At 42.6% G+C, this 144179-nt stretch overlaps 7 protein-coding genes across 7 annotated transcripts; 3 read left to right on the top strand and 4 right to left on the bottom strand.

Annotated features, from left to right (window-relative positions):
* Positions 1-13655: 13655 nt before the first annotated feature.
* On the bottom strand, positions 13656-14810 carry LOC142666346 (uncharacterized). Its single transcript, XM_075846350.1, has one exon. The coding sequence runs from the start codon at positions 14771-14773 to the stop codon at positions 14204-14206; it is 570 nt and encodes a 189-aa protein (XP_075702465.1). The 5' UTR covers positions 14774-14810; the 3' UTR covers positions 13656-14203.
* A 3301-nt stretch (positions 14811-18111) lies between these two features.
* Positions 18112-19331, top strand: LOC142666828 (uncharacterized). The gene is made up of 2 exons (XM_075847045.1): positions 18112-18408; positions 19071-19331. The coding sequence occupies exons 1-2, from the start codon at positions 18112-18114 to the stop codon at positions 19329-19331; spliced, it is 558 nt and encodes a 185-aa protein (XP_075703160.1).
* A 2366-nt stretch (positions 19332-21697) lies between these two features.
* LOC142666228 (uncharacterized) lies at positions 21698-22869 on the bottom strand. Its single transcript, XM_075846213.1, has one exon. The coding sequence runs from the start codon at positions 22826-22828 to the stop codon at positions 22259-22261; it is 570 nt and encodes a 189-aa protein (XP_075702328.1). The 5' UTR covers positions 22829-22869; the 3' UTR covers positions 21698-22258.
* A 7700-nt stretch (positions 22870-30569) lies between these two features.
* Positions 30570-31766, top strand: LOC142665797 (uncharacterized). Its single transcript, XM_075845574.1, has one exon. The coding sequence runs from the start codon at positions 30793-30795 to the stop codon at positions 31345-31347; it is 555 nt and encodes a 184-aa protein (XP_075701689.1). The 5' UTR covers positions 30570-30792; the 3' UTR covers positions 31348-31766.
* Positions 31767-41063: 9297 nt separating this feature from the next.
* On the top strand, positions 41064-70776 carry IGFBP4 (insulin like growth factor binding protein 4). Its single transcript, XM_075847066.1, has 4 exons — positions 41064-41565; positions 65373-65530; positions 65922-66050; positions 66932-70776. Exons 1-4 carry the CDS (start codon positions 41220-41222, stop codon positions 67064-67066), a joined length of 768 nt encoding a protein of 255 aa, XP_075703181.1. The 5' UTR covers positions 41064-41219; the 3' UTR covers positions 67067-70776.
* A 15531-nt stretch (positions 70777-86307) lies between these two features.
* Positions 86308-101373, bottom strand: TNS4 (tensin 4). Its single transcript, XM_075846655.1, has 13 exons — positions 101111-101373; positions 98343-98859; positions 96238-96622; positions 95498-95892; positions 95327-95413; positions 94007-94120; positions 91727-91819; positions 91555-91632; positions 91233-91301; positions 90298-90466; positions 90137-90205; positions 87440-87466; positions 86308-87126 (listed from the first exon to the last, which is right to left on the bottom strand). The coding sequence occupies exons 2-13, from the start codon at positions 98818-98820 to the stop codon at positions 86985-86987; spliced, it is 2106 nt and encodes a 701-aa protein (XP_075702770.1). The 5' UTR covers positions 98821-98859; positions 101111-101373; the 3' UTR covers positions 86308-86984.
* Positions 101374-127645: 26272 nt separating this feature from the next.
* Positions 127646-143910, bottom strand: CCR7 (C-C motif chemokine receptor 7). Its single transcript, XM_075845216.1, has 4 exons — positions 143761-143910; positions 133564-133601; positions 131469-131537; positions 127646-129383 (listed from the first exon to the last, which is right to left on the bottom strand). Exons 2-4 carry the CDS (start codon positions 133588-133590, stop codon positions 128319-128321), a joined length of 1161 nt encoding a protein of 386 aa, XP_075701331.1. The 5' UTR covers positions 133591-133601; positions 143761-143910; the 3' UTR covers positions 127646-128318.
* Between the last annotated feature and the right edge of the window lie 269 nt (positions 143911-144179).

Here is a 144179-nt window from a genome sequence, read left to right as displayed (position 1 = left end):
AATGACCTTATAAGGCCCAATAAATCGGGGAGCAAACTTCCTGGACGGGACCTTAAGGCGCAAGTTCCTGGACGACAACCAGACCAAATCCCCGACGACAAACCGGGGGTTAGCAGAACGTCTACTATCCGCCTGAATCTTTTGTGCGCTCTGGGACGCCTCTAGGTTCTTCTGAACCTGGGCCCAGACAGTGCACAGTTCCCGATGAACCTCCTCTGCCTCAGGATTATTGGAACAACCAGGGGAGACGGAGGAGAACCTTGGGTTAAACCCGAAATTACAGAAAAACGGGGAGACCCCTGACGAGTTACTGACCCGGTTATTCAGGGAAAATTCAGCAAGGGGAAGGAATGAGACCCAATCGAATTGACAGTCAGAGATGAAACACCTTAAATATTGTTCCAGGGATTGGTTGGTCCTTTCCGTTTGGCCGTTAGTTTCGGGATGGAAGGCGGAGGAGAAGGACAGATCAATCTCCAACTTTTTACAAAAGGCTCTCCAAAATAAGGAAACAAATTGTACCCCTCTGTCCGAAACGATATTGACTGGGGCCCCATGGAGACGCAGGATGTGTTTCACAAACAAAGAAGCTAACGTCTTGGCGTTAGGTAGCTTCTTAAGGGGCACAAAGTGGCACATCTTGCTGAAGCGGTCGACTACCACCCACACCACCGACTTGCCCTGAGATGGAGGCAAATCGGTGATAAAATCCATGGAGATATGGGTCCAAGGTCTCTGGGGAATGGGCAAGGGACGTAGTAGGCCCGCAGGTCGGGACCTAGGGGTTTTGGACCTAGCGCAAACCTCACAAGCGGCGACGTAAGCCCTAACATCTTTAGGCAACCCAGGCCACCAATAGTTTCTGGTAATGAGGTGTTTGGTGCCCAAGATGCCAGGATGACCAGATAGAGCGGAGTCATGGTTTTCCCTGAGTACCCTCAGCCGGTATTGCAGGGGAACAAACAGTTTGTCCCCAGGGACGTTCCCGGGAGCTGCACCCTGATCAGCCGCGATATCAGAAGCTAAATCAGAATCCGTGGCAGAGACGATTATACCAGGGGGTAAAATACAAGCGGGATCCTTCTCGGAAGGAGGATTGGCCATGAAACTACGTGACAGAGCATCAGCCTTAATATTCTTGGACCCAGCCCTATAGGTAACCAAGAAATTAAATCTGGTAAAGAATAGTGCCCACCGAGCTTGTCTAGGATTAAGCCTCCGGGCCGATTCTAGGAAAACCAGATTCTTGTGATCCGTAAGGACCGTTACCTGGTGTCTGGCCCCCTCCAGGAAGTGCCGCCACTCCTCAAAAGCCCATTTAATGGCTAGAAGTTCGCGGTTGCCAATATCATAGTTACTCTCCGTGGGCGAAAACTTCCTAGAGAAGTAAGCACAGGGGCGGAGATGGGTGAGGGAGCTGGTACCCTGGGACAAGACGGCCCCCACTCCCACCTCGGAAGCGTCAACCTCCACAATAAATGGCTCCTCTTGGTTGGGCTGAATCAGCACGGGGGCCGAGATAAAGCACTTCTTGAGAGTCTCAAAGGCCTGGACGGCCTCAGGGGGCCAATGGAGGACATCAGCACCCTTGCGGGTAAGGTCCGTAAGAGGCTTAGCGACGACCGAGAAGTTGGCAATAAATCTCCTGTAATAGTTGGCGAACCCTAAAAAACACTGTAACGCCTTAAGGGAGGCAGGTTGGACCCATTCCGCCACAGCTTGAACCTTGGCAGGGTCCATGCGGAATTCATGAGGAGTGAGGATTTGCCCTAAAAATGGTATCTCCTGTACCCCAAAGACACATTTTTCAGTCTTAGCAAACAGATTATTCTCCCGAAGGACCTGGAGCACCTTCCTGACATGCTCCACGTGAGAGGACCAGTCCTTGGAAAACACCAGTATGTCATCAAGGTACACAACAAGAAAATTACCCAGGTACTCTCTCAGGATTTCATTAATAAAATTCTGGAAGACAGCAGGGGCGTTACACAACCCAAAGGGCATGACCAGGTATTCGAAATGACCCTCGGGTGTGTTGAACGCAGTTTTCCACTCATCCCCCTCTTTGATGCGGATAAGGTTATATGCCCCCCGTAGATCGAACTTAGAAAACCATTGGGCTCCCTGAACCTGATTAAAAAGATCCGGAATCAAAGGAAGTGGGTACTGGTTCCTTACAGTGACCTTATTCAGGTTACGATAATCAATGCACGGCCTAAGACCACCATCCTTCTTCCCCACGAAGAAGAAGCCAGCACCTACAGGAGAAGTCGAGGGGCGAATGAAACCCTTGGCCAGGCATTCCTGGATATACACCCTCATGGCTTCACGTTCAGGACATGAAAGATTAAATATCCTACCTTTAGGAAGCTTGGCACCAGGCACCAAATCGATAGCGCAATCGTAATCTCTATGGGGGGGCAACACCTCGGAGGCCTCCTTAGAAAACACATCGGCGAAGTCCTGAACGAACTCAGGAAGCGTGTTTACCTCCTCCCGGGGAGAAATAGAGTTAACAGAAAGACATGACATAAGACATTCATTACCCCATTTGGTGAGATCCCCAGTATTCCAATCAAACGTGGGATTATGCAACTGCAACCAGGGAAGGCCTAAAACCAGATCAGACGATAATCCCTGCATTACCAGTACAGAGCACTGCTCCAAATGCATGGAGCCAACCAGGAGTTCAAAAACAGGAGTATGCTGAGTAAAATAACCATTAGCAAGGGGAGTAGAGTCGATTCCTACTACAGGGATAGGATAAGGTAAATCAATACAAGGCATCTTTAGAGACATAGCAAATTCCACAGACATGATATTAGCAGATGAGCCAGAATCCACGAAAGCACTGCCCGTGGCAGACCGGCCAGCAAACGAGACCTGAAAGGGAAGCAAAATTTTATTGCGTTTCACATTAACGGGAAATACCTGTGCGCCCAAGTGACCTCCCCGATGATCACTTAGGCGCGGAAGTTTTCCGGCTTCTTATTCTTGCGCCTGGGACAGGTGTTCAGTAGATGCTTGTCGTCCCCACAGTAGAAGCAGAGACCGTTCATTCTGCGAAACTCCCTACGTTGTCGAGGGGACATGGAGGCCCCGAGTTGCATAGGTACCTCCGAGTCCTCCGTGGAGGGGCGAGGAGGCGGGACCTCGGGGGGGATCGCAGAAAAGTCAGAGGGGAGCACACTGAAGCGTTCTAGCTGACGTTCCCTGAGACGTCGGTCAAGTCGTACTGCTAGGGCCATAACCTGGTCAAGAGAGTCAGACGAGGGGTAGCTAACCAGCAGATCCTTCAGGGCGTCAGATAATCCTAACCTAAACTGGCACCTTAGGGCCGGATCGTTCCACTGAGAGGCTACGCACCACTTCCTAAAATCAGAACAGTATTCCTCAACCGGTCTCCTACCCTGACGTAAGGTCACCAACTGACTCTCGGCTAAAGCAGTCCTGTCAGTCTCGTCGTAAATGAGTCCGAGGGCAGAGAAAAAACGATCAACAGAGGAAAGTTCAGGGGCGTCAGGAGCCAAGGAGAAGGCCCACTCTTGGGGCCCTTCCTGGAGTCGGGATATGATGATACCCACCCGCTGGTTCTCGGAACCTGAGGAGTGGGGCTTAAGGCGGAAATATAGTCTGCAACTCTCCCGGAAGGAGAGAAACGTCTTACGGTCCCCTGAAAACCGGTCAGGTAACTTGAGGTCGGGTTCTAGAGGTGAGGTGGTGCGCCCAACCCTTTGGGCCAGGGCCTGGACCTGTAGGGAGAGGCCCTGCATCTGCTGGGTCAGGGTCTCAAGGGGGTCCATGATAGCGACAGCGTAGGAGAAATGGTAGACTAGGTAAGGGCTTGTTATTCTGTGATGGCAGGAAGGAGGTGAAGGGAAAGTGAGCCCTAATCTACCCACCGCCCTGTCCCTGCCTACTTGCAACGACCCGCCCTAGGCGACGAGGTACAACTGGGCGGCGGTCCCTACGCTGTCTAAGTGCACAGGAAAACAAACAGGGAACACGCAAGGGAAGGGGCAGTAGCCACGGAACGCCACGAGGAAACGGAACGGCGAACGAACAGTCAGGACCAGGACGAAGTGAGTAACCCGAGCGGGCACGGAGACAGAAGCAAGCCAGGGGCAAAGCAAAGCAAAGCAAGTCAAAGTCAAGGAGAACTGCAGCAAGGCAGAAGCACGGCAGAAGCAGGCTGGAGCAAGCAGCAGTGGGGCCAGGAATCCAAAAGAATAACAAGCAATGAGGAAGAGAAAACTGCAGGTATAAATGGACAGGGGGCGGAGCTAACTCTGACTGACCAGGCCGCGATAGGCTCTCCCACTCCTGAGCCTGCCACCCTGATTGGTGGGAGCCGGTGTCAGTCTAAGAGGTCTGGCCTCAGGTGTCGACTGATTAACCCTGGGAGTCTCCACAGACGTAGTGCCTGGCAGATCCTTTACAGGTATAGTGTCGATGTAAACATGTATAAACATATATCTACCTTCCTTATCCACTTTAAGTTTGACCACTTCCCACCTCAGAGATTTGTGGATTAATACAGATACCCCCCGGGAATAAGACGTATGAAAGGAGTGCGAAGACCATTGGATCCAAGGTCTACGCAATAATCTAATTTTATCCGGGACTAAATACGTCTCTTGCAGACATATTATAGAGGGATTGAATTTACGGATACATGCAAAAATGGCCGCCCTCTTCCGCGGGGTACCCAACCCCCGTACGTTCCAAGACATGATCGGTATGGACGCCATTAGTGGACCTGGAAACTAAGTCTACCTCGGAGGGAAGTTGGCTCCCGGCTCCTGCATAATACCAATATACATTCTTTAGTGACATTTTCCACACCTCTTTGCACTGTATCATCTCTTAGACATTTGCATTCATAAATAAGTATAATTTTGCCTACATACGGCATTGAAAACATGAACGACAGAACTAACATATAAACAGTGAACTGCATCGGCAATGCGAGATGACACGTAGGCCATTGCCGAAACATGCCCTCGTGGCACTAAAAAGTAGCGGGGGAAAGCCCCGTGCTATTATGCAGTGTTAAAGTATCCCTCCCTATCTACAGCCCCACACACCACATTGCATCATAAGCCCTTTCCAGAAATTCGCACAGGAGAACTATAAATCAATCCTCAGTTTAAGCTATACATCAGTAATATTCGACCACCAAATGCTTTCTGGGCAGATACCAGGAACACTCCTGCGTTCTCTCAACTGAGGCCCCTTCTTCACTTCGACCGGATCACTCCTTCCCAGTACAGGCTAAGTACCTTAAGCAGAGTGGAAACGGATTGGCAGTCCCGGCAGTCCATCCAAATTAAATGGGGAGGATGAGAATGACCCTTTTCAAGGCCTCCAGAACTATCAATCCACCGGATAAATCTTCCAAACTGGGTTTACCGTAACATTGGCATCCATCCTTAAACTTAGGAGACCAACCGGAAACTTTAGCCTGTATCAGGCGCATGAGGAGCTCCAACGACAACTTTAAATTCCAGCACTTTCCATCCTCACCATCCAAAGGACTCACACGCGGCGGGGCGATCTCTTTCCTCTCACCCAATCGTCGGCCTCCACCGGAGAGTTAAAAAAGATAGAACGGTCGTTATCCACTACCCGCAGCCTTGCAGGATACGCCATGGAATATGGGATATTGAGATCCCTCAGCCACCTTTTCACCGCCATGAACGTAGCTCTACGCTTCTGTAGATCAGCCGAGAAATCTGGGAATATGGAGATGGCGACGCCATTATACGTAATTCCTTGCAGTCGGCGCGCTTGACGTAGGATCATGTCCCTGTCGTTACAATTAAGCAAACGGGCCAGCATCGTCCTCTTAGGGGCCCCAGGTGGAGGTGGTCTTGCCGGTACCCTGTGCGCCCTTTCCACTGCAACTATATATATATATATATATATATATATTCATCACAATGACTTCTGCATCATTCCTGACACTACAATGATTTTTTTATATTGCCCTCTGTCCCCAATGTCACATATATTATTGTGATTATGTTAGGGATCTGCCAGGTACTTCATCTAGCTATACTCCTGGGATTAATCAATCCACACCTGAGGCCAGACCTGCTCGACTGACACCATCTCCTACCAACCAGGGTGGCAGGCTCAGGAGTGGGAGAGCCTATCGCGGCCTGGTCTCTCGGAGTTAGCTCCCCCCCCTGCCCTTTATTACCTGCCCTGTGCTCTCCCTCAGTGCTTGTAATTCTTTTGGATTCCTGGCCCCACTGCTGCTTGCTCCAGCCTGCTTCTGCCGTGCTTCTGCCTTGCTGCAGTTCTGCTTGACCTGCTTGCTTGCCCTGGCTTGCTCCTGTCTCCGTGCCTGCTCGGGTGTACTCACTTCGTCCTGGTCCTGACTGTTCGTTCGCCGCCCCGTTTCCTCGTGGCGTTCCGTGGCTACTGCCCCTTCCCTTGCGTGTTCCCTGTTTGTCTTCCTGTGCACTTAGCCAGCGTAGGGACCGCCGCCCAGTTGTACCTCGTCGCCTAGGGCGGGTCGTTGCAAGTAGGCAGGGACAGGGCGGTGGGTAGATTAGGGCTCACTTTCCCTTCACCTCCTTCCTGCCATTACATAATTACAAGCCCTATCGTTTCTGACAGAGGGGTACAATTTGTTTCCTTATTTTGGAGAGCTTTTTGTAAAAAGTTGGAGATTGATCTGTCCTTCTCCTCCGCCTTCCATCCCGAAACTAATGGCCAAACGGAAAGGACCAACCAATCCCTGGAACAGTATTTAAGGTGTTTCATCTCTGACTGTCAATTCGATTGGGTCTCATTCCTTCCCCTTGCTGAATTTTCCCTGAATAACCGGGTCAGTAACTCCTCAGGGGTCTCCCCGTTTTTCTGTAATTTCGGGTTTAACCCAAGGTTCTCCTCCGTCTCCCCTGGTTGTTCCAATAATCCTGAGGTAGAGGAGGTTCATCGGGAACTGTGCACTGTCTGGGCCCAGGTTCAGAAGAACCTAGAGGCGTCCCAGAGCGCACAAAAGATTCAGGCGGATAGTAGACGTTCTGCTAACCCCCGGTTTGTCGTCGGGGATTTGGTCTGGTTGTCGTCCAGGAACTTGCGCCTTAAGGTCCCGTCCAGGAAGTTTGCTCCCCGATTTATTGGACCTTATAAGATCATTGAAGTCCTCAACCCTGTATCCTTCCGTCTGGAGCTCCCCCCATCCTTTCGCATACATGACGTCTTCCATGCCTCCCTCCTTAAACGCTGCTCCCCGTCCTGGTCCCCCTCGAGGATACCTCCTGTTCCCGTTCTCACCCCTGAGGGGGTGGAATTCGAGGTGGCCAAGATTATGGACAGTAGGATGGTCCAGGGCTCCCTCCAGTACCTGGTCCATTGGAGAGGATACGGGCCGGAGGAGAGGACTTGGGTACCTGCCCGTGATGTTCACGCTGGGGTATTGATCAGGAGGTTCCACCTCCTCTTCCCCACTAAACCGGGTCCCCTTAGTAAGGGTCCGGTGGCCCCTCATAAAAGGGGGAGTACTGTTAGGGATCTGCCAGGTACTTCATCTAGCTATACTCCTGGGATTAATCAATCCACACCTGAGGCCAGACCTGCTCGACTGACACCATCTCCTACCAACCAGGGTGGCAGGCTCAGGAGTGGGAGAGCCTATCGCGGCCTGGTCTCTCGGAGTTAGCTCCCCCCCCTGCCCTTTATTACCTGCCCTGTGCTCTCCCTCAGTGCTTGTAATTCTTTTGGATTCCTGGCCCCACTGCTGCTTGCTCCAGCCTGCTTCTGCCGTGCTTCTGCCTTGCTGCAGTTCTGCTTGACCTGCTTGCTTGCCCTGGCTTGCTCCTGTCTCCGTGCCTGCTCGGGTGTACTCACTTCGTCCTGGTCCTGACTGTTCGTTCGCCGCCCCGTTTCCTCGTGGCGTTCCGTGGCTACTGCCCCTTCCCTTGCGTGTTCCCTGTTTGTCTTCCTGTGCACTTAGCCAGCGTAGGGACCGCCGCCCAGTTGTACCTCGTCGCCTAGGGCGGGTCGTTGCAAGTAGGCAGGGACAGGGCGGTGGGTAGATTAGGGCTCACTTTCCCTTCACCTCCTTCCTGCCATTACAGATTATTATTATTAAAAAATAATAATATTTACATAAACATTTTACCCTGATAATAGATGTAATATTATATACAATATAACATTCTTTTAATAAGCGTCTCATCACTTTTTTACACTTTTCAATTTTTGGAAATATACATCTGAATTATATCAATTATATTATATTCTTTAAAAAAAATATTGGAGTAATTTATTAAGAACTCCATGCCAGTTTTCTGGTGTAGACAGACACAATTTGCACAAAAACTTAGTTTTTGTGAATTTTCCATTCTTACGGCACCTACCCTACTATCCATGTGCCAACAAATTTACTATAATTTACGCCAAAAGCAGGTGTAAATTACAGCAAAAATTACGCCAGCTCATAGCACGGAGCGCCTAATTTATTAAAAGGCGTGCGGATCTTATTAAATTAAGCGCATTTGTCTCCTGCGTAATATATATTAAAACTGGCGTGAATATATAAGTATGCTTGGACTCATACTTGCAGCACTGGCCGCACGCCAGAAGTATAAGTTCTAAATACTCAACTACTTAAAGAGGTTCTCCAGGACTTTTGTATTGATGGCCTATCCTATGTATTGCAAATATTAAAATTCACGGTAAAATTCCCACAACAGAATGAGCATACTGCAGATTTAAAGTCTGCAGCATGCTCTGATTTCCACTTGGAATTTTTCTGGTACATGTGGATGAGGTTTTGAAAACCCCAACTACATGTTTTGTGCTGTAAATTGCTGCAGGAATCTGCAGCATACTCGCCACGTCTGGACCTAGCCTAAGGGTGTGGTCACCCATCCGCACCAAAATCCATCTAAAATCCGCTCTCGGCCTCCGATTGATATCAATGGGAGATCCGTGTGGCAGTTTGAACAATGTAGAATTTTTTGTTGCGGATTTTAATTCTGCATCAATAAGTGATATGTCACTTAGTGACGTAGATTCAGTGTGGAAAAGCCGGTGGATTTCCACAAGCGGATTAGACCTATTTATTAATCACTTTGCGGATTCACTGCACATCACTGGATATCCGTGTAAAAAATCTGCGAATTTCTGACGCGGATTTCCTTTGAAATATGCATTGGATTTTTCTGCCTCTAATTCCATCGTGTGAGCATAGCCTTAGAGATAGAACGTCTTGTTCTTCTTTCACTAAGGAAGTAAGAACCTCCATCCCTTTACCAGTGATGGCACAACAACCTTTCGATATGCCATTGGTGTTTCTTTATCTTCGTCAGCCCCAATTCCTCTGCAAGCACCTTTGGTCGCCTGGCCCCGGGAAAATCTTGCTTATTTGCCAGCACCAAGAAGTGGACGCCTCTTGAATCATTTTCTTTCATGATGGCATTAAGCTGACCTGAAGAAAAGTCTCTGGGTTGGCATTTTCTACCTCAAAGATAATTTAATCTCCTGCTTAGGCCCACACCCATGGCTGAAGTAGATGTTCTTCTTGGTCAGTCCTGTAGGCATTCTCTTGGTCTGGTTTATGTAGAGGTCTATGTTGATTTCAACCTCCTATTGTTATATATTTTTTTATTCTTTCACTGACCAAGCCTTCCTGTAACCTGCCCAGGAAAAGTCATAAGCTGGATTTTACTGCTTGCTCTGTGCTGCAAGTGTTTTCCTAAACAAACTTTCTATGTGACATAATATTTGCCAGACTTGGTGCACAATGCAGGAATTTCCTGTTTGCTCTGTCACTTTCTGCTGTGCTGGAAGATTCCTCTTAACCTGCGCTGACCTAGCAGCTGGTGACGTGATTGGAAGTGACTACAAGGAAGATCTGAAACGTGAAAGACTAGAGATTCAGTTCTAACTCTTTCCGGGAAAGCTCGGTGACAGCTATATGCCCCTATAATAGTTCCCCCAAAGGTTGCCAGCCAGCTTTCCCAAACAAATCCACCTAATGATGCAATGATATTCCCAATCTCCACATTGCTTGTGACTCTGTAAGCTGTAATGGCAGCCATATAGGTTTTTACGTAGGATTCCTGGAAATTAATAAAGGTAGAAACTACTGAACATAATATTTTGTAGATATTGACAGACAACGACAACTTGATGACTTTGTGTCATGTACACACTTGCAAAGCAGATATATAAACTATTAAATTAGGTCTCTTCGTTTTTAAGACATTTTACTTATGGAAGAATGAGTCTAAGGGGTGTGTCTATCCCTGAATGAGTCTAAAGGCTGGAGCTTCATTGATGGCTTTAACCAATCAAAATGACTATTGCACAGAATTGAATGGAAGGACAAACCCCCCTAATGAATATTACTGATTATTTGTTTTAATTAAGATACACAGATACAATTCAGGAGGATCACAGTATGTGTTATATGAAGACAATGGCATTCTTATAGTGCAGAATATATTTAATTATATCACTTAAACATGATTTGTGCAAAAACAGAAAAAGAGCAAGTTAGCGACAGACCCTTAGCTGTTGGCGCCAGTCATGTGCCGCTGCATGGGTATGTAGTATTACATGGTGGACATTCATATGTAATTCATTGATAGTCCTGGTCCGCCCGACCAGTAGGTGCGGATGTTGAGTGACTCTGCACTCTGACGCATAGAGGGGTCCCAAGACATCCGTATGCCCAAACAGTGCACATGAAAAGGGGTTGTCTTAGTGAGACAACCCTTTTAACAGCTGAATAAGGATGGCCTTATGAATCCTTTGGAAACTATGGTGGAATTTATGAATATGCCCATAGCCACCTTTAGTATTTCTGTAGTATAAGCTTGTGCATTGTTCAGAGAAGATAGCTAGAGAAAGAAAATCCTGTTCTTCTTACCTGGTTTTACAAATTCAGCAAGGATCTCCAACCCCTCAACAAGACCATCCCCAGTGGTGGCACAGACTTGGAAATGCCATAGGTCTCTTCTTTCATAGGTCTCCTGGTACTGGGAAGATCTTGCTTGTTGGCCAGCGCCAGGAAGGCGAAAACAGCAACTTTTTTAAAATTCTCATTGATTTGTGACTGGTTATTTTTAAGATCAGATTGGTTTGATCCTTCACGATCCTATCCTGATACTGGGTTATGAAGCTACTTTCCTTAAATGGTTATTCCGGTTAAAAACATATCAACTATCAAGAGATCAGACCCCCACTGATTGGCGTTTCTGTCACTCCTATAGAGTTTGAATGAAGAGGCAGCGCACATGCTCGATTACGGCTTCGTTAAGACTCCTCCTTCGCATGGTCATGTGGTTGGGAGGGACAGAGGACCATAGTCTTCTGTTCTATAAATCGGTGGGAGTCCTAGCAGTCGAAATCCCACCTGTCTAACATTTATCACCTATCCAGTGGGTAGCTGATAAATGTTTTTAAATACCCCTTCATAGTCTCTTTTAAAGTCAATGAGATCATTTTATCCAAGGCCATATGCAGATAACAAAGCCGTGTGCATGGTGCCTGTTCGGTGGAAAGCCATAGGCTCCGTATTACGGCATGCGATTGAATATGCTACATTTTTTTTTATAGTAGAGAGTATATTATTCCTTATTATACACACCTCAGCTGTTGCAGAACTTCATTTTAAAGATAAAAGGGAAAGTTTCCTGTTCATGATTGATATAAAACACGCTCACCCTTTCCATAAAGTTGGTCTGCAGCATATGAGGTGTGTATTCTGATGTTTTGCAGCAGCTGGTGCTCAGGACTGTATAATAAAAGCTATATCTGCTGAAGAACCTTTTCTCTACCCCTTTGAGACACAACCAATTTTTGTTTTTTAATTCTCGTTTTTTTCCTCCCCGTCTTCCAAAAGCCATAACTTTATTATTTTTCTGTCACCATAGCCGTACGAGGGCTTGTTTTTTGCAGAACAAGTTGTAGTTTTTATTGTACTATATAATGTACTGCGAAACTGAAGAAAAAAATTACTTGTGGGGTGAAATAGACAGCGATTCTGCCATTGCTTTTTGGGTATCGTTTATACAACCGTTCATCATGTGATCAAAAAGACATGTTAACTTTTGTCACGAAGGGTCTGTGGACCCACTGGGCCGTACCGCCTTGGCGGTAGGGCAGCTGGCCAACAGGGCGCAGGTCAGAGTCTATAGTTATATAGGGTACTTGTGGCAGCTCGGACAGTAGCTTGGCAGGAACTAGGCAGCAGATAGACGTCAGGCGTGGAGAAGCAGGACAGGCGTGGTATCCGGCATAGCACGACTACAGCTAAGTACGGCACTAGATCAGGATACAGGTTACAGGAACAGGAGCAGGAAACACTAGGGGACCATTTGCATAGACAAACTATAGGGAACACAACAACGCTCAGGCATAGAACTAGAGGGCTGGACCCCTCTTATAGTCCAGGGTACTCACGGGTCAAAGTTTGTCCATGAGGTTCGGTGCGCACTGCCCCTTTAAGAGCGGGCACAAGAGTCTCCTGAGGAGGAGGATGGGGCCAGCGCTTGCCGACTTGTGGCTGCGGCTGTCAGGGGGAGGTTGGAGCTCGCAGCCACGGACATTACAACTTTATTGTACTGATGGATACGATTACGGCGATACCAAATTTATGTAGTTTTTTTTTTGTTTTACTACTCATACACGAAAAAAAACCGAATTGCTAAAAAAATATATTTTTTGTGTCGCCATATTCTGAGAGCCATAACTTTTTTATATTTCCGTCGATTCTATTTTTTCCGGGGATAAGGTGACCAAAAGACAGCAATTCTGAAGTCTTTTTTTAATTAATTTTTTACAGCGTTCACCGTGCCGGTTAAATAACGTTATATTAGAATAGTTCAGACTCTTATGGAGAAGGTGATAACAGTTATGTTAATTTTTACTTTTTAACATTTTACTTTTTAACATTTCTTTAGTTGAAAACAATAGGGAAAGTTTTGCTTTTTCACTTTTAATATTTTTTTTTTTACATAAAAAGAACTTTTAACTGTTTTTTTTCCTTTTTTTTATTAGTTCCCCTAACGGACTTGATCCAGCGATCATTGGATTGCTTGCACGATATACTGCAATACTAATGCATTGCTGTATTTCGGGATTTTTACAGGTTCCGACAGGGCTTAATAGGAGCACAAAGATGACAGACAGCCATTGGCACCCTGCAATCGCATCGCAGGGGGGGGGGGGATAAGCTGACTGAGGAGGCCGCCCCTTCTTTCTAGCAGCACAGATACCACGGCTGCTATTGACTATGGCATCTACTTAGATTAAACTAGCGTAATCTAAGTTATCAGACACCCGCTCAGTATGGAGCACACTCAGCCTATCAGCCCGCTCCAAACTTCCCCTTGGCGGCTGTCACGTCGCCAAAGGTTAAAGAAAGAGGGGGCACTACAAGTTGTTGGCTCAAGAGACGCAACTTGCTACAAAACTGATCTGTCACAGACTCTATCTATCTATCTATCTATCTATCTATCTATCTATCTATCTATCTATCTATCTATCTATCTATCTATCTATCTATCTATCTATCTATCTATCTATCTATCTATCTGTGTTTTATTTATAATCATCCTAATATGTAGTGACAATAGAAGTTTGTTTTGATAGCATATGTTCCGAAAACAAAAATGACAATAATAATATTTAGATTTAATATATATTTAATGCAATTTATTAATATAATAAATGTTAATATTCAGAGCAGCAATCAAAATATATTGTAATATAGTATTGCTGTCCATAGTCACGCCCGATATTTACATGTGTACTGTGATGTGTAGCACGCATTGCAAGGTTGTGTTATGGTCATTGTGGTGTGTTAAAGGGGCTGTCCAGGAATGGAAATACATGCCTGCTTTCTTCCAAGACAACGCCACACCTGTCCACAGGTTGTGCGTGGTTTTGCAGCCCATGTCAATTCACTTCAATGGAGCTGAGCAGCAATACCAGACACAGAACATGGATAGATGTGGTGTTATTTTTAGGAGAAAGCAGCCATCTTTTTCTTTTCTAATCCTGGTCAACCCCTTTAAATTAATATTATTACATTAAAAAGACAGATTCAGGCATCTGTGACAATCACGTTTTTAGAAAAAGATCTGCAATCAGATGTAGATGTCACATTCTTGCAGAAAAGTGATATTAGAAGATTTGAGTCACAAACAAGTTTTTTTTTTTCTGGTTGACATTGTCAAAATGGTTTGTTCTTCTTGAATTGTTTCACCAAGTCCGTGAGTATCTCCATCCCTTCGACAAGTCCATCTCCATTGGTGGCACAACATCCTTGGACATGCCACTTGTGTCCTTTCATCTTCCTTAGCCCCAGCTCTTCGGACAGTTCTCCCGGTCTCTTGGCACCTTGTAGATCTTGCTTATTGGCCAGCACCACAAAGGGGACATGTCTCATTTCATCGCTCTCCAGGATGGTGCTGAGCTCTGAGCGGGCCTCCAAAAATCTCTCCGGGTCAGAACTGTCCACCACAAAAATGAGCCCATCCGGGTTTTTATAGTAATGTTTCCACAGGTCTCTTAACTTACCCTGACATCCTACGTCCCACACTGTGAAGGTGACATTACGGAAGGGTTCAAGAGTCTCTAGGTTGAACCCAATGGTGGGGTTTGTAGTGATTGTCTCATTCAGCTTCAGCTTAAACAGGATAGTTGTCTTCCCAGCAGCGTCCAGACCCGACATCAGGATCCGGGCTTGGTATCCAGTGAAATTCATTAGCGTTTGGTGAAGTGCGCTCAGGAGTAGACCCATAGCTGAAGAACATTAACTTCTCAGCCAGAACGAAAAGTAGTTTACTTTTGCAGACTTGACCTATTTATACACAGCTCTTTCACGTGTAAATCATTTATGTGTCCATGGCAACCACAGACGCTCTTCTCTAGTATTTCCTAGTTGTTCTGTCATTCTGTGCTGTGTTGGAAGATTTCAATACAACCTGTTATGACAGTGACTCTGTGACTGCACTGGCAGTGAAACTTTTACGTAGCGTGAATATATATTCAAGCAACCTATACTAGCGCTCTGCTCTGGGACTCTGTCGAATTCCCTGACATCGCTGTCCATATATAGACAGTGTGTCAGGGTCTTCCCCAGAGCGGAGTCCTGGGCAGAGCGCTAGTATAGGCTCCGCTCCGGGACTCTGTGGAATTCCCTGACATCGCTGTTCATATTTGGACAGTGTGTCAGGGTCTTCCCCAGAGCGGAGTCCCGGGTATAGCGCTAGTATCGGCTCTGCTCTGGGACTCTGGCGGTCCATACATCGACAGTGATGTCAGGGGCTACCCCAGAGCAGGAGTCCCAGTGATGTCAGGAGCACAACTGGAGTCCCAGGAAGAGCCCACTAGCGCTCTGCCCGGGACCTCAGCTCTGGGGTTGCCCCTGACATCCATGTCCATATATGGACAGTGATGTCAGGAGCAGAGCTGGAATCCCAGGCAAAGTGCTAGAAGCGGCTCTGCTCCGAGACTCCAGCACTGGGCAAGCCATTGACATCACTGTCCATATATGGACACTGATGTTAATGGCTTCCCCAGAGTTCCGGTGCAGAGCCTATTCTAGTGCTCTGCTCCGGGACTCCAGCTCTGGGGTTGCCCCTGATATCACATTCCGGTCCAGGAGGATCCTCTGACATCACTGTGTATGGACGGTGACGTCAGGGGCTCCAACAGTAAAGGAATCCCCAGCCAAAGCGTCGGCAACGCTCTGGCTGGGGATTCCACTCCTAGAGGGAGCCCCAATGGAGCTATCTACTTGGGGTGTGTGTGGCACTATCTGCAGAGGGCACTGTGGCAGCATCTGCGGAGGGCACTGTGGCAGAATCTGCGGAGGGCACTGTGGCAGAATCTGCGGAGGGCACTGTGGCAGAATCTGCGGAGGGCACTGTGGCAGCATCTCCGGAGGGCACTGTGGCAGCATCTATGGAGGGCACTGTGGCAGCATCTACGGAGAGTACTGTGGCAGCATCTACAGAGGGCACTGTGGCAGTATGTACAGAGGACACTGTGGCATTATCTAGGGGTCTGTTGCATTATCTACAGAGGGCTCTGTGGCATTATCTACAGAGGGCACTGTGGCATTATCTACAGAGGGCACTGTGGCATTATCTACAGAGGGCACTGTGGCATTATCTACAGAGGGCACTGTGGCATTATCTACAGAGGGCACTGTGGCATTATCTACAGAGAGCACTGTGGCAGCATCTACAGAGGGCACTGTGGCAGCATCTACAGAGGGCACTGTGGCAGCATCTACAGAGGGCACTGCGGCAGCATCCACAGAGAGCACTCTGGCACTATCTAAAAAGGGGCTGCCCAATCTTGACATGTGTGTCTGCCAAACGCTGCTAACTGAGCCGCCGGACTGCATTTAGCGACACTTAAACTGGAAAACTGGATTGCTGAAATAAGCACGTGGAGAAATTGTAAACCTAACGGTATTATTATAGTGTTGTAGTATTATTATAGTAGTTCAAATAACTAATTGATTAACAATAATTTTTGTATTGTATCAAATTTGAAAGTAATGCGGCCCGACAACTTCCCATTTTTTCTATAAGTGGCCCACTTACCCGGCCGAGTTTGAGACCCCTGTTATAGATGCTGCCCCCTCCATGGAGCATTGTGGCTTATTGCATGCTGCTGGGAATTGGTTTTTAACTTGCCCCTGTATTGGTAATCATGCTGTTTTTAATATGATTTTGAGTAGACTTGATCACTTTAAAGACATAACTGCAGCCACAGTAGTGACGAGTGGTAGGCAACTGTCTAGGGCACCACCTTGCAACAGAAATTTGGGGGCACAATTTAATAAAAATAAAAAAAGGGAACAATGACAAAGATTTGATGTACATTGAGACAATAATGTGCAATGATACCATGTGTACAGGGTCAGTCACTGTAGTAGGATCTGTACAGATAAGATGACATGACTATATGTGTGCAGACTGAAGCCAGAGTGTGACTGACTGGGGTCTGTATAAGTTAAGGGGGTCTGCTCTGGGGCCTATATTAGTTAAAGGGTTTGTCTGGGCATGGGGTGTTTTATCATACTGATGACCTATCAACAGGATAGGTCATCAGTATATAATCGGCTGGTGCAGGAAGCAGATGGCGCCGTACACTGTATAGCGGCCATGCTGCAATGCTGAAGCTCTGTTCACATTTCAGTTAATAGGAGCAGAGCTGCAGTAGCCCAGCACGGCCGCTATGCAGTGTACGGCGCCATTTGCTTCCGGCACCAATCACTGCATAACACCCGGTGCCGAAGGCAGCCGTAACAGCTGATCGGTGCGGGGTCCGCGTGTCGGAGCACCACCGATGATATACTGGTGAGCTATCCTGTGAATAGGTCATCAGTATAAAAACATCGCCCCATGCCCGGACAACTCCTTTAACGGAGTCAGCCCAGTGGTCTGTAAGGTGTGGGCATGGCCTATGTAAATGGGCGAATGTATAATACATTTTTCTGTGTTTTATGTGTGTATATGCTGTATATATGTATGTTTATGTGTGTGTATATGCTGTGTGTGAGTCTGTGTGTGTATTTGTGTGCTTGCTGCGAGTGTAAGCCCAGCCCTAAATGTATATATGTTAGTGATCGCACATCTTTCCCTAACTCTTCTGGTTATTTTCAGAGTTCCTGCACTTCAATAAAGCAATGCACTCAATCTGCTTTTATTTGACTGTAACCAAGGGGTTAAATTCAGTCTCCCGTGCACGGCTCTTTGTGACAACAGATCCAAAGTTCAATGCATCCGTGTTCATCCAACCACATAACGTTTTTTTTTTTATTCACGTTTGTACGTGACACAGCAGAGTCCAGCGTGGAGAGTCTTGCATAGCACACTGATGACTGGGAGGAAGTAGAGAGAAGTAGGAGGAGAATGTCTAATTACACTGATGACTGGGAGGAAGTAGAGAGAAGTAGGAGGAGAATGTCTAAACACAATGATGACTGGGAGGAAGCTGGGAATGTGATCACCGCACCATGTCACTAGTCTGAGATATTTGTTAGTATTCATCACTCCTCTCGGTATAGACTCCATAGTAAAATGCATCTTATCTGGTCACCTTTTGGTTGCGGCAGAGAACATGGGCACTCTGGTGAGCAGGATACAGGGACTGTGTGGCAGGATGCGCCTAAAGAAAGCTACTGTTGTAATGATTGGACTTGATGGAAGTGGCAAAACCACAATACTGTACAGACTAAAGCTGAACGAAGCTATAAAACCTGTACCAACAGTCAGTTACAATGTAGAAACCTTGGACATTTTTGAGGACATATCACTTGTAATGTGTGACGTTAGTTTAGGAGCAAAGGGAGGGCCCTTAAAAAGACATTACCTGGACCTCTGCCAAGGCTTTTTGTTTGTTGTGGACAGTAAGGGTATGTGCACACACACTAATTACGTCCGTAATTGACGGACGTAATTCGGCCGCAAGTACCGGACCGAACACGGTGCAGGGAGCCGGGCTCCTAGCATCATACTTATGTACGATGCTAGGAGTCCCTGCCTCGCTGCAGGACAACTGTCCCGTACTGTAATCATGTTTTCAGTACGGGACAGTCGTCCTGCAGAGAGGCAGGGACTCCTAGCATCGTACATAACTATGATGCTAGGAGCCCGGCCCCCTGCAGTGTGTTCGGTCCGGGTCTTCCGGCCGAATTACGTCCGTCAATTGCGGACGTAAATAGTGTGTGTGCACATACCCTAAGGGTGTGTGCACACACACTAATTACGTCCGTAATTGACGGACGTATTTCGGCCGCAAGTACCGGACCGAACACACTGCAGGGAGCCGGGCTCCTAGCATCATAGTTATATACGATGCTAGGAGTCCCTGCCTCTCTGCAGGACAACTGTCCCGTACTGTAATCATGTTTTCAGTACGGGACAGCAGTTCCACGGAGAGGCAGGGACTCCTAGCATCGTACATAAGTATGATGCTAGGAGCCCGGCTCCCTGCACTGTGTTCGGTCCACTACTTGCGGCCGAAATACGTCCGTCAATTACGGACGTAATTAGTGTGTGTGCACATACCCTAAGGACACTGAGAGATTTGGTGAAGCCCGGGAAGATCTGCGCTATGCAATATATATGGTGACACGGGACTTACCATTCATTGTATTGGCCAACAAACAAGATCTAGATGGGGCTTGTAGTCCTACTGAACTTGAGCATCATCTCAAACTTGATAGGATTCCTGCCAGGAAATGGGACGTGTGTGGCTGCTCTGGTGTTACTGGAGAAGGTCTTCAGGAAGCGCTGGAGAAACTGTGCAAAATGATCAAGGAAGACGAAGAGCAATAAGGAGAGAACTTGTCTTTGACAATCAAAAATCAGAGGTCCCATGTCAAGATAATATTGAGAAACATATTACGGCATGCGATTGAATATGCTACAATTGTTTTTTATAGTAGAGAGTATATTATTCCTTATTATACACACCTCAGCTGTTGCAGAACTTATTTTTGAAGATAAAAGGGAAAGTTTCCTGTTCATGATTGATATAAAACACGCTCACCCTTTCCATAATGTTGGTCTGCAGCATATGAGGTGTGTATTCTGATGTTTTGCAGCAGCTGGTGCTCAGGACTGTATAATAAAAGCTATATCTGCTGAAGAACCTTTTGGGCATGACCACACGTGGCGGATTTCCTCCGCAACTGTCCGCATCAATGCCGCACAGAATCTGCGTTGCAGATTCTGCTGCGGATCTGCACAAAATGTGCAGTAAATTGATGCGGACTAGCTGCTGCGGACTGCGGTAAAAGTACTTCCCTTCTCCCTATCAGTGCAGGATAGAGAGAAGGGACAGCACTTTCCCTTGTGAAAGTCAAAGAAATTCATACTTACCGGCCGTTGTCTTGGTGACGCGTCCCTCTTTCGGCATCCAGCCCGACCTCCCTGGATGACGCGGCAGTCCATGTGACCGCTGCAGCCTGTGCTTGGCCTGTGATTGGCTGCAGCCGTCACTTAGACTGAAACGTCATCCTGGGAGGCCGGACTGGAGACAGAAGCAGGGAGTTCTCGGTAAGTATGAACTTATATTTTTTTACAGGTTGCTGTATATTGGGATCGGTAGTCACTGTCCCGGGTGCAGAAACAGTTACTGCCGATCACTTAACTCTTTCAGCACCCTGGACAGTGACTATTTACAGACGTCTCCTAGCAACGCTCCCGTCATTACGGGAGCCCCATTGACTTCCTCAGTCTGGCTGTAGACCTAGAAATACATAGGTCCAGCCAGAATGAAGAAATGTCAAGTTAAAAAAGCAAGACGCATCCGCAGCACACATAACATGTGCATGACAGCTGCGGACTTCATTGCGGAAATTAGAATCTCCATTGAAGTCAATGGAGAAATTCCGCCATGAGTCCGCCACTGCTCCGCAACAGACAGAGCATGCTGCGGACACCAAATTCCGCTCCGCAGCCTATGCTCCGCAGCGGAATTTTACGCATCGTCTAAACGAACACTGCTAAATTAAAGTGGAAGTCAATGGACAAACGGCTCCGCTGCGGATTAACGCTGCGGAGTGTCCGCAGCGGAATTTAAGTGAAATTCCGCCACGTGTGAACCCAGCCTTTCTCTACCCCTTGGAGACGCAACCAATTTTTGTTTTTTAATTCTCGTTTTTTCCTCCCCGCCTTCCAAAAGCCATAACTTTATTATTTTTCTGTCAACATAGCCGTACGAGGGCTTGTTTTTTGCAGAACAAGTTGTAGTTTTTAATGTACTATATAATGTACTGGGAAACGGGAAAAAATTATTTGTGGGGTGAAATAAACAGCGATTCTGCCATTGCTTTTTGGGTATCGTTTATACAACGTTCATCATGTGATAAAAAAGACATGTTAACTTTATTCTACTGACGGATACGATTACAGCGATACCAAATTGATGTAGTTTTTCTTTTGTTTACTACTCTTACACGAAAAAAACGAATTGTTAAAAAAATATATTTTTTGTGTCGCCATATTCTGAGAGCCATAACTTTTTTTATATTTCCGTCGATTATATTTTTTCCGGAGATAAGGTGACCAAAAAACAGCAATTCTGAAGTCTTTTTTTATTTTTTTTTAACAGTGTTCACCGTGCGGGTTAAATAACGTTATATTAGAATAGTTCAGACTCTCATGGACAAGGTGATAACAGTTATGTTAATTTTAACTTTTTAACATTTCTTTAGGTGAAAACAATGGGGAAAGTTGTTTTTTTCACTTTTAATAATTTTTTTGTAACTTTAACTGTTGTTTTTTTATTAGTTCCCCTAACGGACTTGATCCAGCGATCGTTGGATTGCTTGCACGATGTACTGCAATACTAATGCATTGCTGTATAAGCTGACTGATATCAGTGTGTGAGGTTTATAGTTATATAAATATTAATTACAGGAAAGTCAGTAGAAATTTTCTCTGACATGTATTCTATATAAACACACAGTACCCACACAAATATTATATGTACACATCTATCTATCTATCTATCTATCTATCTATCTATCTATCTATCTATCTATCTATCTATCTATCTATCTATCTATCTATCTATCTATCTATCTATCTGTGTTTTATTTATAATCATCCTAATATGTAGTGACAATAGAAGTTGTTTTGATAGCAAACAAAAATGACAATAATAATATTTAGATTTAATATATATTTAATGCAATTTATTGATATAATAAATGTTAATATTCAGAGCAGCAATCAAAATATATTGTAATATAGTATATTGTATTAACCCCTTCCCCAGTTTTTGCAATAGACGGTTGTGATGTCCATAGTCACACCCTATATTTACATGTGTACTGTGATGTGTAGCACGCATTGCAAGGTTGTGTTATGGTCACTGTAGTGTGTTAAAGGTGCTGTCCAGGAATGGAAATACATGGCTACTTTCTTCCAAGACAGCGCCACACCTGTCCACAGGTTGTGCGTGGTATTGCAGCCCATCTCCATTCACTTAAATGCAGCTGAGCAGCAATACCAGACACAGAACATGGATAGATGTGGTGTTATTTTTAGGAGAAAGCAGCCATCTTTTTCTTTTCTAATCCTGGTCAACCCCTTTAAATTGATATTATTACATTAAAAAGACAGATTCAGGCATCTGTGACAATCACGTTTTTAGAAAAAGATCTGCAATCAGAGGTAGATGTCACATTCTTGCAGAAAAGTGATATTAGAAGATTTGAGTCACAAACAAGTTATTTTTTTTCTGGTTGACATTGTCAAAATGGTTTGTTCTTCTTGAATTGTTTCACCAAGTCCGTGAGTATCTCCATCCCTTCGACAAGTCCATCTCCATTGGTCGCACAACATCCTTGGACATGCCACTTGTGTCCTTTCATCTTCCTCAGCCCCAGCTCTTCGGACAGTTCTCCCGGTCTCTTGGCACCTGGTAGATCTTGCTTATTGGCCAGCACCACAAAGGGGACATGTCTCATTTCATCGCTCTCCAGGATGGCGCTGAGCTCTGAGCGGGCCTCCAAAAATCTCTCGGGGTCAGAACTGTCCACCACAAAAATGAGCCCATCCGTGTTTTTATAGTAATGTTTCCACAGGGCTCTTAACTTGCCCTGACCTCCTACGTCCCACACGGTGAAGGTGACATTACGGAAGGGTTCAACAGTCTCTACGTTGAACCCAATGGTGGGGATTGTAGTGACTGTCTCATTCAGCTTCAGCTTGAACAGGATAGTTGTCTTCCCAGCAGCATCCAGACCCAACATCAGGATCCGGGCTTGGTATCCAGTGAACTTCATTAGTGTTTGGTGAAGGGTGCTCAGGAGTAGACCCATAGCTGAAGAACGTTAACTTCTCAGCCAGAACGAAAAGTAGTTTACTCTTGTGTTAGTGTATTCTTTTTGCAGACTTGACCTATTTATACACAGCTCTTTCTCGTGTCAATCATTTATGTGTCCATGGCAACCACAGACGCTCTTCTCTAGTATTTCCTAGTTGTTCTGTCATTCTGTGCTGTGTTGGAAGATTTCAATACAACCTGTTATGACAGTGACTCCGTGACTGCACTGGAAGTGAAACTTTTACATAGCGTGAATATATATTCAAGCAACTTTATTGCGATCAGTAAATATCATCCTGCAAATGACACAATCACTTTAAACTTCATCAAAATCACACACATAAACAACAAAAAACACAAAAGTGCTTACTTCTTGAAAATCAATAAACTTTAACCTCTTAAAGCAGAGGCGTAGCTAGGTTCTCCAGCACCCGGGGCAAAGATTCAGTTTGACGCCCCCCCCCAACCTCTTTCCCGACATCTCCTTCCCCCTCGCCGTGTTTGTTTTCTCTACCAATCAATGACGTGTCATTTCTTTTCCACATTTCTTTTTATGTAATGCAAGCATAAAAACATTCGTACAAGCAATATAGTTCTTTACACAACACCAGAATAGTGCTCAGTACATAAATACAGCCCCAGAACCAAGCTCATTACATATATACAGCACCAGCACAAATACTTCGCAATTTAGTGCAACCCCTGCTGTACAGGTTTGTACGGCGTAAAACTACAGCTCCCAGCATGGCCCGAACAATGGTAAGTATATGCTGGGAGTTGCTGTTTCACAAAAAATAAATCCTATCATAATCATACCACCCATCATCTCGCTGCAGATCATAGTGACTACAGTGCTGATTAGAGGCAGAATAAACGTTTACATTAAGTGACTCACCGGTGACGCTCAGATTCTAGTTCTTTTTCTCCATTTGGTCCAGACCTCTATGATGACTTCTGCCGGTCACACACCATTTCTGCAGTTTGCCGCTCAGATGTCTTCAGCTTCTCACTTTTCCAAAATTTTTACACCTATAAATAAAGATGAAGTTCTCATTATACCACACACTACGCCCCTAAATATAATAGCGCCATACACTGCACCTCTAGTTATAATAGCACCATACACCGTGTCCCACACACACACACTGTGCCCCCTGTAGATAGTATCTGCCATAGAGCCCCCTGTAGATAGTGCTCCCATAGAGCCCCGTGTAGATAGTGCCCCCATATAGCCCACCCCTGTATATAGTGTCCCACCAATAACCCCCTATAGTGCTCTACAGATAGCCCATCCCTGTATATAGCCCCCTGTAGATATAGCCCACCCCTGTATATAGTGCTCCACAGACAGCCGACCCCTATATATAGCCCCCCTGTAGATATAGCCCACCCCTGTATATAGTGCTCCACAGATAGCCCACCCCTGTATATAGCCCCCCTGTAGATATAGGGCACCCCTGTATATAGTGCTCCACATATAGTCCACCCCTGTATATAGTGTTTCTCAGATAGGCCACCCCTGTATATAGCCCCCCTGTACATACAGTCCACCCCTGTATATAGCGCTCCACTAGATAGTCCACCCATGTATATAGTGCTCCACAGATAGCCCACCCCTGTATATACTATATATAGGGGTGGGCTATCTGTGGAGCACTATATGCAGGGGTGGACTATATGTACAGGGGGGCTGTATACAGGGGTGGGCTTTCTGTGGAGCACTATAGGGGGAGCTATTTGTGGGATACAATATACAGGGGTTGGCTATATCTACAGGGGGGCTATATACAGGGGTAAGCTATATCTACAGGGGGCTTTATCTACACGCGGGGGGCTTTATCTACAGGGGGCTATATACTGGGGTGGGCTATCTATGGAGCACCATATACAGGGGTGGGCTATATCTACAGGGGGGCTATATACTATATAGCCCCCCTGTAGATATAGCCCACCCCTGTATATAGTGCTCCATAGATCGCCCACCCCTGTTTATAGCCCCCCTGTAGCTATAGCCCACCCCTGTATATGGTGCTCCATAGATAGCCCACCCCAGTATATAGCCCCCCTGTAGATAGACACCCCCCCCGCAGATAAAGCCCCCCGCGTGTAGATAAAGCCCCCCCCACCCGTAGATAAAGGCCCCCCCCCGTGTAGACAAAGTCCCCCCTCTGTAGATAAAGTCCCCCTGTAGATACAGCCACACACTTTTTTATTACAATAAAAAAAACACAATTCAAACTCACCTTAATCCCGTTCCCAAGCCGGCCGGCAGCAATGGAGAACTGCTCTCTTCTGCGCAGGTCTTCTGGGGGTTGAAAGGCGCTGATTGGCTGGGCAGGATGGCTTTCCCTGTCAATCAGCGCCTTTCATCGCCCCCTCTAAGTTGCGCCCGGGGTACATGCCCCGCCTGCCCCCACCCTAGCTATGCCCCTGCTTAAAGACTGCCCGCTGTCTTTTTACGACAGGCGGTACAGGTCCCCAGTCTACAGCGACGTCTTGTGGCGTCGTTGTATAAAATGTATATTATTGCTCCGAGAACTGCTCATCCTCTTAAGTACGAGCTGTAACTAACTGCTCCTGAAGTTAGAGACGCCTCCTAAATTTCAGCTGGGATTGGAAAAAACTCAAACCCCAGCTGTGTAACCCTTTGGTCCATGACCGCGGCATGTTTAAAGGGGACTCCCCTGTTTAATCACGTCACAGAAAACCAGATGATGAGATCAGAGACTGGGGGAACCTTCTGCAGTCAGCCCTAGGGACCTAGAAAGGACCTCAGGGCTGTTTGCTCAGTATGCCTGCTGTTAGGGTACGCAATGTCATACTGCCACAGTGTAATACAGGAGTATGCTAATACATTACAAGTAAAAAATAAAGTTGTAAGAAGTTATTCCTTTATGGGATTCAATTTTTTTTTAAACAAAAAATAAATAATAAAAGAAAAAGGTAAGAAAAAAGTCATTAGCATAAAAAATATTTTAATGCCTTACATTACATAAAAATTTAAAACCTACACACGTTAGGTATCTACACGACTGTAATTAAATGTTTCCTATATTCATGCCCCAAAAATAAATTATATAACTAAGGCCGGATTTACACGAGTGTGTGCGTTGCACAGACCTATTATACGTTCGTCTGAATAAGCCCTAACACAGTAAATTTTTTCTACCCTCAAACTGTACAAAACAAGATAAAGGCATCTTAGAACCACGTCAATGAAAAAATAAAAAAAATGATGGCTGCTGAAAGGCAGAGAGGCAAAAACAGAAAAACTTAGCTGGTCATTAAGGGGTTAATTACAAAAAAAAAACACAAAATGAAAAAACAATAAACACAGAAAAAAGTTGTCATTTTCTCCATTATTACATAACAGTGTATGTGCTCTCTTATTTCATATCATTCCATCTGATCACCTGCAACAGTAGAAAACTTCCGTATTGCTCTGTCACTTTGTGTAGTGTTGGAAGTTGTTTTGAATAACCTTTTGTGACACTGACACAATGGTGCGCAGCACTGGAAGTGATCTCAGGGTCAGGGTGGTGACAGGTTTAGAAAATCACAACAACAAAAAAAAGTCCATACTGATAAGGAAGTGTTCACATGTGCAGGTTTATTTATGCAGTTTTTGAAGCCAAAACTAGAAGTGGATTCAAATAAGGAGATAACTATCTGTCCTTTATGCTTTCTCTCTATGATCCACACCTGGTTTTAAATAAAAAAAATGGCATAAAAAAAAAAGCCTGAACAAAACCTGCATTTGTGAATATTGCCTTTAAAATACAAGGGCAGGTTAAAACCGAATTCCCAGCAGCTTGCAAACTAGCCACAATGCTATATGAAGGATGTAGTACAGATGCAAAATACTGATGAAAATCCACTCACACACCCATCATCCATGCCATTGCCCACAGACAAGACTTCTATAGTGTGAGTAGATTTGTTCACGTTTTTGTGATTGTGATGTTAGTGTAGGAACTCGCAAGACGATGAGGACCCTTGATGCGGGTTGATATTTACCTAATGTTTATCATGGATGCAGTGTGGCCTGTTGGAGGAGAAAGAGGTGTGGACAGTGGCGGATTAAGTAGACCATGGGCCCTGGGCTGTTACCCAAACTTGGGCCCCCCTTCCTCACCGCCGCCCTGCCGCGCCGTAACTATTTTTGACACTACTTTTTTGGGCAAGCATTAACAGTGTTACGATTCCCCTTGTCACAGCGCGGTGTCCCTACATACTGACAGGATCACACTGTGCAGGGACACAACCTCCTGACAAGGGGAATTGTCTATCAGTCCTGGACTGCAAAAAGACTTTTTGTGAAATACAAGGATTCCTATAATAAACATGTCAGGAGAGGTGACAGATTCTCTATAAATCTAGTGACTCACAGGTGACGACGTCTCAGATTCTAGTAGTTTTTTTCCTCTTTTCTTCTCCATCCGGTCCAGCGCTCATGACGACTTCTCCTGGCCATGACTCATTTCTGCAGAATTTGCCACTCAGACGTCTCCTCACTTTTCCAACATTTCCACACCTATAAACGAAAATAAAGTTATCATGGTGCCACATACTGTGCCCCTAAATATAATAGCACCAAACACTGCGCGCCTGAATATAATACCACACACTGTAAAACACCACCTACACACAGCCCCCTGTACATAGTGCCACACACAGCCCCTGTAGATATTACACACCCCCATAGATATCGCCATACACAGCCCCCTCTATATATCACACATCCTCCCCGTAGAGAGCGTTACACACAGCCCCATATAGATAAACTTTATGAATAAAAATTGTAAAATAGCAAAAAAGGTGTGTATAAAAACGATAAAAAACGAACCCTGCATTGTCTACGGAAAAAACGTCGCAAAAATCACGTCGTTTTTATTTATTTTTTATAAAAATGTGTGTTTGGTGCAACTTTGTAATTACGTTTTATTAAAAAATATTTTCACTTTTTGAGATACAGCTGCTTTGTATCCTGTATCCGTCAGGTCAGCAGGACTGACAGGATCAGTGACACGCAGGATCCACCTCAAATCTATCACATCGAAGATTATAATTTAGCGCAGGGCCCGTTTCACTGATCCCGTCAGTCCTGCTGACCTGACGGATACAGGATACAAAGCAGCTGTATCTCAAAAAGTGAAAATATTTTTTAATAAAACGTAATTACAAAGTTGCACCAAACACACATTTTTATAAAAAAGAAATAAAAACGACGTGATTTTTGCGACGTTTTTTCCGTAGACAATGCATGTTTCTTTTTTTTTAGCGTTTTTATACACACCTTTTTTGCTATTTTAGAATTTTTATTCATAAAGTTTGAAAATAATAGTAAAAAAATAAGCTTTTTTACGTTTCAGCTATTTTTTTTGGTAATAACATAGTTTTACCCTAAAATAGACCTTTTATTTGTAATCGTCATTGTTTACCGTAAATGTTAATATATTACATGTCTATATTAGGGTAATTGGGTCAGCGCTAGCGTTACAACAATGATTGGCGGGGGGGACGGGGACGGTTTTTATTGGGGTGGGTATTTTATGAGTATTTATTATTTCATTTTTTTTGCACTTTACTTTCCTATTTTTTTATTACTGTGGTCTGTCCCTCAAAGGTCAAAGAAGACCTTTGGGGAACTTTATATATATTTTTTCTTTCTTTTACACCATGTTTTTCCACTGTAACTGGAGCTGCACAGCAGCCCCAGTTACAGGGGAAATCAGCCCTCTCATAGTGACGATTGTCACTAATAGGGCTGTGCTGGGTCTAGTTAGACCCAGCAGCAGCCTGCCACTAACGGCACCCGGCGATCATGTGAACAGTCACATGATCACCGGGAGGAATAGAGACAGCGCCGCTGCTGCTGTCTCTATTCCTATACACAGCGTTCATTGAACGCTGTGTAAGAAGACATCGGAGAAGACAGAAGCAGCGAAAGCAGCTTCTGTCTTTTCCTCAGGGTCCCCGGCAGTCACTGACAGCCGGAGACCCGATCGCGCGGGCAGCAAGTTAAAACCCGAGCCGTAGAAAGTCTATGGCTCGGGTTTTAAGGACCCGTCCCTGACCGCTGGCCGTAAAAATACAGCCAGCGGTCGGGAACCAGTTGGGAAGGAGGATAAGCCTGCTGTACTGACCTCAGCGCCGGTGACCGACCGTCTTGCAGATTCGGAGTAACAGAACAGCCGTCCCTCGCTGTTCTGTTACTCAATGGCGGCGGCCCGCACTTGTCAGGGAGGCGTGTCCTACCCCTTTCCCGGCCAATTCCCTGCTCCTCCCCTCATCTTCGTTAGTTAGCAGCGCTAGCGCGCTGAATAAGTAACTTTGCAAGATGATGTGCGGTTCGGGCTGCCATGGGCCCCCTGGGAGCCTCGGGCCCCGGGCGGCCGCCCGAATCGCCCATATGATAATCCGCCACTGGGTGTGGAGTACACTTAGAAGGTGCTGGGCTTCTTGCCTGATCTAGTAGTATGGGTGTATCCAATAGGCTGTAAGCTAGCATGGTGCACTACACATATCATGTGACTGGCACCTTATAGATGCTGCCCCCTCCATGGAGCATTGTGGCTTATTGCATGCTGCTGGGAATTGGTTTTTAACTTGCCCCTATATTGGTAATCATGCTGTTTGTAATATGATTTTGAGTAGACTTGATCCCATTTTCTGTGATTTAGTGACCACTTTATAGACAGATAACTGCAGCCACAGTAGTGACGAGTTGTAGGCAACTGTCTAGGGCACCACCTTGCAACAGAAATTTGGGGGCACAATTTTATTTAAAAAAAAAGGAACAATGACAAAGATTTGATGTACATTGAGACAATAATGTGCAATGATACCATGTGTACAGGGTCAGTCACTGTAGTAGGATCTGTACAGATAAGATGACATGACTATATGTGTGCAGACTGAAGCCAGAGTGTGAGTGACTGGGGTCTGTATAAGTTAAGGGTGGCCTATATTAGTTAAAGGGTTTGTCTGGGCATGGGGTGTTTTATCATACTGATGACCTATCAACAGGATAGGTCATCAGTATATGATCGGTTGGTGCAGGAAACAGATGGCGCCGTACACTGTATAGCGGCCGTGCTGCAATGCTGAAGCTCTGCTCATATTTAAGTTAATAGAAGCAGAGCTGCAGTAGCCCAGCACGGCCGCTATGCAGTGTACGGCACCATCTGCTTCCTGCAACGGGGTCAGCCCAGTGGTCTGTAAGGTGTGGGCATGGCCTATGTAAATGGGCGAATGTATAACAAAATTTTTCTGTGTTTTATGTGTGTATGTGCTGTATATATGTATGTTTATGTGTGTATATGCTGTATATATGTATGTTTATGTGTGTGTATATGCTGTGTGTGTATTTGTGTGCTTGCTGCGAGTGTAAGCCCAGCCCTAAATGTATATATGTTAGTGATCGCACATCTTTCCCTAACTCTTCTGGTTATTTTCAGAGTTCCTGCACTTCAATAAAGCAATGCACTCAATCTGCTTTTATTTGACTGTAACCAAGGGGTTAAATTCCGTCTCCTGTGCACGGCTCTTTGTGACAACAGATCCAAAGTTCAATGCATCCGTGTTCATCCAACCACATAACGTTTTGTTTTTTTCTTCACGTTTGTACGTGACACAGCAGAGTCCAGCGTGGAGAGTCTTGCATAGCACACTGATGACTGGGAGGAAGTAGAGAGAAGTAGGAGGAGAATGTCTAAACACACTGATGACTGGGAGGAAGTAGGAGGAGAATGTCTAATTACACTGATGACTGGGAGGAAGTAGAGAGAAGTAGGAGGAGAATGTCTAAACACACTGATGACTGGGAGGAAGCTGGGAATGTGATCACCGCACCATGTCACTAGTCTGAGATATTTGTTAGTATTCATCACTCCTCTCGGTATAGACTCCATAGTAAAATGCATCTTATCTGGTCACCTTTTGGTTGCGGCAGAGAACATGGGCACCCTGGTGAGCAGGATACAGGGACTGTGTGGCAGGATGCGCCTAAAGAAAGCTACTGTTGTAATGATTGGACTTGATGGAAGTGGCAAAACCACAATACTGTACAGACTAAAGCTGAACGAAGCTATAAAACCTGTACCAACAGTCAGTTACAATGTAGAAACCTTGGACATTTTTGAGGACATATCACTTGTAATGTGGGACGTTAGTTTAGGAGCAAAGGGAGGGCCCTTAAAAAGACATTACCTGGACCTCTGTCAAGGCTTTTTGTTTGTTGTGGACAGTAAGGACACTGAGAGATTTGGTGAAGCCCGGGAAGATCTGCGCTATGCAATATATATGGTCACACGGGACTTACCATTCATTGTATTGGCCAACAAACAAGATCTAGATGGGGCTTGTAGTCCGACTGAACTTGAGCATCATCTCAAACTTGATAGGATTCCTGCCAGGAAATGGGACGTGTGTGGCTGCTCTGGTGTTACTGGAGAAGGTCTTCAGGAAGCGCTGGAGAAACTGTGCAAAATGATCAAGGAAGACGAAGAGTAATAAGGAGAGAACTTGTCTTTGTCAATCAAAAATCAGAGGTCCCATGTCAAGATAATATTGAGAAACATAAAGGCCATCCAGCATATATAAACACATAAAGAAGCTGCCTACTGCCGAGCAGACCACATGTTACAGAGCAATCATAGACCAAGCCATCTTGGAACAGGACATGCAACAAACCCGGCTCAAGCCGTATTACCAGCTAAACCAAAGAGTCTTCTTTTTGTGAGGGACACTGACATTTGCTTTAGGACCTCGTGAAATCTAACTTTCCATTTCCTTGGATTCCTCCCAATGATAGGCGAAAGTCTCCCAACTGTTCGTGGGTCGTCTCCTGATTTATAGTGGGATCTGCTTTGAAATATAACATATCTATGGTGTTCATGATCCTTGATTCTACTCATAAGGTTTTATCTGTGATGCCCCCCTGTTAGAAAACAGGTCCTGAATTTCAGACGTAATTGCTCGTACTCACGTTTTTCGCGGCGTCAATTACGGATGTAATTGGAGCTGTTTTTCAATGGAGTCAATGAAAAACTGCTCCAATTACGTCTCAAGAAGTGACATGCACTTCTTTGACGTGGGCGACTTTTTACGCACTGTCTTTTGACAGCGGCGCTTAAAAAAAAAAAAAGCCAGTGTGCACAGAGCATCGTAACCCCATTGATTTCAATGGGCAGATGTTTGCCGGCGGTTTGGAGCCGTATTTTCAGACGTAAATCGAGGTGTAAAACGCCCGAGTTACGTCCGTAAATAGGGCGTGTGAACATACCCTCAAAGTGGCCTTGCTTGTGTGGCTCAGTGGGGCGCCATGTTTAGAAAAATCTGATTAATGACGAATGAAGCATGGTGGTACTGCTGCTCAACAGCTAAGACTCAGTTCACACAGAGTTTTTTTGGCACTGATTTTGACGCGGAAACCACGTCGGAATCAGCGCCAAAGATCGGCCGAAATCACCCCTATTGATTTCAATGGGAGGCAGAGGCGTTCTTTTTCCCAGGCGACTTTTAGCCACTCGCAGGAAAAGAAAGCAGCATGTCCTTTCTTCCTGCGGTTCCGCCTCTGACCTCCCATTGAAATCAATGGGAGGCAGTAAAAACCGTCAACGCCCGTTTCAGAGCATTATCCGCTGCGTTGTTTGCCCGCGGTCCTGAATGGATAAAACACCATGAAAAACGCTGCAATAAATCGCAGGCAGGTCAAAATCTGCCTCAAAATTCTTGAAGGAATTTTGAGGCAGATTTTTTCTGCCTGCAAAATTCTCTGTGTGAACTAGGCCTAAGACTAGACTTGCTAGATACACTAACTATCACCTTTTAATGGTACTATGTAATTAATATGTTATTACATTAAGTATTCCTTTAGGGTAAGTGCACACAGGGCAGATACGCTGCATAAAAGTACACAGCATATCCCGGAAGCCGCAGGGAACTCCACCCGAAAAACCGCAGCAAATCGTGGTGCAGTTTTTCGGGTGGAATCTCCGCTGTAAAAATACTGCGAGTTGACGCTGCAGTCCATGTGACAGCTGAAGCCTTTGATTGGCTGCCGCAGTCACATGGGATGAAACTTCATCCCAGGAGGCCGGGCAGCGCTCAGAACATGGGATTGTGTTGCTATCACAATGGCTGGGGGTAAGTATGAACCTTTGTATTATTTTGAAACAAAAATATATCTGTTTTTTTTCTGATTTGGAATTTTTGCAGTGTAATCGCAGCTATTCACCTGCAAAAGTCGCAACATTTGCCGATGTGTTATGGGTTTTACCTCCCATTGAATTCAATAGTGTATACCCGCAACAGACAAGCAGCAATTCCGCAGCATACATAGCATACATAGCTCCGCGTGACAGGAGCAATCGAGTGCCGATCAACGAGCTGTCTCGTTGATCGGCACTCGCTGCACCGGCCAAAATCAGCCGATGTAATTACTCCCAGGACTTGTATCACGCTTCAGCTTTCAAAATATAAGTTATCCTAGATCACTAAACTATCAGATATAACTGACAGAGACAGATTGCAGGAAGCTCTGAAGTGCTGCAATATACAGTATGAACTTTTTTTTATTTATTTATTTTACAAACCTCACATCATTTACTGTACACTTTTCAAATTTTGTTTTATCTTTTAAGCAGAATCCACTAGGTGGCAGCAAAGATCGGTATGTACTATGACAAGTGTAGCAAATCTCAAATACACCAACGTAGCAAATTCTATAATATGCCAAATTGATCCAAAAATCCAGCCGATTCTAATAATTCGGACGCCATTGCTGTAAGACCAGATGCTGACTATCTGTTCTATCATGCTCTATTACTGCTTGCCATATGGCAACCATGTCCGGATGTTGCATAAAACCACATGTGCCTGTGCAGAATCCTCAATACATATTTGTGTATAGCAGTGGTATCCAACCTGCGGATCTCCTGCTGGTGGGAAACTACAACTCCTATCCTGCGGCTGTCCGGGCATGCTAAGTTTCCCAGCAGCTGAAGAGCCACAAGCTGGAGACCACTCGTGTACTGGAAGTAAAGTTTCTTATATACAGGACGGCATGAGTTATTTTACCCAGGTATCAATCACTATCTACCAGCAGGGCTACATTTTTGGCTTTGTCCATGGCTATGGTTAAATGGACAACCATGTCTGAGGCTGAAAATAGAACAGATCACTTGCTGCTTGCTTTTATTTCACAAATTTTCTAATAGTCATTTTATGCTATAACCTATGTGTGTAATAATAACAGCAGAGTTTACAAGAAAGTTTAAAGGGGACATACACTTGTTATAAATATTTGGAAGATGGGCTCTCTGAATCATTTCCTATGACACGCCCAATGTGGTTCAGTCCGACCTGCCCAATAATAATTAGACTTCTTTGTAAGACGTGGTTGTAAAAGTTTGAAGGGGAAAAAAATTATTATAATAAAAAAAATTGCAAAAAGATCCCCTATAGACTTATTAAATGCTCTGTGACTGTTTCTAAACCTTTTGGTCTTATCGCCACCACCATAACTTTTCAAAAAAGTGGGTGGGGCTTAGCGGAGGGGGTGGGCCAAGCCTGACTAAATTTTAAAGGAAATCTATGCCAGCTCGTAGTTGACGCAGATTTTCCCTTCTGGTGCTCTGACAGCCGAAGATGCAACAAACTTATTAAAAGGTGTGAGCCTACTAATATATTAATCGCATCTTACTCCAGTGGCGTTTAATTCTCAGACTGGTGTATGAAACACCAGTCTATGTAAATCATAAGTAAATCCCCCATAGAGTTAAATAATAAAATTATATCTGCCTGCTGTCACCACTAGAGCGAGCTAATGGCATACAGTTTATACATTGAACTCCCCCTAGTGGTGACTCCAGGCAGCCGTAATTTAATAATGTAATGTTTTGAGTATGCAGGAGATTTGGGGCTCTGTAGCAGAAAAAGGAACTTTTACTGCTAAATGGATAAATATTCAGAAATTAATCAGAACAAAATGTTGAAGCTGGAATTAACATGAACATGGTGTTAATAGCTGAATGTACATTTTAAAACTCCATTTCCACCAAAACCTCATCTTTCTTTAATATCCGTAACCTCAGAGTGAAATTACAATTATGGCCATTGCTATTTGCCTGGTAATAATAACTTCTAATCCAGAACCCGGCTTCTGCCAAAACCACATCCTATAAAAATAAAAGTGACACACTGACTGCACTTCATCTGCCAATCTATGTTAATCCAGAACCTTCTAATAGCCAAGTCTCTGTCCTTTAAAATAACAAAAACTGGTTACAGCTTCTTGTCTGCCAATCTCTTCTAATCCAGAACCTGATATTTGCCAAGTTGTCTTTTAAAAAAACAGAAATAGTTTATTTTCTGCCAATCTGTCTTAATCCAGAACATGGGATCCTCCAAGTTCTCTAAACTCCTAGGGAAAAACCTGCAGCTCCTCGTCAATCTACGGCTAGTCTGAGATCGATTAGTATTCTTTTCAATAAACTGCATCAACTCTAGAATCCAGTTTGTTAGCTAACAAATAAGGCCTGATTCCCACTGCGTTTTAACCTTTCTGTTGACGTTATATGTCGGGAGGAGTCCTTCGACGGAAGGTAATGATTTATCCCACTGTACAGGTATATAGTGGGATATGTTGCCCGAACTCTCCGGGCACAACGCTACTTTAAGCGCTGAGCCCAAGGAAGCCCCTGACGTCATTTTCCATATATGGACAGTGATGTCAGGGGCTTTCAACTATCGAATCCCCAGGCCAGAGCATCCCAAGCTCTCCGGCCGGGGGACTCCTGTCTTGGCAAAGCCCTGACGTAAATATCCATATATGTAGAGTGATGTTAGGGGCTTTGTAAAGTCAGAATCCCAAGCCAAAGTGTCGTCAACGCTCTGGCCGGGGATTCTGCTCCATATATGGACAGTGACGTTAGGGGCATCTCCAGTCCCTGAGTCCCCGGCCGATGCTCTGGCCGGGGACTCTGTAGTTGAAAGTCATATAACGTATACCTCCGACGGGTACCATACAGTGGCATTTGTCACACATAGGCTCCCATGTTAAAAAACGTATACCGCAGGATCCCTCAGGATGGAATAGCGTAGTATACTAAGTTATTCCATCCTCCAAAAGAAAGGTTTACTGATGTATACCAGCCTGACGGAGACCAAAAGGACACTCTAATTCAGGCTAATTGAGCCCTATGGACACATTTATTGCGTACGTCGGGAGTTTTCTCAACGTACACGATAATCATAGGGCACAAATCAGGTCAAAAAAGTATCTCCTCAGATTACTGGGTCCCAAAGGCTCGCTAGACACTGACTTTCAGTATCTATGGTTTCCCCAGGAGACAGCAGCTGGAAGACCTGTCAGATGAAGGACTGGTTTAATCCTGCTCAAATATGTTGGAAAGTAGTCATCAAATCTGGATATAGCACTGGGCAAGAATTGTAGAGAGCCTTATTTTCCCTTACAAGTTAGGAATAAAAGTAGGTTTCCCAAATGGTGATAAGGTTGGGCATCACTGGTCTATACTATATTTCACAATTATCTGCCCCACGACAAAGTCCCTATCCCATTTATGAGATTCCTGTTCATGGGGTTGTCCACTACCGGACAACTGATATCCACCGGATAGGTCATCAATACATGATCTGTAGGAGTCCGACACCCGAACCCCGCACCCTTAAGCCTTTCCGGCTACCTCCGGGCACCGGACGTACATGCCAGAAGCATTTGGCTCCGGCCACGGAATAGCGACCGAGCTGCAGTACTGCAGCTGTGCTCCTATTCAAGTAAATAGGAGCAGAGCTGCAGTTCTGCAGCACAGCCACTATGCTATGAACGGAGCCAACTGCTTCCAGCTCCGTACATCGCCTAATGTGCTATAACATCCAGTGCCCCTAGGCCACCGGAGCAGCTGATAGGTGCGGGGATAGGTCATCAGTTGTCTGGTAGTGGACAACCCCTATAAATGTACAGACCAGTCTGTTCCGTTTGGGGTTCCAAAAAGCTACGGGGCCACCACTTGGGATCACAACTGGACAAAGCTTTACACCTGCAATATCTCCTAGTATAGACAAGTTGCTCAGTAAACCAAGTCCCATCAGTCTATTGCTATTGACCTCTCCTGGAACTATATTGCTTCTCAGGACATTACGACATTATTATATATTATGTACACCTTTGAAATATTTTTTTTTAAATAAAAATGTCTATCGGTGTGTTTTGTGAAACTTTCTAAATACTTTTTATTGAAAATAAATTTTACTTTTTGAGATACAGCTGCTTTGTATCCTGTATACAGAGCAGCTGTATCTAGCGCTGAAACCTGTATCCATCAGGTCAGAGCAACTTTATTACAGTACCAAAATATAGTGACATCCGTGTGCATTTGGCTGTGCCTGGTACTGCAGCTCAGATCACTCTATTGAACGGTACTGAGCTGCAGTAACAGACACAGCCGCATGGACATTTGTCCTGTGTTGGTGCAGTAAAGGGTTTGTGTCTCCGCCTCTTTGTTCTGCTTATCGGTTAGGATCATAGAGGTGGGACCCCCACTGATCGCACATCGATGGTCTATCTGCCAGGTAAACCCTGGTATTTACAGGCAAAAAAAGTAAAACTTGCAAGTGATCCTTATGTGCTTATGGGTTCAGTTTTTCTATTGTAAGCACAGATGTTTATTCTCCAGACTTCTGCCTTTAGTTTTTGGGACAGGAAGTAGCTGACTGACAGCTAATATTTTCAGCCATATCAGTTCTCACTAGACTAATTTTCCTGTCACTGGGTCACTGTCTCAAGCTACCAGTTCTCCAGCCAATCACAGTGAGACAAACCCTCCCCCCATTATCCCATCTCTCTCATTGTCCTGACATACTTGATTGAACCCTGGTGACCCTTGGAACCTAATTAGAGTCCTCCTGAAACAGCAAGATCTGTCGCTGTTAGGCCAGGTTCGCACGTAGCGTAAACGCTGCGGAATTTCCGCAATGGAATTCTGTGCGGAAATTCCACAGCATTTACAGTAGCAGCAGAGAGAATGAGATTAAGAAAATCTCATGTCCACGCTGCGAAAAACCCCCGCAGTGTAAACGTTAATAAATTGACATGCGGTGCGGAATTTAAATTCGCAGCATGTCAATTTATGGTGTGCTTTAGTTGATTTTCCATTGCGGGTTTTCCCCATTGAATTCAATGGGGATGCAAATCCCGCAACAGAAAGCCAAGTGTTGCAACTTTTGCGGCGTTTTCGCAGCGTTTGTGCTGCAAAAACCGCAACTACGGAAAAAGAAAAAAAAAAACATACATGTTGTTGCATCCCATGTGACCGCTGCAGCCAATCACAGAGTGTAGCGGTGGTCACATGGGATGAAAAGTCATCTTAGGAGGCTGTTACATCCCATGTGACTACCGCTTTAGCCAATCACAGGCTGCAGCGGTCACATGGGCTGCAGCGTCACCCAGGGAGACTGGACCGGATTGCACAGGAGGGATGTGTCACCATAACAACGGCCTACGTCAGTATGAGCATTGTTTACGTCGGGCAATCTACATGATTTTTGTGCAGTGTATCCGACCCGTGGGAACCCAGCCTTAGAGTTGGGATAGTGTAGTTATAGGGGTTGTTCACAAAAATATATTTTTTTTCCAGGGATTTCAAGGTAAAAATATTGGGAATGACTGCTGTGGAATGTGGAACAATTTCATGGTTTTCCAGACCTCTGCTTGTAGTCATTGAATAAGAAGCTTTAATGTTTACTTCCTGAGGATGAAAAATCTGTCTTGGTCATGTCATGGACACTGCTGAAAAACACCCATATGACATATTTTTGGCCAACATGTTTGTGGGAGATTCTATGATCAAATGGAAACATGTTTTTGTTTGTCAAGACCAAAATTGAGCTTTTTAACCATCATTCATAATGCCAGTACACCTATAAGATCCAAACACAACCCTAAACATGGTGTTGGTGGCAGCGTTATACTGTGCGCATACTTCGCTGGAAGGCTTTTTAACATTGGGGGTAAAATTGAAAACCTGCTGCATTCTGCAAGAGAACTGCAACTTTGGTAAACATTTATTTTCCAGTTGACCCAAAACATAAAGCCAAAGCTACACAGTAATGACTTATCTGATCATAATTGACACTGCTTGAATAGGTTTTAGAAGAAGCATGGGGATCTTCATTCTTCTTATATCTCCTCCAGAGGATGTCCCCCCCTCCTTGATACGATTACATGAAGAAATGGTGGCGCTGTTCTCCTCTGATCAGAGGGATAGGAATGTGCTCACGAATCAGTATCAGGAATAGGGATATAAAATCCACTTCAGGTGGTACCAGGACTCCACCAAGCCACTTTTCTTAATGCCCTCTTGTCGTGTTGATATGACAGATTATTTGTCAGACTTAAAGGGAATGTGTCGCTAGAATTTTTTAAAATTTTTTTTTTTAGTTAAACAATTAATATTTAAGTGATTACACATTGTTTTAATTTTTTTACATTTTTTCACTAGTCAGGAAATATTATAAATTCGATTCTAATTTATACAATTTCCATGTGCTGGCCACTAGAGGGAGCAGTTCCCAAAATTGCAGCATGGTCAATGTGATAAAGCAGCCTCATTGCTTTATGCTGCAAATTTGGGGTAGAGACACTCTCTCTAGTGCCCTCCCTTATTCTGGCTAGTTCCAGGAGAAGGAGGGGTTTGAATCTTCAAACCTCCTACACTGTGTGCCGCCATTTTCTGAGCGACTGCACAGTGTAGGAGGATTAGATACAGTGCTCAGTAGACAGTATAACACGAACATAATACACACATCACATACACGAACATAAATTACCTTCTCCTGTCGCCGCCGCCTTCGCTCCTATTCCTTGTGCCTTTGCTTCCTTGAACATATGGTCGGAAGCCGCGGCCAAAACTCGTCATCTTATTGTCCGGCAGCGGCTTCCGGTCCACAAGAACGAGCTTCGTTTAGGACTGTGTGGGAGTGGCGCATGCGCCGTTCCCACACAGACGGCGTACGCTGCAGAGAATGGAACGGCTCCCGTTCGCATTCTCTATGGGGTTGTATGTGCATAGATGAAAAAAAAATGGCAGCCCCCATAGAGAAGTAAAAGTAAAAAGTAGAACACAAGAACACAAATAAATAAAATTTATGTTAATATCATATTAAAAGCAATATGATAAAAAAAATTATAATTTCATGACACCTTCCCTTTAAGCCCAGATGTACTAAGGCTTGCGTTTCATATGCCAGTCTTGGACTGAAGCCCGCTAAAATAAGATGCATCAAACTTATTAAGAGGAGCACGCCTCTTAATAAATTAGTCGCATCTTAGACTGTCTGTGCACTGCAAATTAAAATCTCCACCAACTACAACCACTATAATTTTATGCAAATTTCTTGCGCAAATTATAGTAAATTTGTTGGCCCACAGACGGCCCTGCCTCTCCAGCTAAACCCGCCCACTTTTTTTAATGTGATGAGATTGGTGTAAAACTGCCTAAAATTTTTCTCCTTGGTTTTCAAGTTTTTCTATACCTGGTTCCCCTGGATGCAGTTCTACCAGGTTCTCCTGCTTAGACTTGGTTCTCCATCCTTTTAAACTTGCTCACTCCCCATGCCAGGCGGCGTTCAGTATTGCTTTCCTATTCTTCTGCATCTAGCCCACCTTCCATCATGTATCTTGGCTAGCTTTGAAGCTTCGTACCAAGTCTTTCTATTTGAACAGTGTAAAAAACAATTCTTGCTAAATTGAAAAACCTAAAAATGAAGAATAATTGCAGCGTCCAGATGTGCAATGCTGATGGAGACAGATTGATGGCTTGATTTGCTGCCAAAGGTGTCGCTGCTACTGAGCGGGTGAATAGTTGTGCTTTCCATTAATTTGTGTTGAATAATTGTAATGAATGTGGATCACTTTTGATCTACACAATAACACCTGAAAATACACCATGTTGAGGGGGTGTGAGTACTTTTTCTAGGCACTATACATATCACTATATAGAGCAAAACATGTGCTTTGTTAGTTTAGTTACGTATGGATCAATTCTACCTCTGTCTCCTTTCGTCTTTCTAAGTTTTCCTACATGTCATGCTCTCCCTCTCTCGTTCCCAGTCCTCGCACTCTCCCCCTTTCTCCTAGCAGTGGGACTCGAGATAGGAGTGGCTTACAGCCAGTATAAAGTCCACATCTATCTGCTCGGTGCAGTAAAACCTCAGTCCCCCTCATTCTTGCTATGGAGAGCAGCACATCTAAGACTACATCATTTCATGTTCCTGTGTGCTAACTCTTAACCAGTGTGCCAGTTCTGCCCCAACTTCACCCTCACATTCACCTTTAAACTTCTTTGCTAGTCACACACAACACAATGCTTGGGCACTGCCACCTTGCCTTAATCCTGATCTCCTTGGCATTTCTTGGAGTGGCTGATGAAGCCATACAGTGCCCCGCTTGCTCACAGGAGAAGCTTATTCGTTGTCTGGACCCTGTTGGGTGCCTGGAGCTGGTGAGAGAACCTGGGTGCGGTTGCTGTGCCACCTGCGCCCTCCAAAAAGGGATGCCATGTGGGGTCTACACTGCCCGATGTGGCTCAGGGCTTCGCTGTTACCCCACGAAAGGTTCAGAAAAACCCCTGCATACCCTAATGCATGGACAGGGGGTCTGCACTGAAATCGGGGAGATAGAAGCCATACAGGGAACTTTCCCAACAGCAGGTGAGAATTAACAATGACCACAGGGCAACAGTAACTTGATGCAACCTTGTTCTTCTCTTGAGACTTAAGGAACTTGCAATTATGTTTCTCCCACTTCAAAGGCAGGAAATGCCTCGAGGATATAACTATACCACTGAATTACATTTTTAACTCTTTTAGCACCAGATATACTTCTTTGGCAATATGTTTGCAATGTATAGTTACCCACATGAGATGTGATGGATGGGAATGGATTGGAGGTGTCGCTTATAACTTCCCTCCACAGGGTTAATGATAGAAACTTTGTTTTGTAAGATCCTAATTCCAGCTCCACATCTGCATATACAGTTATAGGATTAAATGACAAGTCATGTATGGAGGTAGGATGTAGGACTGTGGCAGGGAATTGAGTTTTCTATCCACTTATAGTGTTGAGTTTCCGTATAACAATTACCCATGAAATTGTGTCGACTTTTACAGGAAAATTGAACTTTTTGGTAGACAGACTTAGAGAGTGAGGTTCATTTTTGGTTTTCCTTACAGGAATGGAACAGCTGTTCTATATCATATCTATTATTTTAGATCTGAAGAGCACTGCACTGTTTCAGGTATAGTTCATGCTGCAATAAAGTCTACAACATCTGATTCTTACAGCAAGACTGCCCTTGTCCGAATTCCTGTAGGGACTCCCCTATATTGGACATATATTATTTGGCTACCATCACAATGTTTTCTGATATGTAGCCAATAGCTCCTGGAGGTGTCTGTTTGCTTTATAACATCAGCCTAAGAGATGTTATTTTTTTACTTGTTTGTGTTTTGTCTTGTTCATATTGTGTATTTTTTGTTGTTCTTTTGTGTTTTTGTTGGAATAATGCCACCCTTGACCACATTTTTTGGAGGGACATGCTAATATTGGATTTACATTCTATTCTCATTATTTGGATACCGTCACAGTTTTACCTATATAGCCACCAATGCCTTTGGAAAGTGCCGGATTACTTTATAACATTAGTTTTGTGTTTGTACATGTTTACGTTTTGTATTGTTAGTACTGTGTTGTGTTTTTTTTCTTGTATCTGTAACACTAGCATGATTTCCTCCAATGATCTTATTACCATTCTGGTGGCATAATGACAAAACTACTCAACATTGTTTCATATAGTCACAGACATGATTGTTGGATGGGATGACTATCGCTCAGTCAATCTGCATCACAGCTGTGAAGATCTAGTCAATGTAAAAGTGTGAGGCAATAGCATCTCTCTAACGCTACCCTCCGACCGTCTGCCATGCATCTCTAGCACAGGAGCATAGCTAAGGGAGGGCTGGCGGCATATGTGCTGCGGTGATGGATGCCCGGGAAGGTTGCCAGCAAGTCACTCTGCATTGGCCAGTTTATTTAGATACAGGGCTAGGGCAGCAAACGGAATCTTTTCCCCAGATTAAGGTAAATCCAGCTACAGATCAGTTCTAGTTTAGGACTCCTGTGATGTAGAAGTCTCCTTTATACACGAAAATACCCCCAGATTTGAATTTCAAATATTAGGCGTTTTTATTTAGTCTATCCAGTGCAGGTTGTTGCCACTGGGACATGACAAGTTGCCATTTTTTAAAGGGTAACTAAACTTCTAAAAAACTTTCGACATGACAGAAGTTTTGATCGGTGGGCGTCCAAGCACTGAAACCCCTACCGATCGCTAAAAGAAAGCAGCAGCAGCGCTCGGGTGAGCAGTGTACCGCTTTGTTTCTGATCGTCTTGCCTCGGAAAGCCGAGCGAGCGGTGTACGGACTCATAGACTTTCTAGTGAGCCCATGCACCGCTCTGAGGAAAGCCAATCAGAAATTAAGCGGCACAGCGCTCACCTCAATGCTCGCATCCCCACCGATTAAAACTTCTGACATGTCAAAAGTTTGTTAAAAGTTTAGTACACTTTAAGCTTGCCCCAGCCATGATGTAGATGCAATAACTTTGCTGAAGGTTGCATCCGTGTGGCATTGTGTAGCTTTAACCAGTGGCCTGCAACATCAAACAACTGAAGGTGAGAGGACAACGTCTGACCCTGCTGCCATATACCTCTAACTCAGGGCTCCTGAACTTGCCTATAAAGCATCTCTTTGTTTAATACATATAGAAAATGTCCGTATTTGGCCATTTAAAATGTCAGGAGGCGATCTGGAGTCAACCCAGTGCTGATTTTTTTTAACGTCTTTCTTCCTGAGACTTGGCTGTTGTCAAAGGTATTCAGATCATGCACGAGGCTTCTTACAGCCCAGAGCTGCGCTGCAAACATCATCTATTTCATGAGGGAACAATAAAGGTGGTTTTGGCTTTATCATTGGCAAGACCCTTAGTTAATAACTTAAGTTGCCGTTTTCCTTAGTTACCTGTATTGCCATAACATAATATTCATCAATGTAGACAGAATGTTTATTTCATTCATGTATGCTCATCAAAGCTTACAATCCAATAACGCTATACAGTACACTGATCTGGGTCAGAGGTTTTGAAAGCGGCCGGTCCTGTGGGGTCTTCTCTGTAGGCAGTGATTAGTGTCTACCAAAAGTAGTCCAAGGATGGGCAAGCAGTGAACCAGTGACAGGGTCGTGGTCGTCCAAGGTTAGTTGATGCGCTTGAGGAGCAAAGATTAGCCCATCTGGTCTGATCCCACGGAAGAAACATTGTAGCACAAATTGCTGAAAAAGTTAATGTGGACTATGATAGAAAGGTGTCACAACATACAGAACATCGCAGCTTGCAGACCTACCAGTCAGAGTGCCCATTCTGCTTTAGTGCTTCTTTACGGTCCCATGCTCGGCATGCCTATAGAAATAAATGGAGCAGTGGTCGAGCATGTGCAGTACCACTCCATTCATATAGGCCTCACATTAATGGCAAGGTAAACCCATTCTTGTGATCGTGGCGGGGGACTCAGCAGTCAGACCCCCACTGATCAGATATTTATCACCTATCCTGTGGATAGGTGATAAATAATGATTATGGGAATCCCCCTTTAAAAGCCCTGGAGAAAGGGACAGCATGACCTCCCGGTGCATACCCTGGTAGTGTTGTAGCACTAGTTTAGATGGTAGTCCTGAGAAGGTTAAAACCACATATAGGCACCTAAAGGGGTTGTCTGAGTTTAGGAAAAGGAGTCTGCATTTTTCCCCAGAAATAGCACCACTCTTGTCCATAGACTGTCTGGTATTGCAGTTTATGCTTATTCACTTGAATTGGGCCGAGCTGCAATACCAGTCATAACCTATGGACAAGAGTGGCGCTGTTTGAAGACCCTTTTTTTTAATCTCATTTAACCCCTTAAATTCTGCACTCCATCACCTGTTTTACAGCATAAACATGGAGGCTCAAGATTTTGGTCAAACAGTCATTTCCTAATGTCCTTATTCTGAATTAACAGCAGCACTCTCAGGTATAAAGTGTAATCCCCGGGATTATTGCGGTCAATGAAGGCACTGAATAATTGATCCGGTGTCTAGGGGATTCTCAGTAACTCTTCGTTGTTATTTGTACTTTGGAATTCAATATTTGTTGAAGACTTTCAATGCAAAATAGTAAAAGTCAGCAAACAGAACATGGTTTCTAGTACACGGGCTCAGCTAGACCGGGAGGACGTGCTGGTATTACACCCACCTGCTAACGAAATTATGTATTTTTCCCCTCAAATTGCCCTCTTAGGCTTCGTTCACAGTGTCAGGACTCCGTTCAGGGGTTTTGTCTTGAGCTTTCCATCAGGGGAACCCATGAACGGAACCCTGACTAAAACAATATCAGCCAATGGCTCAACAAATTAAATAGACGATTTCTACTTTAATACTGTACCCTATGGACGGTAACATGGACTTAATAAGAGGATAATATGGATATATGGCCAAAAAATTTAGAATATTCTTTGAAGGAACGCTCCAAAAAAAACCTGATACACTGTGATATGTTAAGTGCAGGGACTGAGTGGGCGGAGCATGACACAAGGATTCTCTCTCTATCATGCACCACCCATTTTCAGTGTTGCCTTTGTAGTGTCCAGTTAATTCATCTTATACATAGAGGAGATGGCGCTTTATAGAAAGAATGAAAATGGAGTTCTTTTCAATCCCATGTTCTAGGACAAGTCCGAATATGGCCTTATAAAAAGCACATCTATGGTGATGAAATTCTCTCCCATTGTGATCATGTCTGAATGATCCCTTTAAGGGACTACTGCGACCAGAACACTGCAGTAGTTTTCTATGGCCAAAAAAAAGGGGATTATACTGAATTTTATGTGTCATGATGTACAGTAGATACAGATGTAGCAGAACTGAGTTTGTAATTTGAAGAGGAGTTTGTCATTAGGACAACTCCTCATGATATCACCATGTGTAATCAGCTGTTTTGCTGCAGGTAAACCTTCGGAGCATCAACAGACAAATTCAGCTCTGTATTATGTCAGCCCTTGCAGGATTAGACCTGTATAATGTATTATTTTTATTTTAGTAGGCACTGACAGAAATTGTTACCAAATAAGTTGATGAAATAATTAGGAACGAGGCATACACAGGCATTACAGACAATATTTTGTCAACGATCATTGTACTGAGTATAACCAGAGCTGGAAAAATATTACAGGGGTTCCCAAGTTACAAGTCAGCAGAGAAAAATCTCCTAATGTGCTCCGTGTTATTCAGTGTGCTAATGTTTTATGTGACTGCTGGAAATTGCTGCTCGCTCCAGAGTCATAGCCATGAGAACGTGTAAAGACTGTTTATTCACTTGGCTCTGTCCACATCTGCGTATTGGCTTCCATTTATAATGAACTCCACAATGCGGTTTCGGATCCGTCGTGCGACGGATACCAGCGACGCCTGAGAGATCCCATTGACTTACAATGACTTCGATATGTGATCAATAGTTAGTTAGATAGATAGATATGAGATAGATATGAGATAGATAGATCGATAGATAGATATGAGATAGATAGATAGATAGATAGATAGATATGAGATAGATAGATAGATAGATAGATAGATAGAGTTCTCCATTCAGAGGTGATAAGTATCTAATTTTTTTTTTTGGAAGTGACTCTTTCCATGAAATGCTCACGTGTATTTCAAGGAGAGATAAAGGGCTTCATAATTCAGGGAACTGGGAAAAATTACTGGGATTATGTGAAATATTTGCTAGAGAGCTGATAGCGCTGCCACTAACGTGCTCGCCTTCCAAAATCAACAGGTAAAAGTCTGCTAGGCCGGACCTTAGGTCCCACGGTGGCCATGTACTGATGTATCTGAAGTTCAGTAGAGCTAAGATGTGTGAGTTTTAGGCCAGGATCCATACACACAGTTTTGCTGCAGTTTTTGGCAGTGTTTTTTTTTTAGCCAAACAGAGGTATGGACACAAAAGAAAGTAAATGCGTCAGTCTTTTATTTGTACTTTTCCTTTCCCTTTAAGGCTGGGTTCACACGTGGCAGAATTTCACTTAAATTCCGCTGCGGACACTCCGCAGCGTTAATCCGCAGCGGAGCCGTTTGTCCATTGACTTACACTTTAATTTAGCAGTGTTCGTTTAGACGAGGCGTAAAATTCCGCTGCGGAGCATAGGCTGCGGAGCGGAATTTGGTGTCCGCAGCATGCTCTGTCTGTTGCGGAGCAGTGGCGGACTCATGGCGGAATTTCTCCATTGACTTCAATGGAGATTCTAATTTCCGCAATGAAGTCCGCAGCTGTCATGCACATGTTATGTGTGCTGCGGATCCGTCTTGCTTTTTTAACTTGACATTTCTTCATTCTGGCTGGACCTATGTATTTCTAGGTCTACAGCCAGACTGAGGAAGTCAATGGGGCTCCCGTAATGACGGGAGCGTTGCTAGGAGACGTCAGTAAATAGTCACTGTCCAGGGTGCTGAAAGAGTTAAGCGATCGGCAGTAACTGTTTCTGCACCCGGGACAGTGACTACCGATCCCAATATACAGCAACCTGTCAAAAAAATAGAAGTTCATACTTACCGAGAACTCCCTGCTTCTGTCTCCAGTCCAGCCTCCCAGGATGACGTTTCAGTCTAAGTGACGGCTGCATCCAATCACAGGCTAATAACAGGCTGCAGCGGTCACATGGACTGCCGCGTCATCCAGGGAGATCGGGCTGGATGCCGAAGGAGGGACGCGTCACCAAGACAACGGGCGGTAAGTATGAATTTCTTTGACTTTCACAAGGGAAAGTGCTGTCCCTTCTCTCTATCCTGCACTGAATAGGGAGAAGGGAAGTACTTTTACCGCAGTCCGCAGCAGCTAGTCCGCATCAATTTACTGCACATTTTGTGCAGATCCGCAGCAGAATCTGCAACGCAGATTCTGTGCGGCATTGATGCGGACAGTTGCGGAGGAAATCCGCCACGTGTGGTCATGCCCTAAGTCCAATTCTGACATCGGTTAAAAAAAACGAACCAAAAACTGCGTGTGTGTGATCCTGGCCTTATTCAGAGAAGTCATTCAGCTTCTGTTCCTATTATCGGATAACCCAAGGCAGTGATAATAGAAATGAGAGATTGAATTGTTGCCCCTTTATATATTTTTTGAAACCATTGGTTCTTCCAGGAGCCCCAAAACTTTAGCAGAACATTCCAGGCAATGGGTTCCTTGAGCCCACCAGAGGAGATGATTCTGAGGGCCCATCCTCCAGCTATACAGAACATGCACATGTCCACTATTAATTGCATCAAAACCTGGGCTCACCAATGGTTCCTCTGGTACTGTGGTGGGCCAATCTGTCCCTGAGTCCAAGGTGATGATATTGGCACTGCAGTCTTTTTGTTTAAAAAAAACTTAGACCAGGTCACTGGTGGATACGTTAGTAAAAGTCAGCATTGCCCGTCTGGGCCTGGTCTTGTAGATTTTTCCATTTTTTGAGCATATCAAAAACCAGTCAAATTACTAATAATAAAATGGTATATGAGTTACAATTATATGGGTTTGGGTCATTAGCTCCCCAATTGGATTGTACTTAAAGGTGTTTGCCACCTTCTGACAACTGATGACCTATCCACCAGATAGGTCATCAGTATATCATCAGTGCGGGTCGACACCCGCACCCCGCACCGATCAATCGCTCCGGTGGCCTGTGGGCACCGGATGTTATTGCACATAATGCTATGTACAGGGAAGCAGTTGACTCCTGCCACGGACTAACGGCTGAGCTGCAGAACTGCAGGTCCGTTCCTATTCACTTGAATAGGAGCAGAGTGCAGTACTCCAGCTCAGCCGCTAGTCCGTGGCCGGAGCCAACTGCTTGCGGCATGTACGTCTTGTGCACGGAGGCACCGAACCAGCTGATCTGTGCGGGGCCCAGGTGTCGGACCCCCACAGATCATGTACTGATGACCTATCTGGTGGATAGGTCATCAGTTGTCAGAAGGTGGAAATCCCCTTTAAATGAAATGTATGACTGTTGCCTAATATAACCTGTAGATTACACAATCTTCAGCATTGTGCCATGATCCATAGGACGATGTTCTCCGTCTAAAAAACGCAGCTAAAATCTTCACACATATTCTGGGTCACTGGTGTCTCAACTTCTGAAATCTCTGCTGTTTCAGCTTTTTTTCTTTTACCTGCATCAGATCCCATGAAGATATGAATAATTTGATATTGGCCTCAGACATTTTATGGAAAGTTAAGGCATAGGTGAATTTTATTTCACTATCACCTGCTATACTGTCTGCTGTATGTAAAGAAGCAAACAAAATAAAATAAAAAATATATATATATATATATATATATATATCTATCCTTGAATAGGTTATAGGTAGACATGACCATACTCTGGATAATAATAAGGGTATGGTGCCTTGATTTTGGAAGCTGCTGTAAGGGAGTGTAGTAAAGAATGAATGTTGAAATGCTTAAAGCGGTGTCTGGTTTTAGAAAAATAACTTTGTCAAATTTTTAATTAATAGAGGGGTGACCACTCATTCAAGACCCTCATCTATTAGCCAAAGTCCAGATCAGCTACAAAGAGCGTCTCCCTGCAGACAGCCTATTGTTTAAAAAAGAACTTTATAATGTGGTGGCGCTGCAGGGAAATTGAGCACTTTATGCCTTGTTCACCCAAAGAGTACATCTGATCACTGGAGGTCCGAGTATCGGGACACACTGTGATCAGCTTCTTGTCATAGAGTCCTTCTAACACATAGGGATTGTTCAGAACTGACAACCCATTGAAGTAATTGACTAAGTTATCTCATGTTTATGGCCAGGTTTTGACAGGATCTGCCAACAATCTAATGTCTTTGATGAAGTGTGCATATGTAAAGGAGCATAGCAATGATCAAAATGGGCCCCCCTTTATGGTGTTGGGTGGAGGTTCCCTGGTGTTTATTTCCCCCTACACTCCCTTTTCCTGGTTTGCTAACAACACCGTTCTTGTAGAAACAGAAGTCCTAAATAAGTTATTTTCACCCAGTAGCAAAAAGGATGGGACCAACTAGAGCTGGGTGCCCCTTCCCCAAGGGCCCTATAGCAGTTGCATGGTCTGCCTCTTATATGTACGCCTTTGCTTTTGTGGCATTTAAACAACTTTGAGAGACTGTTCTCAAGATGGTGAGAGGTGTTACAGGGGATGAGATCCAATTAGACAAGACCTTTTGGAGGTTTCTGGCAACTGCTCACACTTCCCGACTACTTGAAGTGCATGCAGTTATCTCATATGTATGGTCGGCAATAGTTTACGGAAGCTACTTTGTTATCAGATGATACTTGAATATCCAGCCTGAAATTTGACTTCCCCTTTAAGCGCTCAATGTGAACTTTAAACAAATGAAAACAAAGATATAAGAGAGAAAGTTAGGACAGATCATTTATATCAAAGTGGAGGGTAAATGAGACTTTGGTCTGTGTGACCTTAAATGTGACCCTCGGTTAGGACAGTTAAACGTTAACCAGATCAAAACACTGTGTTGTCTCATAAATGCCCACAAATACCAAGAAAAGCAATATAAAGCATAATGCCAATCATGTCATTATATGTATGCTTTATGCCCGATCCTTCCCTCCTGTGGGTCATCTATTTTTCACTGATGACATCACATAACTATGAACTCTGTTGGATTCTTATACTTCTAATTGTGTCCTCTTATGGATTCTTTTTACAAATAACCTACATATGCATCTTGTCCCCTTGGGTACCCCACGCACCTGTAATTCACAGGTCTCTTAACAACATCCTCCAGTCTTCTTTTCGTCTCGTAGCCACACTATGGTCCTCCAATATGTTCCATACATATTCCATACTTGTCTTCTCTACTCTGATTATTCTTCACCTTTCCTTTTGTAATTGTCTATTCCATTCTACATTCTTCTACTGCTTTTCCTATTTGGAGAAGAAGGAGAAGAAAGCAATTGGTAAGTGAATGGTTAGATATGTGTTCTACTGTATTTAATGGAAGCCTGTCGGTGGGACCTCTAGACTCTATCAAGTCCATCGTCCTATCACATGATCCCTGTTGGTTCTTCTGATTTGCAGGAAGGTCTCATGGAAAGACTTTATTTCACCACTTGGATCAAGACCATTAAGTCTGTGAAATTGTTTTTACCAGATTGGTGTTATTCGGACATCTCTAAGATGCCCATATTTATTGGGAACTAATTCTGGAGACCAGTTCCTTTCCTTGTTATCATGACCTTGTCCTTTTGATGTAAGGAGTCCTAAAAGGCAACGCCGTGTCTATCTAATTAATAATAAAGTATAATCTTTCAAAAAAATGTCTTGATATTTTAGTGAAAAAAATTCAATAGAGGCTGGCCATGAAAATGCTAAACGTTGACAAACCAGAGCAGATTTACTTTGGCATGCTACCATAGCCACAGGTTTAAATGAGCGTAGAGAAATCCCTTCACCCCTCTCCACAACCATATATCACCTCCTAAATTCCCAACTGTTTTCTTAAATAGACCAGAAGAATTTTTCATCATTATAGGAATTTCAGGGCAAAAACATCTGTTCATTGCACACAAGACTTAGTGCCCACATAGACTCTCACAACATCAGGTACTGTACCATAGGAGAATGACAATGTATGGCATTCTACATTACACATTAAATAGAGAACATGTAGGGAAAGTAATGGAAATATATAAAATGTGACTTTGAGTGTCAGGAGTTAAACCAAAACGCTTTACAGAGTCCCACAGAGTTTGTCAGATGTCGCAGAGAAGAGTCCACGGTCCCGGCGCGTACGCACTACAGTGCCAACTCAACTGGCGTAGTGTGCATGTGCGGGACTCCGAGTCGTGTGCGCATGGTGCTGGCCTCGGCATGTGCGCTCTGTGCATGAGCGTACACCATGCTGCACGCCCGCGTGATGTGCCGCACGCCTGCCTGCTGTGCCGCGCATTCGCGGCTGCCATCTTGCTTCGTTTTAGCGGTGGCCCTCGCATGTGCGAACCACGTATCGGCGTTATTCAGCGTTGGATCTTGTTGCACTGCTGGGAATGAGAGGGTTAAGATAATGGGCCATGTGCTGAGCACACAGCTGAATCTACTAAATACATCATTAAGTAACACAGAGAGCATATAAAAAAAAAAAAAAGCATCCCATATAAAAAAATACCCCTGAGGAAGCCACATTGTGGCGATATGCATGGGGCTTTCAGTCCCCCTTTCCCCTACTTGGATACCACGCCTCACACACTTCTTACACTTCAGTATTTATTACCCATTTTGATATATCTTCTACTAGCTACGTATGTTGAGGGGGTTGGGTGTACTGTGGGGGTACTGTTTGGCAGCTTATCAGGGTGACTAACCCCCCATCAGAATTAAATTTTAGCATGTTTGCTATTTTAAATGCTTTTACATTTTGTACATGTGGTATTACAGTATTTGTTGAAATAAAAATAATTTTTGTGTTACTCTTTATGCCTTTATATACTTCTTTGCCGTATACATACCAATTTGTCAGTTTGGTTTTGCAGAGTAGAGTTTGTCATTTGGCACAATCAGCCTAACACAATAGGGTAGATTTATGAAAACTAGTGTGAAAGTTCCCCATAACAGCAAATCAGGTTGCAGCTGCTTTTTCTTTTTTTTTTTTTTTTTTTAAAACCCTGATGGGTAATTGCTTCACCTTATGTGGTGGTTATATGGAATAATATAGAAAAGGGAAAAAGGTTTTCCAGCACATCCTTAAAAAATATAAATGTATTAGCAACTTGTTAAAAAAAAACATGGAACAGAGCACAGGTTAGGCGTATTTTTTAAGGATATCCTGGAAAACCTTTTTCCTTTTTCTATATGGATTTATCTTGTAAAGCTTGCAAGCTCCCCTACATTGCACTGCATTTCACAAATTAAGGACTAGAAATACCAAGAAGACGCATTTCGTGAGCCTGCTTTTTACTCTATTTTTCCTATATGTAATAATAGGTGGCGTTATAGAAATAGGTTATATGAAGTAATAGGAGGAGATATAAGGAGAGGTTATATGGAGTAATAGGAGGAGATATAGGGAGAGGTTATATGGAGTAATAGGAAGATATATAGGAGATGTTATATGGAATAATAGGAGGAGATATAGGGGGAGGTTATATGGAGTAATAGGAGGAGATATAGGGAGAGGTTATATGGAGTAATAGGAGGATATATAGGAGATGTTATATGGAATAATAGGAGGAGATATAGGGGGAGGTTATATGGAGTAATAGGAGGAGATATAGGGAGAGGTTATATGGAGATATAGTAGAGGTTATATGGAGTAATAGGAGGAGATATAGGGAGAGGTTATATGTAGTAATAGGAGGAGATATAGGGAGAGGTTATATGGAGTAATAGGAGGAGATATAGGGGGAGGTTATATGGAGTAATAGGAGGAGATATAGGGAGAGGTTATATCGAGTAATAGGCGGAGATATAGGGAGAGGATATATGGAGTAATAGGAGGAGATATAGGGAGAGGTTATATGGAGTAATAGGAAGATATATAGGGAGAGGTTATATGGAGTAATAGGAAGATATATAGGGAGAGCAGGGGCGGACATACCGCATGTGCAGCCGGTGCAGCTGCACAAGGGCCCCGCGTGGGAAGGGGGCCCGTTCCTCTGCTGGCCGACTCAGTTCTCAGCTGCGCGATGCTGAGGACTGAGACAGAGGCCCGTGGACCACTGGCGTAGCTATAGGGGTCGCAGCGGTCGCAATTGCGACCGGGCCCCGAAGCCAGGGGGGCCCACGGCCCCCCGCACCACATCAATAAAAAGTTACTATAGTAACTCGGGCCGCGGGCCCCTGTTACTATAGTAACATACTTTACTTACCTTCCTGGTTCCGGATCGCAGCGGAGGTCCTGACGTCAGGCGCTGTGCGCAGCACATGACGTCACAGCGCTATGCGCCGCGCACAGCATCGAGACGACAGAACTCCCGCCGCGGCCGAAGAGGAAGGTAAGATAGCCCTGACTGGCGGGGTCCGACTCCTGGGACCCGCCAATCAGCTGTTTTGAAGGGGCCGCAGCACTCGTACGAGAGCTGCTCCCCTTCATTCCTGTCACTTCATTCCGGTCACACTGTGAATCGGTTTCGGCGATTCACAGTGTGGGCGAGTAGTGAAATGAAGGGGAAGCAGCTCTCGTACGAGTGCTGCGGCCCCTTCAAAACAGCTGATTTGCGGGTCCCGGGCGACACATCAGCTATTGATGGCCTATCCTGAGGATAGGCCATCAATGTTTAGGGACTGCACAACCCCTAAGCCTACGATGTAGCAGGCTTAGGGGGCCCATGAGACAGGATCACAGATTGTGTGATGCTGTCTGCTGGGCCCTGTATCTAAGCCAATCACATGGTAGGCTTAGATACATGGCCCATGCGTGATCCTGTCTGCTGGGCCCTGTATCTAAGCCTACCACACTGTAGGTTTAGATACAGGGCCCCAGCACACAGTAATCTTATACTGTATAAGATTACTGTCTGCTGGACCCTGTATCTAAGCCTACCTTGTGGTAGGCTTAGATACAGGGTCCCACAGACAGTATCACACATGGGCCCTGTATCTAAGCCTTAGGGTATGTGCACAGACACTAATTACGTCCGTAAGTGACGGATGTATTTCGGCCGCAAGTACCGGACCGAACACACTGCAGGGAGCCGGGCTCCTAGCGTCGTACTTATGTACGACGCTAGGAGTCCCTGCCTCGCTGTGGGACAACTGTCCTGTACTGTAATCATGTTTTCAGTACCGGACAGTTGTCCGGCAGCGAGGCAGGGACTCCTAGCGTCGTACATAACTATGATGCTAGGAGCCCGGCTCCCTGCAGTGTGTTCGGTCCGGTACTTGCGGCCGAAATACGTCCGTCAATTCCGGACGTAATTAGTGTGTGTGCACATACCCTAACACATGTGTTACTAATCATTTTTTGTGTGTTTTCTTACAGGTTCGGTCGTTGGACTACGGCGGATTCCAGGACTACTTCGATGACAGCTTTTTTTTTTATTAATAAAATGGTTAATGAGGGTTGTGTTTTTTTTTTTTATTTCAATAAAATATTTTTTCTATGTCTTTGTGGTTTTTTTTAAACTATATTACTACCGCCTTAGTAATGGCCGCCGGCTGATTGACAGCATCCATTGCTAAGGCAGGGCTTAGTGTTAGCCGGTGCAGAGGCTAACACTAACCCCCTTTATTACCCCGGTACCCACCGCCACCAGGGGTGCTGGGAAGAGCCGGGTACGATCCAGTACCTGACCATCTGTAGTGATGGTCGGCCACTGGGGTGGCCGCAGGCTGGTATTATCAGGAGGGGAAAGGCCAGATACAGTGGCCCTTCCTACCCTGGTGATGCTAGGCTGCTGCTGCTTTATTGTATCTGGCTGGTTATGAAAATGGGGGGGACGCCACGTCATTTAAAAAATAATTGGAAAGAACGATGTCGGGTCCCCCCCAATTTTCATAACCAGCCAGATACAACACAGCAGCAGCAGGCAGCATTACAAGGGTGGGAAGGGCCACTGTTTTTGGCCTTCCCCAGCCTAATACTACCAGCCTGCGGCCACCCCGGTGCCTGCCCGTCACTACAGCTGGTCGGGTACTGGTTTGTACCCGGCTCTTCCCAGTACCCCTGGTGGCGGTGGGTACCGGGGTAATAATGGGGGTTAGTGTAGACTCTGCACCGGCTAACATTAAGCCTCGCCTTAGTAATGGAGGTTGTCAATCAGCCAGCGGCCATTACTAAGGCGGTGATAATAAAGTTTAAAAAGATACAAGCACATAGAAATTTTTTTTATTGAAATAAAAACACAACCCTCATTAACCATTTTATTGAGAATAAAAAAAACGCCGTCATTGAAGTCCTCGTATCCGAAGTCCAACAACCGAACCTGTAAAAAAAACACAAACACACAAAAATAATCAGTAACACATAAAGAAGCAAAATTATTATTCTTACCTTTCCTGGGTCCAGCGCTGGAGCCGCAATGTCAGCGAGCTGGGCCCTGTATCTAATCCTATCATGTGTGATACAGTCTGCTGAGCTGTGTATCTAATCCAATCATGTATGATACTGTGCTGGGCCCTATATCTAATCCGATCATGTGTGATACTGTCTGCTGAGCCACTGTATCTAATCCTATCATGTGTGATACTGTCTGCTGAGCCACTGTATCTAATCCTATAATGTGTGGTACTGTCTGCTGAGCCACTGTATCTAATCCTATCATGTGTGATACTGTCTGCTGAGCCACTGTATCTAATCCTATCATGTGTGGTACTGTCTGCTGAGCCACTGTATCTAATCCTATCATGTGTGGTACTGTCTGCTGAGCCACTGTATCTAATCCTATCATGTGTGATACTGTCTGCTGGGCCACTGTATCTAATCCTATCATGTGTGATACTGTCTGCTGAGCTGTGTATCTAATCCTATCATGTGTGATACTGCCTTCTGAGCCACTGTATCTAATCCTATCATGTGTGATACTGTCTGCTCAACCACTGTATCTAATCCTATCCATAGTTTATAGGGTCGTAGTGCTATAGATATGCTATGCTGTCTCCTATACACACACTTTTTTTTGGGGCGGACACATATGTATTGGGGCTATTTCCCGGACATTTTAAGCCCTGAGGGTATGTTCACACGGCAGCGTCTGTTACGGCTGAAATTACTGTGCTGTTTTCAGGAGAAAACAGCACCGTAATTTCAGCCGTAATGGCATGTGCAGGCGTCTTTTGCTGCGTCCACTACGGAAGTAATTGAAGCTGGTTTTCCATGGAGTCCATGGAAAACGGCTCCATTTACATCTGAAGAAGTGACAGGCAGTTTTTTACGCGCCGCCTTTCGACAGCGGCGCGTAAAAAAAAATGACCATCGGCACAGAACATCGTAAGACCCATTCAAATGAATGGGCAGATGTTTTCCGACGCTTTTGAGCCGCATTTTCGGATGTAATTCAATGCTAAAACGCCCAAATTACGTCCGTAAATAGTGTGTGTGTGAACCCAGCCTTAGTGACGCCCCGGCTGCTAGTGCTGCATTGTTGGGTCACTTAGGAGACCCAGCGATGCAGCTGAAAGCGGACCGTCGGCCATGAGAAGTTTGCGGGGTGGGGGGGGGGGGGGCCCTGGCACATTATCTGCACAGGGGCCTTTTGCAGTCTGTGTCCGCCACTGAGGGAGAGGTTATATGGAGTAATAGGAGGAGATATATGGAGAGGTTATATGGAGTAATAGGAGGAGATATAGGAGAGGTTATATGGAGTAATAGGAGGAGATATAGGGAGAAGTTATATGGAGTAATAGAAGGAGATATAGGAGAGGTTATATGAAGTAACATGAGGAGATATAGGGAGAGGTTATATGGAGTAATAGGGAGAGGTTATATGGAGTAATAGGAGGATATATAGGGAAAGAGGTTATATGGAGTAATAGGAGGAGATATAGAAGATGTTATATGCAGTAATAGGAGGAGATATAGGAGAGGTTATATGGAGTAATAGGAGGAGATATAGGGAGAGGTTATATGGAGTAATGGGAGGAGATATAGGGAGAGGTTATATGGAGTAATAGGAGGAGATATAGGAGAGGTTATATGGAGTAATAGGAGGAGATATAGGAGAGGTTATATGGAGTAATAGGAGGAGATATAGGAAGAGATTACATGGAGTAATAGGAGGAGATCTAGGGAGATGTTATATGGAGTAATAGGAGGAGATATAGGGAGAGGTTATATGGAGTAATGGGAGGAGATATAGGGAGAGGTTATATGGAGTAATAGGAGGAGATATAGGGAGAGGTTATATCGAGCAATAGGCGGAGATATAGGGAGAGGATATATGGAGTAATAGGAGGAGATATAGGGAGAGGTTATATGGAGTAATGGGAGGAGATATAGGGAGAGGTTATATGGAGTAATGGGAGGAGATATTGGAGAGGTTATATGGAGTAATAGGAGGAGATATAGGGAGAGGTTATATGGAGTAATGGGAGGAGATATAGGGAGAGGTTATATGGAGTAATAGGAGGAGATATAGGGGAGGTTATATGGAGTAATAGGAGGAGATATAGGAGATGTTATATGCAGTAATAGGAGGAGATATAGGAGAGGTTATATGGAGTAATATGAGGAGATATAGGTAGAGGTTATATGGAGTAATAGGAGGAGATATAGGGGAGGTTATATGGAGTAATAGGAGGAGATATAGGAGATGTTATATGCAGTAATAGGAGGAGATATAGGAGAGGTTATATGGAGTAATAGGAGGAGATATAGGGAGAGGTTATATGCAGTAATAGGAGGAGATATAGGGAGAGGTTATATGGAGTAATAGGAGGAGATATAGGAGAGGTTATATGGAGTAATAGGAGGAGATATGGGGGAGGTTATATGGAGTAATAGGAGGAGATATGGGGGAGGTTATATGGAGTAATAGGAGGAGATATAGGGAGGGGTTATATGGAGTAATAGGAGGAGATATAGGAGAGGTTATATGGAGTATTAGGAGGAGATATAGGGAGAGGTTATATGGAGTAATAGGAGGAGATATAGGGAGAGGTTATATGGAGTAATAGTAGGAGATATAGGGAGAGGTTATATGGAGTAATAGGAAAATATATAGGGAGAGATTATATGGAGTAATAGGAGGAGATATGGGGGAGGTTATATGGAGTAATAGGAGGAGATATAGGTAGAGGTTATATGAAGTAATAGGAGGAGATATAGGGAGAGGTTATATGGAGTAATAGGAGGAGATATAGGGAGAGGTTATATGGAGTAATAGGAGGAGATATAGGGAGAGGTTATATGGAGTAATAGGAGGAGATATAGGGAGAGGTTATATGGAGTAATAGGAGGAGATATAGGGAGGGGTTATATGGAGTAATAGGAGGAGATATAGGAGAGGTTATATGGAGTAATAGGAGGAGATATAGGGAGAGGTTATATGGAGTAATAGGAGGAGATATAGGGAGGGGTTATATGGAGTAATAGGAGGAGATATAGGAGAGGTTATATGGAGTATTAGGAGGAGATATAGGGAGAGGTTATATGGAGTAATAGGAGGAGATATAGGGAGATGTTATATGGAGTAATAGGAGATATAGGGAGAGGTTATATGGAGTAATAGGAGGAGATATAGGAGAGGTTATATGGAGTAATAGGAGGAGATATAGGGAGGGGTTATATGGAGTAATAGGAGGAGATATAGGAGAGGTTATATGGAGTATTAGGAGGAGATATAGGGAGAGGTTATATGGAGTAATAGGAGGAGATATAGGGAGATGTTATATGGAGTAATAGGAGATATAGGGAGAGGTTATATGGAGTAATAGGAGGAGATATAGGAGAGGTTATATGGAGTAATAGGAGGAGATATAGGGAGAGGTTATATAGAGTAATAGGAGGAGATATAGGGAGAGCTTATATGGAGTAATAGGAGGAGATATAGGAGAGGTTATATGGAGTAATAGGAGGAGATATAGGAGAGGTTATATGGAGTAATAGGAGGAGATATAGGAGAGGTTACATGGAGTAATAGGAGGGGATATAGGGAGAGGTTATATGGAGTAATAGGAGGAGATATAGGGAAGATAGGGAGAGGTTATATGGAGTAATAGGAGGAGATATAGGGAGAGGTTATATGGAGTAATAGGAGGAGATATAGGGAGATTATATGGAGTATTAGGAGGAGATATAGGGAGAGGATATATGGAGTAATAGGAGGAGATATAGGGAGAGCTTATATGGAGTAATAGGAGGAGATATGGGGGAGGTTATATGGAGTAATAGGAGGAGATACAGGGTGAGATAATTTGGTTTAACCCTATATAAAATGGGCGGTGGTTAACATAATATATAGAGACGTTTATCATCACGCAGATTATCAGAATTGCTGTAAAGAACTAAACTAAATGCCCCGTGTAAGACGGCCAGCCACTTTGGAGGAGGAGAAGAAGGATAAGGTCTAGAGCCCTCTCAGCAGCTGGGGGTTGAGCAGCAGAGAGCTGGAGACTGGCCACACATTCCTCGAGTTTAAAGCAATAAAGCTTCAGCAGGGAGTAATCTGCAAGGATTTCCTGGACATCAGGAGCAAACGCATGTGAGCTAGGCTCATATCACCTGCAAGCAAAGTGCCATGAGTGGGAAGATAAAACACAATTGATATCTGAGGAATGGTTAATTCAGAATAGCCCAAAAGAAAAAGGAGAGATAATAAAAAGTTTTAATATGAAAATTGACACATGATGTATAATAGAAAATAATGGCATAGAAGCCACATCATTACTATCGGTGTTGATGGGACTGGCATATTCCCATCCTGTTCATATAAAGGAAAAATTGCAGTAAATGCTGAGATAGATAGTGCGCAAACATAGGAACTGTGAAGATATAAAGATAATCAGGAGAAGTTGGGTAAATTTCTGAGGTTGAAGTGAGGTGGATGACATGAACGCAAGTGTAGATGATAGAGATTCCCATGAAAAATTAATAAGATAATAACAATTGAGCTGAAAAGGTAGAATAACATATGTACATATATATATGGAGATATAGGGAAAGGGTATATTAATTGAGAAGAAAAGGATGGTGGATTAAAGTATGGAGAACAGTTGGTGAAGTTCAAAATGGTATCCGAAGAAGGTGAGGTTATATGGAGGGGCCACACAAGTAAGGAGACAAACAGCAAGTGAAGGTGAGGTTAGATGGAGGGACAACACAATGGTGGAACAGGACACATAGATGGCTAGTGGAAGAGTATGATCTTAAAGGGGTTTTCTCATAAAGATCATTTATCAACTGTCCATAGGATAGGTGATAAATGTCTGATTGACAGGGGTCCACCTCCTGGGACCCCCATTGATCCCGTGAACAGGGGTCCAGAGTGCTATATGTGAATGGAATGGAACTACACATGCTCAGCCACCTCTCCATTCATTTTGGGACCCCCGTTCTCGGGATCGGTGGAGGTCCTAGTGGTCGGATCCCCACCAATCAGACAGTCATCCCCTTTCCTGTGGATAGGTGATAAATGTTCTTTATGATGAAACCCTTATAACACCAAATTAGTCAACCCGTGTAGATCTATTCCAGTGAAGACCAGACTCCTCATTCCTTAAACCATTATTATGTTTATCTATCTATACAACTATTCCTATATTATTTTTTATATATTGATGGTGCATTGGCATGGATTTTTGTTGCACTCGGCAAGCATAAAACCGTCCAAACACATAAGATAACTGTTGGCTAAATCTTTTCCAACTCCATTATAAACATGCATGCCTGCCTTGGCCAGTCCTGCATGTTTATTTCAGAGGGAATAAGCCACTACCAGAACAAAGGAGCGAGCATATTAAAATCCAATATGCCTGATTCATCTTTCCCCAGACAACTCCCTTCAGAGGACAACCAGGAGGCTTCCAATATGCTTGAGATTGTTGGCTCATCCGGCCAAAATTAGCGGGTTTGGTCAACATTTATCTAATTCGAGTGATTATAGAAGGGAAAATACACAAGAAATAGGCAGTTTAGAAAAGTAGTACAAGTAAATGAACAAATATAGAAAGAATTGAAGGACAAAAGGGAAATAATGGGAATGAAATAATAAAATACATTTCAGAAACAAAGGGAAGACAGAACTGGAAGGATGGGTGGAAGTAGTATGTATAGAAGAAAGAAATGGATGCAGTGGAGAAAGAAAATAAATGGTTGGGGTGGAGTGTTAAGGATAATTACATATATCGAGATCACATGGTAAACATCCATAAAGAACAATTAGAATAAGATAATTAAAAGGCAAGGAGATATGTTAAACGGGTTGTTAAAAGTTAGACAAACTTTGTTCATATTCCCTTTTAGGGCATGGAAATGTAATAAAGATCCTCATTTGGTACCCACCCCTATTAAACAGAGCAGAGACAGTCTGCAAAGTTTCTCCTTCTGGAGGACCGGTCATGTCCGTGCAGCCTATGAGCTTTAATGTTAACTGTGTAATGCTTCATTTCCCCTGTGGTGGTGCTGTAGGGGAATTTAACACTTGCTGCCAGGTTCACCAAAGATTACAGCTCATCACTGGGGGTCCCAGCGGGGACATTCTGTGATCAGGTTATTTATCGGGGGACAATTAACATAAAGTGATTGTCCAAAGCAGACAACCCTTTTAAGACTGATGGTAAGAGAATTAAATATGCCTCTAGTTTGAAGGGGACTGGCTTAGAATATCAGGTTGTTGCATTATTAGTAATTCTCTTATTTACACAGTATACGTTTCCTGCATCCTCTAGGGTGGATCCTACCTGTAGGTAGACCAATTTGACAATTTTAAGTTTCCAAACCAGAGGTACCAGAGGAATGCAGTGGTCTACAAAAGAAGGTACAATGGGGGGGCAAGTGATGGATAGGGAACTTGGGTTAGATACAGTGAATCCGAAGATACATCTATTGTGAGAGATGAGAACAGCTTGGGATGGGATTGTATGTAAAATGAGGGAGAAAAGTATAAAGGCAAATTATAATATAAACGGTCTGGTACAATAACATTTTATTACACGATGATGCTTGAAAAAAATCACCCCCCCCCAAAAAAAAAAATTTCAACACTACATTCAGAAAAAGTGGTAAAAAATCATTTTGAAAAAACTCTGCATCCTCCTGCACGGTCGATCAGCAGCCTGGACGTTAAAATTCCTTACATCCTCCCCTGTTGCCCATAAAGGAGGAAAATCACTTGCCAATCTGGCCCAGCTCCAGCCTGCTTTCTGAGATTACCATCTTGGATGGATGTCACGCCAGCTATGCTCGAGAGAAATATACATGGACCAGCCAGCACCTTCTGCAGGGCCTGTCAGACTTTCCATGAGCTCATAAGAGAACTGGGGCTGCAGAACAGCAGAAAGCAGACAGTGTGGTGGGGGAGGGTAGGGGAGCCGGGGGGTGACCCCATTAACACCTTGGACCCAACACTGGGGTTTGCACTGCAGCTTTGATGTTGCTTCACTAGTAAATTTGCCAAAAGCAGCAACTCCCCAAAGCGTTAACACTTTTCCTGGCTCCTTTCTGTCTGTGTCAGTGTGTATCAGGCTGCATATCCCTTAACTCACTATGGTCTCTGCCATTCTGCATTAGGGGAGCAGACAGTAATGTCTTATTTTCACAATAGGGAGTGCAATGTTCCTTTCAATGCACAAAAGATCCAATGAGAACTGCGATCATAGTAACAAGTCATCAAGAATAAAAAATTATGTATAAAAAAAATCATCAAATAAATAAATAAAAACATTTTCCCATCTCAGTTGTCTGATAGGTGGAGGATCAAACTCCATGAAAACATTATTGCCCTGCGCTTGCTCCATTGAGTCTGTGGAATGGGGGAGGGGACCCCTATTTCTCTGATAGGTCAAGACCTCCTGAAAATATCCAGAGATTGGAAAACCTCTTTCCACTACTGGAACCTATAGCAACTTCATGTTTGTGTCCAGTGGCATAACAAAAAAACATGGGTCCCCATAGCAAAAAGGGATGGAGCCCTACTCATCCATGATCACCATAAGCCGTATTTATGCTATTTTTCATGCATTTTTTTTTACTAATTTAGTTGCAGAATTGCACCTTGTGTCCAGGAGGCTGGAGCGCCCTCTAGCTGCAGATTAAGAATGTAAATTCAATATCCACTCACATTGTGAATTTAGACAAATCATGCTGCAAACTGAACAAAAAAGAAGGAATGCCTTGATCCGTCATGTTACCGAGCTCCATTATTGGTCCTAGAAATGGTAGTGTGAACAGTCTTCACTATGTATGATTAAAAATGATAGATACGGGTCCTACCTCTGAGGCCCGCACCTATCTCCAGAAAAGGGGTTCTGTGGATATACTATAAATGTATATAATGGGAATATCCGTTTAAGTGTTATTCCTAAAAGAGAGACGCTTTCAGAGTTTATTACAGACGCAGATCTTCTGCTGCCAACGACAGACCATTTGGAACAACTCCGCTTGGAAAAATCAATTTAAATATTATAGAGATGGAATGTTTTGGAATCCCCATTGTTTAACCCTGTATTTTTCTACTAGGAAAGTAGACACAATTATTATAACCCTAACCTTCAAGGGGTTCTCTGATTTGGACAATCACTACTTGTTAGAAATGTCCCTTGACAATAAGGCTGGCCGTACATTTTAGATAGCTGTCTACTGAAAACTCGTTCGGCCGAGATCTTTTCCTTCCGGCTCCCCAATAATCAGCTGAGCGTGCATGTGTTCTCTGGGAGAAAGGTGACGTCAGGCTTGTCTGGCAGCAGCTTATCTTATAATGAACAAAAGGATCGGGCATGTGGAACCTTTTTCTCTCTGTTCCATCATGGGAACGTCAGGATGTTACCATACACATTAATGGTAGGCCAACAGCACCAACAAATTGGAAATGAAGCATTACATTATTTTTAAATTCAAATTCCTTATTTAAATGTATTATGTAGAAAAATCAAATTAACAATACCGGTCCTTAGAGACAGACTGGTTGCTATGGATGCACAGCCTGTCAGGTAAGCCTTTAATGTGAACAGCACATCCTTAGCAACCAACTTACCTTACATTACTCAGGTCATCTGCTCAAGACTGATCTGGCACTAATCTGAGGGCAGAGAAAGGGCTGAAAAACTTGGCATTATACAATTCACATCTTTATCTTTTAATGCCATATTAATAAGATTTAATTAAAAAAAATAACCCTTTAAAACCTGGTCTAACGGTTATGACTGATTTGTAAATCAGCTATAAAATGCGCGCTTTAAGGTCCCATGCACACGACATACGGTCTCCGTGTGCTGCTGTGCCGGCTTTGTCGGTTGCGGTATTTACAGAGCTATCCTTCCCAATAGGTAATTAACAATAATTGTCCAGTCTAAATGCACAAAAAGATCAATTATAAGAGATAACATGAAAAGCCAAGAAGAAACTCATCCCCGATGATGGTTCGAACAGCCTTTATAGCATGGTTAAAGTTCTCTGTATTCTAATGATATGAAATACATTGGAAAGGGAATTACATTGTTTGATGATGATCATGTACATGGTAATAGCCAACTCTGTCTACTCCTTCACCAAAGGCGGACATCATCAATCGGTCTCTATTCATCGCTTAATAATGGGTATAAATGCAGAGCTCATAGTGTTGATCTGACCATGGACCAAAAATGTTTGCATCCTGCTTAAAAGTTATTCTTATTGACAATGTGATCATCATGTGTATGGTTTGGCAACAAAGAATATCCATGTGGGGCAATGCCCAAAAAAAAAGTTTTAGGCCAATATACTGTCATACAAACTGACTATAAATGTTGTACCTTTTTTTCCAGCTGAAGATGACGTCCCGAATATCAGCTCAAATCCATGTCCTACAAATGACAAGATCTGCTTCCAAAAGGAGCAGGCAAAAGCCAACCGGAACATAATGCAGAGAATGAAAAAACACTCTATGAACTCAAAAACAGTCAACAATCTTCCCGTTCAAATAGTAAGAGGGGTGTATTATGCTACCAGTTTCTGTTTCTCCAAATCCAGCTCAGGTGTGATGAGCATGACTAAGCTTTGGCTTAGATAATTTAATGGGAATCCCGCAAGGAGCTTCAAGGGGTTGTGCAGGATTTGAAAAGCATGTCTGCTTTCTTCCAAAAACAGTGCCACACATGCCCACAGGCTGTGTGTGGTATTGCAGCTTGGTCTTATTCACTTCAATAGTGCTGAGCTGCAATACCAGACACAACCCATGTACATGTATGGTGCTGTTTTTAGAAGAAAGCAGCCATGTTTTTCTAGTTCTGCACAACCCCTGTAATCAAAACATGTCCATGTAGGAGGCACATAATTATCTAGTAGTGTTTACCGTACATTGTTGTTCTTCCTAGGGTACGTGCCACATGGCATTGAATATAGCATTAGAGAGATTGGCATCTCTAAGGACCAAGACACAGGAGGATTTTCTAAATTACCCAATTCCAAATTGTGACCGGGATGGAAACTTCAACCCAAAGCAGGTAAATTGATCATTTATCATCCAGTAAAAATTATAGTTTACAATTAATTTCATAAACTTGTAGCGCTTATTGGCGAGACAACCCATGTATTCTCTGGCAGTCTGTGAATTAGGAACGCTCAGTCGAACCTTTTCACACTCTATGTCCTTCCACGATCTGATCATCAATGGTGATTTCTACAAATCGGACAAATCAAGAAGTGTGATTGGTGGAGGTTCAGCTGATGGGATCTCACCAATCTTTTAAACAAGGCTTTTCTGTTCCTCATATATGTATTTTCTTGGATGGCAGCTGACTAAATTCTGCAGTGGCCTTATTACTTACGTAAGACGAAGAAAACATTTAGAGGAGGTCGAATTGTTCCAACCGTTGATCTGAACCATTAGTACCAAGCATGATTAACAGCCAATTCCTAATGATAATCTCTAAATCCTTGCCTCCTTGGAACACCTAGGGTCATAGGGACATCCTCAGACTTATCCCTGTATGACCAGTGATCCCAGCATGGTGGGATTTAATCATTCCCACTTTTATGAAAAAGATTTGGTCATCCTACGGAAATTTTCCAACATTTAGAGTTCCTCCTCCTAGAGCAGAAACCACCTACTGTGTAGACACTCCATCAAGGTTTTATGAATACTCAGAAGGAACAACCTACAATCACAGCTAACCAAGTTTCATATTAATTATCTCTTGGTTTGCATATGTTAGGTCCCTAAGATGACCTCAAAACAGGTCATTTTGAAGGACCATTTTGGAAGTCATAGAATTGAAATGAGCATAAAAGTATAACTATATCTAAAACTAAAGTACCGTGAAGAGGTAAATGTACATATGTGATTTGTCATTTCGACTGACTTCCTCTCGCCTGTTTCTCGCAGTGTCACCCAGCTCTTGATGGACAACGTGGAAAATGTTGGTGTGTTGATCGGAGAACTGGGGTCGCGCTACCTGTGCCCTATGATTCTAATCATGATCCAGACTGCCAATTGACCTCAGAGCTCATCAGAAAATAGGGCCCAGAGAAGCTTCTCCACTTGAAATCCACCTCCCACATTATTCTAATAAAGGAGATCTAGTACTAAGTGGGGCACGTGGATTTTTTTATTTTTATTTTTTAATCTAAAGAGACTACATCACTCATTCTTTGCCTGAGGAACCTACAATCTTTTGAGGAACACAGTTTTGAGTTGAAGCTAATTCTGGCAGGAAAGTTGACAATGTGGGTGGGTGTTTGGGTGGTTGGGGGGCTGAAAAAATACCATATAAAGTTTTTTTTATTTAATAATCATAAGAAAGGAGGAAACTTAGGAGTCATGTATGTGGGATAGAGTTTAGTGCATTAAAAAAATTCAGCTCAAGCAACATAGAGGGGCTTTAACAAGTTATTTAGGAGCTTTTAATGAGAAATATAAAGTTGTGTAGAAGACTTATGTTAATTTAGAATCTGCAGAAAGTGAAAAATACATAACTCATGATTTATTGCGTAAAACATTTAAATCCCAAATCATGGGACATTTGAAGACCTACCCCTGCTCTGCCAAGGAGGTCCCCAAACCAGCATAGAAACTCCCCTTTATACAAATTTAAATAGACCACACCCATATTCAGACCAGTTTGCAAGAGAGTCCTTCAAAAAAATGGGACTGTTGGTTTGCAATGTCATAGAGACAGGTCATGCCAGTCCCATGACACCCTTGAGGATAACACTATTCCTCTAAGTGGGGATCCGTAATAATTCTGCCTCTGTACAAAATTAGCACCACTGCAGAGGGTATAGTCCGTCTTAAGTATCGATACCATTATATAAATAAATGATGGCCCAGGTTACACTTATTAATTGCATACCATATTATAATTGGGTTCTTAACTGTGTTCTTTTAAACAGAAATGTTTTAAATATATGGACATATTTGTTATAATTACCTGGAAACCATCAGCAGGTAGGATAGCTGTCGTTAATAAATCGTATTATTCGAATAAAGTGTGAGTACCATTGACAATATAGCCAGTGTTAATCCAAGATGGAACTTCACTCCACTGTACCTTCACATGCCTCAGCCCTATCCCCCTTATTTTGCCCCATTTACTCAGTGGTAAATCTAGAATAGATTACTTAAAAATAGAAATGTGGAGTAGGTATGTAAAAAAAATTAGAATTCCCATCCATACATGCAATACACTGACACTGCGGTCTGTATTGGGATTTAGGCTACATGGGCCCTTGCTAGTATTGCATTCATGCTAGTATGATTGACTATGGTCACTTGTGCTTACAAGGGACTTAAAAGAAAATTCCCTTTTTTCAACAAATTTCACCGTTAAAATCTACACAAAAAGGTGAAAAACTTTGTAAATACTTTCCTTTACTTATCTTGTACCGAGTTTGAGTTATAATTCGCTAACTATAGCATTCACAACCAAATTGAGAGCGAAAATTCTGGCTCCATTTTGGAATGTGGATGTGATTTATCTGCACTATAGTCATGTGACTTACAGCTGTACCTTTCACTTAAGCTCCCACAATGCACTACTCGTTACACTCTATGGCTGATCCATGACTTCAAGACTGTATCACTGACCATGATGTTTGCCTGTAGCTGCCACTAGGGGAAGAAGAGAAACTTTTAATGACTGTTAAATAGATCAGTCTTCAATAAGCACCTTAGCTCCCTCTAGTGGTGGCTGTAGGCAGTCAGATTCTTTCATTTAAAAGGACCTGTCATCTCTCCTGACATGTCTGTTTTAGTAACTACTTGTATTGCCCATGAAATAACAATTCTGGAACATATTTTCTTAGAAGTCTATGTTGTGCCGTTCCTCTGTTACTCTTTCTAGAAATTTATGAATGAATTGACAACTGGGTGTTACCATTCCTCTTGTAATAGGGGCATATCCCTACACAGTCTCACTATGGCAGCACCAATTGGACATTATTATTCTGTGTAGGTACACCCCCCCCCCCCAACTGGTGACACCCAGTTGTCAATTTATGCATACATTTCTAGGAGGAATAACAGAGGAAGCGCACAGAGTAGATTTCTACATGTCAGAAGAAGTGACAGGTCCTCTTTAACTCTATGACTGTCGATAGGGAAGCAAAATTTGGAGCTCCGTAACAGAAACATGGAGCATGTTTAGCCAAAAGAGTGATCAACTTCACAATTGTGCCCCTCTTATTAAAATGCACTTATCTACTACCCTGATGTAGTATATATAACACATATCATATGCTTAGTGGGGAGGGAGGGGTGTTCTTATACGCAGCAAATAAAAAGAGCAATGCAAATAAACTGCCTGGAATAGACTTGCGTAGTGTAATAATAGGATATTTTTTATAATGTTTGATTTCTGTGCTTACCAATAACAGCTATGGATCTGTAGATTAGACAGGAGGAGTTGTTCGGTGCTTATTTAGGTAGTAGTGACTCTGTAGGACCGATTAGTGATTCGACAATTATTCCATCCACCCGCCATCAATATACAATGAGTAAATGGATTCTATGAGTTTGCGATTTTTTGCTGGCTCATCAATTCAACTAGGCATTGTATAGTAGCGGCTGGTGGATCATTTACCGATTCTCGGATCGATCCATCGTTCACTACTCTCTACTGCTTATATAGGGAATGACTTTAATGCTAACTTAAAGTGAATGTTCACCTTTTACCCACAACATTTTTGAGGTCCAAAATCTTGTGGTAATTTTTTACTTTATGTATCTTTATAATGGTCAGAGCATCATTTTTCTAATTATGAGCTCCAAATCCCCTGCATAGAAATGGAGTTAAATTACAACATTGTATTCTACCTGCAGCAAACTAGGGTGAGCTTACTGTATACTGTTGTACATTGAATTTAATAATAACACATTATGCAGTAAGTTCTCTATAGTGGTGGTTACAGGTAGCCAGGTGTTTAACGCTATGTCTGTGAAGGGTATTTGGAGCTCTGGAGTGTGTTCAAAGTTGGACATTCACTTTAAAAAGCATCTGTCACCTATCCTAACACGTCTGTTTTAGTAAACACTTGTAATCCTCATTAAATAATTCTAAAACATATTTTTTGAGAATTATACATTGTACCATTCCTCTATTACTCCTCCTAGAAATGTACAACTGGGTGTTACTATTACCCTTTTGTCTAAGCAGTGTGTCCCTACACACTCTTACCATGTCATCACTGATTGGACAGTGTCAGTCTTTATAGGGACACACCCAAAATTGATAAAACTTAATTGTCAATTTATTCATACATTTCTAGGAGGAATATCAGAGGAATACCACAATGCAGAGTTCTAGGAAAATATGCTCCAGAATTGTTATTTCATGGGGAATATGGGTATTTACGAAAACAGACATGTCAGGAGAGGTGACATTTGCTCCTTAGGTATTTTAGGGGTTTTGGTTCATTGCTATGTTTGGTTTTGTCAGATTAAGCTTTTTTTTGGGCTTTCGTTCTGAAATGACAATGTTATTTCTGTGAAAATCTCCTGATCACATGACCAATCAAGGTTTAAGTCTTCATTGTATACAGAATAATGCACCTGCTTGATTAACGTATAACAAAACTGTCTTATCAACCAATCAAAGTTGGAGACATTTACAGGAGGAGGGAAGCGTCACGACAAGGGTTAATGTCGGCCTTTAAAATGTTGTAGCATTTTTTACATATATATTTTGTGTGAAATCCAATGTGAAAACAATAAAAACACTGATGTTTCCATAACGGTCTCTTTAATGGACATCTAAACATCACAAAGTACTACAGTAAAATATCTTGCTATGAAATCCCCTGTTGGATCCCTCCTTGGCCCCCTGAAAAGAAAAGTACTAGAGTACATCTTACCTCTCCTTGGTGGTGGACTGAAGATGTGCACCTCCAGTTTTTTGGGTCTGGTTGATTTTCAGGACCTACAGTGGCCTGTCCATTTGCAGAATTTTTTGACTGATTTCTATATGGAGGCTCATATAATGTTCATATATGTGGGGTGTATTTATTCAGTGTGGGCCAGAACACCCACATGTTTTATATTCCTACACTTATATTCCAGTCAAATATTTTGGATGAAGAAAAATATGGAGTTCAGATCATAAATGTGTATATATATATACAGAGTGATATATAATATATATATATATCACTCTGCCACCACTTCTGTCACTCTCATCATCCTCAAAAAATCCTATAAGTATGCAGCAGTATAGGGAAAATACTGTGATGGTCATCACTGAAAGAGCCGTAAGCACCGGGCAAACTTGGGCAGATGCCAAGGCCCAATGGGCATCTGGGTCAACATGCTTTCCACTTGTAAAGTTCAAGGTGGGGTGATTGTGTGGCGGTTGGTTACGCCTATTACCCTGCTTACTTTCTACATATCTTGTATATGGTACAGCATTCTTGTTACTGTGGAAGTTATGTTTTTCTAGTTGACCCTGTTTTGTAATGGTGATTAGCCCTCTGACATGCTGTACAAATGTTTTTTTTAAATGTTTTGTTTGTTAAAACCATAAAAAAAAACTTTAAAAATAAATAAATTTGAAGCTGCGGTCGACACATGGTCACACATGGAGCCAGTGCTGACCAATGAAGAAAAACTAAGATGGATCTTGACTGGTCCATGTGTCAATGTTTGCTATGAATTTAGAGCCCCAGAGAATTCAACTAATATCCTGACTTTAGGGTAATTGCTGCTCCAATCATTTAAAGGGAAATTCGAATGACCGTTTCAAAACAAATTTGTCCATGTGCATTAATACATTTGGGCCGGTGGTGAAACCTTTCATGTGCTGAAGAAGTCTCTCAAGCATCAAGTCAATTTTATCTCTGAAACGTAGAAACTTTCAACAATTTGACCCATCATTTTGCACCTTTTCTATGGGCAACGTCTTGGATTTTTTAAGTCCTACAAATACCAGTCTGTGACGAAAGGCTTGGCAAAGAGTATTTAAACTAGAAGAACATGGTCCTGGTGGAGATCATATGCATGTGGTTGGGTCAAATATTAATTCTTAAATGTGAACTCCACTTTTCCACTCTTTAAGTGCCAATGCTGGAGCATTAAACCATTATTCATTGTCTACCTTCATTTTGTAGACCGGCAGAAGATAAATTCTGATTGGTTCCTAAAAACTGGGGTCTGTAAAAAGCCAGAAAGCTCAACACACAGACATGGATAGTTTAGGTAGCCTGTTTCCACTTATTTGGTTGATCGAGATTCATCAGGATTCTGAATTCTAGGAAAAATAAACATTAGAAGTAAAATACTGGCAGGAGAGCAGCTGGCAGCATTGGAGGAAACCAGGACGAATGGGCATCTTTCCCTGTAACTTCTGTGGAACTAGGTAGACCGAATGTATTCACTCACATTGGTTCTTGTTCACAGTGGCGCAATCATATTTTGTTACTCAGGTACACGGGGGAATTTAATGGGAACCCAAATAACCTGAAGATGTTTTGGAAATAGGGGAAATAGGATTTTGGAGGAAACCCAAGCAAACATAAAAAAACCATAAAATATCCTTTCCGATGTTGCCTTGGTTGTATTCAAGTCCATGTTCTTAAAGTGGCCATACACATTAGACAAAAGTTAGCTAAACCCGCCCATTTCTTTGGCATCGGCCGACAACCTAATATGTATGAGGACCTTCTAACTGTCCCCTGATGGAAAATGTTTGGAAAAAGATAGATCGGACATGTTGGATTTTAACATTTCCAATCCTTTACTCATGCAGGAGGTAAACCACTTCCAGGGGTTTCTGGCAGCGGCTTAAGTTGGCCATACACATGAGATCGTTGGGCACCTTGAAATCCAACATGCTTGATCCTTCTTTCCTCCAACAGTTGTCATAGATGTTCAATTGGTAAGACTAATGTTCCCATAGACATTAACCGAAAAAATGGACACTGGTACACTGATGTGTTTTGGTACATTTGTATGCACACTTATGTGGCTGGCAGAATTTTATGGCCACTTATAGCTGGTAGATGGGCATTAGTAGTCTGGTATAATTATATGGATATTAGTATGGCTGGTTAAATTATATGGGCACTAGTATGGCTGGTGGAATTATATGGATAGTATGAAGGCTGGTAAAATTACGTGGGTGAGGGGGGTGGGGTCATTTTGCCCCAGTCTTTCCCAATTTGCACTGTCTAGATTTTACCACACAGCCGTCTCAGCAGAGCATTCTGCAGAAGGATTGGATTTCTATCCACTTGATGTAATGTCCTTCCCTTGTGAGTTTGCATGTGAAGGACGAGTGCTACGGCTTGAGTCCAGTCAGACTGTTTCTCTTCCCGCTCCGTGTCATGTTTTACATGTTAATGAAGTTACAAGCTGAGCCTGTTGGCATTTAAAACATTTTAAAAAATAAACATTGACATATTTGTTTCCTTGATCTGGAGCTGTCTGTTGTACTGCAGAGTGGAAACTGCATTCTCCGGCACCTGGAATTTCATCTTAAAACATTAGGCTAGGAGAATTTTTCCATGACTTATAGTGTCCACCCCCCCCCCCCACAAGTAACATTTATCACCTATCCACAGTACAGGTGATAAACGTCTCATCGCTGGGGGTCTTACCGCTGAGACCTCCACCGATCACTAGAACGGTGGTCCCGAGCCCCCTGTTATTCCTCACTGCCTGTCCGTAGCGAGAAAAACTTTCAACAAACCAGGAGCACATGCCACCATTTTGCTGCTGTAGAGAGTGCAATTCCTGTACATAGCTGGCTGTGCTTCTAATTCTGACATGGATCCGAAAGCACACTGCTTCTGGCTGTGATGCTCTCTTAGCTGTGTACACAGAAGATTAGAGTGTGGAGAGGGGCAAAGCATCTAGGCAATCGGGAAGGGCAGATCACACAAGCTGCACTGCATAAGAGTTTAGATAGGGAGGAGAGCACACATGGCAGTCTGCAGGGGGAGGAGGGTGAGATCACACAGGCTTTCAGTGTAGAGTGAAAAGAAGGAACCCAGGTCAGAAGGTCAGACATACACAAAGATTTATTTAGATTTTATATTAACATACAGTGTTTTGAAATATTGTAATTGTTTTATTTAAATATTAGAGTAGGAATAATTTTTTATGGCATTCTACACTGCAAAAAAGTTGCCCTCCCATCTTCCCTGCAACTATATATTTGTCAACTAGTTAGGGAACATGTTAAAAATTGAAATCTCACCCATGGTTGTAGCCAATTGCAACTTTTACAAATGGTCTCCAGCAAGTGATCTTCAAGTGGTGTTGCCCCCTGCTGAACACCATTAACCCTCTGACTGCGCCTTTATATTGTATTAGGTCCTGGTGCACATACCAGGGCGACCCAGGATAGATCTATTTCCAATTTAAAATTAAACTCCACTGCTTTTCTACATTTTAGTCCTCGGTAAAATAATTTTAAATAGTCCTTGATCCCAACTCACTATCATCACTACCTGTTGTAGGGTTTTCTACGAGGTAGACTGCTGTGGGACCAAGCTAAAGGGTAAGCATAGCGACTTCAACTGAGTGGTGCCCTAAAGGTTGTGAGACGCAAGTCGAATGATGTAAGCTTAAGGTGATCTGAGTTTTACATCTTCTCAAATTTTTGAGTTATACTTTAACAAAACACAATTTAAAGAGTAACCAAACTTTTAAAAAACTCTTGACATGTCATATTGATATGTCAGAAGTTTTGTTCGGTGGGGGTCACTGAGACCCCCACCGATCGCTAAAACGAAACAGCAGAAGCACTCGGTGAGAGCTGTGCTGCTTCATTTCTGATCGGCTTTCCTCGGAGCGGGCTCAATAGAAAGCCTATGAGTACATATACTGCTCACTCGGCTTTCCGAGGAAAGCCAATCAGAAACGAAGTGGCAGAGCGCTCAACCGAGCGCTTCTTCGGCTTTGTTTTAGTGATCGGTCAGGGTTTCAGTGGATGGGACTGTCAGAGGGGTAATGCAAATACAAAATCTGTAACTATCATCCCTCATTTATAGTTGTAGTTGCGGGTGCAACCACAACCTCTGCAATTATACCAGTAAAGTAATATGGTGCATTCTATACTAGTATTCTACACTGGCAAGCCGCTGAGTCGTATGACAGTAAACGTGCCCCATTGTGTTGCTAAATTGATGGTTCTATTGGCTCTTGGTTACTAATCTATAGTAACATTGAAAAATATTATATGCAAAAAGAATCCACGGTTCTTAGTTACTTTTTAAAGGTTCTCTGGTATCTCACATTAAACAGCAGGATAGGAAAGTAAGAGGTTGAATTGGATTCAGCTGCTTCGCTGTATGTAACAAATACATTGACTAATCTATGAACAGCTGAGCATTGAGAATAATGAGAACATAAACAATTCTAACAGACGAACCCAGAGGAAATGTTTTTCCTAAACAAAATATAGCAGAAAACGAATATACATTAAGAAGATTTGTTTAGGAAATTATATACGGTATTCCCGGCCAACGTTTCCACCGGCAGCCAAAGAATACAGGATTGAAATGGAACGTTGTTGTCCTTCTAGGCAAGGATACATTCAGATTCCAGAAAAGATGCGGTGTCATAATTCCATCTCTCAGACTGCTGGCTGTATTATTAGACCTAATGTACTAACATGAAGTCCGTCTGCCAACCAAGAATAGATGTATTTTGGAGCAAGAAAGCAATGGACACGAGCCACACCGGCCTAAAGTCAAAAACATTTGTTCAGTCTGATGAAATCACAATAGTGTCCATCATCCTCTAGGAATCTCACCAGGGACAAGATTAGAAAGACTGGTTTGACTATCAAACTTTTTTAGGGTCTGCATAAGTTTCCAAACACGAAAGACATAAAAGCAGTCACTAGTGCCTGGACAATATATATAGTCATTTAATTTTAATGGCTGCTCCAATTTTTAGTCCAACATATATGACTCTCATGGACATGCATATTTATCCCACAATTCTATGGAGCCCCATAGCTCAACGATGGCCTAGAAATGTTCCTGCAGGGGACAGAGAACCTGTCACCATTGCCACTACTAAATGTATGTTAGCAAGAAGTAAGAGACAAATAGAAGGGAGTACGACTGCATGATCAGACTACACAGGGTTTGTTTGTAGTCTGTAACCATGGAAACACATAGTTCTGCATAGGATCTGTAGACACAAAATAGTAGGAAATAAATACTTTTTGCATATTTGCTTCATTTTTTTATTTTGGATGCATTGGAGCAATAAAATAATGGTATTCTAGACAATGCTGGGGGTCATATAGTGTCATTTTATAAATTGTTTGTAAGGGGCTTCATCTTTTCTTCTAGCAATGCAAATTATACTTGCATGCATCACACTATTTACTCAATCATGTGATTAGTAAGATATTTGTCATGTGATTGACGAAAAAGATGCATGAATGGACTCCTCTTTGCTGTGGACTCTATTCCCATTTGAGATCTTCCCTATAGAGCAATTTATAAAATCAAAAGTGGTGATGTAGCTTCTTCAGCAGCAGGTTGAGTTTTACCAATTCAACGTGGCTTCTTTACTTGTTACGATGCCAGGCGAGGAGCTATCACAATGTGCCGATATTCATAATAGCAGCCCCTCTACTATTCCAATTAAGAGAATACAAGAGTTATAACTGGTGCCCAGAGTTGTCGCTCAAAGTTCATGGGCCCCCATGCAAAATATATAAAAGGGCCCTTCCACCCACCATGTGCCATTTACAGTACTGGTGTCTAGTACTGGTACTTATGTGGCAGACTGGCCATTAGACCCCTTTAGACACCAGGTCCAATGTGCCACTACTACCTCTGCTCCCCCTATAGTTACACCCCGGCTGGCACCTCAATTCTGTTAAATGCACTGGGTAGAGTTACCACAAGAAATGTATTTTATGTTTTACACAAATTGCTCTTACTTATAGAGATCAATTTGGCTAGTAAATATATATTAGAGAATTTCTGTAAAGTCCTTAAAGGGGCTATGTGGGGAACAAAAATGTATAAGCAGTGTAATCACTGCAGTATGTGTGTATACTCGCTAATATACATTCCGGTCCCCCATTGCGCTGATTCTGAGATTTTCATCGATTTTTATAGCGCTCTCAGGAGACAGGAAGTCTAGTTGCACAGCCTTCTTTGATGACGATACGACTCTTCGTCATGTGACCGACCCCACTGTACTTTATATACTCGCTGTACTACTGTTACTGCTTGTACATAGAGTACAGCGGGGCCGGTCACATGACGAAGAGTCTTTTCGTTATCAAAGAAGACTGCAATTAGACCTCCAGTCCCTCGGCAGCGCTATAAAAATCTATGAAAATCTCAGAATCAGCGTGACAGGGGACCAGAATGTATATTAGCGAGTGTACACACATACTGCGATGAGTACACCTCTAATAATTTTTGGTTCCCACATATCCCCTTTAATATATAACTGACAGTTCTCATCAATAAGGCCTTTGGTTTATAAATAATGGAGGATTAGTTCTCATGCATGCAGCCATATTGTGGATCGTTGTTGTACTGATGTGTAATACGTCATCCATAGAAATCTATACTGTACCATTGCTGCAAGTGGAGAATATGGTGTCACACAGAGGCCTATAACACATTTTGCAGCTGGGCCTAGGACGCCCGGGCCTATAGGTTTCACCTGAAATTGAGAATGTAATTATTTTAGTAGAATTATTGCAGACAGTGCACCCAGACAGATATATTAATATTAGAACAACTGGTATCCAAGTCCATTTACTGTCTTTTCTAACAAAGTTGAAATGTAACTAATATTGACACGCACTGCGAGTGGTGACCGGGGTGGTGGTGAGTTCTGTATCACTGGTAATAAGCAGTTGTAACAATTGTAGTAATTGTGGAAATATCATGATGAACTACAATGGCAAATAAATGTTGCCATATAATGTAAAACAAAATGAGATTTGGTAATTTAAAGGAATTATCCATTTTTATGCAATCTTAATATAATTAAGGACATGTTCACACTTCCACTTTTTAAGACTGTTCCCAGTCCGATTTTTTAAAGAAAATTTAAATAATAAAAAACAGATAGAGAAACATGTACAGTCAGTATACAGCCAGTGCATTTCCATTGGTTTCCAAACCTAGTGTCCGCATCAGTCATCAGCTAATCCATTTGATCCAATTTTGGGCCGATGATCTGATTCCGTTTCAGCTCAAGGGAATTGATAACAATCGATAGTGACCTGTTTTCCATCAGCATCTGAGAACTTTCTAGACTCCAAACCAAGGATCTGAAGTTCTGGGTAATTTGGGAGAAATGTGGACATGGCCTTAAGGCCCTTTTACACGGGCCAATTATTGAGCAAACGAGCGTTCACAGAACACCCATTCCCCATTATTGCCCGGTGTAAACAGGGCAACCATCAGCCGATGAACGAGCAAACGCTTGTTCTTCGTCTGATTATATCGTTTTAAAAGCCGAAAATATTATCGTTGTCGGCAGCACATCTCCCTGTGTAAGTATATAAATGTATGGGCACGAGCGATCGTAGTAACAAGCTCGTCCCCATCCATAGCTCCTTGTAAAAGGAGCAAACGAGCGTCGATCAACGAGCAACAAGCTGTGTCGTTGATTGGCTCTCGTTTACATGGCCCCCTTTGGGCCGTGTAAGACCACCTTTAGCCCTGTTAACCCCTATATTTCAGTTTGACTCTGAGATCTGGCTTGTTTCTAGCTGTTATCAACACAACTCCTTACAGATCATTTAAAGACATGAAAAGGCTGATGCCAATCCTGGAATAATCATAGCAATACTTCACAGCTCTTATTGAAATCATATTCTAGTTGGGAGAGGTTTCCATCTATCAAGTCATGAACAGACTATTTACTGACCTTTTTGACTCAGAACCTTTCTTCTGATACTAAGTATCACAAACCAAAATAGTACATTGTGTAATGCCGGCGCTCTGCTCTTGTCGGTGTACTACCTCTCCAGCAGGCACAGCTGCCAGGTTACCTTTGGTACATGCTGTCTGGTTCCTGGATCTCCACACTGCCGTGCATGTGTACTTCCTTCTGCTGCTGATGTTGCGGGGTTTGCCCAGAGGGCGTGCGTGCCCTCACTTCCTGCACCTTATAGGGCCAGCACGGGCACCCAAATCCTTCCCCAGCCTATCCCTGTCAATAGCCAGGTATATTAGTCTGCTTCACTGGACACACCCTGACTGAGCAACATTGGAAGAACCTAGTTTGTATCCTGTAAATATTCCTATGTGCACCTGATACCAGTCCGCTATTGCTATCTCTTATCAGACTGTATCCAGCTCTCTAATCAGACTGTATCCAGCTCTCTTATCAGCCTGTATCCAGCTCTCTTATCAGCCTGTATCTAGCTACCTGCTACTGCCTATGTCCTGTTATCAGCTGCTAGCCGCTACTCTCATCGGTGGAGTAGCCCAGTGGGTCCACAATCTGCTGGTCGTAACACACTGCCTTAAATTTTGGCAATGTTTTTCCTAGTCTACTGTCAATTCAGTGGTGGACAGGTTAAATGGTTATTCACATCACACAGCGCTGCTGCCCCTTCAATCTCAGGATCGGTGCTGGCAGTTGGACCTCCACTGATCACATAGTGATTGCATATACTAGCGATATCCCATCACTATGTGTGATGGGAAAAACCCTTTATGTGTACCTCAAATGGTGGACATATATCCTATGCTTCAGTGGTGGACAATCTCTTCTGAAACGTTGAATCAGAACTGTAAAAGAGCCCTGCATTTAATGGTGGACATATATCCTATAGTCTTGGGGTGCATTTAATGATATCAACCAGTCTTAGAGTTCATGTTGTGTTCGGTATGTATTTCCTAGTCTTGGTATGCATTAAGTGGTGGACACGTATTACCAAAGTCTAGATTTACATTCAATGGTCTCATATGCGTGTGGACATTCCCTAGTCTAGGTGTGAGTTTTTAGTAAAAAAAACTAACACCTACTTTAAGTTAAAGGAACACTTCGGCCAAAACAAAACTTTCCATGTGTACCATTATGGTATTCCATGTGCCAGTCTCTCACCTGTTATTTTTCTTGCTGCTTCTATCAGACTATGATGTTGCTTAGCAGCAGTGTGAATCCGGCTCGGTGACATGCTTTCTCTACTTGATTCTATGGAGATCTATGTGTCGCCCATCACAGGCTTCAGCAGTTCCTGTACCACACTAGTTTTGCACAGATGAGACAGAAACTTCTATCATCGGCTACCACTGATACTTAGACCGGTTCCCGTCACACAGGTATAATATAGAAGAATATAGTGCAGCCGGCCTGTCTGTATACTTATGGTTTCTCAGCTTAGTTCGGAGAATATAGAGAGAATCACAGTGTCCACCAGCATGCAGAAATGGTATGGTCTTTAGCTGGTCATGTGATGCTGTGCTGAAGCATCTTGGGGTTGATAGCAAAGCAGAGAGGAAGAGAAAGCTGGGGAAATCCAAGAATCAAGATGGAGGCTTTTTTAAAGCACAGACAAGGCAGCAGTTCAAAAAGTAAGTACATTATACATAAAAGAAGTGTAGAGTGTGGTATACAGTCAGGTGGGCGTTCAGACATGGAAAGTCGTGTTTCCACTGCAGCTCTTCTTTAACATTAAGTGGTAGAGGTAAACCTCTTAGCCTAGGTGGTGGAAATGTAAACCTTAGACTTGGTCTATCCAATTGGACCCAGCCCTAGATAGATGTCTTATTATGGACCTGGACTTTTAGTATAGAATATAGAGGGATCTGGGCAAACAACTTTGAATTCTCTATTATTCCAGCAGTCACAGAAATTTAGTTCGATCCACACATATCATGAGATTTACATTACTACGTACATTTTAGTGGAGAATGCAGGGGAACGATACCAACACTAATAGAATAGTCAAGCCAAAAGATTTTTTTTATGTGAGGTTTGGGTTCCAGCAAACACTAACACTAACATTAAGAAACACTAACACGGCCGGGCTTTACATGCTAAACACTTCTGAACACTTCATGTATAGTAATCATTGGCAACCACCAAATAACATGCAGCCAATGGTAATGATGTCGCTGGAATAAAATAATTTAATATGTAAACCGACAGAGGTAGCAAAATATCAGTGACGACAGTCAGAAAATAATCAGCAATTGACTATACATAGACGTGGTCAGGACACTACATCTGTCATCTCAATGCATCTGATCATCTTCAGCCTAGGTGTATGTGGGCCCCCTGTCTACCCAACCTACGCTTGACAAGTATAGATTATGTCTACACAGATTACCCAGGTTTGCCTGGCGCGGATGCCATCCCTGCATTTGCTAGTAAGAATGTACAGGAAGAAAAGGAAGAAACTGACCATAAAATATGGTCAATGACTGGTTAACTCCATTTCCTTAAGGGGTAACTAAACGTTGAACAAACTTCTGACATGTCACAGTGACATGTCAGAAGTTTTTATTGGTGGGGGTCCGAGCACTGAGACCCCCACCAACCACTAAAACGAAGCAGCAGCAGAAGCGCTCTTGTGTGCGCTTAGCCGCTTCATTTCTGTTCGGCTTTTTCCAGAAATCAGTGTAGCGGTGTACGGACTCAATAGAAAGTCTATGAGTCCGTGCACTGCTACATCAGCTTTCCGGAAAAAGCCAAACAGGCGCTTCTGTTGCTTCGTTTTAGTGATTGGGGGGGGGGGTCTCAGGGCTCGGACCCCCACCAATAAAAACTTCTGACATGTCGCTGTGACATATCAGAAGTTTGTTGAACGTTTAGTTACCCTTGAAGCATTCAGGGAGTCTGCCCAAAAAGGTGTCAATGATGCATGCAACTTAGAGTACTTGCTGGAATTAAACAGTGTTTCAACATGTCTTACCTTTATATTTATCTAATAAATATTCAATGTTCTTTAAAGATGTTCTCCACCTAAATATTTTTCTCAAAAAAATCTGGTTAATAATCGAGATAGTAAAAGGCTGCCAGTCTGCGTTTCCCATTTTAAATGGCATCACAATGCCAAGTCAGCACAATGCCAAGAGCTGAACATCTGACTCATTGAGACAGATTGGTTGCTATAGAAAAATTGTGGTCATTGTAACTAGCAACAAAAAGTTGAGTTGTAGAGCCCTATTCTTATATAGCATATTCTTAGCAACCAGTTTCAGATTCCTCATGTCCCTAGCTCAGTACAAAACTGGCACTTACCTGAGGGCAGCTAAGGCTTGGCAGAACTACCCCCCTCCCCCACTCACTAATGATTTTGCAAAAAAAATAATTTAGGTGGCAAATCTGGTGCTTGAGGAACTTGGAAGAATGGGTGATGGACCATTTACTTGATGAAGTGCCCCTTCTTTTCATGTCAAGACCTGGGCTACACAAGTTTGTAGGGTTGCACCACACAAGTCACATCCAGTTGTATCATGTCACTTGACTAGAATTTTAGTTGTGCAACTTTTTGCCGTTTCTGTCCTACCAAAATTTTTTTTTTAATAGGAATTACATTTTGTACTTAATCTTGTGTACCTAAAATATTGGGTCACTGCCAACTATACCAATAAAAAGTTTTTATCTTCTACATGCTGTAAAGATCTACTAAAGTAAACGAAAACTAAATCTAACAAAGTTTAATTGTTTTTGGACACAAGTTCTTAGTTTCCAACCTGTCCCAATAATTTACAATAGAAATAATTAAAGTATGAAAGACAAGGTCACTCCACAGAGATGATCCTGTAGGAATGGTAATGTATATCACATGGCTTTTCTGTACAAGATATATCACACGTTCGATCTGTACATTTTGAAGCTTGTTTGAGAAGTATTTTTGCTGTTTTTGGACGGTTGCCCCACAGCTGCTCTGTTTCAGTTGTTCCTCTGGCTGACTATGAGTCTGATGAAAACCCCAGAACAGTATACCTTATGTGCTACAAGTCAAAGCAAACCAGGCCACTTGTAGATGCTGGATGTAGACATAGCCAGATTAATAATAGGGGTGATGGAATATTAGATCCAGGCCCTGCTCGAATTAAGGCCAACTAGACAAAGTGAAGAAGAAATATGCTGCATAGGAGAAAGGACGGATCTATCTTTTTTCATTAACCAATATGTTACTCATCAGCTAAACCACATTTTAGTTGCTTTTTAACTAACACATCTAATGAACCGTATAACTAGGACTGAGCAAAGTTGATGCAATATTCCAGTCTGGGTTTGTTATATACATAGTAAGTCTCAAACTTCAGTCATTTATAATAAGTAACAATTCCATACTATCCAAATATATGCGGTTGTGGGTTTCTGTAAGGCTCTGTTCACATACTGTATGTTTTCTGAGCCTCCGTTAAGGGTTCCATCAGAGTTCTAAAAGTTTTGACATCGCGAATAGCAAAGTATGCAGCGCTATCCTTGAGAGGGGGACCCAATTCAAATATCAAAATCGGCCCATCACTGTGTCTATTTTTGTCATTTTAGAGGAAGGGTCTGGTGTGCGTTCATCCCTTCATGCCCTTTTCATCAACCTTGGGCCAATTTCTCTCCCTCTGCTTGTTAAAAGTGCACCAGAGAGGGGACTCCGGCACAGGTTCTTGCCACTGAGAAGCAAAGGGGATGGGACCAACCAGGGCTGGTCCCCTTCTCCACTAGGGTCCCATAGGATCTGCATGCTCTGGCAGTATGGTTCATACTGTCTTGGGCAAGGTCACACATTGACTATAATATGGTTGGGTCAGAATTGGATCATAAGATGGAGAAATGGGTCAAGTTTCTCATTAGTCTCTTGCAAAGTCAGTGTCATGAATAGCGTTTCTCAAATGCTGATCCTGGCACGTTGATCCACAAAACAGCTGACCTTGGCTTTGCCTGTTAATTAATATAAAACCTAAAGGTCTGCACCGGCAGTCATGTGTAACTAGACATTTTCTTGTTTAGCAGAGAGGATGAATGGTCCATGTCAGACATGGCTTGGGTTCAAATTATGCCACATTCCACCATGTCTGAAGGATTCAGCAGTTTTGGAGATAGCAGCTATAAATGAACCAAGTGATCCGAGGATAGTGACGTATAGCTGCAATGAAAAAGTCTGTCCTACTTAACATCACAATGTTAGTTCATATATAGCTTACTTGTTGTTACTGTGGGATACTATACAATAGCTATGGTTGTTGGGGTATATGAAAAATGTAGGGAAATAATCGGAGAATGGGAAGAAATGTCATACAGGTCCAATGTATGAGTCTGGAACCATATGAGTGACTCAATAAGACAAAGCTCGGGGCTGAGCCGGCCGATATTGGCAAGGTGGTCAACAAATCTTGGGCAGAAGATAGTAAAATGCAAAGTTTCTTTTGATAAGAATGGGAGGGGTGGATTTTTTTTTTTCGTGCATGTTTATAGGGGAGTTGGTAGACATAACTGTTGGCTGAATGAGTGTTCAGCCAAGTGGTTGTTCCATCAGGAATATTAGGATATATGGACATTATAGGGGTGGGGGAAGTGTGCAGCTGATTGACGGAAGTGCGAGTAGCCAGACCTGCGGCGTTCAGCTTATTTTAGAAATGGGTTTGTCTTTATGAGACAACCCCTTTAAATATATATATGATCACTAAAAGAAAATATAAAATACAGGATGATTGTCAATAGAAATGTAATAAGCAGTCAATAATCAGTTCAGAATCATTTGGATCCCCAATAAAGGCAGATACTTCCCCAGTCTTTATATATATGAATTTATTATCCTTACAATATATACAATCGTTCACACAAATAAGATTATTTTGTAATTAAACATTTAAAATATATTTCACAAACTACAAAAATATAAATAATATATATATCCTGTAAATAACGTCCAACATGGACAAAGTGCATTTAGGCAAATAGTTTAGAAAATAATAATGATATGCAAGTCTCTTAAAGGAGTCGTTTAGTTTAGAAAACATATTCTCATACTAAGGATCTCGCTGAGATCATTAGGGAAGAAGGGACCCCGTAATCCATAGTTATTGTAGGGGAAAGTTCCGTGTAAATGCTAAGCTTTGCACTTTGTGCTGTTGGTTTCTATGGATGCCTGCACTGGATGTGTCTCTTGCCTAAGGCGGTCAAGAGTCGGGGGCCCCATCTACTAGCTCAGCATGGAGTCCTCTGTAGTTGAGTGTTGTATGTCAGAAGCAATAGTTCTGGGGAGAATAGCTCCGTATTATGGCCTGCGATGAAGCCCTATCACGACACAGAACTCCTTTAACCTTACAACAGATTTACATTTTAGCTTTGGTAGGAAACAACATTAAATACTGTAACTAGCCCTTTAAATAGGTCTTGCTATGAGAAGCTTGCACTCTACTTCTACAGTTCTACAGTACAGAAATAACACTGTTGTTACGTGTAAAGATACCTTGTAAGAAAACCATTAAGAATAAGAACAACGTCTTATCTATGGAAGTAATAAGAAAATTAGGAAATTAAGGAGAACTTTAGATTATTCCATGAGCAACACTAATGTGTGCCCCTTGACCACTACTGTGTGCCCATTGACCACTACTGTGTGCTCCTTGACCACTACTGTGTGCTCCTTGTCCACTACTGTGTGTTCTTTGTCCACTACTGTGTGCCCCTTGTCCACTACTGTGTGCCCCTTGTCCACTACTGTGTGCTCCTTGTCCACTACTGTGTGCCCCTTGTCCACTACTGTGTGCCCCTTGTCCACTACTGTGTGCTCCTTGTACACTACTGTGTGCTCCTTGTCCACTACTGTGTGCTCCTTGTCCACTACTCTGTGCTCCTTGTCCACTACTGTGTGCTCCTTGTCCACTACTGCGTGCTCCTTGTCCACTACTGCGTGCCCCTTGTCCACTACTGCGTGCCCCTTGTCCACTACTGCGTGCCCCTTGTCCACTACTGCGTGCTCCTTGTCCACTACTGTGTGCTCCTTGTCCACTACTGTGTGCTCCTTGTCCACTACTGTGTGCCCCTTGTCCACTACTGTGTGCTCCTTGTCCACTACTGTGTGCTCCTTGTCCACTACTGTGTGCCCCTTGTCCACTACTGTGTGCTCCTTGTCCACTACTGTGTGCTCCTTGTCCACTACTGTGTGCTCCTTGTCCACTACTGTGTGCCCCTTGTCCACTACTGTGTGCCCCTTGTCCACTACTGTGTGCTCCTTGTCCACTACTGTGTGCTCCTTGTCCACTACTGTGTGCTCCTTGTCCACTACCGTGTGCTCCTTGACCACTACTGTGTATACCAATGTCTCCTACAATACCATCAAATAAACCAGCAAATGCTTTTAAAAGTTCAGAAAGTTCTGGTAAAAAATATAATTCACCACAGAATAATTTATTACAAAGTCCAGACTCTTTTAAAGAATAATTTGTTTTTATGCTCTGTTAGCAGGTAACACCTGAAAATGCTTAAGATGTTGCCTAACATGCAGAGCAGGAGGCAGGTGACTACACCGGACCACCATGCCTTTATGGTAACTAGTGTTAGTCTGCATAGCTTCTTTATTTTATGTTGCTGGTTTAGAAGATGGAAGATAGGGGGTTGCCCAGCCCAGAGACATTAAAACCCTCTATTATAAGAAGGTGTTAGTTTTTAGTAAAATGTTTTACTCATTATGATGTCAAAATATATTTGCCTCCAAAAATACCATTTAATGGAGAGAGGTATTCTGATTCAAAAAATATTTACTGGGCACGAAGCAGTGCCATCACATTGCCATAAGGCAAAAAGTGATATCCCCAACTTTGACTCGTGGGTCATTACGATCCACGTATGATTGCTTCTTATTAAAAAAAACGACATTATAAAAGTTCATAGACCAGCAACTATGGATGGATGATTCTGATGACCAACAGGCCAGGTCCAATGTCCACACATTTTTGGATTCCATAGTTTTGCGGTTCTTGAATAACAGATGGATCGCCATAGATATGAGCAATAGCAATGCCTCTAGTGGAGAAAGCAGGAATTACACTCTCTCTTGCTGCTGTATCACTTTTGTCAGATAACTAATCAGTGGCGAGGCAGGTTGAATGGCATCGTACTCCGCAAATACATGGCACACGTTGTCCGAAGGGTCTGTTGTACTCTTTGCCACAAAACCAAAAATCCTAAAAAGGGGAAGAGAAAAAGAGTTATCAGGAACAATACATGGTAGAAGGACCAAATAGAATGTGCATTAAACAAGGTGTCCAGGATTAGAAAGAAGGATCTCTTTTTTCCAGATAAATCGCAACGTCTTTCCATAGACTTGAATGGAAATGAGCTGCAATACCAGACACAGTCCATGGACAGAAATAGCACTGTGTCTGAAAAAAAATAGAACCAGGGAGACCAAGATGGCAGCCGGGAACAGGAGTGAGCTAAGAAGGGTTAGCTCAAATGGTCAAGCAAGAGAAAATTTAATTCTGCGCAATGTCTCACCTGGAAGATCTGCACTGTTTCTGCCACCTGAAATAAAACACAGGTATTTGTCAGTATGATAGAGAAAATGGCTCCCTCTACTGGTAGCTAGGGAGAACTACATCATTTGAAATTACCTGCTTAATTATGTAGAATTAAAAGGGATTTTACATTTTAGATTAAGCTGTAGAGTTTATTATTAATTTATATACCACATCTTTAACGGTTGCTACAAGGAACAGTATTTACATAGAAAACAATAGTATATATTGTGTCTTCATATCAGCTGTACGGACGTAAATATGTAAACAAGTAAAAGCTGCTTAAGTCTTTAACGCACAAGTCATGAATATACATTACAAGATCGAGGATGTCTAGTAGACTCATATTTTAACCCTATTTGTTTAATATGAAATACCCCTTTAAATGCAATCGGGGTCTAATCAGTTGCAATCTTGGACTGGAGCAAGTAGAATTAAGTATCCTATGGTATTGTGAGTAGCTGTATATGTAAAGTGCTGTTTTAGGGTGGAATTTAGAAGTAACTAGATGAGGTCTGAAGAGGGGGAGGGTGAACCATGGCACATAACTGTTCAGATTTGCCACTTAGAGCTATAGGAAACCTAGCAGACAAGCCTTATGGAAGATGCTATTTTTCTATAGAGTCAATAGAATAGTGGAATTCCTGTTTCCAATGTCATGTTATATCTCATCTGTCATAGCCTTGGGTGACATTATAATGGAACGGTGACATGAAATAGTACATGACATGGTACGCTGTGAATTCCTATCTCCCTGTCTATTACTAGTGAGAGTTACTATGCACAGTAATGTAGGTCTGTCTGCAGCACAGTCTGGAGGGGGTATTACTCACAGCTTGATCATTTACTTTCCTTCCAGCTATTCTTTGTTTAACACGATGTGGTGGACTCCACCCTTACCATGCCCCGGCAAGTTCCTCAGATTACATCCCGGACCTGCCTACCCCATCATCATAATTATACCTTTATATTGAGTTTTTTAGGACAAATAATATTGTTGCTCATGGAAGAACCTATCATTCAATACTTGTTCCATAGCTCCTCATTGCCGCAATGACCCATATCTAAATTATCCATACCAATAAGCACCACTCCTTAAGTATTGCGATTTCTCCCTCCCTATAAACATTTTTGTTTGGCTAGTTACTATTGATCTCCGGTTTTGCACTATTGCCCGGTTTCTTTAAAAACAACGCAGATAAATATATACCAATGTAAATTCCTGCCTGTTCAAATAATGCTAAGTCCCTCCCTAGGAACATGTTCAAAGATTGAATCCTGATTTTACGTTCCACTAGTTGTACTGACCAGATACAGTACGGATCATCATTTGGCACTGTTAAGGCACTATTACACCGGCCGATAATCGTCCGATGCACACGGAGCTATGGATGGGAACAAGTGGTCGTTACTCCGATCGCTCGTCCCCATACATTATCATGTCGACAGCACGTCTCCCTGTTTACACAGGGAGATCTGCTGCCGACAACGATAATATTTCACTTTTTTAAAACGATACGATCAGCAGATGATTGAGTGTTTGCTCGTTCATCTGCTGGTCGCTGCTCTGTTTACACAGGGAAATTATCGGCAACAAGCATTATATGAACACTTGTCTGCCCGATAATTGCCCAGTGTAAAAAAACAACTTTATTTGTTCACTGTATAGTGGTATTATTTGTGCACTGTATAGATGTATTACTTGTGCACAACTTTTGGATGGTACTGATTTTCCTTGGGTAAATGCAGCTGGTAGAGAGTCTTAAAGGCAATGCGTCCTGTATGCAAAATATTTCTCCTCCAGAAGGAAGAAAACTGTCTCCCTAGAGCCACCCATAGCTGACTACCCTGTAAGTCAATATCCAACCCTTTACAGAGCCTTGAAACATGACGGGTTATTAGCCAAACCAGAGAAACCCATTTATAGACCAAACTGTTTCAGAGTTGTTGCTCCTCATCAGTACAGAGTAGAGTTTTGTGTAGCTGAGTGAGATGCCTTTGAAGCAGCTCTTGGAAGGTACTGATTCTCTTTGCGGAGCTCCTTCAAAGGCATCTCACTCACTCAGCCAATCAGAACTCTACTCTGTACTGATGAGGAGCTACAACTCTGAAACAGTTTGGTCTACAGATGGGATTCTCTGGCTTGGCTATTAACCCAAGTTGTGTTTCAAGGCTCTATAAAGGGTCAGACATTGACTTACAGGGCAGTTACCTATAGGTGGCACTAGAGAGACAGTTTTCTTACTTCTGGAGGAGAGCTATTTTGCATACAGGACGCATTGCCTTTAAGACTCTCTACCAGCTGCATTTACCCAAGGAAAATCAGTACCATCCAAAAGTTGTGCACTATAGGTAGGTATTATTTTGGCACTGTATAGCGCAGAATGGCACGGCGGTATGAGAAGGTTCATGTTCTTTGTCTTTTTCCTATGTTTTCAGGCATGGTGGTGCGACGTCTGCTCTCACTGGTTTGCCCAGTGTCTTCACAGACCTTGATCTGGCCTCTAAATTCAGTCCGCCATTGTGTAAATATTGAACATCGGTAACCCCCCCCCCCCGCCTGGTGAACTGATCCTGTTCGAATTACTACTCATACCAGTCCTCCCTTAGTACTTCTTGTATTGTTAATTTCCCTTTCCTCCAGTCATACATGTGGTATGTTTTGCAGATCACTTACCTCCTGTGCTCAGGATCCACACTACAGAAGCTGAGGGATGACACAGGATAGTGACGCCTGAAAAATACTCTGGAAAAAGAAGGTGAAGAGATAAGTCAGTCCGGTCAAACACAAGTAAACAAAGTAACACAAAATACTGAATCAATTAGTCAAATCCTTACTTGCGTTGAACATCGGTCAAGGTGACTGCTTGGTCTGTGGCTTTAAAGTTCACAATGGTTGGCACAATGTGGTCGGCCCTCTCAAAAGTGATAGTCACAGCTTTCTGGATAGCGCTAGATCCGGTCAGGGTCTCTGTACTGACTGAGTTCAGATACAATATATTGCATGCTGTTGAGCAATACAAAAAACAGGTTACTTTCAAGGAGCCTATTGACATAAGGTGATGGTTAGTTCCTTCAACTGCTAGAAGATCCGTCTTACAAAGACCATTTCTATATACAGGAACACTCTGATTTACCAAGTCTGCTTGTTTAGGTCAATGAAGGTCAGAGGGTTGAAGGGCAGTTTTGCAGAAATAGATTTTTTTTAATTTGGCCCGAGAGCCAATTGTTTCCTTCAAGATAAGTCATTGTTTATACCAAGATTACTCGGCCAGTGGTCAGAGGCTTAACTTCTCATACCTTCCATGTGCCATCTATAACACCGGTATTTTCTTATGTTGCAGAGAGACCTTTGGGTGGTGTGACCGCTACCTCTGCACCCCCTATATGCTACACCGCTGCCTGTGGTAACATATGTCGCCCATAGATCACTGCCCAATCCTATTAAAATTAGCCATTCAGCCTTGCCTATGCATCAAACATTCCTGTTCAATAATGTGCCCTAAAGTGGTTATCTAGGATTAGAAAAAATGGTCTGCTCTCTTTTTTCCAGAAACAGCAACCCTCTTCTCCACGGGCTGTATGTGGTACTGCAGCTGATCCCCATTCAAATGAATGTGACTAAACTGCAATACCAGACACAGCCCAAGTGGCGCTGTTTCTGGAAACAAAACAAGGCAGACCATTTTTTCTAATCTTGGACGACTCATTTAATGATTCTATAAATTAACATAATGATTAACATGGTCACATATTTGGGTCCTTTTACGCACCTGCTGAAGTCTTTAATTCACAAGCACCTTCAGGGGAAGAATCAGAGCTGCTGTCACAATCATTTTGAGCTGCATGAGAAAAATGCATGGTATTGAGCTTTAATTATATGACTTATATTCAGAATACAAGTCCTGTCCCCTAACGGTAATACAGTAGTTGGTAATAGCAGTCTGAGCTGCAATACCACACACAACCCATGGACAAGAGTGGCGCTGTTTCTAGAATAAAACAGCCATGTCTTTTTTTAATGTCATATTAATTATCAAGTCATCATATTATTGAATCATTTTTAAAGCGAGATAAACAATAATTTGTACATACCTCTATGTGGAATAAGCATCTTGCATGGTAAGGACAAGGGGGTGATGGTGTGCTGATATACCAATGCAGGGAGACTTCCTACAATTAAATATTATGCATGTTCAGAGGGGTGGCCTACTTAAGTATTACTGTATGTACAGAAAAAAAATCATTAGGCCACATTCACACTCACCAAAATATGGCTCCTCTGTTGCACCTTTCACATGGACGCCTTTTGCAGATGATTCAATCAGAAAATGTCGAACGAGTTCATTAGTCACGTTACCTGTTAAGAGAGCAAATATTGTTTTTAGGGTCTGACCTAAATGAGAAAGGAGTCCCTAACAAAAAAGAAAATGTGCCCTCCTAATAGTGCCGGTCCGGGAACAGGCGGACCTATGGTTTATTTGCTCCCCCTACCCTTCATTTGGAGAATGTATTAATAGTGGGACCATTGGGCCACTTTTCCCCCCATTTCTTGCTAATGTTATCTGTAGAAGACCCTAACCTGAGCCGGCTCCATAGAAGCCACAAGGCTCTGTGATACAGACCCATGCCCTCAGGGGCTACTTTATAGACTACGGTAGTTCTGGGGAACGGTTGACTCTACTGAAATGTGGAGCCTGTTCTCTATAGTTCGAGGGGTTCAATTAGTTATGACTTCTGAGGAAGAATTGTTCTCTTGAATTTGTGTGAATATTTAGATAGCTGAAGTGGAGTTCTTCAGTATATTTGAAGACATATGAACTTCCAGGATATGAATGGGTGAGGTGCGGGCGATGAGTCACATACTATGGTGCAATGAAGGACTCTTGCCAAAGTCCTCCTTAAACGTTCACCATTCTAGATGTTGAATGACTAATGTGATCTGATTGTACCTGCACAAATTTAACTCAAATTACTTTTCTCATAATTTAGTTCAAAAGACAATAGACTCTTTGTACAAAAATCAAAGTGAAACGGCTGCCAGGAAATGCATCTAACGTCAGTAGAATATATTTAATAACGTTTATAAATGTTACACACTATAGGTAGCAGTCGGAATTCTGTTTTTCCAAAACAGAGCTCCAAACAAACTGCATAGACAAAATGGAAAATGATAAATTCTGGCTACCTGCAGCCACCAGTAGAGGGAGCTGAGAAGCTTATGGTATACTGCGTCATTATTGAGCTCAATGTATAAACAGTATGCAGTGAGCTCCCTCAGTGGTGGTATCATTTAACTCTTTGGACTTACATGAGATTTGGAGTTCTGTATTAGAAAAATGGAGACCTATCTCTATAAAGATATATTTAGAACTGAATCAACAAAAAATATTGGACCTAAAATCAACACGATGTTAATTAGTCAACCCATTGGCCTAATTTAAGAAGCTAAAGCAGTAGTTCCCGACCGGGGGGTGCCGCGGCCCCCTGGAGTGCCATGAGAACCGTTCAGGGGTGCCGCAACACTCCGCTCATCCACTGCCATAAAAAAAAACAAAGAAAAAAACCATTTCTTGTTGCAGACGTGACGTACGCACGTCTGTTACAAGTACGACCCACCACTTCCCCCCAGAAGAGTTTAACGGAGCGCGAGGAGCCATTAACGCTGGGCAGCGTATTTATTCCTTCTCCAGGAATAAGAACACTTTTGTGCCGTCACATCTCTATGATGCGACTGTAGCAGCATTATGGTGTGCTAACCTCTGTATGTGATGGTCATTTTACGGGGGGGGTCTCATTTTTCTGTGAGTGGTGGGGCTGATGGTCTTTGTGCAAGTGGTTTCCGCCTCTGACCTCCAATTGGAATCAATGGGAGGCAGAAAAAACTTGTGGTGCTCGTTTGGAGTGCTTTTTTGCATCAGCTCCAATGGCTTAAAAAAAACTAAAAACACTGCAAAAAAAAGCGTCAAACAACGCTGTGAATTCAAAATCTTCCTCAAAGTTCCTGAATTTTGAGGCAGATTTATTCTGCCTTGCAAAAAACGCTGTGTGAACATACCCTAAGGGCTTATTCAGACGAACGTTGAATATGTCCATGTGACGGCTGTTAAAACAACGGCCGTCACAGGGACGCGTGTATTTCAATTGGGCAGTTCACGCGGTCGTTGTTTTAACGGACCATGTAAAGGGTCTGTTGAAAAATAGAACATGTCCTATTTTCTTCCGTTTTCACGGATCCCTCCATGGACTCAAGTCTATGGGGATCCGTGAAAACGGGACCCGCATGGGGGCAACACGGATGTGAAAAACGGCAGTTTTTCAGGTCCGAGTTTACCCACGTTCGTCTGAATAAGCCCTAAGAGTGTAGAGCTTGTAGTTTAGCCTAATTTTTTTTTTCCAGGGGTGACTCGAGCCTGAAAAGGTTGGGAAACTCTGAGCTAAAGTTTCAGTGACATCATCAGTGAATTCCCATTGATAAGAAATCAAATGGATTGAGGGGTTGAGACTGCTGTATGTAGCCAAAATGGACATATAATAGTAAACCAACCTGTCTTTGATGGCGTTCCTGGAACCTTCACAGCCAAACCAAAGCATCCACGGTAGGAGGTGCTGTCCCGGATGATGAATGTTCCAGGCTCTTTGTCTTTTAGTAACTCAATGGCTGTTTAATAAATGAAAGAAAGTCCACTTAGATAAGACCGGACTAATACATCTACTCTCTCAACACCAGTTATTGCTGCTCACACATTCAATAAATTGACATCTTGTCAAACTTGTCAAGTCTATGGTCACACTATAAATAAAAAAAAGAGGACAAAGCGCACATAGTGCATGAATCAGTAGTCTCAAGAGATGAGAAGCGATGGTTAAATATGCTGGCCTTGTAAAGTTATGCTAGGAGCATAACATCCAAAAATACATGCTCCAAGGATCCACCTAGGTGGAATACTTGAGGTGGGGTTGCAGCTCAAATTCCGTTCCGAAAGCCGTGATAGCTTTGCTGTGTATATTGGAGAAATAGGGAAATGGAAAACGGAATGATCGAGGGTGCAGCCGTGGTCATACTGAGTTTTAATTGTACAGATAAAACTACGCGTTTCAAGGCCGTACTGGCCCCTTCATCAGGTTAAGTACAACTGATACATAGGTTCATCATACATACTATTTTATAACAAACTGAAAGGTCGGTAAGGTCTGACTACCGACCTTTCAGTTTGTTATAAAATAGTATGTATCATGAACTTATGTATCAGTTGTACTTTACCTGATGAAGGGGCCAGCACGGCCTTGAAACGCGTCGTTCTATCTGTACAATTAAAACTCAGTTTGACCACGGCTGCGCCCCGATCATTCCATTTTCTATTTCTCCATTGTCAAGTCTATGGACACATTAGGCCGTATCGGAGCCTTTCCCAGCACATTCATCCAACCTACACTGCAAATGCAGTGTGAATAGAGTTTTACAGACCCATAATCCCCTATATGTGAAAATCTTTCTGGACTCCATGACAGCCCTTCACATGAGTTAGGGACGCCAATGACCACAAATGATGACAAATGTCTCAGGTTTCACAATTCTAAGTAATATTAGAAAACTGGGTGGAAAGTGTATCATGCTTTGTGGGTTATTTCAGAACTCTAGTTAACAGTTACTGGGAAGACTTAATCATGGGCCCGTCCATTCACAGATAACTAAAATAGCCTTATTAGTGGTGAGTCACAGGGGCTTCTGCTTTTCATGCATCATTTAGTTCCTCTTTCCCTAGAATTTTGTATGAACAAAAAAAGTGATCGGTGCTACGCGGAATCAAAAACTTTCGCCCATTACTTCAATTTTGGAAAGAAGAAGAAGTGGGAGTGATTTTACCTTGGTCTCTTGTCAGGTTGGGTTTAAACCATTGTCTGGATGTGTCCATAACAAACTTCATGCCAGGCTGTCCATCTTTTATGGTACCTAAATAAAGAATAAAAGTATTAAAAAAAAGTCAAAATCTCCATGATGATCTCCATCAGCAAAAACAGAGATGATGTCACTTACTCTCTGTGCATGTTGGGATTGAGGATTCAGATGAGGTTTTGTTGAAACTCGAAGAACCTTTTTGCTTGTTTCCACCCAGCAAATGTTTCGGAAATTTGTGAGTGATGTCCTCATTTTCTGGGAAGTGACATCCATTGACCAGAAGGATGGGGATGTCCATAGTGGAGTTGTTGACTGATGGTGGGCAGCTGTTGGCATGGCTCTTTGCAGAAGTATGAGGAGAAGTTTTGTAATGGCTAAAAGTGCCGTTGTGGTCAAAATGATTTATATGTGAGGCAGGTGACATGATCACCGGGCTGTGTAAATTAGAAAATGAACCCTGTGAACCAAAAGGACTTTCTAAAGATCTTGAATGAAAATAGCCATCAGTATCATCATACTGGAGAGAGTGGGTACTGTGGAAAGAAAGAGAAGAACATAAATAAGAATATGAAATGAATACAAAATAAGGTCATCGGGAGCTGGTGGGGAATGGGCCTCATGTTCTAGGTGTCAAGAGGGGTATTTAGATAGAGGGCTAAGGCAGCTTGCATAATCTTTGCCCTCGGTGAAGTAAATCCTTCTGAAGATTCTGTACTGGAGAATACATATCAGTTAGGACATATACGAGACGTATCACCTGTTATTCTGCATTATTATTATGCTATGTAAGGCAGATTGGTTTGCCAAGTTAAAAATGTTCCATCTCATGTTAAATGTATAATTCAATACATTAAGAATTATCATTCAAGTCTGCTCACCTTCCCAAAATATAACTGGTGTCTGACCCAGGACTGGTGGATATGGAGGCCTCACTGGTGCGGAATGAGGGTCTTGTTTGGTAAGAGTTTTCTGAGCCAAATGATGTAGACATTATTTGATTCTGCTGATTTGACCTTTGACGGGGGATAGCAACGGTTTCTGTAGCCTGGTGGGATCCTCCATTTGATGGACGTTGATAATGATCTTGGAATATATGTGATTGAGGATCACTAAAAATAAGGCTACCATTGGGGCTGACGTTTTCTGAATTCGTTCCACGAGCAATTAAAATGCCGTCAACTCTTGGGGTGGGACTTGAAGATCTCTGAATAGTTTCATGATGACAAACCACTCTTGGTGGATTTACTCCAACACACTTTACCTCTAAGAAAAGAACAACATGTTACCTTCTGAACATTGTGTCATTATGCTTTCATGTACAACTACTCCCTCCTGCTCCTGCATGTTAGGAATTTGTGTCTACAGTTTCTCACTTGCTACAACAAAAGTAAGATTGAGATTTATTGCCTCGAGACAACATGGTCGTGACTACCTCCTATTGAAAGTGAAGTCAAGAGTCTGAGAAGATTAATTCTCTTCAGTGTTTTGAAGATATATGATGTGATGGTACCAGTTGACAGGTGCAATCCTATCCTTGCCTTATACCAAAGTAAAACTATGTCAGGCTAATACACCCGTCAAAAAGTTGATCATAAAAAGACTTTTATTGTTTGTATTCCTCTTGTAGGCCAGATAGAAGTTGACTTCATCAACGTGTGGTGGCCTTCACTAGTTCTAGTGATGTATCCATCAAGATCTCCTTAGTTTTATGAAGACAGCTAGAGAACTCTGCGGGATATAGCCAACAAACTTTTTGAATATATGACTAGAAGACGACTTGAAAAATTTGAAGTTTTCCCAGTATCTGTAAATAGAAAACTCCAGTTATCTAGATGACAACCCTTCTAGGTACAGACTTGAAAACCATTGATGACCACCCACATTTTGGGTTGCTTGAACACAATCGGGTGATCATCATTGGGACTTTATCCCAGTTTACTCAACAAGTCTCATTTTGACCATCTCCATTCGCTCTCAACATAATATTACTTTCTTCATTGTTTAACTTATTCCAGATATTCATATGTATGTAAGGTGGAAGGAGAACCTTCTTAGGAACTTTGTATTTAAGGGAAACATTTAGAGTTCTTCGGCAAATATTAATAGATAGACTACATTGAATTTTTTTTATAAAATCCCTACAATCTCGACTGTAATGTTTTCATTGTACAACCTCCAAATCTAGACATGTTTAGCTAAACATTTACAAACATGCAAGCTCATGACACTAATCCTACACTGTCTTACTGTCTACACTTCCTTTGACATCACGGACCACTCCTGCTCCTGCAGGCATAAACCTGGAATATGACGCCTCTATTGAGGATCGTAACATAAAGACAAATATTTAATAGCATATGTTGCCTCACTGGGCTGGTCTGATTTAATCAGGACAAGCAAGCCTTCCAGGCATCACATTTCATAATGATCGCAAATATAACAAGTCAGTACTGCACCTCAGCTCATATTTTCTGCCAAGCCCTCGGGAGGCTGTATAATTTGTTTGTTGAGTCTGGCAGTAGACTAGTAGTAAATGTAAAATCTAAACATTTTTCCAAAGCCACATGAAATGTATAATTCAGTGGTGGCATCTCAAGGGGGGTCCATTACAACGTGCTCAAAACAAAACAGTGCAAATCTCCCTTCTGGGCTCTCCTTATCTAAAACATGCATCAATTTGTTTTTTTAATGTTGACTGAGATAGGATTCGAAGCAAACTGCGAGAGCTACCAGTATGATTTTTGGCCTAGATTCTAAATTCAGAGTTCCAACTCAATGCACCTAGCAAATCTCTTGATGGATATGTGGTCCCATGTCTGAGACCAAGCTTCATTTTTCGTGTGGTGCTAAAGAGGAGTCGTGGGAAGTGGCGAATTAAGGGTAGCTCCAACACTGGGGTTGTGTTGGTAGTCTCAGAAGCAACTTTCATTACATATTCTAACCCAGAATGGAAACTGATATTCACAAAGATCTCTTTTCATACCTGGAGGACTGGTGACCTTGGTAGTCATTGGTCTACAAGGAGAAGGGTCACGTTTTTTCCTAATCAAGTCAGAGTTGACAGGCAAGGGTTGGAAAGTAGGATCCAACTGCAAAATGAGTTGGTTTAGATTGTCTATAGAAATGTCCAGTGATGGAGATAACGGATCTCCTCCATTGCAGACCTCAGCCTCTGATGGTTGCTTTACGTCGTATGATTTAATACCATTATTTCCTGGCATAGGCTGGTGGGGTTTCATGGACGCTTGCCCACCATAAGGCATGGTGTCTGCCAACCTGTGACCATTTACTTGTGATGTCATCTGTCCGACATAGCTCTCTGAAGTATAGTAAGAACATTTAGAGGGAAATGAGATCCCTTTTGGATGAACAACTTGTCTGAATCCACTACTTTCATCTTTGGGTGCCATACAGACAGTCTGTCCAACCCGTAACACATGGTTGGGTATAACTTGAGACATTGTGGCTTGTTTGGTTTTTTCAGTTGGGCAAGAAAAATCCTGAAAAGAAAGAGATTTATTAGAAAAGATACTAACAACGTCCTAACCGCTTATAGAATAATAGATCCTAATTTTACATATATTTCATGAATATAGAACAACCTTATCATATCTATCTATCTATCTATCTATCTATCTATCTATCTATCTATCTATCTATCTATCTATCTATCTATCTATCTATCTATCTATCTATCTATCTATCTATCTATCTAATTAATGATCTCATATCTATCCATCATCATCTTAATAAAATGTGAAGATCACATGATGGAGAAGGATAGTCATCTTTTCATATACATATCTCTATAGTGCCCACTTGAAGACCACTGCTTGATGCAATCATCTATGTTAAGCATGGATATGTTGGGCACTTAAAGAGAACCTTTCAAGGACAAGACAAGGACAAGTCTGTGATCTCTTGCGAGAGATCACGTAGTCTTGTACTTGTCTGCCGAACTGGTACGGGGGCGTGTCTCTGCTACGGACAGTAGCATGCGCGCTCTCCTCTTCAGCTCGTGCACTGTCCGTAGCAGAGACACGCCCCCTTACCAGTTCGGCAGACAAGTACAAGACTGCGTGATCCATCGCAAGAGATCACAGACTTGTCCTTGTCTGCTGAGAGCTGAAGAGTGAGAGCGTGCGTGCGCATGCGCGCTCTCCTCTCTTCAGCTCTTACACTGTCCGTAGCAGTGACAAGCTCCCTTGCCAATTCGGCAGGCAAGTACGAGACAAGAGATCACAGTCTTGTCCTTGTCTGCCGAGAGCTGAAGAAAGCGTGCGCGTGCACACGCTCTCCTCTCCTCAGCTCTTGCTGTGACGCTATCCATAGCTGATTGGACATTGTCACAGCCATGTTACTCACCCCCTTGCCATTACACGCCCCATTGACATTTCAGGGGGTTACCTAAATATCGGGCGCCAAATTTAACGGTCGACGATATCTAAATAACGGAAGAGGGTGGAAAAAAAATGTAAAGTTCCCCAGGGTTTGTGCAGCCCTCCCCATTATATGCTGCACTCAGCTGCACATGTACGGGCAGGTGAAGGTTCTCTTTAAGAATGAGGTACGCTCTTTGTAGCCCCTATCCCCCTCTTTTAACTCAGAATTCCCTAATTGGGTACTTGGAAATGGATTTTCTTAACCAGAGAACCATTTTAGCAGCAAGGTTTTTAATTCTCAATATACTGCAAGCCATGACTTCCAATAAACCAAAAACTGGGGATTTTCCCATTAACAAGCACATTTCGCTCACCAGAATGTGCATATACATTTTTATGGCTGTCATACACCTCTGTAGCGGCTGAAAATCGATAGAGGAACAGCTGAAAAAAATCCAACGTAGTGGTTCCCTAAGAATGACCAGCCCATAATAAACTATTGCCAATGGTCTAAGGCCAACTTTAGTGACAATCCCTCCTCTTTGTAATACTGATCCAACAATCGCTTGACTTGAGTAAGTTTAGACAATACATGGAACTATTGGAGGGTATGTAAATGTGTCCTAAAATAGCCTTTGACCTATTGATGATCCACCATCCAGCAGCACTGTGCAAGCCCATAGTTACTGGAATTGTGAAAGTTATATCCACATTTGCAAATATTTTTTTTTTTTATTGCTCAGATGCATCTAAAATAAAAAAAGAAGCAAATTTGCAAATAGTTTTGATTAAAAATCTTCTACCGTTTTGTGTATGCAGCCCCAATGCAAAGTTATCTGTCTCCATTGTTACAATATATAAGCAGGACATTTGTGTGATCCTGTTAATGTGTTACTCCACTTCCTCTGCCCCCTATTCTTTGCTAACAGGGATAGATAGATAGATAGATAGATAGATAGATAGATAGATAGATAGATAGATAGATAGATAGATAGATAGATAGATAGATAGATAGATATGAGATAGATAGATATGAGATAGATAGATAGATAGATAGATAGATAGATAGATAGATAGATAGATAGATATGAGATAGATAGATAGATAGATAGATAGATAGATAGATAGATAGATAGATAGATAGATAGATAGATAGATATTGGGTGCTAGACTATTTGCATTTTACTGTAATTAAATTGCTGATCATTGTATAAGGCAATAAATTCAGTAATACAACTTGATTCATTAATATACAGCTATAAAAATATTATACAGAAAGAATAAGCAAGGAGCAATGTTCCAGTAGCTGCGCCATGTGTATATGCACATTATATATAACCGCATCATACTCTATAGTATAATCACGTACCTTGATATCTGTGGAGCTGGAGGTCCAGTGATAGCAGCCGCTGTCTATAACTTGTCTGAGGAGCTCTGCCTTGCAGGCTGTATATATAGAGGAAGGAGCGGATACACCCTTGCACTGCTGGCTCAGCCAAAGATCAGATCAGCCCTTGTGTGTAACCAGCCATCCTGGAAGGAAAAGTGTTAACCCTGCCGCCTACAGTGTCTGAGTCTGCCTTGTGCCTGCAGGCGACACATGTATACACCCCTCTGGAGAAGGCATACACAGGTGTGATACCGCTGCATCTAATACTGACGTCAAATTCCTGTTCTATGCAATGCAGACTACATGGAAACGAATACAGAAAATACACAGCGACAAGAAAGTGCCCATAACATGTCCGGAAGGGTTTTCACCGCATGCTATAGGCACCTTATTACAGATCCATACAACTCAGATCCGTAATATGTCCATATGCATGAGCCCTAATGCCACACAAAACCTCTAAATTCAGGTGTGACCGCAGTCAATCTCAATAGCCCACTCATAGCCATAACACCCTCCCAGGGGGCCAGGAAGCTGAGATATATGGAGATGTTTGGTGGGTCCTCCCAGTGGAGAGCTGCTTTAGCTGTCCCGGTTCCTGCCAGTGAAATGGAGAGAAAACGGTGGTCACCGCTAATTATATTTCCCCGACTAACAAAAGTAATTGTTTAATTCTCAGGGGTACAAAAAAGCGTGATATGCCGCCACACAACACCCGATTTCTCATCTTCTTGTACCCCTGTCACTGAATTTACAGGATTTGAGTGGTTATGTTTGGAAGTGTAACTAAACTTTTAAAAAACTCTTGACGTGTCATAGTGAATTGCCAGAAGTTTTGATTGGTGGGGGTACGAGAACTAAGATCCCCACCATTGCTAAAACGAAGCGAACCAGGTGAGGGCTTTGCCGCTTCGTTTCTGATCGGCCTTGCTCTGCTTTCCTCAGAGAGGTGTATGCTCTTAAAAGAAAGTCTATGAGTCCGTACATCGCTAGCTCAGGGTTCCCAACCGTCCGTAAATTCCTGGACAGTCCATAAAAATAAGGGTCTTTTTTCCAGTACCCGTAAAAAAAAATGGATTTTTCTGAAGTTGAATGAGTTCAACTTTGTGTTAATTATTGGGCTTGTAATTATCATTGGTTTAGAGGACACAGTACGTGCTGATCATGTGTTCATATCACTATTCTCAGCTATAGACATATATTACTAATAATCTTTATGATTCATTGTGGTTTTACAAATTGTCCGTAAAAAATGTTTACTGTCTGTGAATTTTGGATAAGTTGTACTGAAAGATAACATATTAGGTTGGCAACCTGGCGCTCGCTGGACTTTACGAGAACAGCCGATCATAAACAAAGCGGCACAGCGCTCACCCGAGCGCTTCTGCCGCATTGTTTTAACGATTGTGGGGGCCTCAGTCCTCGGACCCACACCAATCAAACCTACTGACATGTCACTATGACATGTTAAAAGTTTTTTCAAAAGTAAAGGGATTTTCTAGGAATATCTATATGTGATTGTAAGGGATTTGAACAGCTGAGATCTGTCCGTTCGAGTGAAAGGGGCTGAGCTGTAGTCAGGAACAGCTGTATGCCACCTGCCGGTTGTAGGGGGTGGCAAACCAGGCAATTGCCCAGGCCACTATTTCATAGCAGGCTCCGAGAACTGGACCCTCAAAAGGAACTTGATAGTGGAATGGAAACATTCCTCTCCATTGTCAGTTACAGTGTTTGGGCAGAGTGCTCTTTCATAGTGAACGCTGCCCAACAATAGATAAAAATTAACCCTAAAACCACCTAGTATTGAGCCCTGGATGGTGGTATTATTTAAGAATTGAATGTGGGCTTCTTAAGGTAGCATTATATTTGACATTATATGGGCATTATATGCTGGTAGTATGTGGGCCGTATATTCAATTTTATGTGAACACTGTATAGGAGTATTATTTAGACATTGTATGGTGGTACTATTTATACACTTAAAGGGGTTGTCCAGTCACAAAAAAATGATGGCCTATCCCCAACTCACAGCACCGCTGCCGATCAGCTGTTTTGCAGGTGCCGACCCCAACTCGCCTTTAATGGCTGTATTGTGTGCGAAATATATGGTAATGTTATGCGGGCACTATATGGTAGTATTTGGACTCTATATGAAGGTATTATTTAGACATTTTATGGCGCTATCAATTAGGCACAGAATAGTTGTATCGTGTGAAAAAATGTCTACAAATGTGGAGGGGGGACCCAGTTTTTATTGCCATTTTCTATAAAACCGGACCTGTTTTGCTTTGCTGTATCTAGAACAACAGTGAAGAGGCCGCGGCAGTCCAGCAAGCATTGAGAGCCCTTTGCGCTATTTGCTGGTGGTCAGTATATTGAAAACCCCCTTAATATACAGTAAGACTGAAATTGATAGTAGTATAATATGTGCCATTATTATATATCATATACAAGGCTGGGATTGTAATGTAGTATAACATCCAACGGTGACCACGTCACATCCAGTAAGGGAGGCACGTGACGGCATAATAACGTGGTATTGCATAATGTGTATACCAGGGCGACCTGCGACTGTAACAGAATATAACATAGTAGTGTGACTATGTCACATCCAGTACGGGAGGCATGTAAGTGTGTTATAACATAGAAGTGTGATTGTGTCATATACAGTAAGGAAGACTGAGACTCCATTGTACTACCGCATGTCAAATGAAAAGTGACTACATCCAGTCATGATATAATGTAGAATCAGTAGAACATCTTATTATATGGGGGCAGCATGGGATAGAGATGGTCGTGACTACATCACATCACTATGGGCACGTGAGTGACCATAGGCAGAGGGGTCCCAATGCAAAATCTGTAATAGGGCCCCAACTATGGCAGCTCAAACCACCCACAGTCTGGGACAAATTTTGGTAGGAAAATAATGAACCTATTGATATATCTTTGGAGTATTTTTACATTAGCCGGAGTACCTGGAGAAAACCTATATAAGCATGTACTGAACATACAAACCAGAACCACAGTGCTGCAGGGCAAAGTACTAACCACCGAACCGCTGTCCCAAGCCCATAAAAATGTAATATAAAGGATGCTTTATGGTTTTTAGGAATGAAATGTTGTCTACGTCCGCTCACACTGGAATCTCATGTCTCTTGTTAGGAATACTGTAAATCACATGAAATCAACCTCCCATTACCTACTTCTCTACTTGAAGTATAGATATTCCTAAATGTCTTTGGGTGGAATTGGATGAGTGTTTTGACATATATTACTCACTTCCACTTCTGTATTGTGAATGTTTTGAGGCGGAATTAAGCTTAAATAATATTTATATTAAAGGGGTTGTCAAGACGAACTATTGTTATAATGAAGTAATCCCGGCAATCAGCTGATCACTGTGGATCTGGCTCTGGGTCCCCTAATGATCAGCTGACATTGCTGGGGAAGTTGCGGCTGGCCAATCATTTCCCCGCAGTCAAATGAATGGACAACCATGTGATAGATCCACCAGGTGGAACGGGGACCAGAAGTTGATAGCAACAAAGTCACTATATTTATGCCGGTGTTGCTCTCACACACACAACCATCAGCATAAAACTTCCCAGGATACACGTGAGGCACAGTCGATTTAACTTGGCTCAACTTTGTTTAGCCAATTCTGGCTGCTCACCCCCCAGTTGTAGGACAGAGTCTCAGCACTCCTCCCTGATATAGGGCTACATCCTCTTCAGATGCACAGGCCCTCATTTGACCTTTTTGCTTGTAGTCTATCAAATTACACTTGCTGGCAGGGAGTCTCCTGCTGATTCACTCGCCACTCACATGCTGTCTGTCCCATGGAGTTTCCTGCCACTGTCACCCAACACAGTGATCCATGCAGAGAGGCTGATGTCACTGTCACCCGCTGCCACTCCAGACCCTCTCCAAAATTCACGTAACACTGGTACACTCTAGTACTACACAGCAACACCTCTACTGTCAATGGGTCATAGCCCGCGAACTGATTCCTGTTAGGCGAGAACAGTCACTTTTTATGCACTAAGCAGCGTATTCATGCTCTCTGACATCCCCAACGCTGTTATTGTGAGGCAATACAACCTAACTAACTAAAATGGCATCCCGACCGATATGTCTTAAAGAGAACCTTTCTCCTCCCCATACATGTGGAGCTGAGTGCAGCATGTAATGGGCAAGGCTGCACGAAACCTGAGGCAATTAAAAAAATTTTTTACCCTCTTACATTATTTAGATATCGGTGCCGTTATATTTGGTGCCCGATATTTAAATAATCCCTTGAACTGTCAATGGGGCGTGTAATGGCAAGGGGGCGTGTTACTATGGCTGTGACACTGTCCAATCAGATACTCAGCTGCACATGTATGGGGAGGTGAAAGGATCTCTTAAAGCAAAATAAATATACTAGTGATAGGACTTCCCTCGCCAAGGGAACTGCATTGTTGGAAAACAGAGGATGGTGAATTGGTCCAAGGGGGTAACAAACACCAGGCCCTTATGTCCCGGCTGACAAAACCTGGCACCGTAATGGGGGCCCATTTTGGTCTTTGCTATAGAGCCCCCTCTTTTCTATGTACGCTTCTGCAGTCATGTATATACTGGTATGTATTATTTCAGACCATGGTGTGTGTCATTTATTGCCTATGTAGAAGACCAAGATAGCTCAAATACACCTAAAATTAGATATTATAGTAGCAATGTATGTACGTGACAATAATAAAGTTTATAGCGGGAAGATAACAGCCTTCAGACTAACAAATATTGAACATATATATTCATTACTAGTTTCTGCAGCAGAGACGCACGTAACCTAGAAACATTATATACAATAACATAACAGCGTGACACGTACAACTGTTATGACACAGGCAGAACTCTAATAATACAGATAACAAACACCCACAAAGCCTACAGCGTTCCCGCACATAACCACTAATCATCCGACGTACATATTTTACTTTTCATCTGTCATCGACTTAAAGAGAAAGTTCATTTTTAACAACTAGGGCTCAAGAATCACACGCCGCTAAGACTATAATATGGACCCAGCTGTGAGATTTCCACTTAATTATTATTTGTTTTTTGTTGTGTAGCGCCAATATATTCCGTATCACTGTACAGAGATTGGCACAATTTACATCGGGGCTCACAATCTAATTTTCCTATCTTGTACACACAAACATACACAAGGGTTAATTAACCTATCACAACGTTTTTGTGGTGTGAAAGGAAACCGGAAAACACTCAAGGAAAAATAGGTAGAACATACAAACTAAAAGTCATCTTCTGACATATGTCTATGGCCTTCATAGATAATCGGGTGCAGGTCCTGAGGTGGCAGGTCCTTGTGTCATACTCTCCCCTCTCAAGCCCTGCACATGGTATAACACAGCGTATAGGTTTTGTCAGTACAGATGATATACGGCCCATGATTTGCCTCTAATACATAAGTCAACAACTCTTCAGGAGTGGCCCAGGATAACAAAAGGTTAAAGAGATTGTGTCTATGACCTTTGTCATTTGGGTATTAAAACTATTTCTATGTGTCTTTTCAATACTCGCAAGATTGTATATTGCTTCCACGTAAGGAGCAAGTGATGAGTAATAAACGTAATCTTGTGATGTCTTATTTTATAGAACTGTATTATCGTTGCATTGTCAGTTATAAGGTCATATACTGGATATATAACAGGAGCCCTCAGAACCAAGTACAAGGGCATACGTAATAGAGGCAGACCAGTCGGCTGCTATGGGGCCAGTGGAGAGAAGGGGCCAAGCCCTGGTTGGTCTCTTTCCCTTTGCTATTGGATGACGAGAACCTGTGCAAGACTCCCCTCTACAGAGGAACTGCATTGTTGGCAAACTAGAGGCTATGGAATTGGCCCAAAGATCATGGAGGGACGACGACGACAACACAAGGCCCTTTTGTCCTTGGTGGTAAAACCCAGCACCATAATGTAGCCCAGTTGCCATGAGGCAACCTCCCTTCTATGTACGCCAGTGCTCAGCTCGCTTGGACCTTTATACAGCTATTGTGGGAAGGTATAATTCTATTTTACTATCAAACAACAGTATAAAGTAAACCACAGTAAAACACTTGTTGGTTGGAAGTTGGACACAGCTTTTATTCACAGAACCCCTTGCCAATTCACTTCAAATCTGAAATTTTAACAATTTCCGAGGGGTTTAACACCCCAAATTTGAAACTGCTTAACACCCCAAATTTGAAACTGCATGCCGTTGCCCATTTTAATACGTGAGAAAGCCAGTTAAACTACCATTATGAAAATATGGGAGAGCAGGACTGAAAAGGGTGCCACCCACCTCTCTAATGTGAAGGCTATGTTCAACTTTTTCAACCATTTTAAAAAAAAAATCTACTATTTTGTGCCTACAGCCTCTATGAAAAGCTGTGTCTCCATGGTAACAGACTACAAAATCCTGTGTAGTCTGATCCTGCACTCATACTATTTCCTTCCTAAGCTACTGAATTTATGTTAGCAAGAAGGAGGAGACAGGTGTATATGACTGGAAAAGGCTTTCCTGACCTCACAGGGCATGATCCGATCCCATCATTTGTGCTAAATATACTGCTCCTGCTCAAAGCAACAACATTGAGCAGAAAATATTTTTAGACCCAGTGCAAGGCTACGGAGGGGGGTTGGGCTAAAGAAGGTGCTACACGGCTTAAACTGACAAAAAACTGTGTGGCTAAAGCTATGTCTAGCCGGAGTCTTACACACCCAAAGATATACATATGAGATCACCAACTTTTGTTATATGGATGAGTTAAGAATGAGTCACACAATGTGTTTTTGCACTTTCTTTTTAACTTCAAAGACAGAGAATTACCTGCACGTTGACCTATACAGAGCAGTCTAAAAGATCAGTGCTAGTTGTAGTTAACAAGGTTGGTCTTCATAACCATGTCCGGATATCTGATTTTGGTACTATCTCTTCAAACCAGTTCTTTAAAGGATAAACAACATGATCATTGTAGGGTTGGTGGGGAGGGGCAATCCTGTGCCGTTTATACTACCTGTGGGATATGGTGTTGGGGAGAATTTGTCATATTGCATCAACTGGGTCATCGGAGGTCCTTAATTGGTTGTCCAGTATTACTAACAGGGTCTACGTTTTTTTCCCAGAAACAGAGCCCCTTGTCCATGGGCTGTGTCTGGTATTGCTACTCAGCATTATTCACTTGAATAGTAATATTTCTGTAAAAAAGAAGTCTATTTTTCTAATCTTAGACAACCCCTTTAGGAGGTAATTTATAGGTCATTGCTAACCCTTAATCAATGTGATATTTCCCATATTGGTCCAATATCTGGACATCTTGCCATGTACAACTAGGAAAGTTGAGAATAAACCCTGCTTTTCTGAAATCTCTACTAACCCCCAAATGTATTTACTTGGTGTCTGTGGTGGGATTTTTTGCATTACACAAATGGATCTGTCTACATCATTTCCCGAAAGAGAATTCTCTACTATAAGAGTCTGATGGTTTGTAAGTGACGTAGATGTGTCCCTTATGGACAGGTTTTTAGATCAGTTAGCCCACTTTTTACCATGGTGGTCTTGAGGGTGATATGCAAAGTGTATTAGACATAAAAAGTTAACCCTTGATGTATAAATAATACTTTAACTTGCAAAATCAAATCATACCAGTGGGTTAGTATCTGGTAACTGGATGGGGACATATACAGATTTTCCACTCCTGTGCCATGTGCAGTTTCACCTGACCAGCGCCAAGCATCAGAGCTGTCATATAAAACCTGCTCCCTATTGCCAGTTTTATGCTGGCTCTTAGATGGTCCCCTGAACCCTGCTGTCCCTTTAAGTTTCATAAGAATGAATGCACTGTATTTATAGGGGACCTGTCACCTCTCCTGTCATGTCTGTTTTTGTTTTTCTCATGAAATAACATTTCTGGAGCATCTTTTTTTTTAGAACTCTATGATGTGCAGTTCCTCTGTTATTCCACCTATTAATGTATGAATAAATTGACAATTGGGTGTTACCAGTTAGGGGTGTACACACTGACACTGTCCAATTAGTACTGACAGAGTGAGACTGTGTAGGGGCACGCCCATTTTATCAAGGGAATAATACCACCCACTTGTGAATTTAATCATAAATTTCTAGGAAGAATAACAGAGGAACGGTACAATGCAGCGTTCTAAGAAAATAAATAGACATGTCAGGAGAAGTGACAGGTCCTCTTTGAAAGATGCAAGAGGACAATCATTGTGACTCACTTCCAGGGAAATGCAGAAATTAACCACACACAGGAAGAACTAAGTAATGGGGAGCGAGAGGCATGAAGTAATGGTCACATTCCTGACATTTCCAAGTTGGTGATGGCCAAGTAAATCTGTCAGCGCAGGCTGCGCATGGCAGAAACTATCAGGATTTAATGATGTGAAAGCAGAGGGATTTATGTATATTATTATACCATATAAAATTATTACACCACATCTGACTGACTAGATGGGTATTGGGTCAGTGACCAAGGGCATATTGCCATAAGAGGCCCATAGATCCTCATTGAAATGCAGCACTAAATGTGTTGATCCAGCTCAGGTGTATCATTACTACACTGGATGGTAAGGGACCCATGACATTTTATATCTAGGAGCCAACACTGCTCTCAGTATACCCCTGAGGTAATCATTATAGGGGTTGTCAACCTTGGACAATTCCTTTTTAATAAAACGGTTCCACAATGATAAGCTGATCAAGGGACACCCAGTGATCAGCAATGGTGTATTCTAGCACCAGGTGTTTAATTTCCCTGCAGCACCTCCTCAGGAGAAATTAAGCATTACACAGTTCCCATTAAAATGAATAGGTTGCCATGTAACTTGTAATGCATGGACATATTTGGTCCTCCACAGCAAAATTCACTTTTTGTAACTTGTCCACTCTGGCTAATGAATGAGGGGCCTTAGAATTAGAAATAGGATATTTGGAATTTAATTTCTTCCACATCCTCCAATGATTTTGTAATGCATTTTTCCAGGCAGCATCTAAACATGGTTGGGCCACTATACAGAGGTGGGCCAGGAAGTTTTTCTTTATTCTTTGCTATGGCAGTGTGTGAAATTAGAAAAAAAAAAGTGTAATCGAACATATATCAGGCACGGGGCTTCACGTTATGGAACACAAATAAGTGGAAACTGTTAGTCGTTATTTGCAATCTGGCATCAGCTAAGATTCTGAAAGAGTTGCCTATCCTTGCAGTGATGTGTTCATGGTTTTACACTCCCATCCCATGCAACATCTCCTAGTACAAACTGTTTATTTTATTAACAATGAGCTGCTAAACAATTATCACTGTCTGAAGTTGCAAGCCGCAAATGCCAACGTGAGCCAATGCACAAGTTGCAATATGTAAAGTCTTTATTGTACAGTCACAGCCGATCCCAAGCTTTGTATTTCTTACACTGTTATGAGTCTATTGTTTCCATGTAACAATTATGTAACTATTGTTTTAATGATGCATTTTTATAATTACCTCTTGGTGCCCTTAGGTAAAAAAATACTTCCAAATAGAGGGATGATCTTTTTGTATGTAATTTATTTTTAATCCTTTCTTAGGGTTACTGATCCAGACATTTATGCTTATTGCCATATTTAAAATTGGGAAGAAGTTTTTCTCCTAATATGGGGCAATTGCCAACTGCCTCATGGGGGTTTTTACCTTCCCTTAGATAAACACTGTAGGAGACATAGGTTGGACTTGATGTCTTTTTTAAACCTTATTCACTCTGTTACTATATAATTGGAGATCCCACAGTTGAGACCACTATGGATCCTGAGAAAAAGCTGATCTTCCCCAATTCTCAGTGAGGAGACAGCTGCACATATGCTGGTCTTCCCCAATAAAATGAATGGGAGTTATACAAAGCTGTGGTTGCTCTCATCTGTAGGTTTAAGTAACTGTCCTTCATTTCAATGACCTTCTTTGTATGATGGTGTCACAAGGCAGGAGACCGGTGTAGGGCCAACCAGAGTAAGATGACTCTGATGGCCCACTTCCAATCTATAGAGGACATGTAGATGTCCACTTTTTTTGCTATTATTGCACATACTGGACAGACTATCAAAAATTCCTAATAGTTTATTTGTGAATCATCCCATAAGAAATATTTCCTAGGGCCAAGTGATTGGCTCCAGTCATCTCCACACTAGGTAGTCTTCTGCTGGAATTTAATTGAATGTTAGGTATATAGACGATATCCTCATAGTTTGGATAGATCATCAAATATGAATGAGACTTTTTTTTAAGTTTTTACTCTTTCCAGGAATAAAGATATGGTCATATCCTGTACTACTCATAATCCTATTGACAATCTTGGGGGGCTACAAGCTGACATATCTGTAAAATGTATACCTGTACAGCAAGTTGTAATTCCTTGGAACTCTATGTGAAAAATTAGATCTAAAGGAATACGTGGCCGGGGGCTAACTAAAAATGTCATCACCTATACAGCACACAAGGAGCAATGTCAAAGCTAATAAATAACAGAATATTTCTTCCACAGTGACAGCAATGACTTATGATTATGTAATCAGTTACATACATTGTAATACTACAGTATATTTGTCGTTTATTCAATGTCTCCAGCACACTGTGTGCGGGTTGCTCAAGAAAACAGGCTCCATGGTACAGATTCAGGTCACGTATCGGAGGCGGTAAAGCTTGATCTCAAAAATCTGCCCAGGTGGCTTACCATTCCAAGAAATAGAACAGATAGTGTTAATGCTTATAGGAGATTTATTTTTGGGCATGTTTACGGGCACTCCATTTTGGCATATAGAACGGGGTCCCATAAAAGGGTATATGGACAGGGGTTGTCCTCTGGAGACAATCCCTTTAAATGCCGCCTACGTTAAAAGAGAAAATATGATATAATTTATTGTACATGAACCAGTATGCTAGAAATATAAATTATATTAAATAAATAAATACTAATAATTAAGAATGTTTGTTGTTGCTTCACTTTTAAACCTACTTTTTTTTTAGATAGATAGATATGAGATTGATAGATATGAAATATATATATAGATAGATAGATAGATAGATAGATACATACATAAAGTAGGTAAAAATATTTGAGATAGATTAAAAGATTAGATACTAGGTCTAAGATAGGTATGAAACGCAGATAAATACAAAGACAGATATGAGATAGAAAAGTAAAGTGTAAAAAAAAAATGCAACCATAAGTACAAAGAAAAATATAAGACATATGGATAAACTTAAAGAGTCTCTGTCACCACATTATAAGTGCCCTATCTTGTACATAATGTGATCGGCGCTGTAATGTAGAGTACAGCATTGTTTTTTATTGAGTTATGACCTATTTTAGCTTTATGCTACTGAGTTTCTTAATGCCCAACTTGGCGTGTTTTACTTTTTGACCAAGTGGGCGTTGTACAGAGGAGTAAATGACGCTGACCAATCAGTGATCAATCAGCGTCATACACTTCTGCCCATTCATTTAGTCAACGCATAGGACGTGATGTCTATTCACAATCCTGACACTTCGCTAACGTTTGTGTGTGATTTACAGCACAGCAAACGTAATCTCGCGAGATTACGCTGTAAATGACAGCCCAGCGTGATCTCGATGTGCTGTGTGAGTAAATCACACACAAACGTTACTGAAGTGTCAGGATTCTGAATAGACATCACGTCCCGGCTGGACGTGATGTCTATTAACTCTCAGGACACTTCAGTGACGATAATGTATGTGTATGTGGCTGCACAACGCAGGATCACTATATGCTGTGTAAATGAATGGGGAGAAGTGTATGACGCTGATTGGTCAGCGTCATACACTTCTCTCCACAACGCCCACTTGGTCATATAGTAAAACACGCCAAGTTGTCCATTAAGAAACTCATTAGCATAAAGCTAAAATAGGCCATAACTCCATCAAAAATGATCGTTTTTCTAAATAAAAAACACTGCTGTAATCTACATTACAGCGCCGATCACATCATGTACAATATAGGCCACTTATAATGTGGTGACAGAGCCTCTTTAATGGAAGTTTCATCCTGCCGCTAGATATTCCGGAACATCCTCCATTTTTTACACTCTATAATGTTACTTTGAACTGAATATCATAAACTTTTTACTGAATGAAATCCCGTTGGGCAACAGTCAGATACTGTACACCCACTTTCCTTCATGTGTGAGATATGGAATCTAAAGACAAGAGAGACTGCAGTAGACAAACAGAATAATACAATACTAAGCAAGCAGGAAAGAGGTGTTCACTTGTCTTATCTCTGACAGAGCAGGGCTCTCATACCTTCTATAGAAATTCTCCCACACATCGTGAACCTCGAACAAGTTGTAACACGGCTACATAAGAAATTCCCCTAAATGAGTGTAACAGGAGAGCCCCTCATTACCGAGTCTAAAGTCTAGTGATGTCTCATTATACAATGGTCAAATAAGACTCTGTGCGGAGTAGTCTAAAGGCCCTTTTACACGACCCAATGATCAAGAAAACGAGCCTTCATATGTGGAAATCGGGCAACTATCAGCCGATGAACGAGCATACACTCGTTCATCAGCTGATCGTATTGTTTATGCAGCCGAAAATGTTATAGTTGTTGGCAGCACATCTCCTGTACAAACTGGGAGATGTGCTGCCAACATGATGGTCATTTATTGGGAAGAACGATCGTCGTAATGATCGCTCAACCCCCTACATTACTGATCATAGTTCCTTGTGAAAGGAGCAAACGATCGCCGATCAACGAACTGTCTAGTTGATCAGCGCTCGTTGTTACGACCAAAATTGGCCGGTGTAAAAGGAACCTTAGTTGAACTACTGATCAGTGGTTTTAGGCTATGAGGACAGATCTGTCCTACATAAAGCAGATGGGGCCTCATAGCACAACCTGGAATGGGGCTCTCTGCTGGTGGGGCTTCATGCCATCACACCCCGGCATCCAGAGCTAGTTGCCCCTTTCTCCTCATTGCAAGTAGGAGAAGAGAACATCATTGCCTGTTGGCTGTTTCTTCCTGAACTGTAAACCTTAGATGGGCCCACTCTTCCAATGGGCCCTATATCAGCTGCATGGTACTGTGGGCTGCCACTGTCGGCTGCCACTGTGGTACATATATCCTATGGTACATATATCTTTGCTGTCCTATTATACAAATCACAGCTAGTGTGCCCTGGTACAAAACCAGTCAGGAAGGATTTGCATAGCCTGGTGATAGCAGAGGTGGTTCCATCTGTTATACATACATTCCTATGGTGTCCATCAATTCTGTAAATGCTGAAGGTCACTTCAAAAAAGTCTGGAAATCCAAACAAATAGAATATTACTCATAGGTACATTACCTCTTCTGGCAACTACCAGGTTTACCAGTCCAGGCCTAACTATAATGGGCATTTCAATAATCCTGGTAACAACCAGGTTTTTCAGGAAACTGTTCTCCGAATAGGTGCGGTTCCCAGATGTGGGACCACCATCTAATCAGACATTAGTGCTATATCTATGCCCTAAACGTCTAAGATAGGAAAATTCCTTGCCTATAATGCCATTTTCCTGATAAGCTAGATGGCACATCATTTTGTTTAAACAATACCCCCTGGTGGCCTATAAAGTATGAAGTGCAGTGTTTTTCACATGCAGAACACAGTATTCTGGTTTTGGTAGGAAGTTTAATATTTGAGGCAGTTCTTTATGTGACAAATTGTACATTGTAATGATATATGGCAGCAGAGTATTTCAATCAATATCTATATAGATCTGTGCCCCATGTGGCACAAACAAGCGCTGAGGTTGCTTTCTCGTTTCTTAGCAGATTTTTTTTATTTCCGGCCTACAAGTTTATGGGGTTACATCAGGTTCAAGACATGAAAGAGAAGTGGAGTATATTTGCTTACACATTCTTGTCACTTCCACTATAGTACAATAATATTGTGACAGATCCTCATTAACTCTATGTGTGTCCTTACAGAACCTCACCGCCACCAGTCCTGACTTATCGGTTATATACATAACGTCCTTTATGTGGCATTAATAATGAATGAGCCCATTCACTTGTCTGATAGTTCATTTAGTTGTTTATCACTAGGTGCGGCCTGTGTCTGGAGCGTTTATGTGCCAAGATCAAATGGAGCCTTCACCTTATAGAGGTTACTTACTTGTCATAAAATGCGGGCAATATGTGTCCTCCGAGGCGAGAGCCTCTTTTTCCTGTGGCTCTCTCCTCGGGCAAATAAAAGGGCTTCCTGTGTAAGTTCCTCTATGACGTTTATTTCTGCTAATACAGTACATAGAAAGAAGTTGTCTTAATGGGACAACACCCTTTAGTCATTTACATAAAGCTTCCATTGACAGGAAGAGTTGCCCCATCTGACCAGTGTTGTGATATTTTTTGCTATTGGGATGCCCATTGTTAGAGGGGCATACACTGAAAGATATCTGCAATGATAGGAACAATTTTCCGAATGAAAAGTCTTTCCCACTATCGTAAATATTCATTTGCATGGTTGTGCATGTAAGGGCAGCTATACCATGGATGGCAACGGACAGTGGCACATCTACCCATCTTCTGACACCCTATGTATGGCTTGTATATGTGGGTTCTGGATTTCTCTTTTTTATGATGAACGGTCAATATTGGATCATCTTACATAAATCTTTCTGTGAGCTTCACGTTTTTGGCTATCTTCCAAATGGTGTGATCAGAATGGAAGATGGGACCATGCGTCTTCCATTATCTTACCTGTAGAGAGTGTCAAAAACATCTGACTCTTTCAATTTCCATGAGATCTGTTATCTCTATCGGGCTTAGTAGACCCTTCCACAGTCATACATCAGTGGCGCACCAATACATGTGTTTTCTCACCCACACTTAATGAAGTCCACCACATTAGATTGATGTTGGCAGAACTTTTAGCTGGATAACCTGAAGATCTCATCTTTACGGGTACTCCTAGACCTCTTGGTTATCCATTTGGGAATTATTCAGCCATTTTGCAATTTTATTTATTTGTTCCCACCCCCATGCCTTGTCTACGATAAATCTATAGGTGCCCGGCAGCTGTTCTTCCACCATCCATACTCTATTAAGGAATTCTGCGTAGAGCGGAATCCCCCATTTGTGATCTTCATCAATTACAAAGAGCATCTCTCTTTCTCTGGGGGACCTATTAATTTCAATAGGTACTGTGCAATACTTCTTTTCCCCTGTGGTGGCACTGTAGGAAAACTGAACACTTGCTGCCTAATTCCCCCACAGATTAGAGCTGATCGTTGGAGGTTCCAGCAGCAGGACATTCTGTGATCAGCTTATTTTTGAGGGACCCTTCTAACAAAATAAAAATGATGATGTGAAGAGCTTTGTGAAAACATTTTGAAACTACCTGAATATAAAAGAAGGAAAAAGATCAAAGGGTCCGCGAAGGGAAAACAGTCGGAGTGCGCCAGCTGGTCCCTGTCATTCGCCACACTCTATACTTTCAATTATGCTTATCACAATGGATCTTCAAAAAAAACCTGACATCTGACGAGTTCAATCTCGGGGGCTCTTTGGAGCATGATTCACAGTCCTTCCCTTACATACCTTACATAAGAAATGGCACCTCCCTCTGGAAATTACACACAGCCCTATTTCCTATAGGAAATATCAGGTTTTCATACTTCGGACCCCTCCCAATACTCTGTCTGCGGCTTTTATGTTCATAACTGCCTGTAAGTAAATTACTTAAAAGGGGGACACCTTACTGGCAGTGACACTCCTTGTAATTCCAACGTGTTTGGTCACTAGCTCCTCTTAACTCTGTCATACCCAGAAGACTGGCACACATGCCAGGCATTGTGTAGACTGTTGGCAGCTACCTTGCGTTCCTGAGATATCTCCGCCGCAGTCAGAGTGGGAATTAGGATCTCTACCAGTATTTTCGTGGCTGCATAGGCTGTTTTATATTTCCAAATCTTGACATGTTGAGATTTTATTTTAAGTCTCCTGGGAAAACACGTTCCTTCATATAACTGGTCACCGGAATGGCCTCTTGGATATTTATTAAAGGGTATCTGACACCACATTGACCTTTTAAAGGAACACTCCACACAAAGTGTATTATACCTAGTGTAGGTCCTGAGAGCGTGGGATTCAAAGAATAAAAATTTTTTGTGTCATGCTCCGCCCCCTCAGGCTCTGCACTGGGCATAACACAGTGTATCAGTTTTGCCTAGAATGTTCCTTTAAGGTTAGGTCGTCCGTAAGTTTTCTTGTTTTACATACAAATGAGGCAACATGTAAAAGATCTGGCGAGGAATACCTGTCAAAGAATTTTTACGTATTTAAAGGGTAAATTCACATTGCTCCTTAGCTATAAATCTATAAGGCAATTCCTAATACAGCAATGCCATAATATAAGTTTAGGGAGAGGTTGAAAAGCTAAGTTTGAGTCCTGCCATGTCTGTATATCGCCCTTTAGTACTACAGGAGCTCAAGACCTGAGTAATTGTAGATAGACTTGTTGCTAGGCATTTGCTGTCTGACAAACACTATTTAAAAGGCTGTAGCTATAGGCAATATATCCGTAGCAACCGGAAACTGAAAAAAGTTCTATTTAAATGGGTATTCCGGTTTTAGCACATAAATGGTATTTGTTGTATGATGAAAAGTTATGCCATTTTCTAATATACCTTCTGTATCAATTCCTCACTGTTTTCAAGATCTCTGCTTGCTGTCATTCAATTGGAACGTTCATTGTTTACTCCCAGAGAATGAAAATCTGTCCTGGTTGTTCAAGTTGGTTGGTTGATCTGCAAATTTCAAATAGTGCCTGCAGATTTGATTTTCGACCTACGCCAAATCTCCTGAATAGTCTGATATCAATGCAAATCTCGAACACTAATAATGTTTTCTTCATTTCTAAACATGACACCAGAAGTAGAGTACATTGAAGACTTTCCAATAGTTGTTCATATATAAAGCAGAGGTATACACATAATAAAAGTAGTTTCTCACTTGAATGATATTTTAGATGGATTGAACATGCACCAGTGTTTTATATATGGGATAAAGTACGAAATGAGAGAATAATTGCCATCTGCTGGCCAAAGACTGCACTACATTAACCTGTGATAGAGTGGTCTGGAAATAAAGTTTGGGATACATTGCCACCTGCTGGCAAAAGACTGAGGTTCAACTGCTTTCTAAACCAACAATCAGGGAGACTTGTTGCAGAAATTTCTGCGACTGTCTCATTCATCTAAATGGGGATTGAAGAAATCCATTCACCTGCTGCAGAAACAACATTCAGATGTATGCAATGGATTTTTGAGTTGCAGAAATTTCTGCAACAAATCTGCCGCATGTGATTTCACCCTGATATTGATGGGCATGACCTTACAAAGGTCATAGAAAAACAGATTCCGTACTGTCTGTATCTTCCGGGCATGCAATACTGTAGACTCTGGGGGTGCATGAAGTACATAGATGATTTCTCATAGAACTCCGAAGGTTAACATTAGCAACCATAACGCACGACATCGCACTATGATCTACCACGATCTCAAAGTGAAATAATTGTGAAGTATAAGATCACCATGTAGTCCTGAGCTGAAAGTCATTGCCCACTCTTAGTCAGACTTATGACATCTCCCTCCTGTATCCAAAATATATATACACCAGTCAGCCATAACAGTAAAACCACTGACAGGTGAAGTGAATAGATTATCTTGTTACAATGGCACCTGACAAGGGGTGGGATATATTTGTCAGCAAGTGAACAGTCAGTTCTTGTAGTTGATGTGTTGGAAGACGGAGTTACTCTGACCAGGGCCAAATTGTGATCGCTAGACGACTGGGTCAGAGGTTTCCAAAACGGCCGGTCTTGTGGGGTGTTCCCGATGTGCAGTGATTAGTGTCTACAAAAAGTGGTTCAAAAAAGGGCAAGCAGTGAACCAGCGACAGGGTCGTGGGCACCGAAATCTTATTGATGCACATGGGGAGTGAAGGCGAGTCCGTCCGGTCCGATCCCACAGCTGGAGCACAAATTGCTGAAAACGATACTGCTGGCTATGATAGAAAGGTGTCAGAACACGCAGAGCATCGCAGCTTGCTACATATGGGGCTGGGTAGCCGCAGACTGGTCAGTGTGCCCGTGCTGACCTCTGTCTACTGTCAAAAGCTGCAACAATGGGTGCGTAAACATCAGAACCGGACCATGGAGCAATGGAAGAAGGCGCCTGCTCTGATGAATCACGTTTTCTTGCGTGGTTTACCTGGAAAAGAGATAGTACTGGGATGCATTATGGGAAGAAGACAAGTTGGCGGAGGCAGTGTGATGCTCTGGGCAATGTTCTGCTGGGAAACCTTGGGTCCTGGCATTCATGTGGATGTGACATGTACTATCTACCTAAACATTGTTGAAGACCACGTATACCCTTTCCTGGAAACGGTATTCACAAATGGCTGTGCCCTCTTTCAGGAGGATAATGCCCCTGCCACACTGTAAAAATTGTTCAGGATCGATTGGTAGAACATGACAAACAGTTACATAGTTACATAGGATGAAAAAAGACACAGGTCCATCAAGTTCAACCTCTCTCAATAACTTACCCGTCATTCATTGCTTGATTAACTATAAACCTTAATTCCATTGGCCAATAAATAATCTTCAAGCCTTTTTTAAAATTCTGAGATAGTAGATGCCATCACTACCTCTTTGGGAAGGGCATTCCATAGCTTGACCACTCTAACTGTAAAGAATCCTTTCCTGTAGTGATGTCTGAAACGTCTTTCTTCCATACGCAATGGGTGTCCCCTTGTCCTTTGTAGAGTCCTTGGAAGGAACAGATCATGTGCTAGTTCAAGGTGTTGACTTGTCTCCAAATTCCCAAGATTTCAATCCGATCCATGGAGGCACTTGTTTTTTGTGAGGCCCCACCTCACAACTTACATGACTTAAAGGATCTGCTGCTAACATCTTGGAGTCAGATACCACAGGACACCTACAGAGATCTTGCAGAGTCCATGCCTCAGTCTCTCCTCAACGAGACTGTGGTGCCGGCATCTTCACTGCCCAGCACCCTCCCTGCACAGCATTCGTCCCGTTGCTCCAGGCCACCAGTGCGTCTTTCCTCATCTGCAGAGGTGAGAGACCGCTCCACGTCGACCAGACGTGGGGTACATGCGTAGACCGAATCCCAGCCTCCGGCGCTGTCATAACTCTTGCGCGCCGTGATGGTTAGGCTGGATGAGGATTTTATTCCTTCTTCACCCGGCGTCTCGTCTTCCACTGGCCTGGGTCTCGATAGACGACGCACAGCGGCCGCGAGGAGCACTGTTGTTCAAGCCACAACACATGTGACTTTCACTGCTGCTACCACCGTGGTCCTTCTGAGGGGTGCTCCCCTTCCCCCAGCTTTTAGAGCTCAAGCTGCGGGGAATGCAGCAGCGGTCAGGCCGCCACATTTCCTTCCCCACACTGCATCCACTGGAGAATGGCACGAGACCTCCCCTCCCCCGCTGGAGGATGGAGGTGAATTCTCACTAGGGGACAACGGTGAGGATTTTTTTCCCTGCCAACAGGAGGCACCTATGGTGATGCCTACCCCTCAATCCCTCCCTAATGCTCCACTAGTTACACCTGCGGGTCTGGGCCCCGCTTACTGGCTGGCTGGAAACATAGAGCGTTCCTCTTCGTCAGCTCGAGGGAGACCATTTGTGCAGGCCGTTCCCGATCGCGGTGCTCCTCCAGGTGACGATCCTCTCACTGATCAAGTCGGCGGTGTTCGTGACACAGGAGGTCGCCTTCATCTTCCCGTTCAAGGTCAGCCAGCTCACGCACTGGTTCGTCACATCATGGCAGTCCGCACAGTAGCCATGACAGACGTCACCGCTCCTCCCATTGTTGTCGTTCTACAAGACCAGTCATTACGGAGGTTCCAGTGTGATCGACTGCACAAGTACCTCCGCCTTCGATGGCCCTGGTTCCTGTATCGTCATCCGGACACGGTGAGTCTGACTGCCTCTGGGCATGGGGTTCGGGGGTTTGCTTCTGATTCTGATGTATTGGCGGGCACCCCATTAGTTACAGCCAGGCGGAGGCTGGTAAAATCTTAGTGGAGCCTTCAGGGATACTTATTTTTGTGGTATAGCCCCTCTCGGCACTCACTTTTCTGATGACACCAGGGACAAAATGAGTGAGGAACGATTGCATTCATATTTGGTCCTCTATGTCAGCGGATTCAGCGACGGTCGAGTAGGAGCGTCACTTTGAAAGAGGGGTTCCTACTAAACCCAGGGTGGCTAAAACCTTCAATAACTGGTTACGAGCTTTTGCGGTTTTGGGTTGTGTTGTGTCCAAAAAATTCCCTGACAAGTCTTTTCAGCTCTTTGTCTATTTAGACACCATTTTTAGCGAGTACAAGTCCCATGGGGTGGCGGCACGATGAGGAGTTCTGCAGGCGTATGTCACAGAAGCTAGAAGTGGGGTGGAACACTAAAGCGACAGAAGTTTGGCTGCGTCGGCAGTCCTTCCGTCGGGGCCGGGGGTCCCACTAATAGACGAATCAGTTTGTGCTGGCTCTTTAATGAGGGTTACTGAAAATTCTATGGGTCGTGCAAATTTAAACATGAGTGCTCTTCCTGCGGCGGGACTCACTCCGCTGTCCGCTGCAATCGTCGGGTCGCCGCCGTCTCCCGCCCCAATAATTCGGGTAGGATCGAGGACCCCAGTACGCATCTTAGAGATGTTAACTTGGCTAGACCGGTACCCCAAACTGGGGGAAGCCGCCCTGCTTGGAAAAGGTTTTTCATTTGGGTTCTTTTTCCTCTTTGTTTATAACCCCTCGCCTTCTTTTTATGGCAATTTAAAATCGGCCAAGGAATTTCGGTCCATAGTTGAAGAGAAGTTAAACAATGAATTGCAGGTGGGCCCTATGGCCGGCCCCTTCTCGTATTTACCTGTTAAGGATCTGCCAGGCACAGCTTCTGTATCCACGCCCATAGGTAATCAGTCTGCACCTGCTTCTATGTCTGTGAGACTGACTCCATCTTCCAACACTCAGGATGGCAGGCTTAGGAGTGGGAGAGCCTATCACAGCCTGGCCAGACGGAGCTAGCTCCCGCCCTCTGTCTATTTATACCTGCCTTTCCTGTTCCTCCTTGCTTGTGATTCTTCTCTGTTGGTTTCCTGGCCCTGCTGCAGCTTCTTGAACTACTTGTCCCTGCTTCGTATTGACCCAGGCTTACTGACTACTCTTCTGCTCTGCGTTTGGTACCTCGTACACTCCTGGTTTGACTCGGCTTGTTCACTACTCTCCTGCTCTGTGTTTGGCACCTCGTACTCTCCTAGTTTGACTCGGCTCGTTTACTACTCTTGTTGCTCACGGTGTTGCCGTGGGCAAATGCCCCGTTTCCCTTTGTTCTGTGTTTCCTTGTCTGGTTGTCTGTCGTGCACTTACTGAGTGTAGGGACCGTCGCCCAGTTGCACCCCGTCGTCTAGGGTGGGTCGTTGCAAGTAGGCAGGGACTGAGTGGCGGGTAGATTAGGGCTCACTTGTCTGTTTCCCTATCCCTGTCATTACATTACCATTCCCAAACCTGCCCATTTCCCCCTTCGGAGTAGTCCCAAAAAAAGAGCCTGGGAAGTTTCCTTTGATTTACCACCTGTCCTATCCCAGAGGCTGTTCCATCAACGATGGTATAGGCAAAGACCTGTCCGGCGTTTCGTAAGTTTCCTTCGATAAGGCGGTTGATTTTGTTTGCCAGGTTTGTCCTTATGGCCAAATCAGATGTCGAATCTGCTTTCCGTTTATTGCCCGTCCACCCTGACTGCTTTCACCTACTTCGTTGTCAGGTTGGGGTCTAATTTATAATGACATGTGCCTTCCAATGGGGTGTTATATTTCTTGTTTTTACTTCGAAGTGTTTAGTTCATTTCTTGAGTGGGTTTTAAGGGAGAAAACGGGTTATTCCTCTAAGTCGCACTATTTGGACGATTTTCTTTTCGTCAGCCCTGCTTCCTCTGTTAGTTGCCAATTTTTACTTGATTCGTTTCGGTGGTTAGCCCTTGATTTTGGTGTCCCTCTTTCCGCAGACAAAACCGAGGGCCCCACTACGGTTTTGTCCTTCCTGGGCATTGAAATAGATTTGGTGGAAATCTTTTTTCGCTTACCGGCTGACAAAGTGTTTAAAGTGTTTTTGTTATTGCCCATAACTGCCAAAAAGTTGCAGCTCTGCCAGGTCTAATCGCTTTTGGGTTTGTTAATATTCACTAGTAGAGTCATGCCTATGAGCCGCATTTTTTCGCGTCATCTGTCCCTGGCTACGGCGGTCATTTGTTCTCCCTTACACTACATACATATTACATCAGCTGTCAGGAGCGATTTGCAAGTTTGGTTGACATTTATCGCCGATTACAACAGGCGTACATGTTGGAGGTCTCCCCCAGTCTCTAACAGAGAGATCCAACTGTTCACAGACGCGGTTGGCAGCGCGGGCTTCAGAGCCATACTGGGCTCCTCATGGTGCGCGGCCCCTTGGCCGGACTCGTGGCGCCTGCGCGGTTGGTATGGCAACTTGACGCTCCTTGAATTGTTCCCCATCAGAGTTGCAATTGACCTGTGGAGGGAGGTTTAGGCTAATTCATCAGTAGTGTTTTGGTCGGATAACTCCAGTGTTGTGCATGCCGTTAACCATTTAACTTCCTTCTCAGTGCCGGTAGTTGTCCTGATTAGACGTCTGGTGTTGAGATGCCTCCAACGCAACATTTAGTGCAGAGCTTGCCATATTCCGGGCGTTCAAAATAATGTAGCTGTTTCTCTTTCATGCTTTAATTGGCAGGTATTTTGTTAGCTTTGCCCCCAGGCGAATGCGTAAGGGGCCAGCTGCCTGGATGCTGTGTGGAGGATGCTGGGTCATAGCTGGTCCCCCTCGTGAGGGCCTCCCTTGGCACATCCACCTGGACGGCATACGGTAAAGCGTGGAATGAATGGCTTGAAGTGGTGGGGGACCGAGTGATAAGACCCGATGAACATCCCCGTCTCTCTTATGTCTTGGAATATTTGTCTCTCTTGCTGTATCGCAGCGTTTCTGGATTGTGTGCCCAGCGTCGTCTCACGGGTCTGGCATTTTTCTTTAAGTTACGCAGCTGGCCGGACGTCACGAAATCCTTTTTCATAACTCAGGAATTGAAGGGGTGGAAGAAATCTGCGTTAGGCGCGAAGCCAGGCGTCCAGTTTCTTTTCCCGTCCTCCTTAAATTGTTGCAAGCTCTCCCGGAGGTTTGCTCTTCCCAATTTGAAGTTTCCCTATTTACTGCGGCCTTTGTTTTGGCCTTTTTCCGGAGCCTTGCGCATTTCCGAATTAATACCTATGAGCGCGTCCCACCCTGGGCGACTGTTTTAAGATGATTATACAAGAGTATCCGGCACACCAATTTTGAAACAAAGGTATTTTTATTTTGTTTTTGTTTTTAATGCCAGTGGCCAGTGGCATTTGGGTTGGGCCCCTATCCGTGCAAAACTCCACCCTTCCACGTATCTGGTGCTGTCTGAACCTATACACAAAATGTTTTAAGATGATGGCGCTTTCTAGCTCTAGTGTCCGTTTCTGCATACGCAGATCCAAAACAAATATATTTGGCAAGGGTTGTTGGGTTTTATTGCGGGCCGTACCCGGGCCTACCTGCCCGGTGGAATCTGTATCCCAATACTTACGCGTTCGTTCTTTAGGATCACAATTCTTGTCTCATATAGTTGGGAAACTTCTTATTAGGTTCCAATTTTCATCAGTTTTCAAATCAGCCTTAGCCCGTGCCGGCCGCCCTCCCAAAGATTTCGGAACCCACTCTTTCTGCATTGGCATGGCGACCACTTTCAGCGGTTTGGGTTTGTCCGACGAAGAAGTCCGTCGCATAGGTCGCTGGCGTTCTGACTACTTTGCTGGTTATATTCGACCCGATCTGGTTTTGCATTAATTTTTGTTTGCTATTTCACGTCCTACGGTTTGGATCCTGGGACATTCGTTTGTCTTCTGGGCGGAATGTAGAGCAGCCGTACGACCAGGGGGCCTCTCGCGGGTCTAATGGGGGCCGATATTTACTGGCAGGGTCTCCGTGGCCTACGGTGGTTGGAGGTTTTGTCCGAAGTTGTTACAATCAGCAGGCATCGCGTAATTCCCACCATCTTGGTGATACATGTCGGTGGTAACAATTTATGTTCTGTTAGTTTGGGGGAGCTAATTGCTTTAATCCTGGTTTTGTCGGAGATGATTCCTCGGGCAGTATGGCCGGGTGCCTGGGACGTTATAGAAAGGGGCAGGCGCCTCCTGAACACTACAGTTTCGAGGTATATCAGAGCCGGTGGTGACCAGGCATAGGCAATTAGAGGGTGACAATAGGAGCCTGTTACTGCGGGACAGTGTACACTTAACCGATATAGGTATGGACATATTCCTGTCAGGACTCCAGGATGGTATGGAGGAGGCCCTTTTTCGGTTGACCGGGGGTCATGGGGAGGAGGAGTGTGCAGTTGAGGATGCACCCTCTCCTCTTGGCAGTGTTGAAAAAGGTCTGACCCTACATGCCCTTCCATAGGCGGGCTGGCTTTCGGGTGCATTTTTTTTTCATATATATATTGGATATCAATATTTACAGTTGGTTATTAAAAGAAAGTTATGATAAATAAAAGCTGTGGTCGGCCCTCGTGTCAACCCATGTTAAAATCTTAATCTAGCCTCGCCTAAGTTCTTTTTGTTTATGGGTACATAGATTTCTCCCTAGCCTAATGTTACATGATATAGATGTATGCACAGAGTCTCAGTGTACACATGGGCCCAACAAGGTTGTCCACCAAGGGCGTACATACATCACAGGCAAATCAAGTTGTTCCCATGAAGCCATACCCCTTTTCAGTGATCTGTGTGACCCCACTTTTTTACATGTGCCCTTCCACTGACAACCAACCTGATGGAGATCCTATAAGTGTGAGTGGAGCGATGTCCTATGATCCACCTCCTCTACTCCATCAGCTCATTGTCAGTGGGAGAAACATGACAAAGATTATAATATAATAAATCACAGCACAATGTTCTGTAGAAAGGAAATAAAATTTATTACAAATTACACCCCCCCCCCCCAATACAAAATCACTTATGTACAATACACACCTATGACGGGTATATACTGACTCCTATACACACAATACATGCCAAACACATACAACAGTAACAGCTTGTTTTTTTTATGCAATTTCTGTAAATTCTCTATTCTCCTTCTGTCTTGGGGGGCTTCTCATCCCCAATAACACCAAAGTCTACAACAATCATAATTTTCCTTGGACAGTTTTAATCTACATTATTTACTGCACCATGAAATAAATCGGCCATGTGAAAAGATGTAGTGCCCGGGTGCAAAGATATAGAGGGTGCAGAGGTAGCAGTCACACCCGTGCCCTAGTGCCTAAGGAGGCCCAAAGGTCTCTCTGCCACATAAGCACATATAAATGGCACATAGTAGGTGGAGGGCCCGGCTACAGGTTCTGCTTTGGGGTCCAGGAGCTTCAAGTTACGCCTCTGCGTAATACAATGTATCTTGTCAAGTGGCACAAATCACGTTCTTTATCAAGTCTTAAAGGGATTGTCCACTTTTATATAGCCCCTTTTAATAAGCCGTTGAGTAAAGAGATGACGCTCAGGAACCCTTTCACTTTTAGCTGCTACATGTGTTTTCCCCTCTGTTACCCTGATAGCAACCTAGAACTACAGTTCTAGGTTGCCAGTGACAACAGTTCAGCTACATTGCTCCGCCTACTCTGCTTGAGTCACAGAACCACCTTTAATTTTTTGATGATGTCAGAGGTTCCCCTGCCTTTGTCCTTCCCTATACTTTACACTGCAGCTCTGCCTTTTAACGGAAGAAGTTGTGTACAAGCACATGACTACTGTTCCTCCACTGCTTTAATACTGCCGACAAGCCCAGAAAATAGGGCAGGGAGAATTAAGTTTTACTAAAGCAAGGATAGATTGATTATAAACTACAAGCAAAAGAAGATTATTAGGTGACTGATTCACATAAACTGAGCCTTATGAGCCTAAGGGTTCATACACATGGCAGAGCCACAGAATGAGGCCCCTATGGTGGCAAATAGAGTTCCTACAGTTCCATAATATAGAGCCTTTGGCACTCCAGGTTCCCCGTATGAAATCGAAGGCATAAGTAGAGCTCCATATACTTTAATGGATCCTGTATTAGGGTTATATAAATCTTGGAACTTGTATGAAGCCGTAATATAATTGTGTGCATTAGGCATTAAAAAGGTGGGAAGAGCCAAAAAACATGGCTGCTTTCTTCAAGAAAAGGGGCCACACTTGTCCATGGGTTATGTCAGGTATTGCAGCTCCTCTCCATTGAGGTGAATGGGGGCTGAGCTGCAATACCAGGCACAGCCTGTGGATAGGTGTGGCACTGTTTTTAAAAGAAAGCAGTCATGTTTTTCAAATCCTGGACAACCCCATTATTGTCAATAGCTTATACAACATATTGTAAAAATAAAAAAATCTAAAAGATTTTGAGAAAATATATCTGGTTTATAACAGTCAAACTGATATGAAGGAGGACTCACAGATGGGTATTTCTAGTTAGAACTGAGTCATATCGGAGGCTGCCAGGGAAATTTATCTTGTGATAAACAGTTTTTTGGTCAAGATACAGTCAACCAGACACTAATCAGATAAGAATGAGATAAATGTCAAATGTTCCAAATGCGTCAGATAGAAAATTAATTTATGATGTTCCACTTTGCAGATCAGAAAGTTTGAAAGCAAAGTTTAATGTCAATGTCTGAAGAGCAAAATCCATGTTAATAGTATTTTTTTTCATTTTTGAAGAACATTCATACTCTTGAAGACCACCTCTTTGAGAAGACCACTTATGGTTGTTCTGGGATTTTCAGTACCCTTCTATGTCTCCTGGCCCTCTTCTTTGAGAGAACCACCCTACTAAAAGACCATTTTTGTAAAATTTTTGTACAATTTTAGGTGGTTGTCTCAAATATGTATCACTCCATATAAAAAAGGTAATAATGTTTGTGTTTGCACTGCAATATCGAGGAGAAAAAGTGGTGGTTGTCAATATTGAGGAGAAAAAGTGGTGGTTGTCAATATCAAGGAGAAAAAGTGGTGGTTGTCTCTGTGTCCATTGCAAAAGAACTTCTCTTGCTTGGTTTGGCTGTAGACCATTTGGCAAACTTGTCCTGGCTTAGGCAGCCCAAATCCTTGAAAAATTTGCACATGTCATTCCTAAACTTGACTCCAATGATGGCGTAGAGGAAAGGGTTAAGACAACAACGCAAACATGCAAGGCTGTAGGTTACGTCATCGGCAATATCCAATTTTTTGCTCTCAGTACACACGCTGGTGTTGTATAAGGTCTTCACCAACATGACACTGTTGTATGGCAACTGGAAGACCACAAATGCAATGACAATGACGATGATGACCTTGATGGCTTTGTACTTCTCAAAATTACGTGCTCGGAGTAGTGTCCTGATAATCATACTATAGCAAAGGGACATGATGATAAAGGGTAGAAGAAATCCCAAGAACATCTGGGTGATCTTGAGCATTGCGTTAAGACTCTGTATATTGGAGGAGAATATGGTACAAATGTTCTTTCCATCTATGTTCTGTACCCCACTATTTATCAACTCAGGAATGGACAAGGTGAAGGCCAAGACCCAGATACCAACACTGGAGAGTTTGCTGATAAGCACAGTCTTGGATCTATGACGATGAGCAGAGGGCGCTTGAACTATTGCAAAATATCTTTCAATGCTCACGCTCATGAGCAGGAACATCCCACTGATGAAGCTCATCTTGTAAAGGCAGTAGATGACCTTGCACATCTCATTACCGAAAAACCAGCTTTTGCTTATGCTCACAGCCCAAAAAGGAAGGGTAAAGAGGAAAACAATATCTGCAAGAGCCAAGTTCAGCATGTAGTAGTCTGTTCCGGTCTTTAGTCTCTTGAAGTACAAGTATCTTAGCATGACCAGGCCATTTCCAGCTAATCCTACGACGCAGATGAAAGCGTACATTAGCGGCAGGAAGTTGGCATGGAACACACGAACATCCTGTTTTTCACACAACTCTTGATACCCATTATAATCCATAGTGATAAATTCATCATACTTGGTCATATCGGTGGAATTTCCCATCCCATCATATACCTGTAAAATTGCAAATTTTAGACATTAGAATTTATTTTGAATGGGCAAAGTCTTATAGTCAATGTGCGTCCATGCCGCCATCTGGAAAAAGCTGACTTGTCGGAACTCAGCTGATCGGATATTGGTGGCGCATTTGCCACCAATGTCTATCCAAAGACCTAATGCACATGGCCGTCCAATAGCAGCGGATAGCCATCCGCATTTTCGGCCCATGCTCCCACACAAAGTGAGGGGGCACGGACCATAAAAAGCAAAATATAGGGCATGTCCTATCTTTTGCGAAGGCTTTCTACCGCCCGGACACCTTCCCGCAAAAATACGGGAAGGTGCCCGTGGTCAATAAAAGTGAATTAGTTCGTAATTGCAGACAGTGATTGCGGAATGCAATTACGGACAAATTCTATGGTCGTGTGCATGGGGCCTAAGACCATCCATTCGAGACTCTCTCGATATCAGGCACATAGATCTTCCGGACCTTCTTGAAGACCACACAATGATACAAATCTTCTGAGCCCGCAATCATTTTTATTACAATTGTTTTTCCTTAATAGACGTTAGATACTGTTGGCAGATGTAGATGCTTTGGTGGCCCTCTATAGACATCTGCCAGCAGATCCCACCAAAATTGGCTAGATCTGCCAACAAATAGTGTCTACATCCATCTTGAAGTAAATGTTCACCTTTTGACACCACGTTGTTTTTAGGTCCAGCCTTATGTACTGATTATTTTCACAATATATCTTTATTGAATGCAGAGCTCTATTTTTCTGATACAGAGCTCCAAATCCCTTGTTTCCCTTCACACAGCCATGCACGATAACATTCTAGCCACTAGGGGGAGCTTAGGAACTTACCGCATACTGATTTATTATTGAGCTCAATATATGAACAGTATGCAGTAAGCTCCTAAGCTCCCTCTAGTGGTGGCTTCAGGCAACCAGAATTTTATCATTTACCTCTATGTTTATACAGAGGATTTGGAGCTTTGTGTCAGAAAAATGGAGCTGTAACCACTATAAAAATATATCATGGAATTAGTACAGACTTTTTGAACTGTTTAAAAAAAATGGTGGGCATTCACCTTAAGTTTGTTCTATATATGTATATTAGCAGAAATAGGTAAGTAGGGATCATAACATGGCATCTATAAACAGTGTCTCTGACCTGTACTGAGGGCATCAGTAGGGAAGGGCTATGCATGCCCGTCCTCTCAAGGTTTACATCCTTTTCTATACAACCTGATGACCGTAATCTGCAGTATATACAGTAAGTGAACATTTGCACGTTTTCCATTCTCTGAGCTTTTCTAAACCACATCCCGCCTCACCTGGAGTGAAAGGACAGGAAGCCACAGATTCACAATGAGAGTTGCAAGATTATCTGCTTGAACAGCTGCAACTCATCTAAGTGCGAACATTGTACATGACCGATACTCGGATACAGGGCCAGATTATAGGGAGGGCAAAATGGGCAAAGTGCCTAGGGACTTCCACCAAATGTGATCCATCCCAACAGATATGTCTGCAACACCTATGTCTATGTCCCTTATTTTCATCTATGTCTCCTCCGAATGCCACCTTTAGTAGACTGCCAACTATCAAAGCTTTGCATCTTCAGAAAAGTCACTTCACAGTCAATATCTTTGCCCCAATGGCCAATTTTCCAAACCAGTTTTCATCGGACATGCCTTATGCGTGCCGCCTGCTCTCTTACCTGTTGCAATAATATAAATAATGTGCTTGCTCTGGGTTCACCATGGTAGCGCCAATAGACTTTTGTGCATGGACTTGCTGTTATGTAACTTATAAGAACCAGGTAATGAAATATCTTGTGAAAGTTTATGGCTAATAGAGCGGTGGGGTGGGGGTCCCAATTGGTGGCAAGCTATGATCGGTGACTCCCCCTTTTCTGAATTGTCAAATGACAGTAAGGTAGTCTAAAATCCATTTCCTGTTTCATTAAAGGATCTGGCTACTGGTCTATTCCTCCCCCATGCTTTATACTGCAGCTAATTTTAATTTTGACCACTATATAAATAAGCATAAGCCCAGCACAAGCTCACTAGGAAAAAAAGTTGTTACTCACAGGAGTGCAGGGGCCGATGCTGTAATTTGCAGGACTATTGGTCTCAATGTTCTCTTCGGTTGTGTCTACCTGTAACATAAATAATACATAGGGGCACAGAGTTGAGGTGTATATCCATATATTATAAATAGGCAATTTAATATGGTATTAGATTGAGACAGATCGATGGTTACATTGCACCTCTGATTTCTTACAATTTCAAGATCTCTGCTTGCTGTCAGTGAATGTAATTATAGCATTTGTTTTACATTTAGGAGTTAAAAATTGTCCTGACCTATTTCTGTTTACACAGCTACGGTTTTTTGCAATGTATCAGAGTAGGTAAGTGCTATGTGCCTGGAGTCTAGAACAAGAGAGAGATTTGCCACATTTAGCTCACAGATTGCTTAGACCAGTTGTTCCACATTCAGTGGCTGGGGATATACATGTCCTCCTGCGTGCACACTGAATTAGGACTGCCAGACTTTTACTTGTCTCTTGGATCAGGACTGACAAACTAAACATAGTACCAGTTATCTTCGAATGTGGCTCTTGAGTTAAAATTTTTTTGGTGCTCTCTGCTCTATACAGATACACTGTAACAAACTGCAGCTGAATGAGCGAAACTAGATCAGGATTGGTTTTCAGCCTCTGAATGTTAGTTTCCACTTACTGACAGCAAGCAGAGATCTGTAAAGCCATTTGGAATTTCACTGATGATCTATTTACTCCCTCCAAGTCAGAGCAGCGGGCAAAGGGACAGCTAAAGCAACTCTACAATGCGAGGACACTACACACATCTCAACTTCTTCAATGCCTGGACTATTAGTGGGGTAAAATAACATTTTCAGGCTTTTAGTCAAGTTAAAGGAACACTCCAGGAAGAAATGAAACTCTGTCTTGTGCCTTCACAGACCTGAGTGGGCGGTGCGTGACTTCTTTGAATCTCTGTGTCATGCCACGCCCCCTCAGGCACTGTACTAAGAATAACAGGCTATCAGTTTTAGCTGGAGTGTTCCTTTAAGAACAGTAAATCTTCAAATTTTCGGTTTATGTTTATTGTTTACCATGAAAATAACTTGGGAGATACGAGTCACATGATCTGCTGAGATCACTTGACGGCCGCACTTCCTCTTTCCGAGAAGTCGCCACATGTGATATTGTTATTGGTGAGACCATGATGTCATTGCTGGACTTCCCAATGAATATCCTCTTTATGAACTCAGTCAGGAGTATCAATGGGGTAATATTACTTCCAGATAAAATACATACATTAATAAAGAACAGTTTGCCTTAAAATAGAACTACCTGAAAATTAAGCAACTACTACTGTTAAAATGCCCATAAGGGTTTTTTACCAGCTTTCTATAAACCATGAGGGGCATAGAAATGACATCCAGCCTCCTGCTTCTCTGCATGTGCCAGTCTATACTGTAGTTTTTGCATTCTATTCATGAAACGGGAGGATCGGGATGAACAATGCTACAGGTTCCACCCAGACAATAGTGTGCATGGAATGGTGATAAGGAGCAGAAAATTGTGGGAGGGCAAGTGAAAGAGAGAATGTGGGGTCTGATGGGGGGCTTCTGAATAAATATATTTATTGATTGATTATTGATTTACATTGTAACAGATGATGACCAATAGAACAAGTTTACTTTCTAAGAATTTCTCAGCATTATCGTGGGATTGATTGCATAGATTAGAGTAGGGGGGTTTAGTGGTAAAGAGAATGCTGGGATTTAGAGACGCACCAGTATATAGGGCCTGTGTGGTTAGGTGGGTATAGATCTGCTGGGCGTAGTCCCAGGTAGAGTTATACTTGTACATATAACCTTAGTACATGAGCGCTGTGTGGGTGAAGTGGTTTTTTTCTGGATGGCGCCTTTGTAGTTGAGATCTTTTGGCAGAAGAAGCAAAGATAGCAGAGAAAAAAAATGTTACAAAGATATTGTGGTTTAGAGGGATAGATAGAAAGTAAAGAAAGCAATTGTCGGTAGGGAGTGGTTCATAAACACAATGCCGCTGCCACCAAATTAATATGCAAGATGCCCCCATACCAGCAAATGTGGTGGCACATAACCTGATGCCCATGGCATGTCTATAATACACTCACCTGAAGAATGGGCAGGATAAAAGCCATGAGCAGAAATTCTAAAAAGGAGAAAAGAAAGAAAAATACTTTTTAAAAAAATGAACATTTTTTAAGCCACAATTTCATTTAAAGGGGCTCTCTAATAAATTTACAGACACACTATCACTTTAACCCTTAAAGGGGCTGTCTGGTTTAGCAAACTCATTTTCAAATACCCTATTAGGGAATTCTGAGTTATTTTAGTGGGCTCCCCATTCAGTATCCTCATCTTATTAGCAAGAGCAGGGAGCGGCTATAAAGAGCATCTCATCTCTCGTTGTGGGGGACCCGGCCTGTCTTACATGGACAGCGTATTTATTTCTATTGGAACGGTGTAATACTTGATTTCTCTTGATTTCCCTGAAGGGGAATTAAACATGTGCTGCAAGGTGTGTATGGGGCCACCCTCAGTCTTGCAATGTGTATTGCAGTATCTGGCAGTATCTGTTATGGCGACACTCTCTTAAAGGAGACATGACATTTCCATTGTATCGTGATATTATTAATGTACTGTGTGGTGGTATTGTCAAGTCACTGTACGGTGGGATTATTCAGTCACTGTAAGGGGGTATTATTCATTCACTGTACGGTAGTATTATTCAGTCACTGTACGGTGGCATTATTCATTCACTGTATGGTGGTATTATTCAGTCACTATATGGTGGTATTATTAATTCACTGTACGGTAGTATTATTTAGTCACTGTACGGTGGTATTATTCAGTCACTGTATGGTGGTATTATTCAGTCACTGTATGGTGGTATTATTCAGTCACTGTAAGGGGGTATTATTCATTCACTGTACGGTAGTATTATTCAGTCACTGTACGGTGGGATTATTCAGTCACTGTATAGTGGTATTATTCAGTCACTGTATGGTGGTATTATTCAGTCACTGTATGGTGCTATTATTCAGTCACTGTACGGTGGGATTATTCAGTCACTGTATAGTGGTATTATTCAGTCACTGTATGGTGGTATTATTCAGTTACTGTACGGTGGTATTATTCAGTCACGATACGGTGGTATTATTCAGTTACTGTATGGTGGTATTATTCAGTCACTGTACGGTAGTATTATTCAGTCACTGTATGGTGGTATTATTCAGTCACTGTATGGTGGTATTATTCAGTCACTGTATGGTGGTATTATTCAGTCACTGTAAGGGGGTATTATTCATTCACTGTACGGTAGTATTATTCAGTCACTGTACGGTGGGATTATTCAGTCACTGTATAGTGGTATTATTCAGTCACTGTATGGTGGTATTATTCAGTTACTGTACGGTGGTATTATTCAGTCACGATACGGTGGTATTATTCAGTTACTATATGGTGGTATTATTCAGTTACTGTACGGTGGTATGTTTCAGTCACTGTATGATGGAATTATGCAGTCACTATATGGTGGTATTATTCAGTTACTGTATGGAGCTATTATTCATTCACTGTATGGTGGTATTATTCAGTCACTATATGGTGGTATTATTAATTCACTGTACGGTGGTATTATTCAGTCACTGTATGGTGGTATTATTCAGTCACTGTATGGTGGTATTATTCAGTCACTGTATGGTGGTATTATTCAGTCAGTGTATGGTGGTATTATTCAGTCACGATATGGTGGTATTATTCATCATGGTATGGCGGTATTATTCAGTCAATGTATGGGGGTATTATTCATTCACTGTAAGATGGTTTTATTCATTCACTGTACGTTGGTATCATTCAGTCACGGTATGGTGGTATTATTCAGTCACTGTATGGTGGTATTATTCACTGTACGGTGGTATTAGTCAATCACGGTATGGTGGTATTATTCAGTCACTGTATGGTGGTATTATTCAGTCACTGTAAGGGGGTATTATTCAGTCACTGTATGGTGGTATTATTCAGTCACTGTATGGTGGTATTATTCAGTCACTGTATGGTGGTATTATTCAGTCAGTGTATGGTGGTATTATTCAGTCACGATATGGTGGTATTATTCATCATGGTATGGCGGTATTATTCAGTCAATGTATGGGGGTATTATTCATTCACTGTAAGATGGTTTTATTCATTCACTGTACGGTGGTATCATTCAGTCACGGTATGGTGGTATTATTCAGTCACTGTATGGTGGTATTATTCATTCACTGTACGGTGGTATTAGTCAATCACGGTATGGTGGTATTATTCAGTCACTGTATGGTGGTATTATTCATTCACTGTATGGTGGTATTATTCAGTCACTGTATGGTGGTGTTATTCATTCACTTTACGGTGGTATTATTCAGTCACTGTATGGTGGTATTATTCATTCACTTTATGGTGGTATTATTCAGTCACGGTATGGTGGTGTTATTATTTTATCACTATATGGGTCTATTATTTAAATTACTTAAGAATGAGACTAAGGTTAGGCTTATACTTAGCTTAATTTATACGCACATGGTGTCCCAAGGGGCCAAGGTTTGCGATTCTAGCCACACCCCTGACTGTCACTGTCATTGATGGGACTTTACTTTAAGCACATCAGCATAGTCCTGAAAAACAACATATAATATGCTGCGCCTATGCTGTCCGTAAATACGTTTATATCATCCATTTCGTCAAGTCATGCAGACATCATTTGTTAGTGTCATCTGTACAGTCATTTCTTATCGGCAGAAAATGTTTTTGTAATTACATTGGTGTCGTACTGCATTCGAATCATGTGGGTGCTGTGCCAGACATACTTATGTCATCCTTCTCGTCTACCCGGCGCTACTTTTACAATGTTCCTCATAGCAATGTCAGCACCGAGAAAGTGGAAGCAGAAACTTAAATACATAGAAAACTTCATTGTTTTTGTATTTTGGGCTATTTGAGAAATTTTCACCAATAGTGAATTATATGAATTTACTTTTTGGATTGCAGTCTACTTAAAACAAGGCAGTGGGCGCAACAGTACCCGTATCCACATGTTGATGAGGTTCCGTCAATACATTCAACTACAATTTTAAAAACCTGAGCCAGACTGCCATCAAAATCCGAATTTGTAATTTACAGGATAGAAAAACATAGAGAATGAGAAATATATTACATGAAATATAAGCGCTGTGACATCTTTCCAGCTCTAAAGTGGATCAGAAAGTAAAAAAACTGTATAAAAGCTAAAAAGAATAAAAAAATCTTTAATGTGAATGTCGACCTTTTAACACTATGTAATTTTTAGGTTAAATTTTCTGTGCAGATGAATTTCTTAAGATATCGATATAGCAGTAAGAGCTCCATTTTTCTGATACAGATTTCCAAATGCCCTGTATAGACATAGCAGGAATTTATAAACTTTTTCTAGTGAAGAAATGTCGCAAAGGAACCCAAAAGTCGCCTTTTACGCCGCCCTTCTGAATTTTGTGAAAAGGGGGCATGGCTTCCCAAAAGGGAGCAACAAATTTATTATAATTTACAGCAGAAAACTAGTGTAAATTAGCGTTAAAATCTGATCCAGCTTCTAACTGGCGTGAATTTCACTCTGTGAGGCGTAGCAAGGTAGAGGCCCGACCAGGCCCCGTATCTACCCCCCACCATACCTCCCCGTCTGACAATTAAATAGTTATAAAATAAAAAAGTATACACACCGATCCTCTTCTCCCCTCCAGGTCCCCTCAGAATCCCTCAGCGTGTGACGGCTTATACAACGTACAGTACGTTGTATGTCAAACAGCTCTCTGTCGCAAATAAAACCCTTCCGCTACTCAGCTTCAGGACCTTGTATGAGTCGCAGAATGCTGAGGGAGCCTGAGAGGACCCGGTGGGGAGAAATGAGGAGGAGTGATGAGTATACAGCATTTGTATGTCCGATAGTAAAGGGAAAATGGATGGCGCACGGCCAGCCCGAAAGATGTGACGCATCTTACTCCAACTTTCTTTATATGAAGACTGGCATATGACACGCCAGTCTTAATAAATTCCCCGCATAAACTTAAATGATAAAATTCCAGTCACCTGCAGCTATCACTAGAGGGAGTGATCACTTACTGCATACTGTTTTATTATTAAGTTCAATGTATAAATAGTATGCAATAAGCTCCCTCTAGTGTTGGCTGCAGGCAACAAGACTTTTATCACTTTACTTATGTCTTAACAGCGGATTTGGAGCTCTGTATCAGAAAAATGGACCTTCAACCACTTTGAAGAGTGGACATTCATTTTAAGATGATTTACTTTCTTATAGGCAATATGACATGTATGTTGTAGGTACAGTAAATAAACTTGAGAAATATACCACCCATGTGATGACTTGTGAGTAGATACACCACTGCAACCTGGATATGGCATTGTATATACAACTATCACCTGGATATGGCATTGTATACACCACCGTCACCCCGATTTGGCATTGTATATACCACAGAACATTTTATATATATATATATATATATATATATATATATATTAGTGAAGCATTTAAAAAGAAAGGTGAGTCATTCTTCTCGTGTATGACAGATCAGATAACAGAAAGTGCTGTTGCTTACCGAGATGGTTACATCAAACAATTTTGACCATAAACCGACTTTCTCACTTTCATTTTTCAAAAGTCACTTTTTTCCATTTACTAATCGCTCTCAGTCACGGGTTCACAACTGAGAAACAAAGGCTTTGTTTGCGCTTAAATGGATTTCTCAATAATCTAAAAAGTCCCTTTTGACTTTTTATAAGTCACTCTCTATGTTTTGGAACATGGTGATAATACAATATGTGTGCAAAAGCAAAAATAAAAAAAACTTGCATGTTAACTATTGACTGGGACAATATAGTAAGAAAGTGAAATATCTTAATCAATTAATTGTGAAAAAGAAAAAATGTTTCGCATTTTTGGTAGTATTCTGTCACTGCCACTGCCCTTTTTTTCTGGTTTGATAGGCCATCTTTGTGTTAGCCCTAGAAGACCCCTTTAAGATCTTAAAGGGATATTCCAAGTATACCCATTGATAGGCGGGAGGGGCGGGCAGGCACAGCCTCATGTACTTATCTGCTGCAGTAGATTGAACCACATTGAAAGAGCTGTGCCGCTCCAGCAGGTTCCATGTCCCTTCTGGTCGCATTCTGGTGATCGATGGTGTTACTAGGGGTCAAACCCCCACTGATCACTTATGGATGGCCTATACTACGCCATCAATGGATATTCTGGAAAACCCACTTAACAGAACAATGTACAAATGAACGACGACTTCTGTCAATTTTCTAAGGAGTCCCTCTGTTGCTATAATTTGAGCACAAGCCAGTAAAATAAATGACTGACACATTACAAGGGGTGGCCCATATGTATTCTCCCTACGGTACAGAGGTCCAAACATTCAGACTCTCTGATGCCGACAACTAGTATCAGGGAATTTCAAAGGTTGCGCATAGGAAAGAAGAAGCCCAGATATCTTCTTTTTGTTGGCGAGATATCTTGGCATAGTACATAGGGGCAGCCCATGCAGATGCCATGCGATACATGGAGAGTTGGGCCATTTCCCAGGTGGATTTTGTCCCCTAGGACCTGCTGCAGGTGGTTAGGATTAAGGTGATGTCAAGCCCCTGAGAGGGACCTAGTTTTTATCTTTTCTATGAGGCCCCTGTCCTCTAAGTATGCCACTGTTTTTCTATCATCTATCTATCTATCTATCTATCTATCTATCTATCTATCTATCTATCTATCTATCTATCTATCTATCTATCTATCTATCTATCTATCTATCTACTGTTTTCCTATCTATGGTCACATAAAAGACAACCAGAGTCGGTCTGATTTTTCTGCACGTTCCAATTATCCGGTCTATAAATGAGGCGTGTGGGCGGTATATACCAACTGCACCAAAAACTGTCCCGTAAATTGTTGGTAACAGATGTCTCTAGATTCAGAAACTTCCATTTTATCATATCAGATGGAAACTTATACTGGTAGGAGCAGGGACCCCCACTCATGTCCCAAATAAGAAGCTCCAGTATTAATTTATTGGCCTGACCCCCAACTCTGACTTTCCATATAAAGGAAAACAATGCATACAATTTCATTGGCAATCACAAGAATGGTGGGCGAACCCACAATGTAATAGCATGTTTAAGAATTCTGACAATGGAGAACCCCAATGATATTAAAATGATAAATATAATGATAATAAATAATAACCATCATCTAATATCAATTCTAATGGTGGAGCTACAAAACACACAAAACTAAAGCAAATTCTGGCAAACAAAAAAAACAGATGCATAAAAGTCAACTGGGCATCACATTTACTACCATGCCCTACAAAACCTCTGCTCTATTGTGTAAATCAGTGCCTGCCGCCTGTGGCATCTCATTGACATGGGCTTGCCACTCACCACTTTCCTGCAGCAGTAGCATGGTGTGACTTGTCCGGGTTCCTCACTGTGCACTAGATGAGATCCTGTCTGAGCTGAAGAATCAATGAATGTTTGTCAACCCTGTACAAAAATTTACAGAACCTCCTCCCCGTCTTCCTGAAAACCAACACACGATGGGTTATGTGCATCTAAAGTCACAGAAGGCACAATCAGGGTCGTCACCTTCCACTTCAGTCATTTCTGGACTAGTTAACTAAAAATCACAGACAGTCCAACATTTTTACTTTACAAATCAAGAGTTAAAGGGATTTTCCCATGTGAGAAATTTATGATATATCCACAGGACATCTTCAAACCGGTAGTTGGACCACAGCAAACGTCTCCAGATAGAGTCAAAAAGGTTAAATTTATTCATCAAACATCCAGCAGAAATTGGCAGCGTTTCGACCCATAGTGAGTGAAGGGACTTTATCTATCTATCTATCTATCTATCTATCTATCTATCTATCTATCTATCTATCTATCTATCTACTGTTTTCCTATCTATGGTCACATAAAAGACAACCAGAGTCGGTCTGATTTTTCTGCACGTTCCAACTATCCGGTCTATAAATGAGGCGTGTGGGCGGTATATACCAACTGCACCAAAAACTGTCCCGTAAATTGTTGGTAACAGATGTCTCTAGATTCAGAAACTTCCATTTTATCATATCAGATGGAAACTTATACTGGTAGGAGCAGGGACCCCCACTCATGTCCCAAATAAGAAGCTCCAGTATTAATTTATTGGCCTTACCCCCAACTCTGACTTTCCATATAAAGGAAAACAATGCATACAATTTCATTGGCAATCACAAGAATGGTGGGCGAACCCACAATGTAATAGCATGTATCTATCTCATATCTATCTATCTATCTTGAATTTTCTATTTACACCCCTGTCAGCCACTGTTTAAATGCGTTGTGTATACCTTGCTCACCTCTGGGACTCCCATGTTTTAGTAAAACAGGGATTCCTTGTTAGCTGTTCATTGATCCTATCCAGCCAAAAGATGTGGTAACCTAAAAAGAAAGCAAGAAAATACCACGGCGCCACATGGTGCAGATCACAAGCGAAAAAATGAGCAAACGAACAATGGTGAATTCAATGCTCACCATTTGGGGTTGTGCAAGTAGTAGGCACAACTCTACTGTAGGCAGGTAATAAGTGATGTAGCTGCAGCTAGATCCAAACCGGTGGTCAACAGACAACCGCTCAGAGAGACACGGAGGGAGAAACATTGCGGACCAAAGTACAGCGCTGCTAACATCAATTTCAAGTCCAGACAAAGAGGTGGTGAATGGGATTTATTGGGTTTATAAACAATAAAGGCAGATATGATGCTACGCGTTTCAACGCTTGACTAGCGTCTTCATCAGGCCAAAAAGATGTGGTAGAGTGTGTAGCTCTTTCTTTGAAGTCTACGGGAATTACTGGCTCGGATATCTCCATGACTCCAATAGCATTCAGTGGAGAGGGCCATGCACATTCATGGTCACCTCCTCCTTATATATGGCTGCTATAAGGAGTCATGTGGTCTGGGTTCCAAAGGTGAGATTGGGGCCCCCACAAACTTAAATCTGTCCCTGTCCTTTATGTACCAGGGCCCAGGCGTGACTGCGCCCTCTGCACCCCAATAGCTGCACTGTTGGTTACAGAAATTAGGAATTGGCCACTTTTTCATAAACAATCCTATAGATTTTACATTTGGCGGACAGAACTATAGGGACAGCCGCAGAGCACAGGCTGCTTTATCGAGTATAAAGTGTGAATTTAGTTTGTGGTTCAAAAAAGGATGCGGTGAAGGTGTTTATTCCAACCTTAAATTACAAAGTACAGAGAACTACTAGTAAATAACCTGCATTTCATGTGATCATCCACAGTAACGATGGTGCAATACACAGGTCATGGTTTTCATTGTAGAGTATATTAGTATCTTGCTCAAGTCTGTCGTAGTCTGTGGTGTGACTACAGGGTGCAGGCTGTCACAAAATAGCCTAGTCATGTGCAGCTATTGATCCAATCACATAACAGAGAAGCACCCCCACTTATAATTTCGAAGTTGCACATACAGTGAAGGAAATAAGTATTTGATCCCTTGCTGATTTTGTAAGTTTGCCCACTGTCAAAGACATGAACAGTCTAGAATTTTTAGGCTAGGTTAATTTTACCAGTGAGAGATAGATTATATTTAAAAAAAAAAAAAAAGAAAATCACATAGTCAAAATTATATATATTTATTTGCATTGTGCACAGAGAAATAAGTATTTGATCCCCTACCAACCATTAAGAGTTCAGCCTCCTCCAGACCAGTTACACGCTCCAAATCAACTTGGTGCCTGCATTAAAGACAGCTCTTACATGGTCACCTGTATAAAAGACTCCTGTCCACAGACTCAATTAATCAGTCTGACTCTAACCTCTACAACATGGGCAAGACCAAAGAGCTTTCTAAGGATGTCAGGGACAAGATTATAGACCTGCACAAGGCTGGAATGGGCTACAAAACCATAAGTAAGACGCTGGGTGAGAAGGAGACAACTGTTGGTGCAATAGTAAGAAAATGGAAGACATACAAAATGACTGTCAATCGACATCGATCTGGGGCTCCATGCAAAATCTCACCTCGTGGGGTATCTTTGATCCTGAGGAAGGTGAGAGCTCAGCCGAAAACTACACGGGGGGAACTTGTTAATGATCTCAAGGCAGCTGGGACCACAGTCACCAAGAAAACCATTGGTAACACATTACGCCGTAATGGATTAAAATCCTGCCGTGCCCGCAAGGTCCCCCTGCTCAAGAAGGCACATGTACAGGCCCGTCTGAAGTTTGCAAATGAACATCTGGATGATTCTGAGAGTGATTGGGAGAAGGTGCTGTGGTCAGATGAGACTAAAATTGAGCTCTTTGGCATTAACTCAACTCGCCGTGTTTGGAGGAAGAGAAATGCTGCCTATGACCCAAAGAACACCGTCCCCACTGTCAAGCATGGAGGTGGAAACATTATGTTTTGGGGGTGTTTCTCTGCTAAGGGCACAGGACTACTTCATCGCATCAATAGGAGAATGGATGGAGCCATGTACCGTCAAATCCTGAGTGACAACCTCCTTCCCTCCACCAGGACATTAAAAATGGCTCGTGGCTGGGTCTTCCAGCACGACAATGACCCGAAACATACAGCCAAGGCAACAAAGGAGTGGCTCAAAAAGAAGCACATTAAGGTCATGGAGTGGCCTAGCCAGTCTCCAGACCTTAATCCCATCGAAAACTTATGGAGGGAGCTGAAGATCCGAGTTGCCAAGCGACAGCCTCGAAATCTAAATGATTTACAGATGATCTGCAAAGAGGAGTGGGCCAAAATTCCATCTAACATATGTGCAAACCTCATCATCAACTACAAAAAACTTCTGACTGCTGTACTTGCCAACAAGGGTTTTGCCACCAAGTATTAAGTCTTGTTTGCCAAAGGGATCAAATACTTATTTCTCTGTGCACAATGCAAATAAATATATATAATTTTGACTATGTGATTTTCTTTTTTTTTTAATATATATAATCTATCTCTCACTGGTAAAATTAACCTAGCCTAAAAATTCTAGACCAGGGGTCAGGAACCTTTTTGGCTAAGAGAGCCGTAAACGCCACATATTTTGAAATATAATTCCGCGAGAGCCGTACAATATGTTTAAAGGGCCATTGACAGATCAATCGCTCCAATGTTCACTTAGTACAGCAAGGAATGCTCCTCCCTGCTGTATAAAGCCACAACTGGACTGAAACAATGGTAATTAGCAGTAAAAAAATTAAATAAATAACTTACATTGTGAGCTTGCGATGCATGACATCAGTCCAGCAGTCTGGCTTCTTCTTTTTCCTGCGCATGACTGGAAGCTGGCATTCTTCCCACCTGATGTTGAGAGAATGCCAGCTTTGAGGCATTCGCAGAAGAAAGAAGCTGGAATGTTGGACATGTCACACAACGCATTGTCAGTTATGTCAATTATCTATTTTATTATTTTACAGCGAATTATTGTTTAGGTCCAGCGGTGGCTTAGTGCAGCAGAGAGGAACACTCCTTTGTGTACTAAGTGACCGCTGGAGCAATTGTATCTGTCAGTGGCCCTTTTAAAAGTGTTGGTCTTACAGAAAATGAACAAAAAAGAGAGGCTCAGACCCATAGGGAACTAAAGCATTTACTACTTAAAGTGGTACATACAAGCAGGCACACCCAGCGTAATA

Source organism: Rhinoderma darwinii, chromosome 13 (genome assembly GCF_050947455.1).
Source record: "Rhinoderma darwinii isolate aRhiDar2 chromosome 13, aRhiDar2.hap1, whole genome shotgun sequence".
Classification (NCBI taxonomy): domain Eukaryota; kingdom Metazoa; phylum Chordata; class Amphibia; order Anura; family Rhinodermatidae; genus Rhinoderma; species Rhinoderma darwinii.
The sequence above is the reverse complement of the archived record's forward strand: the minus strand, read 5'-3'. Positions and strand labels throughout refer to the sequence as shown.

Bases quoted from the DNA above. Each gene is read 5' to 3' on its own strand.
- LOC142666346 (XM_075846350.1), bottom strand. From the start codon at position 14,773: ATGGGTCTACTCCTGAGCGCACTTCACCAAACGCTAATGAATTTCACT.
- LOC142666828 (XM_075847045.1), top strand. From the start codon at position 18,112: ATGGGCACTCTGGTGAGCAGGATACAGGGACTGTGTGGCAGGATGCGC. The intron at 18,409-19,070 runs ATGTGCACACAC...TACCCTAAGGAC, and splicing joins TTGTTGTGGACAGTAAGGGT to ACTGAGAGATTTGGTGAAGC.
- LOC142666228 (XM_075846213.1), bottom strand. From the start codon at position 22,828: ATGGGTCTACTCCTGAGCACCCTTCACCAAACACTAATGAAGTTCACT.
- LOC142665797 (XM_075845574.1), top strand. From the start codon at position 30,793: ATGGGCACCCTGGTGAGCAGGATACAGGGACTGTGTGGCAGGATGCGC.
- IGFBP4 (XM_075847066.1), top strand. From the start codon at position 41,220: ATGCTTGGGCACTGCCACCTTGCCTTAATCCTGATCTCCTTGGCATTT. The intron at 65,531-65,921 runs GTAAGAGGGGTG...TGTTCTTCCTAG, and splicing joins ACAATCTTCCCGTTCAAATA to GGTACGTGCCACATGGCATT. The intron at 66,051-66,931 runs GTAAATTGATCA...TGTTTCTCGCAG, and splicing joins GAAACTTCAACCCAAAGCAG to TGTCACCCAGCTCTTGATGG.
- TNS4 (XM_075846655.1), bottom strand. From the start codon at position 98,820: ATGTCTCAAGTTATACCCAACCATGTGTTACGGGTTGGACAGACTGTC. The intron at 91,302-91,554 runs GTATGTACAAAT...TTTCTCATGCAG, and splicing joins GATGCTTATTCCACATAGAG to CTCAAAATGATTGTGACAGC. The intron at 90,467-91,232 runs GTGCGTAAAAGG...ATTGCTCAACAG, and splicing joins TGAATTAAAGACTTCAGCAG to CATGCAATATATTGTATCTG.
- CCR7 (XM_075845216.1), bottom strand. From the start codon at position 133,590: ATGGCTTTTATCCTGCCCATTCTTCAG. The intron at 131,538-133,563 runs GTGAGTGTATTA...TTTATGTTACAG, and splicing joins TTATCCTGCCCATTCTTCAG to GTAGACACAACCGAAGAGAA. The intron at 129,384-131,468 runs GTGAGTAACAAC...GCAATTTTACAG, and splicing joins GCATCGGCCCCTGCACTCCT to GTATATGATGGGATGGGAAA.